At 42.0% G+C, this 144,179-nt stretch overlaps 1 protein-coding gene across 1 annotated transcript; it reads right to left on the bottom strand.

The window, feature by feature from the left end:
- Positions 1-52,153: 52,153 nt before the first annotated feature.
- On the bottom strand, positions 52,154-104,309 carry LOC148027221 (uncharacterized). Its single transcript, XM_087690405.1, has 4 exons — positions 103,525-104,309; positions 68,042-68,102; positions 67,772-67,904; positions 52,154-54,085 (listed from the first exon to the last, which is right to left on the bottom strand). Exons 1-4 carry the CDS (start codon positions 104,307-104,309, stop codon positions 52,371-52,373), a joined length of 2,694 nt encoding a protein of 897 aa, XP_087546531.1. The 3' UTR covers positions 52,154-52,370.
- Positions 104,310-144,179: the final 39,870 nt, after the last annotated feature.

Raw genomic sequence — 144,179 nt, 5'->3', positions numbered from 1 at the left:
TCCCATTCACATTGTACTTTTCGTGAAGGGTGGCTACGGTCCTTATCAATCTGAGAAAAATGTCAAATTTATGACTCTCGATTTTTTAAATATATTTTTAATTGAATGAAAATTATTAGCTATTAATTCTAGTCAGTTTTTACCTTAATTAGTTTTTAGTTAGTAATCTTACTAACTTATTAATTGACTAACTAACTTTCGAACTAACCAACTAACTTCTATTACGTGGAAATATTACATTAAAAGAGAAGCCCTAGATTTGGATAGGACTACTTCCTATGCTAAAAACACTTGCAGTTGTTTCTTTTTTATTTGTGCGCTCATTGATGGTTGCACAGGAAAGATTGATTGTGCTTGGAGTTCGATCTGATTGTAAATATATATTTAGGATAATAAGAGAAAAGATTGCATTATGCCTCCCCCACGGCTAGACGTGGAACCTACTCCAAGGGGGATTGCTTTGTATCACCACGAGGAGCTTTAGACTAGCCCCAACGGTGAGAGGTCACTTAGTGAGGAATCCATTAGGCAGGAGGAGGCGGGACTACCAAGGCGGCTCTAGCCGCAAACCTCTCGATCACTCCTAGGAACTACATGACCCTCACACAAATCATGATAGGATCCTGGAGTCCCTAGTTCTAGTGAAGGGATGGAAATCTTGGAGGGTTTCTTTTCTTCTACACAAACAGAATGGATTTTCTAGTGAACTAAGATTTATCTTCTACGTAGGCAGAAGGAAAGAATCATTGTAAATAACTTTGCAAAATAATAAATAAATATGCTTTGCTAAAAGAGTGTTTTCTCTGCCTTTGTGTTGTGGCATAAAATTATGCGAAGGAACCTATGATAACAGGTTAATTAATGAAGATGCTCTTATATGTTATAACTTAATGTGATAGGTAATTAGAAAACTAAAGAAAACCATTTGTGGAAAGCGGGTGGGCGAGATCCTTGACAGATCTGTCCTACGGATAGGTGGTCCCGGTAATTTAGGAGCTTCTCTCAAGAGATTGAATGAAACGTTAATTATGAAAAATTAGGCAAAGCCAAGCATTGACTTACCTAGGGTCAGATCTTAAAATCTTAATCAGAAATTATCTTAGGGGAAAGGTACGACCGACTGTGCTAGAACTCTATTAGGGTTCCCTGAATCGTAACTAGTTACTCGAAAAAATCGTTGCACTTCATGACCCAAGGGTAAATATGATCGCTCCAGTCGGATGAGAAGCCCTTGTGGAACACCTCCAATGGAACTACCTAATGTATCAAGATTCAGTTGTCCAATTAGGATCCTAAGCTTGCAAGTTGATTCTTGTGGGGATGGCCAATATCTTCCATTACAAGGTGGACTCTGGGAAACCTAGACAGTAGACCCTGTGCATTCTCGCGAGTGCCGATCAAAGCTATCTAGGATAGTCCCCGAATGAACCACTAAAACATGCTGCCAAGGAATTGTTAGGCAGTCACTTGACATAGGATGAATTTCGACCAAAGGTAGAAGAGCTTTTTCTATCCCCCAGAATGTCAACTTCATGTAACATGCAATTGGGCAAATTTCACATGGCGAGAATAGGATATGGTGGACAACTATACTAAAATATTCTAGCAACGTCTAGAATGCTATAAGAAGTCCCCAAAGGTTCATTACAAAGAAAGCATGAATATGGATTATAACCAAACATGTAGACAAAAATCAACATGCTTCAGCCCTCTTCACTCTATGAGACCATCTCCTATACCCACAATGCTAAACAGGAGTTCCAAGCTCATTTCCAATAATCAAAGGAAGCATAACTAGACTATTAAGTAACAACCATAATTTCAAAAGATATTTTAATCCATTCTACACTGGAACATTTCTAGCTTCACATGCACCTAATATAACACCTAAAAATAGATCTAAATCTAAGCCTACTAAAGCTAAAGAAAAATATCAAAGTACCAACACCAATATGCAACACAAGTGATCTTGCATCCCTTGCTACTATTGTGGTAAGCTTGGTCATGTGCAAGCCAATTGTCATGTTAAGCTACTAACCACTTAAGGCTACCACCATTGAACTTTATGACATTGAGGAGATAGCAGTAACTAGGTGGCAGATTCTTTGGAAGAAGAGGTAGCTACTAAACACAAGCCATCATAATGTACTTCTATTTCTCTACATGCCCATGACTTCACATGAAATGCTTTATTGGTGATTTAGATGTAAGTACTTTGCGTGATGATGATAGTTCACTCGATTTCATTTTAGAGAAATGGTTAAAACAATACATTTAGAAATTACTATTTCATTGATAAAAGTAACATCTACATTTTTAAATATTCCTTATAATGGAATATGGCAAATAAAAGGGTTAGAAATCACCATGAGTTTATAACAAGAAAATAAGATTTCTTAGTGGCCCCACTACAATCTTCTACCATTATTTTAGGCATGCCTTTTAGACATCTAACCTTGACAATATTGCTTACTACACACATAAATTACTTTTGAATAGCAAGGACAAACCATAACTTTGAAAAGTGGTGTTGAACTTAAAATGTTCCCTTTAATTAGTCACACTTAGGAGCGAAGCCAAAATAGTATTTTAAAAACAAAATCAAGTATGTGTGATTTATGCATATGAATACAAACCATCTTATGCATAAAAGTGCTTTTTAAATTCATTACAAACATTGTTTTTTGAATTTTATCCTCCACAATTTCCACTATCTCAAGAAAACCTTGACCATAAAATAGAACTATTTCCAGGTGTTTCTTCTCCTCACAAAGCTCCCTATAGGCATGACACTATCTCAAGACAACCTTGACCATAAAATAGAACTATTTCTAGTTGTTTCTTATCCTCACAAAGCTCGCTATAGGTATATTCTATTACACCAAAATAATTCAATGCAAGGTCATTGAACTTCTTGATGAGGATCTAATCCAACCTAGTGTTAACACTCTTCTCACAATGGAGCAAGCATACAAAGGAGCGAAAACATCCTCATATGATATGCAATAATTTTTTTGATTATGTGCCATGTGGTAATTATCTTTTCAAGTATGTTGTCAAATGAAATTGAGGACCAAGGTCACTATCATGAAAGTTCTAACTATTATTATCTTTATAAGTTGAGTGAGCCTCACAATGCATCTAAGGTGTGGGTGGCCAAGAGGCCACAAGTGTGGGTTGGGTGTCCAAAAAGGATAGGAAACCCTAAAACTATTGTATAAAAAGGATAAGAGATAATTGAAAAGGCTATTCACGTGTATACAAACTTGTGGTCTTCATGCTTGTGCTTATTCTTTTCTTATAAAAAGTGAGAAAGTGAAGATGAGGAAGAGAGTGAGTGTGAGAGTGAGGAACAATGTGTGAGAAGCTCTTGCATCCTTCTCTTATTCTCATTCCATTCTCTTGGTTCATTGCAAATGATCGTGAGAGTGTTTGAAGTAGGGAAAGTGAGAAAGCAAGGGATGTGGCTCGTGAAGCTTTCTTTACCTCTCTTCTCCTCCTCAAGCTATCCTTGGTGGTTCATTTAAGCACAACAACAATGAGAGCAAGGAGATGAGCAAGTGAGTGTTATTGGTAAGTCTACTTGCTATATTTGTGTGTACATGTGAGAAGGCTAAGTGAGAAGTTGTCATGTACTTCCTACGTTGCAACCCTTGAAATAATAAGGGTGTGTTTAGACATTGGTCTTTGCAAGTGCAACATTTTGGTTCCATTTGCAAGTCCTAGGACACTTCGGCCACATGGTCACTCACACACTTAGAGTGGTGGAATAGGAGGGCTATACATGTGCTAACTTTGAAATGCTCAAAAATAGTTGGGCATGGTTTTGTTGTTTGATTTCAAATGTTGCATTTTGGTTTTCATTAGATGAAATGCCATCTTTGGTTACGATTTTTTGTGGGGTGATGGATTTATTAAAATAGATAAATTGCACATTATTGTAACAAGAAAAGAAAAGAAAAAGAAATCATGAACATTGTATCAAGTGAATGGAAATGAAAAGGTTTATCTCATGAGAAAAATGTTGTGCATCAAATATATGATGGTTTTCCTCATGGAGGAAAAAGGAGATTGTTGTGAATTTGACAAGGAAAAGAAAATGTAAGTACCCTCACCAATACCAGGAAAAAGAGGTAGTTGAGAGAGAGAGAGAGAGAGAGAGAGAGAGAGAGAGAGAGAGAGAGGGAGAGAGAGTGAGTGAGTGAGTGAGTGAGTGAATGAGTGTGTGTGTGTGTGTGTGTGTGTGTGTGTGTGTGTGTGTGTGTGTGTGTGTGTGTGTGTGTGTGTGTGTGTGTGTGTGTGTGTGTGTGTGTGTGTGTGTGTGTGTGTGTGTGTGTGTGTGTGTGTGTGTGTGTGTGTGTGTGTGTGTGTGTGTGTGTGTGTGTGTGTGTGTGTGTGTGAGCGAGTTGAAGGGTGCATGGCTACAAGGATTAATTCATCATCATTAATTTAATTATTTACACATACAGCTAATGGTGGTTTTTTCTTTATCTTTTTTATCGTTGCTCACACGAAAAATCTTTTTTTTATTTTTTTCTTGCATTATGCAAACTTAAAAATATTTTTCCCTTTTTTTCCTTGCATTATTCAAACTAAAAAGCAAACACTAATTAAAAAACCACCTACAATTGCTTCTAAGGTCTCCTTACCCTTACTCGCCTCACCGGCTTTGTATTAGATATAGGCTGATCCTAGGTAACAACACTTCTATAATGCTAATAAAAAACGCCTACAACAATTTCCAAGGTCTCCTTACCCTTGCTCACCTCACTAGCTATGCATCAAATGTAAGATGATCCTAGCTAAGAACGCTTCTATCATGCCAATATTTTTTACATAGGTTGTTGCACATCTAAGGTTGCTAAGTAGCCACCAAGATACGAAAACCTTGTGGATCATGTGAGTTGAAATGCTAGACCCATGGAATTCAATTATCCACGATTCCCATCATCATATTGCATATTCGGAACAAAACAACGTCTCAGTACAAGACTTTGAAATAGATCCAAGTTTTATACATATCTATTATCTTTGCATGTTGGAGCATCAACAACACAATTTCTTTATTTATTTCACTTCTATGATTCTCAATACATCCCTTTATCTCACTTGATTACGGTTAATTTATTTTAAAGTATACAAAATTAGAAAGGATCTCCATTACCTTGATGAAAAGAGCAATTTCATCAAGTCATTCCAATAGTGATTCAATGCTATTTAGTGTTCAATCTAAATACAATATTTGGTGGTTATGAGCTTTTAAAGTAGATACAAACGAGTTTGATATATTGTATTGGGTTTTCCATCAAACTTCAATACATGATGTGATTAAGAGTCAACAAGTAGAAGAAGAGATAATTATCGAGGTATTTGGGAACTACAAGGTTGAAAAGTATATTGCTAATTACTTGAAGATACTTAAGTATATGTATAATGTGTCTAAAGGGGAAAACTCTAGATATCCCTACCTATATTGCATGTCCCAAGTTGCACAATTGAGCTCAAGCAACTGGAATAGATCCCCTTCCAAGCATATCAATGACCCATACTTTGAGCCAGTTTAATGCCCATATATATATATATATACACTTATGCACGCTACAGAACAATTGAAAGGCTCATTCATCTTTACATAGGGTTTGCTTGGAAGTAAATACCCTTATCAGCTAGACAAGATGCTATAACAATGTCTAGCAATTTTTATTGCAATTGGTTTGTATAGAGGTAATATTTTTATTGAAACAGATCTCAGAAAGTCTAAGGATGGAATTGTGTCTAGCAATTTTTATTGCAATTGGTTTGTATAGAGGTAATATTTTTATTGAAACAAATCTTGGAAAGTCTAAGGATGGAAATTGTGTCCCCAAAAAGCCACCTATTGGTGGGGTGAAGGCTAGAATACTCTAAGGCTTTTATGGAAATCTTGACAAGATTAACTCTAGAAATGGGGGTTCAATAATTAAATATTATCAATGGAGATCCCTACATACTACAGTTAAGGATCGTGTTGATAATTGATAGCTCGCAACAAAAAAGTCAAAGTTTGGAAAACACTATATAAAATATTTTTTATTGTGATAAAATTGATTGGAAAGATGATGATATCAAAGACTTTAAAGACCAATTGAACCTTTTTAAAAAGGCAATGATAGAAGCTTGGGATAATCAACACTTCACTCACTATATGATAAGAAGTTTTTATGTTTCTTTATTGTTCAACTCACATAAGATTTTTAACTAACTCTCTTTATTTTTAAACTATGTAGCATAGTTTATATAACCATGCTCCATATTTCATCAAACAATATGAAATCGTATCTATCTAGTCAACCCAAGGCATGGAAAAATCACATTATGAGGCAAAAATAAAGTACTTATGTAGACAAGACATGGAGAAGAAAGAGTCCAAGTAAACAATTTACAAGAGAACTTTAAATGGTTTTATAGATAAATTGGGCGATAGATTTAAGCTTAAAGGTATAACCACATCATGCAGTACATCATCTTTGGCAAAATCCATACAGATGGTTACCCAAAAAAGGAAAGAGAAATATCTAAACTTTTGTGCAAAACAAAGATTTTCAGAATGGTTACAAACTAAACAAAGAGAAGGCAAAATATGGGTTTCAAGAAACTATTAACTCTTTAAGATCCTTCAGTCTATCTCTGTTTGTAGAGGAATCTTTGGTTTCATCCCGCTCAATAAGGCTTTTACATTTCAAAAACTCTTGCTTTCTATAGCTTGATCAACAAACATTGTAGGATAAGCAAATCAAGGAAAATGTTGTTAAACTCATTGTAAAGAACCTTTGTCTTTTTGCTCTTGAAAAGCTAGCCTTGCCCAAAACTTCCATTACTTTACTATTAACTCTTTGTTTGATAGTCTTCACCATAGATGACCTTGGAAGTAAATATCTATGTAGCTAACCTTTTTTCATATTTGATTGCATTAGCTAAAAATTTGTATATATGCATCTCGACTAGTACCAATGTTGTCCAAAGTCTTCTGCATTAGCTGAAAGTCCAAAGAATGATTCTTAATAAAGCAATCCAAGCATTATCCCTTTACTCTTTTGAATTTTTTCTTGTCAAGCATATCCTTTGGGATTGCTGAGGGCAAGAGATGATAATAAAACTAAGATGTATTTAAAGCATCTCTCTCACTTACGTTTGGCTGAAAAAGAGATCTAAACATGATCAACATCATAAATTGGATATGATTATAAGCAAAGTTATATTCAACATTTCTCAAGTAAAAAAATATACCTTGCCACTTGAATTCTTTTATAGCAACCTCCTCCTCATTTGAAATGCTCAATATTCATGAGAGTTCTTTGTTTATTTTGAAGACCTAAAATAGCTTGTTTTCGATGGTATGATTTGATGTGTTTCTCCAATGAGTGATTCTTCTATTGATAATCATGTAGTTTTTGCAACAACTTATCTCTATGTTTTGTTAACAATTGATTCTCCAATCTAAAAACATCGTTCTTTGCGATAAGATTAAGTGCATAGCTTTAAAATCCATTATAATCATTGTTAATCCTCAGACAAATAAGAAGGAAAATCGGAAAAATCTAAAGCAGAAGATAAGGTCAAGGCAAAAGTGAAACAGGAGACGAAGACACACTAAGAGAAATATGGAAACACAAGAAATGCAAAAATTCTTGAATCAAGAAGAAAGGCACACAAGAAAAAGTGCAAGTCAATGCTTTTGTAAAAGAACACAAGGCGCACCACAATTTATTTCAAGAGTGCTGGGCTCTCACCCGTGTAAATTGTAAAGGTAGATGGACGATAGGAAGGAAGCTAGGAAGATAGGAGGACAATGAAAAAAAGGGCATGCGAGCCATGTAAAAAAGGGGATAAGGGGATGACCACCCAAAGGGATTTAGAGCTTTGTATATAAAGTTGAAAAGTGTTTGAGAAACTCATTCTTGTATATGGCCAAAATTAGCTCTCTTCTTCTTCTTCTTCTTCTTCTTCTTCTTCTTACTTGCTTGAGCTTGTGCTTGAGAGAGGGAGTGTGAGAGTGTGAGGGAGTGAGTGTGTGAGGGTGAGGGACCGTGGTGGAGAAGTTCTCCATCTTCTCCTCTCTTCTTCTCTTCTCTTCTCTTCTCTTCTCTTCTCTTCTCTTCTCTTCTCTTGCTCGCAGTGATGGAGCTTGCAGCATGGAGCTTGAGGATGGAGTTTTCTTGAAGCTTGCACTTGGATCATGGAGCTACCAGAGTGCTCGACAGAGGAGGAAACTCGATTGGGCGTGGAGGTAATCTCACTACACTCGTAAAGATGGATAGCGCGCCTGCTATGTGAGAGGTAGCCATTGGTGCTTGGCTTGGAATGCTTGAAACAATAAGTGGTCCGTGGGTCTTGGCAGTTAATCACCTCTACATTTTTGTTCTGTTGTGCCGAGACAAACAGATTCAAGCCTTGAGCGCTTTCACACTTCGAATCGAGCATTGAAGTAGGGTTTTCCCCGAACCGGTGCTTGAGATAGATAGGTAGGAAGCGAGAGAGTTTGAAGAGGTATTTGATCTACTTAGAAAGTAAATTTTTGGTTCTTGGATTTGGAAAAGCAGGTTGGAGTAGTGTAGGTGTTTTCTTTATGATTTCTCTTACATTTAGGTAGGGTAGGAGCAAAACAATGTGAGCACACAGCAAGGTTTTTGCTGCTGTATAACAGGCTGAAACAGGGAAAACAAGGGCAAAAAAATGAAATCCTGGGTTAAATGCTGGTAAGAGGAGCAAGACTAAGGTGAATGTAGACCTAGGCAGGGCAATAAGAGGCCAGGAGTGGCAAGGGAGACCTCAGTTTGCATTTGAGAGATTAAGGGGAGCTTGAGAGAGAGAGACTGAGAGAGACCTACTAAGTAGAAGAGATTGGGGTACTCGATTTCGGAGCTATTCCTTCCTTGATTGGCATAGATGTGATTTGGAGAGCCTTGCAGGCAGCCGTGGACCAAGCTTGAAGAAGTCGACCAAAATTGTCGTGTGCACCCCGTCGCTTCACAGTCATAGACCACTATGCCATAGTCTGACTCCCAAAATCGAGTAGTCAGACTGTCTGACTATGAGAGTCAGACCATACCTTTTGGCCTGATTGGACCAACTGTCCAATCGAACTCTCATTTTTCCAATTATCGAGCGTGCACAACAATCGGATCGCCCTATAGTCAGACCTACCAACTCCCATTGGACAGGCAACCATCCAATTGAACAACTCAAACCATCTGATCGTGACAATCGACCCTTATAATTGGACCAACAACAGTGTCTGATCGAACATATCCAATCGGGCCCATGTCAATCAGACGGTTGGACCTGGCACAGCAATTGGACCATCTTAGGAATCGGACCACTCGTCAGAGTCGGACCACCTAGAATCGGACAATCAATCCGATCCTGGGAATCAAACCAATAAACTAGAGTAAGAAGATATAGACCCAAGACCAATTCCACAACTCAGAGCATGCTAGGATCGAAACCAAAACACCCCCTAACTAGAGGAAACCATGACTATATGGCCTAGAGGTAAACTCTAGGAGTCCAATCACATAGTCGACTAGATGTGTAGCCCAAAGGTTGGCCTCTAGACGGTAACCCAACCTTGATAGAATGTAGAGGGAGCAGCACAGACCCCGAACAATCCTTAGGAGCAACTAGAGACCACACTTAGAGTCATATTAGGTCATAGACATGAAGGGGGGATGGCTAGAATTGCATAATCATTTTGTAGGTGCACCGCACATAATGATTTCTTCCACATAAGTGCACTGGAAAAGGATAGAAAGCCTGATTTTGCACCATGCACAACAGAGCACCCATCATTGAATGTACGTAAGTTGAGGATTGTTTTTTATAATAAGGAATACATGCAAGCTTAATAACTCGAAGGAACCCACCAGTAGTAGGAGGAGACCCCAAAACATAGTCAGATGCCTAGAGCCCTATTAATAAGACCCGCGAAGATGGTAGGGGGACTAAAAGGACAGCAAGATTGAGGGTAGAGTGCTACCAAAGCTGCTTGGATTGATTGACTACCTCATGGAGTAGAAAATGGGAATGATGTTAGGAGCAAACATAGACCAGGAAGACGATCAACTAGATGTGGGTGAATTCCCAGTCACAGTCCAAGACATGGTCAATGAATATGACCTGCTGACCAGAATAGTAATCCATGGTAGACCAATAGAGGAGGTAGTGGTAAGCCTAGAGAAAGAAATGAAAGCAATTAGGAAAGCGCTACAAGGCATAGCGACCTACAACCGCGAGCAGAGAGCTAGGAAGCTGCAGCATGACGTAGATGTGCACAAAGTTCAATGCATGCTAGCTCTAGCCAGTAAAAGAAAAGTGGGACCAAACGTGGAGAGAGGGAGTGCGCTAGAGGCAGACCTCACGCTGAGCGAGCTTGTGACCAAGCAGCTCATGGACAACACAACTATCGAACAAAGTACAATAGCACTAGCAACCTCTCTACTCTCAAGCCTAGGAATTACTCAAGGGGCGAAGAGCTAATCAAAAATCCCTGCAATGGCTAAGCAACTGGCAAGAACTAGTCTAATAGTGACTCGTATAATTTCATAGAACAATTCAAGCAAGTTTGTGAGGCCAACAGTCTCACGGACCTTGCACAACACTCCCAGGCATTTGGGCTCTACTTAGGCGATAAAGGTAGGATGTGGCACACTAGCTTAGACACAACAAAGCAAGCAAACTTTTCGTGACTAAAAGATCTCTTCATTAAGAGATTCTTGGAAGCTACGTACTCTGAAAACCTCATCGTCCAACTGATGAACATTAGTCAAAAGGACACAGAGGACATAAGAGACTACGTCACTTGACTAGGACCTTTCTAAGTGCACACCATTAGTAGGACGGGCAATGTAGAACTTGAAACCCTCTAGGGTGAGGGCATAGGCTTCTTCAATGGCAGTTGCATGAAGAAGTACTTCCTTCCACACATGCACTGCATGAGCCCCCTATGCTAGGAGCCCTTATCAATGTCCGCGTAGCCACAATTGCCAAATTAGAGGATGAGGATGAGGAGGTAGTAGCACTAGCATACCTGCGCATCATGGCCACTGCTCAGCACATGCATGTTTTTTATGTCTTGATTAACGAGGGAGCTGACTTCAATGTCTTGACCTATGCTCATTGGACCCTCGTTGGTCAACCAGAGTTACAACCCACCAATGCTAAACTCAGCCCATTCAGGGGCAAGTCATATTCACTCCTAGGGAAGTGCAAGATCGCAATCTCTATCGAGTCTAAGATCCTACAAGTCATCTTTTATGTATTTCCAAATATGAAGGATCCAAGTCAAGAAACGCTATTAGGACACGCACTTTCAAGAGGTAAGCACATTGTAACGTGGACTATGATCTACAATGGATTCACCTTTCTATTGGCAACGTTCAAATCGTGACAACTTCCATCAAGGGCAGCTAAGGAGGAGGAGGGTCACGATTTGAACGTTGCCACGACCTCCTATGCCACTAATACAGTGACCTAGGACCAAGCCTAAGCAGGAGGGTCGTGAGTTATCACAACCCACCCAGACTAAAAAACAACCACTAATAACTAAGGCCATTCCGAAGGCCATAGAGCCCACACTTAAATGGGTGCCAAGGCACCAAAAACAACCTACGCACAGCAAGCAAACATATCCCTGTAGGGCCAACAACTATCATCCGAAACCTAAGCAACCAATCCGATGCTATCGGCATAGATGCACAATAAAGTCGTGATGGATTCCCAAGGATCTGTTGCAAGTCCAAGGACACTACCAAGGCAACACCTAGATATGGGTGCCCAAGACAAGAGATCCTAGAAGCATAGCCCAACCACAACCATTGACTGCCACCCATCTCTAGGAAGCCCCACTCCTGCTAAGGCAAGGAACACCCAAGAAGCCCGAGCTACAAAGTCCACAGAACCTATGACGGTTGCGATCAAAAAAACCCAACCAATATATCGATCGAAACAGCAACTTGATATCCCGGAATCATCTAAGTCCAAAGAACTTGGCACCTTAGTGCTCGGCAAGAGGGAAGCAATGCACCGTCCATGCCACTGGAGCCACCCTTAGTACACCAAAGAAGCACTAGACACATGGATCAAACTATGGAGCTACCCTTAGACACACCATTGTCAAGTCCTCTGCCATTAGAACCATCACTGTCTTACCCAATTCCACCCCAACCACCAGCAGATCTTAGGCCTTCCTATGAGCGACGTTCATTTCTATCGATCGCCGAGGACCTTGCTAAGAATACGAGGGATGACTTGGTGACTTGCATCAAGATCTTGGATAACACCTTCACCACATTTGCTAGGAGCTACGAAATACTTGACCTCGGCTTGCTTGATGAACCCCTTGACTCTGAGGTTCATTCCTTACCCTACACTTGGGAAGAATATGAGTTCATGACCGTAACATCCCCCAAGGTCTCAAAGGAGTTGATCAATAATTGTGTAATCTCAAAGGAGCACGCATTCATCAAATGGCTAATAACCTCATACCACAAGCCCCAAAGGCCTATGTCACTCGTTGAGCTACTCGAGGAACTCACTCGCCTGGCTGACTCTAACTCATCATTCTTACAAAAATGGGGTAGCCTATGTCTCTAATGGGAGAAGCGGGGTTGCTAAATAATGACTAATGCTGAGCACAACGACGCACCGTCAAAACATTGAGTATGACCTGACTTACGTAGCACCAACCTCATTTAGGGTCTTGGCCACCACTCGCTCCAAACACCTAGATGACCAGATCTTGGCCCATCCTTACATTGATCGTATCCTTATGGAAGAAGAGCTACATGTGGCTAGCTGCATCAACTCGGGTGACTTTCTAACCGATGTCCGACTTACATTACCCAAGTACGCATAAGCCCTCGTAATCTCGATCGTCATGCCCAATTAGAATACAACCCTAATCTCTATAATTGGTTGATGCCCAAGTAAATAGCACCCTATGGTTCTCAAATGTCATGCCTCTCCCATGTCTAGTCCTAGGAAGGATTCTTCTCATTCCCAAGGGGGGAAGGGGTAAACATGAAGAATGGTGAAATCAAGGAAAAGTGTCATAAGATCTTGGAAATGAATAGAACTGCTCGAAGGGAAATTCTTTTTGTTGCTTTAAGCATGATCGATTTCTATTTATTTTCCAATAAGAAAATGTATTAGGAATGCTAATGGTGAACCATGATGTATGACAGGAACCTAAAATGGCAAGGCAAGATAAAGGCAGCAAGCTTTCGTTCACACACGAAGAGCAAGCTAAGTATGGCTTGACAGTAGAAACGAGGGACTAGCGGCCAGTTCACATTCAAGCACATCGTGAACCTAGAGGACGCCATCATGGAAGAGCCACCCATAAAGCAACTTGTGAGTGCGGCCTACAAAAGTATGTAGAAAAGGTTGGGCAAGTGGTCAACTACGAAAAATTCACAGAGTTTCTAAGGAGCTTCGATGCCAAAAGGAACTGTGGCATGGTGACAATCAAGAAAGGGGAAGAATCCCACCAAGTAGAGGTGGAATTTAGCCTTGAGGTGGTGGAGACGGCCCTTAGGCTTAACTAGCAGGACCGAGTGACGCCCAAAAAGGGATGTGTACAACATGCTAGGGATGAACAAGGCTTCCGTATGCACAGTGGATGGGGTAAGATTAGCAGATATTCAAAATCCTAAGATCAGAAGCTGCAGGCAAAGATAATCCATACTCTCTTCTCCAGCCAAAGGTACAATGCCCTTATGAACAGAATCAGGGTACCGTTGTTGGAGAGCATCCTAGCAGGATCCCCAAATGAAATAGATTGGACTGCCTTCGTGCGCAAAACTATTCAGAGCTCCGCGAAAGCTTTGACCACTTGTAGAATGGTAGCAGGAGGAGAATCCCCGACCTCCACAGAAAGACCAGTTCAAAAGAAGTCCTCCTCCAAAAAAGCATCCACCATTAGGTTCTATGGGATCCTAACGGCCATCATCCAAGAGGCCTTGAAGGACACAGAGGAAGGTGGAGAGGGAGTAGGGGAAACCCTTGAATGACTACCTCACCATGAACATGTGCAATCAAGTGAAAGGACTATAAGTGATAAGGAAAAGCAAGAGACATAGTCCGGCCAAGGAGAGCCGAGGGCACAGATGAAGGGAACCCCAGCAAACCTGAAGAAGGAGGCAAAAGAAATGATGACAAGGGAGGAATGGGCCGAATTGAGGAAGGCCCATAAAGAGTCCAAGAGGACCGAAGATGAGAGAAAGAGAAGAGTCGAGAGAGAGGTAAAAGTGCTAAAAAGAAAGGAAGATGAAGACATGGCAGAGTCCATGCACAGGTCTGTGTAGAGGAGGCACACGACTCCAGAGGAATGGTCACCTTGAGCCCACAGCACGGAGGCGAACAAGCGGTAGCACTAAAGTAGCCCCAGTTGTTGCGGGAAAGGGCAAGGCCTCACTACACCCCCTCCCTTCGACTCTCACGCCTCAAACCACCACCACAACCACGCCGAAGCCAGCATCTGCCATGGACACCACTCAGCTCATGTCCATGATGCAATTCTTGGTCACAAAAGTACGAGAGATGGCTCCAGGGATATGAGCCAAAAGGTTGTCTGCGGTGAACACCGAGTCCAGGCAGGACCCAAAGTGGCAAAAGCTAGAAGGGTCCGCCACAGCACTGCCAACAATGCACTCGGCCGCGGACTATGATGCCTATGTGGCTAAAATCCTAGCCCAACTAGAGAGGGCCAAGGAAGAGAAGAAGGCCGTTGCTGTGGAGCTAGAGGCCGAAAGAGAGGTTGCAACATCCCTATTTTACAGGACATGACACAACAAGCCTCTGAGCATCATAAAGAAATTTGGAGCTTGAAAGAGCAACTCAATGCCCAAGAAAAGAAGGCTCAACAAAATGAAGATCACCTAAGACAAAGACTAGAGGATGAAGCCCAAGACTTGGCGGCAAAGTAGCGGGGCCACAAGTGGCTCATCCAGCAATATGCTGAGCTCCAACAGTGAATGGCATAGGTGGAAGCTATGCATGCAAAACTACAAGGAAGCCCACAAGAAGGAGACCATGCACTAAAAGAACAACGCCAAGAATATGAGGATGCCCTGGTATTCCAGGTGTGGACGACAATGGAAGAGCAAGGAAGGCTGGAGAGAGAAATAGAAACCGTGTCAAAAATGAGGGCCGAGGCCATCGACAAAGCCACAATAAGCCTACAAGACGACTTGAAGAATTCTCGGGAGGAGGTGGAGGCACTAATGGCCATGGCCATGACTGAAAGAAAGCTCCACTGGGTAGAGCTTGAAATTTGTGCACAAACCACTGAAGATCTATAAGAATGGATTGTAGAAGCCTGCCAATAGTGCTCTATGGCTAAGAAAGGTAGGAGGATAGCCGAAGAGCAGCTGAACCGTTGGGATAAAGAGAAGACCCAGATGATGAAAATCTGTAGCAAGCAGCAACGGGTGATAATGATGTTGTCTCTTAGAAAATGGAGAGGGGTAGGAAAAACCTGTAAGAAAATGCACAGCAGTGGGAGAAACCCAACCTTGAAAGAGTGCGAGGACCGACAGAGTGCTTGGTAGTATCAGAATGTGAGAGGGTGCTCGCAGAGTCTAGAGATGAGGCCGTTGAAGCATGCTCCAACACGTAGAGGCAATCCTTTTTTAGCACTATGCTTCATCTCACACAAGTTGAAGGCAAGGACTCGATGGAGAGAATGAGGAGGAAGCTAGAACTAACAACCAGAGCTTTAAGATATGGCCTGCAAGAGCACATACTTCCAACCGGCACAGGCATATCCAAGGAGCAGCAATGTAGCTACTTGTGACAAGCCGGCCTCTCCACCAACGAGCTCAAGGAACTTGGATTTGAGGAACACGGGCAACCCCACCCACCCCCAATCCACCTCTCTATGGAACAAGACACCAAGGAAGGGCCTGACCTCGAGCAAGCATTTGAAGAAGAACCGCAAATCAGGGAGGCCAATCCACCCTTACCTAATCTACCCCCATAAGAGTCGGAGGGCACCCAGGTTCTCGAGCATGTTATTACTACAAGAAGAAGATGATGAGAACTTGTGGAAAAATCCCAGAAAAGGGCATAGGCATGGCCATAGCAACTTCCTGATGAGCCCATGCTGCCACATGAGGATCACCACCTCGTCAATTGTCCACAGGAGCTAACTATCTGGCAACAACAAGAGCTCCAATCCCGACCCTTCGATTTCTCCTTCCTCTACCCATGGGCCTTAAACCGATTCTTACCCGTGGAAGTAGTGGAAGGAATCATTCATCTGGGCAATACTCTAGCGAACCAATGGGTTGAGGAGCGGAGCATCATCATCACACAATGGAGGCGGGAGCCCACGGACTACTAGCAAGACAAGGTATATCAGGTTCCCAAAACCATCCAAGGCTACAAGGTGCAACCAAAGTGGCGGAGGAGGATTTGGGACACCAAATTGGATGCATGGATGGCTTTCTGCGGCACTCTACAGGAAGAACAGAATGATCCGGCCTACATGCCCTACCCTCGTAGACATGAGGTGGATTACGATAGGGGGTGCATGGCAGGTATGACTTTTTGAATATCTACAATGTCAATGCAACAAATCTCGGGGAATGCATGATTTTCAAAGTAGGGGACTACCACCCTTCTATTAACCGCTTCCTCAAGGATTCTCTTCCTGCCTAGACCTAGCCTTCATAACCACTTGTAATTACTTGAGGATCATTAGGTTTTTGCTTAAATAAAAGCTAGTGACTGAGGAAGCCCACCTTTCCCCACTCTTTTTTGACATTAACCTAGGAATAGGTAGTTGTGATATGGCTAGGCTCATGATGAGGGCAACCTTGCTTCCCTCGTTTTTCATGAGGATCCTTGAAAACATAAATGATAGCCACTTTATGAGGTGCAGCCACCCTTTTTTTCAACCACACCTCTCAATGCGAGGGCTAACATCAAGGAATACCTGCAAAGTCATGCCTTCTTGACTAAATCCCTAAGCCCACCTCACAACTCATTCGAGTAAGAACAGGGTACAGTCTGAGAGCACCCTTGCGGCCAAAAAAAAAAAAAGGTTGCCACCGCAAGTTTCACATCCACCGTAGCCACTGCACCTAGGGTCCTCAAGATAGGCGTGTCCAGTGGCCCCAGACGGCCGGCTCCATTCCTAACCCCCTATCCTCATTTTTCTCCCCCACCTCCTACTTAGGGCACATCAAGGGCAGGACACACCCAGGGAGGTAACACTCACATGTGGTTAGACCTACCCTGAGCTCCATCCCACTAGCACGCGCACAATGCACCACACGACAATGGGACACACCCACACATAATGCACCTTTCTTTTCTTTCCAAGTACAACCAAAGGCCCCACTACCAGCTTCAGAGACCCCATCATTCATGCAATGCCCTCCCCATCCTCCGCCATGTGCCATTAGATAAAGCACAATCCACCAAGGGGCGAGAATGCAACATTCATGATCAGAAAGTGAATAAGCTCATTTGGTACATCACATGTGGACTCAACCCACAGAGACTTAAATAACGAATCCATCTAACACCAATTTGAATTTCCAAGATGGACCCACCCCTCAACATCTCTCCAACACCACGGATCATATCCAGCGCCGCCAGGGCCTCTCAGTTCCAAAAATCCCTCAAATACCTGGGTCCCTACCCAACCCAAAGGCCTTTCAACTCCATGAATCCCTCTCACAGATCTAGAAATCCCTCCAACACACCCCCACCACGGTATATCCACAATCTCAAGAAACCCCTAGCATCCCAACACTACCGTCCCCCTCTACAACCAGCAAGTTCCATGGGACTCACACTCATCTAGGAGGGGGGTAATGTTAACCCTTAGACAAACAAGAAGGAAAATCAGGAAGAACTAAAGCAGAAGATAAGGTCAGGGAAAAAGTGAAACAGGAGATGAAGGTGCGCTAGGAGAAATATGGAAACACAAGAAGTGCAAAAAGTCCTGAATCGAGAAGAAAGGCGCATAAGAAAAATTGCAAGTCAATGCTTGTGTAAAAGAACGCAAGGCGCACCACAATTTATTTCAAGAGTGTCGGTTAGATGGATAGTAGAAAGGAAGCTAGGAAGATAGGAGGACATTGGAAAAAAGTGAAAGGTGAGAACAATCGAATCTTGCATGCGAGAGCTATGGCGGGAGAGCAAGAGCAAGAAAGAGACAGACAAGAAATGGAAACTCCAACAACCACAATGTGTGGTCGGGCCTTCCTTTATTCAAACTGTCACTAAAAGAATAAAGAATAAGTGACTGTGGGGACGGGCGCCCACCACCTGCAGTGTGCAATGGCAAGTACTGTCAATGTAACAATACATGGGCGGCTAGGCGGAGGCACCTTTACCCCCAACAACCTCCCACTTAAAGGCGAATCTGCCCTAGTGAGAGAGAAAAAAGAAAAGACAATACAACATGTACACATGTACAACAGGATGAGGAAAAAGACGTCATCTCATCCAATGCCCATCAATCTCCTAAGGAAGGCAAAGCGCTCGGTAGTGAGGCTTTTTGTGAGCAAGTCTACAGGATTCTGCTCAGTCGGAATCTTGACAAGGTCAACAGACTTGTCCTCAACGACCTCGCGAATGAAGTGATACCTCACCTCAATATGTTTTGTCTTCGCATGGAAGACCGGATTCTTGGCCAACTGAATGGCACTCATAGAATCCGAATGCAGTGTAGATATAGCATATGTCATACCAAGGTCTGCAATCAAACAGCCTAACCAGATAGCCTCCTTGCAAGTCTTTGTGGCTACAATATACTCGGCCTCTATAGTAGAAAGATCCGTACACTTTTGTGCCCTGGACATCCAAGAGATAGCCCCTCCAGCATAATTGAACACATAGCCAAAAGATAGCCCCTCCAGCATAAGTGAACACATAGCCAAAAGTGAACACAGAGCCGTACACTTTTGCACCCTGGACATCCAAGAGATAGCCCCTCCAACATAAGTGAACACATAGCCAAAAGTGGACTTCATAGTATCTACATGTCTTGCATAATCAGAGTCAGTGTACCCCACGACTCATGTATCATGGCTACCATAACAAAGATATATATCTGTTGTGCCCTTCAGGTACCTCATGATACCCTTCACGACATCCCAATGTTTCTTGCCAGGTGTAGCCATATAACGTGCCACAACCCTAACTGCAAAAGCAATATCTGGATGGGTGGCTATCATGGCATACATAAGATTGCCCATGGATGATGCATAGGGAATCATGGCCATCTCGGCCCTCTGCTCATTTGTTTGTGGACAATCGGCCTATGAAACCTTCACATGAGAAGGTAATGGGCAAGAAATAGGCTTAACATCCTGCATGCGGAAGTGCTCAAGGACTTTATGTACGTACTCCCTCTATGACAGATAGAGAAGTCCATGAGATCTATCACGTGTGATACGCATACCAAGTATATGAGAGGCATGTCCCATATCTTTCATCTCAAAGCTCTTCTTGAGCTGAGCCTTAAGAGCATTGAGCTCCTCATGAGTTGTCCCTGCTAAAAGCATGTTATCTACATAGAGTACCAAAATTAGTAAAGAACCGTCATGGGCTTTCTTCGTGTACAAGCACGGATCCATAGCACTGCAGTTGTAGCCCTGTGACTACATGAATGCATTAAAATTATGATATCATTCCCTAGATGCCTTCTTTAAGCTGTATAGACTCTTCTTTAGCTTGCACACTAGGTTTTCCCTACCAGGATCTGCAAAGCCCTTAGGCTGCTCCATGTAAATCTCATCATGCAAGTCCCCATGTAGAAAAGCCGTCTTGACATCCATCTGGTACAAGTCTAGGTCAAGCTGTGCAACCAAGGCCAAGACTAAGCATAGGGTAGTCATCTTGACCAAAGGAGAAAAGACTTCATCAAAGTCAACACCATGCTCTTACTTAAAACCCTTAGCAACCAATCGAGCCTTGTATGCCGGCTTGGGGTGTCCAGGGGTACTTTTCAGCTTGTACATCCACTTGCATGGCAAAGTCTTCTTACCTTGAGGCAAGGAAACCGAATCCCAAGTCTGATTCTTATGCAATGAGTCAAGCTCAGACTACATAGCCCTTTCCTAAGAGTGACAATCACCACTGCGCATAGCCTCATCATAAGTAAGAGGCTCTTCTGCATCTGTAACCAGTACATAATCCATAGAGGGCGCAAAACGATCAGGAGGTCATCTATCTCTAGTAGAATGCCTCAATCCAGACTGTGCTGCCTGACCAACATCCTGTCTAACATCAGCATGTCTAACATCTGGGCCATGAGCATCAGGTGATGTTGCATGTTGTCTAGCTAGCCATGGAGTGGACTAAACTGGAGCAGGTGACTCCTCCTGAAAGTAAACTCTGCGTACCTCAACCACTTTTTTAGGTTGCATATGCATTTGGTCCTCATGAAAGATGAAATCATGACTGCAGATCACTTTTCACGCCTGCGGATCCCATAGATGGTAACCCATCTCTCCTGCATCTCCATAGCCAATGAAAATGCATTTTACACTCTTAGGATCCAGCTTATTGCATTTGTCCTTGGGCACATGGCAGAATGCCTCACAACCAAAGACACACAAATAATCATAAGAGGGGGGTTTGCCTGCCCATACCTCCTCTGCAACCTAAAAGTCAATGCCACTACTAGGCGACCTATTAATGAGATGCACTACAATAGTAACTGCCTCAACCCAAAAGTGTTACGGTAAGCCAGCTTGGCTAAGCATGCTACGGACCCTTTCCTGAATGGTCCTATTCACGCATTTAGCCATACCATTCTGGGGTGGGGTGTAAGGGGCGGGTCAATTGATGCTTAATACCCCACTCATCACAAAACTACTCAAAAGCACGTGATACATACTCACCCCCATTATCTAATGTTAGGTATTTGAGCCTTTTCCCAGACTGGTTCTCTGCCAATGCAAGCCAACACTGAAATGTGTCTAAGACATTGGATTTTCTCTTTATGGGGTAAGCCCAAACCTTACGTGAGTAATCATCTATGAAAGTAACAAAGTACTTTGCCCCACCAAGTGACTAACAGGGCATGAGCCCATATACATCTGAGTGTACAAGAGCCAAGGGCTCATCCATGTGTTTCTGACCAAACTTTTTATGTGTATTTCTAGTCTGCCTGCCATACAAACAATGATCACAAGAATCAAAATGCGAAGAGTCAAAAGGCAGAAGATATTGCAAAGCACGGAGCATTTTCATTCCCTTAAGAGACATATGCTCCAAACGAGCATGCCAAATGGATACATGGGGAATAGAACCCACAGACAAAAAATGATCTAATGTAGCTCCAGATACAAGGGATAGAGGCTGCCAAACTTGGCACCTCTTGCAAGTACAAGCCTGCCATGAGTAATCTTCCATGCAGAGTCTCCAAAAGATACAAAATACCCTACATCATCAAGATGTCCAGTTGACATAAGGCTGTGTGTTAACGCAGGTACATGGCGTACATCATGTAAATCAAAAGAGCTACCAAAAGGAAACTGCAGCCTAACATCTTCAATGCCCACAATATCAAGAGACCTGTCATCACCAAGATGCACAGAACCAAACATGGTACGATATGTATGAAACCAACCTCTACAGGGTGTCACATGAAATAATGCACCCGAACATGTATCTTTGAAGTCTGTAACGCATCACATGTAGAAGCTATAAGTATGCAATCATCATTTGAATCAGTGGCCTACATGGCATTAGCCTCTTCTATCTTCACATTGGACTTTGTAGGTACAATACTACACTCAGAAGACTTTTCCTGCACTTTTTCTTTTCCCTTTCCTTGCGCTTATCATCATGCATTTTATGGCACTACAGCCTAATATGTCCTGCTTTCCCACAATAATGACAGGTAAGATCAGACTTCCATCCACGGGACTTACTGCAACCACATGACTTGGACCTGGATTTTTGAGAGTCCCTGCCCTTATGATCATTATCATGCCTGCCATGTCTGCCACCTCTAACGGTCAATACATGTGAAGAGCGGAAAGCATTATTATTTCTCCTGTTGATTTTCTCAGTCAATAAAGCACTCTCAACATCTTTGATTTTTAGTCCATGAAGCTTGTTCGTGCATATGGTAGTACGGAAGACATCCCATGATTCAGGCAAGGTGCCAAGTAGAAATAACGGGTGCAAGTTGTCTTTGAACTCAATACCCTATGACAACAAACTCTTCATGATAGCATGAAATGGACTGAAATGAATTGAAAGGGAGGTCTCCTCCTTCATGCGAAGGTTCATTAACTGCTTCAGCCAATACATCTGTGACGCAGGACTCTGTTGCGCATAGAGATCCTGAATCTTCTCCCATAAATCCCATGCACTCTGATTCTCATCTTCAACAACATTATGATGGACCTCTTCTGAGAGTGACAAAATAATGGTAGACTTGCATAGCTCATCAACTTCCACCCAAACATCATCATCCATATCCTTAGGTTTGACACCTTTGAAATGCAAGGGTTTAATCTGCAACTTCTACACCAAAACCTGCCATATTTGGGACTTCCAATACCCATAGTTGATACCATCCAACTTGGTAATGTTAAAGAGAGCTGTATCTTTCAGATGACCAGCCATACTGTCCCAAATCAATGCAAAAGGCAAAATTGCAGGTTGTTGTAATTAGCAAAAAATGCACTAAAACCACTGCTAAAACTAGCTGAAAGAGTGGATTTTACCAAGAGAAGCACCTATCCACCAAATATAACCAAGATAACATCAAATAGTAAGCATTAACCCTCATAGAAGTGCCCAAAATCTGCATATTTCAGCTTGTTGTAATAAATGATAGATTTCAGTAAATGAGAGCTAATTGTGCTAGAAGCGAATCCCAAGTCAATCATATACTGCCACGACCATAACCAACATCATGCGGGCATAACATAGGCATATGACAGTCGATAATCATGAATCCAACACCCAAACATGTCATGAAATATCTGCCAGTGAGTAGGCACACCCCCCAGTCACAATGGAGCAAAGTGTGCCTGCAACTACCAAGACTTGACACAAGTAGGTGTCAACTCACAAGGAAAGGGATCCAAGTCAAAGAGTCAGCTCATAAGCATCGGAAGGAACCAAGACATATGAACCATGGCATCATCCCAAAGGGTAAGAAATCCCAAATAGTCTCAAAAGCTCAAATAGCATAGATCGCCTGCTCAATGTCTATCAAGAATGCAAAGATACTTCCACTGGCACAAAAGTCGTAAATATCAAGCAACAAAGCTCAAACAAAGCATGTACAAGCACGAATGACAAGTGTCCAAGATCAAGTATCAATGATACATACTGAACAAGTAGACGGTAGAGCATCCATATGTAGCATCCATAGACATCAAGTACATCCCAAAATAAACTCTGGCAAGCCAATAAATAGCCCAAGTAAGCTCTGGGAGTCCAAATTTAAGCCAAGACAAATCTCCAGTAGCAAGCGGCTCCAAACAATGTAACTAACATGCATAGATGACATAACCCGTAATGGCGATCAAGGCAGTCAAGCATAGACCAAAGCATGCCATAAGTGCATCAAAGACGGAGCATACAAATGCTTTCCAAAGTTGAGATCAAGCTTGATCAATGATCCAGAGTGTAAGACAAGCTCAAAGTCAGTCCCCAAATGTCAATACATCACTATGTATGCGCGAAATATAGCCTGAATAGCATAGGCATAACCAAGCATGAGTTAAATAGCTTCAGCCCACTGTATTATACCAGTGATTCACTATGCAACATGAATGTTTCAGCATCAAAATCAACTCCAAAATGGTGGAAAATAAATAGGCATGCATCCCCGAATCAATAGGCATCAACCGGGACCAACCGGGCATCAAATAGCAATGTCGGGCAAGCATAAACATCAAATGTCACTGTAGCACTATTATAACTACATGTGGACTGTTATGAAATCCCAAAATAGTACCAAATCAGTCCTGAATCAATGTCAGTTCTCAAACCTTTAATGCCAAGCATCAAAGCATGTTCATATGCCCGAAATGGAGCCTTTGCAAGTGCCCAATGCCTGGGAAGCTGGAGATGAGGAAGACCGAATTGTAGCTGCTAGAAATAAGCTGAAAATTTAATGCAACCTGATTTGGGGTTATTGCAATGCCATGTGGTCTAAATGGCAAGTGTGGGGGGTAGGGTAGGCACCAATGAAGCCTAAGAAGAGGCCTCAACAACCCACCATGAAGGAGGAGCAAGATATGAGCTCCATGAACCTTGGATATGGCTGCCATGTTGCTTGCACCCTGTGGACTAAATAAAACCCAGTAAAGAATGAAGCAATACCTTTGTGTGAATGACCTGAGGGTGGCTCAATAGGTCGGGAAGGTGCTTGGGAAGCCGAGGAGTGACGAGAGCTCAAGGGAGTCGGCTATGGCTGCCGAGATGAGTGTAGGGATTCGAATGGAAGCTAACGGCACCATGAACCAAGCTCTGATACCAATTGAAAGGTTAGAAGGATCAAAGCTTGCATGCAAGAGCTATGGCAGGAGAGCAAGAGCAAGAAAGAGAGAGACAAGAAATGGGAACTCTAACAACCACAATGTGTGGTGGGGCCTTCCTTTATTCAAACTGTCACTAAAAGAATAAAGAATAAGCGACTGTGAGTGACAGGTGCCCGCCACCTGCAGTGTGCACTGGCATGTATTGTCAGTGTAGTAATACACGAGCGGCTAGGTGGAGGCGCCTTTACCCCCAACAAAAAGGGCCTAGGCTATGGCCGGGCCATGTAAAAAAGGGGATAAGGGGATGATCACCCAAAAGGGATTTAGAGCTTTGTCTATAAAGTTGAAAAGTGAATGAGAAACTCATTCTTGTGTGTGGCCAAAAGTAGCTCTCTTCTTCTTCTTCTTCTTCTTGCTTGCTTGAGCTTGTGCTTGAGAGAGGGAGTATTAGAGTGTGAGGGAGTGAGTGTGTGAGGGTGAGGGACTGTGGTGGAGAAGCTCTCCATCTTCTCCTCTCTTCTTCTCTTCTCTTGTCTTGCTCATGCGGCGATGGAGCTTGGAGTGTGGAGCTTAAGGATGGAGCTTGCTTGAAGCTTGCACTTGGATCGTGGAGCTACCGGAATGCTCGGGAGAGGAGGCAACTCAACCGGGCATGGAGGTAAGCTCACTACACTCATAGAGATGGATAGTGCATCGGCTATGTGAGAGGTAGCCATTGGTGCTTGGCTTGGAACGCTTGAAACAATAAGCGGTCCGTAGGTCTTGGCGGTTGATCGCCTCTACAATTATCACTAATAAATCGCATCATTGAAGAGAGATTATAAAAAGGAGAAGTAGTATTTTTTTATAGGATCTCTTGGGTATAACCTTCCATTGGTTCAAAGATCAAGATTTTTCTTTCCTTAATATCAAAACACATGTTTCATGGACTCTAAAATAATGTTTTATTTTATTCTTTTCCTAATTGGTTTGTACTTACGTTCTGGCTCAACGTGAAGATGATAGAGAGCTCTTGTATCAATGTTACAAGGATCATTAGATTATCGATCCATAACTAAAGATCTGATCTACAACTTTGAGTAGAAATAATGTGTGAATTTTTTTTAAAAAATAAAAGAATAAGTAACTAACAAGGAGAAGAAGGCAAAGAGAAAATTAGGATGGAGGGATGTAACCCAATGTCAAAAAATTTCAGATTGAATAATCGCTTTCACTTCTATCAAGACAAGGTAGGATCTTCATTTAGTCATTCATCATCATCTTTATGGCGGCCTACATTTCTAGGCTTGATGCAAGCCACAAGAATATTATAATATTAGATATGTTTATTCATGAAAATATACACTTTTTAAAAAACTTCAAAATGATTTTTATTTCTTAAAATATTATCTCTCTAGGATCTCTTACAATGCATTTTCGAGACCTAAGATCTCCCCTAATGCGATGGAAAGTGAATATATAATAGGAAAAAAGAATAATTTTATGAATCAAATGGAACCATAGAGAGGGCACATTTGTTGGGAAGACTAAGCTAGAACTCCGATTGAATTGTCCCTTCAAAATCTCTCTCTCTCTCTCTCTCTCTCATCAATTGGAGAAAAAGGAAGGGAATATCAAACTTCAAGCATAAATAGTCCTTATGCAATGTGGGTTTGGAGCTAACAATTGATTGCATGGGGGAGGGGGAGTTGAAGTTAGCTTCTCCTCTCCTTCATGGCGATCATCTCTCTCTTTCCCAACTGAGAGTAGCCAGATCATTCCGTCCTCTCTCCCTGTGTGTGCGTGTGCGTGTGTGTGTGTGTGTGTGTGTGTGTGTGTGTGTGTGTGTGTGTGTGTGTGTGTGTGCGTGTGCGTGTGCGTGTGCGTGTGCGTGTGCGTGTGCGTGTGCGTGTGCGTGTGCGGGTGCGTGTGCGTGGGTGCGTGCGTGCGTGCGTGCGTGCGTGTGTGTGCGTGCGCACACGTGTGCGCATTGTCTCTAGTCCCCAAAAAACTTGTCTTTTCTCCTTCTTTTCGATTGGAAACATGGCAATTATGCTAATAAGGATCACTCCCTCTTCATCAGTTCAATACACTCATCTAATACATGACTGATCGCAACATACTTTCCATGATGACAATGAGTGAGAGTTTATATGTTTTTGGAAAAATGAGTTGATAAAGTTATCATACTTTATAGTTTAGATCTATACTAATTCAATCTTTTTCCTTTATTCTTAGGCCATTGCTTACATATATACTACTTCCATGTTTTGATCATGTATTCATATACCCCATGATTTTTTATAGTTAAGTCAAACATTTATACTTTGGGAACTTTCCCTAGTTGGACATTAATGCACATGTTGTTTAACTTGGCTTGGGGACATAACACTTCCTTTAGCAGTGTTCTCGGGCCCAAAGAGCTACCTCCTAACAAATCCTACTCGACTCCCCCATGGCCCCAACTACATCTAGTGCAATCCCTCCATCATGTGCCCACTCCCTATTCCAAATATGTACAAGATACTACCCAACCATGTGTATCTCCATGAGAAGTCCAAAGAACCAACTTACCTTTGGAATACCGAGTCATTTCAAACAACATGCGCTCCTACTCCAAAGACAAAGGTCTCCTAGGGCCGTTGCTCCTCAAGTATAATGCATTGGCAACCCATACCTCTACCATGGTGATCCTCTAGGGTCTTGAAGTTCTTGAAATCACCTCCAACCATCCAAGAGTTCACCTTTGGCAATCCAACCACAATCTCTAACTAGAAGTTAGTGCATGCATGGGTAGACCTATGTGCGTAAACATTAAGGATCCCAATGCATGAATCCCCCATGTCTAGCCTAACCTACAAGATCCTTCTTGCAAGATTTTTCATGTGGTCATGCACACAAGAAAGTAGGCTTGGGCCGATTGAGGTACATACTCCACCACTCTTACCATGGACACTATTAGAGTTCTCCTAACAAGTATGAGAGCAAGGGCCGACTATAACTCCTTCCAAACAATAAGCTTCTTGGTATCTAGTGCCCAACTAAAGTGGAGATTGTTGTAGGGTACATGTTTATATGCATGAGGAAACATTATGGGTTGCAGAATGTGCTTCTACTTTGCATGGTCAAAGACGAAGGGGATAAGGAGCTATGTGCCATGCAATGGTGCTTGGCCATAGGCTTAGAGGGAAAATTGCGCTCCCCCATGGTGGTTCAAGGGGGGTGATGTTTGCTCCTTGAGTCATTGTGAGTGCCTTCAAGAGACGAGCTCTTAAGCGAGCCTCTGAGGCTTGGTAATATTGGATAGCCTAGACCAATGGTCAATCGATCACATCCATTGGTAACCTCCACTACAATGAGGCACCAAGGATACAAAGGTGTGGAAACTCTACACCATACCACCACTAAATGTGCATCTTGCATCTTGGGCACTACCCTAGAAGTAACTCCAACCCTAGCTCTCCAAGCCACTATGAAGCATGCTCAAACACCTATTCTCATAAAACATCCTTCACCTAAGCCTGACTCCATATGCTAGAGTTGTAATCTTAAGAAAGGAGTAGTTCAACCCATCACATGAGGGGTCGACACATGCACATTGCCACTCCTAGACTTGCAATTTATGAAGATCCCCACCTCCAAAGGTAGTGGGAATTTCCAATAACACATAACTATCATGCACGTCCAAGAACCATAGCGATAAAACTCCTATGGTAGAAATTGAGCGTGTCATGGAAAGGCGTGGCTTGCTATAGGGGCAACATGGCTAGTAGCAAATTGGAAAGGGCTCCTCTCAGCTCGTGTCCAAGGGAGGACATGGGTGTGTGTAGCTCATCACTACCCATGGATGCAAGGTATAAGTGGGGAGCATTAGAGCCTGAGTGGGCACAATGTTTAGAGGTGCAAATGTGGAGGGGTGCAGAGTGGCAATAGGGAGGTGGGGGGCACAATGTACAAAGGTGGAGGTGGGGGTGGGTGTGGGGGTGGGGGTGGAGTGGCCCCATGCAAGTGACTAGGTGTTCTAGAGCGGGTAAAGAATGTGCATTGAGTGAATCGATTGGGGTTGTAAGGGCTTTGTAGCTATACCATGTCATTGCTACCAAATGCACCTATATAAGAAGTAGTAGTGACTCAAAGCCCTGCCTTGTTTCCACTCTACATGTGATTCCCTATACCCAGTGGTGAACCCTCTTATGTGGCATCACGAGGGTTTAGTCCTGGGATGTGTGTCTATGTTGTCCCGCTTTTTGGATTGAATAATACAAGAGTATACCTTGAGCTCATATATCGTGTTACCTTTCTATGTCGTGTTGAGTGCGTAACGAGTGCAAGTTTATCACACTTGGTATCAGAATGACTCTTGCTCAAAGTGAAGGAGTGCTCACGGAAGCGGGAGGAAAGATCCAGTGCCCCGAAGAGATCGAAGTCATAATGACCTACAGCGCGACGCCCCATGTCGCGTCACCTCCCGTCGCATCGCCCCACGTCACGTCGGCCCCCGGTGTGATGCCCCAACCTCAACACCCCACCGTCTGAAGATGTGATGCGGCTTCCCTGCGGCACGACCCACACCACCACAGGCGAAACGTGACTTCCCCATGTCAACACCACCACCAACCACATGGAGGACGAAAGGGAGAACGTCACCCTCCCAACAATGGAGGAGAGGAAGAAGAGTAGAGGGCAAGAATGGAGAGTGGCCCAAGAGGAGAAGGTGGCCGGACTGGAAAGACAATTAGATGGTATGTCAGGCATGCTAGATTCAATATGGAGGAACATGCAGATGAAGGAAGAGGAGGAAGAAAGGAAGGAAAAACTAGAAGTGGAGCAGTGCTATAGAGAATGGGTGATACAACAACAAGAAGAGGAGAAAAGACACAGAATGCAAGAGGAGATGGATAGAATGGGTAGAGAGGAGACATCTAGGAGGGCGCAAGATACAAGGAAAGAGAAGGAGAAAGTAGTAGAATTAGGAAGTAAAAAGAAAGACAAGAAGAATGAGAAGAAGTACCACCGTAAAGAGGAGGAAGATAGTGATAGTTCAGAAGATGATTATGGAAAATTCAAAATGCCCCAACCAGCCAAGTACAAGGGAGAGAGAAATGGATCACAGAGGTGGACAGGTACTTGAAGTATTCACAAATAATTGAAGACAGGAAGGTGGAGGTGGCAGCCATTTACTTGGAGGAGGACGTTGCCAATTGGTACCTACTGGAACAAGAGCAAGGCCACACCATCTTTTCGTGGGAAGAACTCCAGGAAGAATTGAAGGACTACTTCATTCCAAAGATGGAAAAATTCAATGTGAGATAAATGGAGGAACCTCAAACAAACACAGGGGAAGATGAAAGAATATGTTAGCAAATATAGGCAGATCATGCTGCAACTACCAAACATGCATACATACACTAAATTACATGGATTTTTGTTTGGGATGCAAGAATGGGCTAGAAGAGATGTGGAGAGACAGGAGCCAACAAGCTTAGCAGAAGCCATGAGAATGGCCGAAAGACTAGTGGACATGGAAGGTAGAAGAACAGCACAGGGGAACCCAAGCAAGTTCAACAACTTCAACAACACCTTCAATAACAACAATTCATGGAACCAAAGGCCCAATGCCCCTTGAGGGGCATTCACAGATACAAGGAGCCAAAACACCACCACCACCACAACCGTGTCACAAACCGCTTTAATACCAAGAGGAACAGCAGGAAGATGGGGAAACAATCACTATAGGCCAACCCCTAGCACATTGTATCGACCTACAGGATCAAATACATCATGGTGGAGACCCCCAGGCCCGTCCGTCAAAATTAGATGCTTCAGATGCGGGTGCCACACTACCAAAACAAATTCCTAATAGAAGATACAGCTTCATCAAGTGGATCAAGGGTGAATGCAACTAGCGCATATGGAGGAGAAGAACCACAACCACCGCGCATCCAAGAAATCCCAAATGGAAGTGAGGAAAGCATGGACCACCCAAGGGTAGGGACAGTTAGTGCCCGACCCCAATGCATGGCAGCTAGAGTAGCGGCAGTTTACCATCTATACATCAAAGGCCGAGTGGGCGAAGGTAACCAACCTATCATGGTGGACACAAGAGCAACACACAACTTCATGACACCAGGGTGTGCAGCAAAACATGGATTAAAACTATCGAAGGCCCCAAAAGGATTAACAGTAACATTCACACAAGGAGAAGCCAAGGAAGTGAAACAAGTCTTTGCAGTCCAAGTAGAAACCGACAAGTGGAAAGCAAAACCCAAATTTTTAGTAATCCCCATGGATGATTTTGAAGTGATACTGGGCTTGGAATTCTATGACAAGTATGTCATTGCAATGTTTGGTAAAGGTGTAAATGAAATGATGCTAGATATGCAAGGAGAAGGCATCAGAGTACCTTGTGAAAGAATGCAACTGCCTGGCAGGACCCCAATCAAAGTGCAAATGAAGGAGAATAAGCCAGGAGTATCATGCCAAACAGTGAAGCCAACTACAACCCAACCAAAGGGCCAGACCCAAAATGCCCCGGTCCAAGGGACCGTTATCAGGCCACATATCATGACATGCAGCGCCAAGCAGGTTGAAAAATCAATCAAACAAGGAGATATGGTCTATCTGTGTATGATCCAACCAATTGAAGAAGAAGAAAATGGCAAGAAACCCAGACAACAGAGCAGGAACACAGAGGTTGTTAGCCCCAACACAAAGAAAGCAAAAGGAAATGAAAAAGACGTAGGGAAAAGGCGGAAAAAAGATAGCCCGACTGAAGAAAGAAGAGGAGAAAAGGTCAAAAGCGCAAGGGCAACCTTAAAAAGTCCAGGGCAAATGCAAAAGGGGAAAGGTGTATTTTAAAATACAAAGGCACACCCTGAAATCTTATAAAAGAGTGCCAGGCGGTGGAAAATCCGAAAAGCTAAAACAGAAGACAAAGACAAAGGCCAAGGCAAAGAGAAACGGAAGACAAAGGCGCACAAGGAAAAGCGCAAGTCAAAACTATTGTAAAATTGCGCAAGCGCATCATGGTTTAATTCAAGGAGCGCTGGGCTCTCACCCGTGCAATTTGTAAATGTAGACGGGCGCTAGAAAGGAAGCTAGGGAGAGAGAAGGACAATGGGAAAAAGGGCCTAGCCGGCCATGTAAGAAAGGGGAAAAGGGGATGACCGCCCAAAAGGGATTTAGGGTTTTGTATATAAAGTTGAAAAGTGAATGAGAAGCTCATTCTTGTGTGTGGCAAAAAGTGGCTCTCCTCTTCTTCTTCTTCTTCTTCTTCTTGCTTGCTTGAGCTTGTGCTTGGGAGAGGGAGTGTGAGAATGTGAGGGAGTGAGTGTGTGAGGGTGAGGGACCGTGGGGTGGAGAAGCTCTCCATCTTCTCCTCTCTTCTTCTCTTCTCTTGCTCGCAGTAATGGACCTTGGAGCATGGAGCTTGAGGATGGAGCTTGCTTGAAGCTTACACTTGGATCATGGAGCTGCCGGAGTGCGCAGGAGAGGAGGTAACTCGAACGGCATGGAGGTAAGCTCACTACACCCGTAAATATGGATGACGCTTCAGCTATGTGAGAGGTAGCCATTAGTGCTCGGCTTGGAACACTTGAAACAATAAGTAGTCTGTGGGTCTTGGCGGTTGAGCGAGAGCTCCCACATTTTGGTTCCGTTTTGCCAGGACCAACGGATTCAAGCCTTGAGCGCTTGCACGCTTCGAATCGAGCATCAAAATAAGGGTTTCCCCGAACCGGTGCTTGAGATAGGTAGGTAGTGAGGGGGTTGAAGATGGTATTTGATCTCCTTGGGAAGCAAGTTTTTTGCTTTTTGAGAGTTATGTAGTGAGGTAGAGTAGAGTAGGTATTTACTTTGTGAGTTGTGTGCATTAGAGTAGGAGAAAATAAAGAAAAGCAAAGAAAACAAGCATTAGGGTTATTGTTGCAAAATAGGGTAAAAACAGGGCAAGAATCGTCCAAAAGTGGTAAAAAACTTACTTGTGATGCCTAAGGTCGGTAAGTGAGTTATTGGGGGTGCCAATACCATACCCGGAAGAGGTTATAAGGGCCAAAAGTGGCAAGAAAGGCCACATTGTGCATTGCAGGGTTTCAAGAGAGCAGGAGAGAAGAGGAAAGCTTGGCGAGAAAATCTGCTTCAATCTTGGCATAAGGGAGATCTTCGGCTAGCCCAGGTAATTCTACACCTCCCCCTACAGTAGTAGGACCAATCTGGAGTTGCTCGACAAGGGGGAAGGCCCCCAACGCCCTGCACGACAAATTTTGCGAGCTTCGGCGAAAACACGCACGGCATTCGGCGCGTCCACTCACGTCGACTCTAGTCCTAGTCCCAGAATCGGCCCTCGGCCCTTGTCACTCGGCCCACTCGGCCCAAACCCTAGTCGGCCCATCCGAATCAAAACCGTCCGAGTCCACCCATTCAGCCTGTCCGAGTCAAACTTTCGGCCACGTGGCACATTCGGCCTCGGCCCGTCTGAACGACCCGTCCGAGCCTCAAATTCGGCCCTCGGCCACTCTCCACATTCGGCCCTCGGCCCAAGTGCCATTCGGCCTGTCCGAATCACCTTGTCCAAATTTGCCATTTGGCCCATCCAAATCACCTTGTGCGAATTTGCCATTCGGCCGTCCGAATCAAAACAGTCCAAGTCTAACCCTGAAATTCGCCCTCGGCCCCGTCCGAGTGACCTACTCGGACCTTGTAATTTGGACCAATTGGTCTGAGTGCAACTTTTTATCAAATTTTTCAGATATTTGACCTAACCCCTAGCCAACCCTCAACAGCGCGAACTGTCGGAAGCCCTAGGGACACTCAGAACGCTATTATGGCACATGGAATAGGCAAAATCGTAGGGTGCAACCGCTTAGGAGCTAGAGGCAGACAATTACAAGACCAGGGACTTAGGCACAATCCGTCGAGGGGGAAAGCCTGATTAGACCCAAAAACGAACGAGGCAACGAAGTGGAAAAAAAGCGTCGAGCCCCAAAATTGACCCCGCAGACTACATAGAACGAAAGGTGCACTGCAGACCCAGGACTGGGCCGAACCCTCGAGTAAGTGGTTCAAGATTTGGCGAAACGATCCCCCAAGCTATGCATGGTGCCTACTGTAACGACCATGCCGGTCGAGGAGGGGATCGCCTCTAGGACCCCCTCAAAGGGGGCCCTACCCCCTCCTTTTCCACCCCAACTAGGTTGGAGAGAGAACGTGCACTGTGACAGGCCCTCCAACTTAGACCCTCGGGCAGTAATGGCCCTATGCGAGCATGGAGGCTCCCTTGCGGAGGAGCAACCAGAAGCCCGCACTCGAATAGAGGCAAACAAAGACCCTAGAACTTTAACAACGGGCTGATCTAGCCATCAAGGGCAAAAAGGCCGCGCTACAAGGACACACGTGCATTGTGTTCAAACTACGTTTAGTCAAAGTGGAATGCAACATCGTCAAGCTACCAATGCAGAGATGACTAGATATGACAGTTCTGACAATAGATGCTCCTTGAATAGCTCTGCACTAACGAGCCAAGACATCGATGGAGAATCCACATCTGGCCGTGCAGCTGGGGACTCAAGGGCATTTGTCAAAAGGCTTAAATTTACAAGCCAAGACCCGGAAGATGAAGACATAGTACCACTTGCTTATCTTAGGGTCAAACTCACCTCGAAAAGAGAGCATACTATCGATGCTCTGATTTATGAAGGAGCAAATTTTAATGTCTTGACCTATGAGGCGTGGACCCTACTAGGCCAACAAGAGCTGACACTGACTAATGCAACTCTTAGCCCTTATGGGGGACCTCCACAAGCACTCATAGGGAAGTGCAATATCCTTGCAACAATTGAAACTGAAAGCTTGCCTATCCTATTTCATGTTCCTCCAAATGGTGCTGAATATGGTAAGGAACCCCTCTTGGGAAGACCCTTCAAAAGGGCGACCAAATGTGAGGCTGACTATGTAGAACAGAGGATACACCTGACACTACCGGGTGTGAGGATAGTTACAACCTTTAGCAAGGGTGACCTCAACGAACCTCGAGGGAAAGGCAAGGAAGGTGCTGACATAACAGTCAAGCCTATTAAGGAGAGCAAGGGCTTGTTGGAAGAGTCGAACAACAAGAACTAGTGAGTGAGGCCATGCTTGAAACAAAAAGGTTAGGAGACAAGGCCAAAGATAGGGTTTGGACTTACAAATATCGTAGAAGACCACGAAAGAAGCCCAAGCCTTACAGACAAAGGCATCGATGGAGAGCTAGCACAACGCCACGATGGATATCCAAGGTGTTGCTTCATGCTCAAGGGTATTATGCAGGCAATCAATGGATTTGGGTACCAAAACCCCCTGCTAAACCACCTCTGTTAGAAGCCCAAATTATGTCCAAAGCAAAGAGGCGTAGGAGGAAACCTAAACGAAAATCCAAGTCTCAAACCAAAAATATTGGAATGATTGAGCCCCTCACTATTGAAATCAAGAAACCAAACATGGCCTATCAAAAAGTAGATCCCCATCCTAGCGCACTTAGCAAGCAGATATCAGAGGTAACTGTCGAGCGTGCACAAGGTCCACTAGCGCCCAAGGAGCCTTTGACTTCCCAAGAGAATAATGAGCACCACAGGGACAACATTGCTCAAGATGAGGCTGATTGCTCAACAAAGCTAATGACAGAATCGTCTAACAATCACGAGCAAATTCTCCAGGCAGTGCCAAGCCCACGTAGGAGTCCCAAATCTCCTACATCCTCTTTTTCCAAACAGACACAGGAAGCACAACAGCGGTCGTCAATGGCAGCTGCTCACTCTCAATCTCTATCTCCATCAAGGCTTTCAAATATCCAAGAGGGGGGACATGACACTATCCGTGTCTCTCGGCCCAAGGATATGCATGTGCAACCCAATGTGACCAGATCAACTCATCGATCTACACAGATGAATGCTCAAAGGGCAACAAAAGACGCGACCACCTCCGATCGCCTTAAGGACCGGATACCGCAATCCACCAATAGTAGCAAGTCCACCAAACTAGCTGCTAGTACTTCAAATCAGGGATCACAGCCGTCACAACCTTTGGCTGTGACAATGCCCCTTGCGGAACGTGTCCTTAGTAGTTTACCTGTGAAGGAGGTGTCACGGCCTACCTCCTTAACAACTCCAGTACTTCCAAAGTGCCTAAAACCTGGGTTGGAGGGGTTAAGCATAGGGGAACGGGCGGAAGAGCTAGACTCTCCCAAAAGGGAGACAGTTGTACCCATGCAACCTGGCAAGGCTACTCCGCAGGCCATGACTAGGTCCCATGAGGACACACTAGAGAAGGGAAATGCTGAGGCCCAACCAAGCACATCAGCGGTCGACCTAACCCAAGGTCCTGAGCCGTTAGATGCACCTGCACTGACTAAGAAAAAGATGAGAAAACAGCGAAAATAACAACAGTTGCAGGTGGTTGTGGATCCCAAGAACATTGGGACGAAGAGTGCTAGAGAGCTGATGAATAAAGCATTGAGTCCATCCACCAATGAGCCCACTGATGCCTCTTCTAATAGCAGTGAAACCTCAGGCACATATGTGTGCTCCGACAAATCAAAGCAGTCGTTACCATCAATGGCTGCTTGCAACACTCTATCCACTGACAATAGAACTCGCATTGACAAATCAAGAGTGGATACATCACTGTCACGACAGGGTGACGAATTCACACCAGTCACACCCAAGGAAAACCATGACGCAATAACAAAGCCTCAAGAGAAACATGGAAACCCCAAGAGCATGAGCAATCCTAGCGCTGACCAATCTTGCTCATATAAGCCTGAACCCCCAACTATGCTAAAGCCTAGGCAAACTCCTAGAACCTTGCATGAGATAGCAATCGAGAAAGCCCTCGTTGAACATAGAGGTGTCGCAGAATGCTTAACTGAGTTGGATGCTAAGCTCAAGGTGTTCACATGAGTTTATGTCCTTGCGGACATGGGCACAATCCCCAAGGATCAGCTTGGAGATTACTTGCCCTTCCCTTTATCTTGGAAAGAGCAGGAACACCTTGATGAGCACTATAGCAGGCTCCTACACGAATGCTTGCGACTCATCTCGGGCGAGGAAGCTGACGAACTGCGCTTAACCGTCACGTTCAATGAAGTGCTCTGCCAACCGAATCTCGTAGAAGCCACTGTCAGCAGGCTAGAGTCGATTTCAGCAGCGTTGGTGTGAAATCCACGTTGCAAAGGCTGAACTAGGGGCTCAAATCATGACAATATCTGAGGAGCGATTGGCCAAATGGCGATCCTAAAGAGACCCAACCTATGTGGCACCAACTTTCCTTCAAGTGTTGACTGCCATTCGGGGCAAAGACTCGGCCGAACCAGGCCAAGAAAACCCTCTGTTTGATAAAGTTCTCACTGAGGAGGAGTTACATGTCGCCAGTAGACTCGAACAAGGTTCCATGCTACTCGATGGGGCGAAATATTTATCAGTATTAAGTAAGCTACCATGTGTGCTAGATGTGTGTGCCACGCTTCAGTACAATCTTGAGTTCTACCATTGGTTTCTATCCTAGTGAAGCGACAAGGGCTCGGACAAATGTATGTACACATATATATCCAATGATTTTCGTATCACCGTGTATAGACATTATCAACACACACAAGCCATAACAAGTCAAGCACAGACAGACAAGTCAGGGCTACCAAGCTATGCTAGGCCGGTCCACGTTCGCCAGATCATGCCCGCCTCCGAGCAAAGAGTATGTGCTCCGCATTACCATCATGGTAGCTCTGTCCAACATCCCTAAGGAGGTAAGCAGGGCACAGTCTCTCTCTCTCTATACACAACCCCCTCCCCAACCTATCCTTCCAAGGAGGAGCCTTCCAAACGCAGAACCACCAACCGATCCAACTCGGCATGAGTCAAGACCTTCTCGTAGTTAGCGGCCAGAGGGACACCATTACAAGAGTCAAGCATGTTCCACACCTCATCTTTTAATCACATACGTTTGACAACCCACACCAAGTCCCTCCTATGGGAACGCTCTTATCCCGTATCAAAGCCTAACTCTTGGATTGCATTTTGTAGGGTTCCAGAAGAAAAACATGGAGAACCACGATCAGCTGGCTTGCAGAGACACTCTTCGCGGGCAACACAAACATGCGGCACGTGCCCCTCCACTGGTGCGCTACGTGCCCGCCCTCAAAAGGTATGCAAAGAAGCGAGGTCCTAAGCGACACCATCCCGAATGAAGGCCGAAGAATCCCTGGGCCAAGAAAGTCGAGACTCAAAGAAATGCGCAGCATGTGGCAACGCCAGTTGCACAGACCCCCAACGCACGCTCGGGCACTAGGTGCTCACGAAGTGACAAGGCAGCCCGGGATAGGGCAAAATTTAATGAATTGTTTAAATATATTCTGGAAACGGTAGCAGCCTGGGACTACACCATTCATGTCCCAACCGACATGTTCCCTGGCCAGCCTCACAGGAGCCCCACACTAGCACCGTCTCGGTCGCCTAGCCAATCGGACTCACCCCACCTCGTACCTATCGACTAAACCCCTATGATGTACAAGTAGCTCAACAAGTCAGCATGCCATAACTTTTTGTTTTTTTTAATGAGTAAAGGGGCAAGATCCCCACTTGTACACATTCCCGTTACCTCTCGTTAATGTATGCGACCTTAACAAGTAATGAAATAGGCATCCCAATAGACATCATAGAATTTTGAAAAATTATGTCTTAACATGATTGCATTTGTTTGATGTACTTAATGCAAGCGAGCATATACTCTCACGAAGTGACAAGTGGATGCAGGATGACACAGGTCTTCGCGCAAACGCGTCCAACGGCTAGGCCACTGCAAGACCACCAACCGCACACGAATCGCAACACAGCCACGATACGGAATGCAAAAAATCACCCTTGCGAGTACCCACATCGCACGCACCAAAGCATAGTCATGGGCTACACTCTCTTCTTAGGCCAAGCGCTACAATGAGCTCATGACGGGTGTCCCCGCAATCGCACCAATATCGCGACAATGGCTCCCCTAACAACGAGGCTCGGGCACAATCATCATTGTCATATCCATTTCCTGAGCCTTCTAGGCTTGACATTTCCCAGCCAAAAAGGCTCATAGCCTCAGCATATTGCAGTGTTTGTACTTTGGCAAAAAAAAAAACGGAGAAATAAGAAGCATCCACGATCACAGCATTGTACCTAGGGGTCCTTAAGTTAGGTGCGTCCAGTGACCTTGGTCGGCTCGCTCCGTCCCTAGTCCCCTAACCCCCTAGCATCACCCACAATAGTTCAGGGCAAACATCAAGGGCAGGACATACTAAGGGAGCTTGTCTCACCTATGGTTAGACATGTCACCCTGACCGACTTGCACAGTCCCCTCTGGCACTCTGCTTTAATACCATTGCGATCAATGGTGGTAAGCACTGCACGATTGGCCATGAAAAGTACACCGTCCTCCACAAAGAAAGTCCAATAGCTTCAAGCTATCGAAAGTGCGGTGTCCCTGTATTCAATTATGCTACGTCGTGCAGTCACAAGCAAAGGATGTCTCATACACCTTCACGAGAACTTCTCAACAGGGACAACTTTGTTTCATCCACACATTGTTACGAGAACCTAGCCCACGGCCTTCTAACTACGTAATATCTAAGTATGCACGCGCACTCACATAATATCTGCACCAAACTCTATACACAGTTTGGGTCCTCAAGTGCAGGACAATACTCCAGGCTTGCTTAGAGTTTGACATGTCTCCCAAACTAATCCAAATATGTCTCATGCACGCTATGAAAGCTAGCACTACCCCTTAGGGAGAGACCACCTGAGAGGTTTTCCAATTGCAGGTATTAAAGACTCCAACGGAAGCGCCGTCAGCTCTACATCAACACTCAACTCTGAACTCTTGTCCTTTACTTCATCATGCAAACCACCCGCAAATTATCACAAGCAGGATCCACCATGAGCATCCCACGCACACTAAACCCTGTGCCAGCCATGAGTGGCCATTTCCAACAACGAGTAGCCCTATCGCCACCTACCACAATCATATCACCAGCCGATCGGAACAGCACAGTGCCACCCACACCCTTCCTCCACACCAACATAAGAGCTCCTCCAAGGCAACCCACAACAACCCTTCCACCCATGTCTTCAGTGCAAGCTCCGCATGCTACCTTCGACGCAGAGTGCCATGGGACTTGCACTCATCTAGGAGGGGGGTAATGTTAACCCCAACATGAAGAAAGCAAAAGGAAATGAAAAAGACGCAGGGCAAAGGCGGAAAAAAGGTAGCCTGACTGAAGAAAGAAGAGGAGAAAAGGTCAAAAGCACAAGGGTAACCTTAAAAAGTCCAGAGCAAATGCAAAAGGGGAAAGGTGCATTTTAAAATACAAAGGCATGCCCTGAAATCTTATAAAAGAGTGTCAGGCGGTGGAAAATCCAGAAAACTAAAACAGAAGACAAAGACAAAGGCCAAGGCAAAGGCGCACAAGGAAAAGCGCAAGTCAAAACTATTGTAAAATAGCGCAAGCGCATCATGGTTTAATTCAAGGAGCGCCGGGCTCTCACCCATGCAATTTGTAAAATGTAGATGGGCGGTGGAAAGGAAGCTAGGGAGAGAGAAGAACAATGGGAAAAAGGGCCTACGGCCGGCCATGTAAGAAAGGGGAAAAGGGGATGACCGCCCAAAAGGGATTTAGGGTTTTGTATATAAAGTTGAAAAGTAAATGAGAAGCTCATTCTTGTGTGTGGCAAAAAGTGGCTCTCCTCTTCTTCTTCTTCTTCTTCTTCTTACTTGCTTGAGCTTGTGCTTGGGAGAGGGAGTGTGAGAGTGTGAAGGAGTGAGTGTGTGAGAGTGAGGAACCATGGGGTGGAGAAGCTCTCCATCTTCTCCTCTCTTCTTCTCTTCTCTTCTCTTCTCTTCTCTTCTCTTCTCTTCTCTTCTCTTCTCTTCTCTTCTCTTGCTCGCGGTGATGGAGCTTGGAGCGTGGAGCTTGAGGATGGAGCTTGCTTGAAGCTTACACTTGCTACCGGAGTGCGTGGGAGAGGAGGTAACTCAAACGTCATGGAGGTAAGCTCACTACACCAGTAGATATGGATGGCGTGTTGGCTATGTGAGAGATAGCCATTAGTGCTTGGCTAGGAACGCTTGAAACAATAAGTGGTCCGTGGGTCTTGGTGGTTGAGCGAGAGCTCCCACAGAGGTGGTAAAAATACTTGAAGAATTCAAAGATGTAATGCCAGCTAAGCTACCCAAGGGTCTACCAACCAGGCGAGATGTGGATCACAAAATTGAGCTGATCCCAGGGTCTGCCCCACCGGCCCGAGCTCCCTATCGCATGAACCACACCGAGCTCATGGAATTGAAGAAGCAACTACATGAACTAGAAGAACAAGGGTTCATTCGCCCTAGCAAATCCCCCTTTGGTGCCCCAGTGTTATTTGTAAAGAAGAAGGATGGGGGACTTAGACTCTGTGTAGATTATAAGGCCCTTAACAAAATCACCATAAAAAACAAATACCCCATGCCCCTAGTGGAAGACCTCTTAGATAGACTACACGGGGCCAAGTACTTTAGCCGTATTGATCTTAGTTCAAGATACCACCAAATCCGCATAACTGAAGAAGATATTCCAAAAACAACCTTCCGCACCCGATATGGTAGTTTTGAGTGGTTAGTATTAGGATTCGCCTAAGTAATGGACCGAGTACATTTTGTGGCCTCATGGATGGAGTCTTTCGACTAGAGATAGATATCTTTGTCATTATCTACATAGATGACCTCCTAGTCTACAGCAAAACCTTAGAAGAGCACAAGCAACACTTATGCCGAGTTTTTGAGAAACTGCGGCAACATCAGTTATATGCCAAGCTTGAAAAATGTAAGTTCGCAGTGAAAGAGTTGAAGTTCTTAGGCTTTATTGTAGGAGCAGATGGAATCAAAGTGGATCCTAAGAAAGTGGAAGCTGTCCAAAGATTGCCTGTACTGAAAACTATAAGAGAAGTGCGGGAGTTCCTCGGCTTCACAAAAATTTGTCAGAGATTCATCAAAGATTACAGCCTCATCACTGCCCCCCTCTCCCACCTCACCAAAGAAGATCACTCTTTTACATGGGGGAATGCGCAACAGGAAGCCTTTGAGCAGATGAAGAAGTGCATGAGCCAAACTCCCGTCCTAAGGGTGCCGAATTTCGCCAAACCCTTTAAAATCTCTACAGATGCATCCGACTATGGCATAGGAGGTGTACTGGTATAGGAAGGTCACCCCATTGCTTATGAGTCAAAGAAATGTATCGATGCTGAAACAAGATGGAGCACACATGAAAAGGAAATGTTGGCAATCATCCACTGCCTTAGAAAATGGAAGCACTACATTCAAGACAAGCATACAATAGTCTTCACCGACAATATCTCCCTCAAATACTTCCAATCTCAACCCAAATTATCGGCAAAGCAAGCCCGCTGGCCAGACTTCCTAGCAGAATTCGACCTAGAGATTAAGCATAAGCCCGGCTCCACTAACAAGATAGCAGATGCCTTGAGCTGGAAAGCTGACTTGAAAGCTGTCAGTGTGGTCAGCAAGCAACTTCATAGAACTAGTCAAAGAGGCCCTAGAGCAAGACCAAGAAATGCACAAGATAATCAGAGATGTGGAAGCAAAGAAGACCCCACATGGAATGTACACCTTAGAGGAGGGTATCCTATTTTTAGGCAAGAGATTGTATATCCCCAACAATTTGGAGTTGAAGAAACTCATCCTGCATGAGATACATGATGGCAAAATTGGAGGCCACAAAGGGCAAAGCAAAACCTTGGAGGCCCTTAGGAAGCAGTTCTTTTGGCCGAATATGAAGGAAGAAGTAATAGACTACATCAAAACTTGCCCCACTTGCCAATTGGTCAAAGCACCACGATCAAGACCAGCAAGACTACTACAACCATTACTGGTACCCAACCGCCCATGGGACGTCATCAGCATGGACTTCATTGTGGAACTACCTGAGTCCCATGTGTACACAATTATCTTTGTAGTGGTGGACTATTTCTCCAAACAGGCCCACTTCATCCCAGCAAACCACCACTAAATGCCAAGGAGGTAGCACGTCTCTTCTTCGCACATGTATTCAAAATTCATGGCTTACCACTGGCCATTGTATCAGATAGAGATGGAAGATTCATGAGCGACATGTGGAAGGAACTTTTCAAGACCCTAGAAACACAATTGAGATTCTCATCATCCTTCCACCCAGAGACAGATGGACAAACAGAACGGGTCAACCAAGGCATCGAAGACTATCTCCAGAGCTATGCCCAAGTGGACCAGAAAGATTGGGCCTTGTACCTTGATGTCTTGGAATTCCACTATAATACCTCCATCCACTTGGCGGGGTACACTCCCTTTGAGTTAGCCACAGGCAAAGAAGTCATTACCCCACTGGCCTTAGCATCCGGAGTGGCCAAAGTGGAAGATCAAGATGCATAAGAATTCCTGAAGAAATGGAGAGACCAAAATGCAGCAGCTAAGCAAAGCCTCAAGCAGAGCAAGATCACCATGACCGAGCAAGCAAACAAGACGAGAAAGGCTGTACTATTCGCCAAAGGAGACATGGTCCTAGTTAGCTCTAAGAATATGTCACTTCCCAAAAACATGACCCCCAAGTTCAATCATCACTACTATGGACCCTACCGAATCACTCAAGTACTGAACGAAGTCACCTACAAACTGGACCTGCCAGACAGTGTTCGTATTCATAAAGTGTTTCATGCTCGTCCTCTGCGCAGGTTTTATCCCAACAGCCAATGGGGACGGTGCCTACCAATGCTCCATTCCAACGGTCTCTTCGCAGTAGAAGCAATCCTCCGATGCCGGGAACAAAGAGGCTTCCCCGAATACCTCACCAAGTGGCGCATGCGTCCACTCAAGGAGGCCACTTGGATCTCAGAAGCGGAGGCCCGCGAACATGGAAAGGATGCCTTTGCCCTTTGGCTCGAGGAGAAACCCCCTGCCCCTTCAAACGACCCTTGAGCCTCTCTAGAAAACCAAAAAACAATGCGGTTCTCAATCATAGACCCCAACGTGCCTCCACTCCTCAAATGTAATCGAGTCGAGGGTGGACCCACATGGTAACAATCATCAAATAACTCCAAAAAACAAAGCCCCAATTCTCCAATCTAGATGGACAGACACTAACCAGCTTGCTAGAAAAGGCTGTGTTAAGACCCCCAAATCCTAGTGCATCAGACACTGGCCAGCCTGATAGCATAGATTGTGTTAAGACCCTGCAGTCCCCTTAGACCGCAAACACTGACCAGCTTGCTAGGAAAAGCTGTGTTAAGACCCCGGATGAGTCAAATAACAAACGCTACCCTTAGATTTCTGAGGACAGCAATCCAGTAAGCGGGGGTGAGTGTAAGGGCTTTGTAGCTATACCATGCCGTTGCTACCGAATGCACCTATATAGGGAGTAGTAGTGACTCAAAGCCCTGCCTTGTTTCCATTCTATGTGTGATTCCTGATACCCAGTGGTGAACCCTCTTATGTGCGGCGTCATGAGGGTGTAGTCCTGGGATGTGTCTATGTTGTCCCACTTTTTGGATTGAATAATACAAGAGTATACCTTGAGCTCATATATCGTGTTACCTTTCTCTGCCGTGTTGAGTGCGTAACGAGTGTAGGTTTATCACAGGGGTAGGGAGGAGGGTGATGTGACAAGTTAGAGGGAGGGAGTGGGGGTCCTCGACTAAGGCTGCTGGGACTGCGCCCACTAAGGCGATGTATGTTGCTGGTTAGAGGGAGGGAGTGGGGTTCATGCAATGTATGTTGCTGGTTAGAGGGAGGGAGTGGGGTTCCTCAGCTAAGGCTGTTGGGACCGCACCTACTAAGGCAATGTATGTTGTTGGTTCCCTAGCTCCCTCCTATCCCGGCGTTGCTGGACTTTGATGAAACCATCATCATCCATCGCTGCAATCGTCTGCTGCATGCCCTTAGCCCCAAAGCATACACACTTAGATGCCTCATGTCCAAAATCATGGCAATGAAGGTGCTGCTCGAGCTATCTTGTCACTATGATATGCTGCCTGGAGTGTCAATGGTGTGCGGTGGGGGTTGAGATGGCAACTATAGGTGCTGCTAATTCCGTAGTCAAGGGCGAGGGAACATTGGAGGAATGGCGAGGGAAGCAATGGCACAATGGTTTAGAAGAACTATGGCAAAATGGCGAGGGAGCAGTAGTGGAAAGGCTAGGTAGGGTAGGGCATGGCCAATCAGAGTGAGGGCGTGGTGGACCAGGCAAGGTGAGAGGCAAGCTAAGCGGGGGAGCTGCCGGTGCAAATGGCAAGAAAGTAAGGCACGCTCGAGGAGGTGGTGTGGGGGTTCATTGTGCAAGCCAAGCTAGGTGGTAGAATGGACAGGGGGTCGCTGTAATGGCAGAAGGTGGGGTAGCATAGTCATGACAGGAGCTCAACATTCTAGTGGCTCTAAAAACCTTTTTAAAATTTTTAATTATAAATGAAATTTTAAATTCAAAATTTTAATCTGAGAGAGAGAGAGAGAGACTAAGGCGGGAAAGAAAGTGAAAGAAGAAGGGGGGAGAGAGAGGGAGAGGGAACATGGAGAGAGGAAATATCAAATTTAAAGAGAGAGTGTGAAAAATAGAGGAGAGAGAGAGAGATAGAGAGAGAGAGAGAGAGAGGAAAAGAAGAGAGAATATGAATAGAGAGAGGAAAGATAAAATTTGAGAGAGAGAGAGAGAGAGAAGAAAATTTTTAAAAAGAGAATGAAGAGAGAGAGAAGAAGAAGAAAAAAAAGGAAAAAAGAGAAGAGGGAGAGAGAAGGAAAAGAGAGGAGAGAGTGGGGAGAGAAAGGGGGAGAGAAGGGGGAAGAGAGAGAGAGAGAGAAGAAAAGCAAGGAGAGAAGAAAAGTAGGGAGAGAAAAAAAGGAGAGGAGAAAGAACTAGGAGAGGAGAAAAAATAAACTAAAATAGAAAAGGTAGAGAGAGAGTTAGGCATAGGGAATTGGGGGGGAGAAGAGAGAGAGAGAGAGAGAAGGTGAAGAAAAAATTTAGAAACGGAGAGGGAAAAGAGGAGAGAGAAATATGAGAAATGGATTGTTGAGCAAAGTTACCGTGCGATGGCACGGCACTGCCCCGAAGCAGCCTAGCGTTCCATGCATGCGAATCGCTCAGAACGCTAGTTGCCAATTAAAGAAACTAATACGAGTGAAGAGAATGACGTAGCAAAGAGGCTACAAAGTTCTAGATTGACAGCAAGGCTAAGTAGAAAAAACACACTAAACTTTCAAATTTGAAATTCTCCACAATGCAAAAGAAAGTCTAACATCATCAAAACAAAGACTAAATGAGTTTGTCTTACGAGAGTTATGAGGATGTCACCAAAGGGTTTTGAGGATCATTGCATCTACAGGATATAAAACAAATGAACAAGGTACTAGGGAGTTGGTTTAATCAAGTTTAAAGGCTAGAGTTTAAAAACAAGTGTTGACTCCAATTGCATGGGATGTGCTGCATCATGAGGACGTGAATTTTTTTATGCTTTGCTTAGTATTTGATTTAGTTATTAATCAAATGTGTAGATGTGAGGTGTACATGTATTGTGCAATGTTGTTAATTCACAATGACATGCCAAGAACCCTATGATGTCAGTAGGTGTCAAAGGCAAAAGTTGTAATAAGTTATATAAGCTAAGTACTACCTTGTGATAGATTTTGGTCTAGATGATTTTATTAGCCATTAATGTCAATGGTAACACTAGGCACTAAAAATTAACTAATTAATTAGTGCTAGTTTCAGGGCTAATAAACACTCAAGGTTACTTGGATGACAAATTGACCTAGCCAATTTAATTGTTGGCTGATAGAATTATTTTTTTTAGCAAGAAATAACAACTTAATTAATTCAAAAGATTAATATTCAAAAAAGTAATTTAGTTGGGCTAAAAATTAATGAAATTTGCAATTAGAAGGCTACCAAATGGCAAAAATTTCCCATTCAAGAGGGGGCAAAGGGCTATTAGAGAATTATTGAACCTCATTTTTGTATTGTAAAGGTCAAGAGAGGAGGAGAGAGAGTTATTGGTGCAATCTTCCAACCATTGGTGATCAACATAGCCATTGGAGGTTGTCAAAGAGCTGCCCCCAGAAGTTGATCAAGAGGCCATTGAAGATAGGTAATAGCAATTTTGGGGCCCCACAAGTGTAAACAATTGCATGTGGGGCTCTTATTGATAACAGAATGTAGTCTATCATTGATTCACTATAGGACAGCATTAAATTTTAGCCAATTCTAGTGATGAAACTTTGAATTTTTTTTCTTTCTAGCTTCATCTCAATTTTCTCAACCAATTTATAGCTTCCATCAAGAGATCTCAATCAACCTCAGTCCCAGAGGGCACAATTGAAGAATTTCTACATGTAGGGCTCTTATTCATGGTGGGATTAGTCAATCAACCATTCACAATAGGGCAACATTAAATATTCTCTCAACCAATTCATAGCTTCCATCAAGAGATCTTAACCAAGTTCAATCCCAAGAAGGTAAAATTGAAGAACTTCTACTATAAATCCTATTTTATGCAAAATTTAGGGTTTACCAGCCACCCTAGGAAGAGAGCTCGAATTTCAAGACCTAGTACTTAAAATTTAACTATTGAAATTTGGGGATTCCAAAGAACCTCAAGAGGCTAGCTAGTCAACATTAAGTTTGTTTCCCAAGGAGCAAATTGAAGGCCAATTCCCAAGAAACTCAAGGAACAAATTGGTTTGAAAGCTTGTTGGTTGCTATGGATAGTAAGATATATCGAATATTCAATGAGATCGGGCTAGATCTATGTCCTTCAACCTTTGGCAATACAAGTTAAAGAAATATCGAAAGAGGCACCAGTTTTTGGGTCCAACAAGAAGTCCATTATCTAAGAATAAGTGGTAAAGTGTATATATTCAAACTTTATGTATGTTATGCATATTGTAATTGGTACTTAATTAAGCTATTTACCACCTTATCTAAGAATGAAGGTTGGTTTCATGGTTCCATTGCTAAGATACCATCAACTCCCTTGAATTGGTGGGCCCATGGTACCTAATTGGAAGTCAAAAGAATGCTTTAGTCCTAAATCTGTAATCGACTGAGCATTACAATAAGAATATTTTTATATAGTGAGATGGAATCAAGCAATGATTATGTCTATTCGAAAATTCAAAAAATCTTGGGGAAGTACAATGCCTAATCTTGGACAAGGCACTCATCGTGGGTAGCAAGTTGATAATATTGGTGTAGACCAAAATGTGGGTCTTTCGAGGCCTCTTGAAGCTGACGACTAAAAAGGAAGAGGAATTTAATGACAAATTTAAAGATTAGCTGATAATAGTAGTTGAAATGTTTGTGCAATTGGCAAAATATCCTCAATTTGTATGCTTTTTGAACCCCTCGAAAGAGAGCAACAAATGCAAAAAGAGAAACTCGACTTCTAGAGCTTCAAGACAGGGGGATGTATAGAAAAAAGAGCTAAGGTAGTAGGATGATGTTCCAAATTTGGATAATGAGTGAAAGCAAATGGTGTTACTAGGCAATCAATGCGAATGCAAGGCCAACTTAGTAGTGCTAATCCAATGGTTTTTGGATAAAAATGTATGCATGCCAATATAGTTTACTTGGGGTATTTTAGTGGTTCAATTTTCCAAGCAATGGCCAGCAATGCTTCAGCCTTGAAATGCAAGGACTAAATATATTTTCCAAGCAATGGCAAGCAATGCTTCCACCTTGAAATGCAAGTACATTTTTCAAGCAATGGCCAAAGCCTCAGAATGCAATGACTAAATGTATTTGGTGTGAAATGACCTATGCATGGTATGCAATGCCCAATGTATTCGAGTATGGAAAGTGGAATGGAAAACCCAATATATTTGGTGTGCAATGACCTATGCAAGGCCCCATGTATTCGAGTATGGCAAGCGGAATGGAAAACCCAATGTATACAAATATTGACATGATATTGGGATACAAAGTGGTATGTTTGGTAATACATTTGCTAATTCTTATGTGTTTGGAACTCATGGTATCAATGCTAGTCATATAAATGCTCCACATAATACTGATGGTTAAGGAAATATAGCCAATGTACCATTTTTTACAAAAATGTGAAAGACCTAAGAATTTGTGTGATCATCCAAAGGAAAAAATACCTAGAACCTAGTGCAGATTTTGGGGCATGAAGAGTTAAGAGAGACAAGGTTTCCATGTGCTTCTTGGTAAACCTTTAAGATTGTTTCACCTATGGAAAAGTATAAATGGATGGAAGGGGGTGACGTAGCAAATTATCCTCGGTGATGCACTTTACCTTAGAGCCAATTTTGGATCGAGCTCTTTGAAGTTTAGCAAAGCATAGAAGGTCCAAAGTATTGCCTAATGCTTAAAGGGGAGGTTGCACCTCCACTTCCCTAGTGATGGGTGATCCAATTTTATATTGGATCTTAGATGTACTTGTTTTGCATGGAGGATACTATACACTAATAATACTTTTGCTATTGGGATCACTATTTAATGCATTAGTCTTTGTAAGTTGGTATACATACATATATGGTTTGCAACTAAACCTTAAAACTATACATTTGCAAGGTCAATAATATGTATGATATACATTTACAATGCATATATGGGATACATGTATGGCATGCAATGTACATTTATAGGTGATGGAAGATAAATACAATTGCATAAGTTACATTTGCTTTGCAAATAATGTATGCCTTGCCTAAGGATCATATGGCATCATTGCTGTGAAACATTATTTATGTTCATTTTACACATTACAGTTTACTTTGTCTTGGTAGTCGAAGCAGTGTAGAAATTTTGAATATGGATACATCTAAGGTTCTAACAATAGTTATGATTCACATATTTGGATCATAATTGGTTTTTCATGTACGTAGATCGTAACTGGTTTAAGTGGCTAGAATTTCAAACATACAAAGGACTTGAAAATGGTTAAGCAATAGGTATACATGTTGTTTGACTATTATCTTTGCATGTATTTCTAGTACTAGCAATAAATACTTTTGATAAATTACAATATAATCACCCCAATTGAGAGCAATTGCAAGGATTTCAAAAAATAGATCTTTCACAAGGACATGAATTTTTTAATACTTTGATTAGCATTTAATTTATTTATTAATCAAATGTACAAATATGAGACACATGTATATTATGCAAGGCAATTACTTCCCAATGACTAACCATGGATCCTAATATGGCATTGGGTATCGAAGGTAAAAGTTGTTTAGTCATATTAGTCAAGTAATATTTGGTGACATATTTTAACCTAAATCATTTTATTAGGCATTAATATTAGTGATAACATTAAGAACTAAGTACTAATTAATTAATTAATGCCAATTCAAGGACTAATATCAAGAATACTTGGATGACAAATTGGTCTACCTAGTTTAATTATTTACTATGAAATTATTTTCTTAAGAAAAAATAGTATTTAAATTAATTTTTCAAATTAGTATTCAAAAAAATAATTTAATTATACTAAGAATTACTAGAAATTGCAATTAAAATGTGCTATTTGGAAAAACTTTTTCATGCAAGAGAAAAAAGGGAGTTACTAAAGACTAGTGAAACCTCATTCTTACATTGTGGAGATTAGGAGAGAAGAGAGTTGTTGCAACAATTTCCCAACCATTCGTGATCAACCCAACTACTGGAGGCTATCAAAGAGCTGGCCACAACTGATCAAGAGGCCATAAGCGGTAAGTAATAATCCCTATAGGCCGTCTACAAGTAGGTCGCACCAATTTTGGGACCCACAAGGATAGGCAACTACATATAGGGCTCTTAATAATGGTAGGCTCCATCAATCAATCATTCATAATAAGCAATACTAAATTTCAACTATTTTTTATGATAAAACTCTAAAATCTCTCTCTAGCTTTCTCTCTTTTCTCTCAACCAATTCTCAGATTCCCTCCAAAGATCTCAACTAAATTCAATCCTCCCAAGCACGTACATTAAAAATTTTGTGCTACGAGATTCTTATTTATATGACAAAAAATAAGATTTACTAGCCACCTTAGAAAAAGTGCTTAAGATTCAAGGCCTAGGACTTGAAATTTTGTTACAAAAATTTAAAGATTTCAAAAAAATTCAAAAGCATGATTAACTAATATTAAATTTTCAAGCAAAATTTATCTTCCAAGAAGAAAATTGAAAGCCAATCCCCTAGACTCGTCAGTTGCTATGGACAACAAGATATATTAAAGACTAAAGGAGATCAAGTTGGATCCCAGTGTACTTCAACCTTTTAGCAATACAAGTTTAAGAAATACTAAGTGCTAGTTTTTGGGACCAATACCATGTCCATTGTCCAAGATTATGTGGTAAAGAGTGCATTTTCAGATTTATGTATTTATATATGCTGTAGTAAGTGCTTAATCAAATTATTTACCACCCTATCCGAAAAGGAAGATTGGTTTCATGGCGGATGCTCATGCAATTGAACTTAAAAAGATCTAGGCCTAGCCAAGATCTATAAAAGAAAATCTTATGACTATTGATCTCCATAACTATGGTAGAGAAGTGAATTAAAGCTCTGCCCAATCATTATTCTTCCCCCTGGCTCTCTAGTCTCACAGAGATGTTACAAGACAAATATAGTCTCTCCCTCTGGACATAAAATGATATATTGAGTATATATAAGTATACATAAGCTCCTCCCGAGAGTAGTGCAAAAAGATCAACTCACAGAACCATCTTTTTGGCAAAGCTAAACAAAATTGTCCTTAGGCCTTCCAGTAGTGTTGACTAATGCTTCAAGACACCCATTTCTTCTCAGTTTCCTGCCTAATTCCCTTATCTAAAATGGAAAGATGAATCTCAGGCACCTTGAAATTACAGCAGGCAAAGACTTACTACCTGTGCTACAGAGCATTGGTAGCCTGCAGAGAACAGCAAGTGATGGACTCGACAGGCTCATATGGTCAAAACCCACTGGCAGCAAAAAGGCAAGCACACAGGTCATCTCACAATTACAGCAAGTTGTAATGACTGGGAACAAGCAATATCGCATTCATATGCTGTGCCCAAACAAACTTACAGAACATCAAAGTAAAACCCACCTCAAACTAGATTGTAGAATGACTTAATCCTGGCCCTATGGACTCTGTAAACTTGCTCTGCTTGACTTGGCTAATAGCAACTGTCTACACATGCCAGGGCTCAAGAGCACTAGAAAAATATAGCAATGACAGGTCCTATTCACTGCAAGCTCAACAGGTTTGGCAAATACATCATCTTGATGACATCTAAGAATCACATTCATCAAGAAATACTGCCACAAGCTCTACTACTGTGCTAAAAAGTTGCTGCTAGCCTTTCTTTTGAACTGGAACTAAAAAAGGTTTACCCCATGATAACATAACATAGGGCTGTGAATCTTTTTTAAAGAGAGATTCAATGTTTGTCGGTGTTTCAAAAACACAAATGGTCAGACTTTGAGATATTTTAAGCAAGTCATTGCTGCACTATATGTCACGTATGTTACAACCATATCTGTTACAGCAATCAGGCAAATGCTTGTGAATTTTACTGACATGTCATACAGCATCATTAATGAGAAACATTACAGGTTTACCAGCCTATAACCATGTGGCCTGTACATTTTACTGTCTGGCCATGTGTCTTCCACAACAAACCCTCTGCTGACTTCAACCCACTTGCACAAGTTTGTATTTGGATTTTGTTCACCTTTTTCAAATTGAGACTTCATTGATTGCATAATGAGATCAGGATCCCTGGACATTTCAGCAACCATAAACCGTCGCTTTCTGGGGATTTTAGTTCTCTCTGCCTGACATGTCATACAGCATCATTAATGAGAAACATTACAGGTTTACCAGCCTATAACCATGTGGCCTGTACATTTTACTGTCTGGCCATGTGTCTTCCACAACAAACCCTCTGCTGACTTCAACCCACTTGCACAAGTTTGTATTTGGATTTTGTTCACCTTTTTCAAATTGAGACTTCATTGATTGCATAATGAGATCAGGATCCCTGGACATTTCAGCAACCATAAACCGTCGCTTTCTGGGGATTTTAGTTCTCTCTGCTTCATCCTGAACTTTTCCAGCCATGATCAAGAACTCATTCATGTCAAGCAACTGCTTTTGACGCATATCATCCACTTCAATAATAACAGGTGAGAGCCATTCCAACTTTGGAACTATGTACCATTTACTGTAATAATGGATGGGTAAGCCTGCAAACTTGAGAAAATCACCAACTCGAGTCCACCATCCAAGCCAGTGTCCTGGATTGATATTTGATTTTGAACAGAGTGTCTTATCCTTGCATGGCCTTAAGTGACACTTATTGGAAATTAGCTGGAACCATAAATGATATTCATAAAATAAATAACCTTTTAAAACAGCTTTAGGAAAGACCCTCAATATTTTCAGGTCCCCACATGACTTTGATTGCAAGCCCTGGGTTGAGCATGAGCTTTGGGCAGGCTTGCTGAAACTGTTCTTATTTCCAGATTCCAGCTTTTCAGACAGAATTGGTTCCACAAAAATATCGCAATGAGGAGAATACCTCATATGAAAAAGTCTACATAAAAGAAGGGCTGAATGTGGCTTTTCTGACAATGCAATCTGATTGATAAGCCGCATTTTACGATTATATAGGGTTTCTCCAATATGAGGGCCTAGATAGCACCCAAAAAGCATGTCATTGCAGGCACACCCAGAACCTGCTTGAGAAGCTGAGGTTGATAGAGTTTTACAGCCAGGGCATCCAGTGTAAATCCCAGTGAATTCTTCTGATGACTCACTTGAGGTTCTCCATGCTGCAGTAAGTGGAGTTTCAAATCCAAACATTTCCCAAGGCCCAGCATAGAGCAGAAACTTCACTGATACTTCCCAATGGTGTATAGAAGCTTCTCCGTTCTGTTCGCTGCTGCTTAAACTGATATCCATATTTTTGCTGGCCAAACCATACATCTCTCTGCTTAAGTTGCCAACCACTGGTTCAAATAAAAAGTCAAATTCACCAACTGTAACAGTCGGTCCCTTCCCTTCTCTCAGGCGATGCAGCTTCCTGAGTTGCCTCTTCTTTCTTTTGCCCAATTTACCATGTGTTTCTGGCAAGCCTCTGTCATGTGTTACATTGGTGTTGGCATCTGCATCATGCATGCCTTTACCACTCTGCTCCTTATCATGTAATTGTAGCTGTCCAAAGTCCTGAAAGTTATCAGACACCTCTCCACTTGAGTCAACAATATCATTTGCAGTCAGTGAATTAACACTAGTGACTATGTCTTTGCTGGGTATGTTCTGGTGCACACCCAGAAAGACTTTGATAATCACCTCTCCAGGCAATACATCCACAGTAACTTTAGGAGCCTCTGCAAACCCTACGGCAGAAGGGAAAAGAGCTTTTACATCATCCATAACACCTCTGTCAGCTAACTCTGGAAGTTCTGAAAGTGATTCATGAACAACCTGATGTAACACCTGTTGTGAAACTAGCAAGCACTTTACTCGAAAGACTGGAGAGAATTGTAAGATGTACTCCACACAGAAGGCAAAATGCTGACCTGAATGACAACAGCATTCCAAGAGAGGAAGTTATTAGAAAGGCATTCACTTCGCTACACAGCTTCCTGTTAGCCAGTTATAAAGGTATCCATCAATTTCATTAAAAGTGTATGACTTATCACTTCATGTTAGACTGGTTTCTCTGCTAAGACTACTTCTAGGCATGAGATGAACAAAGCAATGCACATTTCTTCACCTCTATCTCATAGAAGCCATATTAGAATAAACAATTGTTTGCTTCATAATTTTGATATGGTATGGTTCAGTATTTTTCTCAATTAAATAATATCACTGTATACATTTTGTTCTGCACATTCAAATCACCAATTTTCCCTAAAAAAGCTACAAGAACTGCTTGTTGTTTTCAAATCATCATTCCTAAGCCACTAGAACATTGTTGAGAACAGTGACTTGAACCTCTAGGGCTAATGCATGTAATGAAAGACAAAGAAATGTTGTTCTGTCACAAAGCAGGATAGGGCCACGAGAAGAATGGTACAAATCTAGAGTAGGAAGCAAGCATGTACCTTCAACTTGTGTGTGGGCTGATATTCCCTGAAAAGGTAGGTAGTGCACCCTCTGGGCTGCAAATGCAGTTGTCTGAATTCTGAGGATGATGTCACATAGCTGGGTCCCCCCTTTTGAGATGAAACACAGAGATGGCGACTTGTTTCTAGGATGAAATGTAAATTTGCAGACCTATCTGGATGGCTGGAAACTGCTACAAGTTGCTGGGTGCTGCTGAGGATGACTCACTGATATTTTTAATCCATTTCCATACAGCAAACAGGGATGCATGTGAAAGTATGATTTAGACCTTGGGACTGAATCAGACAGGCATCCAGCTCAATGCACAGAATGGAATATATGGGAACTTTGGCGCGTAGTTAGGTTTTCCAAGTGGAATGCATGGCAAGTTGCATGCACTGTAGGTATGCAGGGTTTACGAGTAATTGCGGCCTGTGTTGAAAATCATGTTGCAACTGTTGCAAATGATAGGATGCTCCCATGTGGGGCACCACGAAAATTGCAGCATGTAATAAGCTGAGAGAAAAGCTTTTGTTCTCCAGTATAAAGCATGCAAGAATAGCAAATTGTTTTGTTTTTATGCAAGATGGACAAGTGGTGACATAAGAGAGTACAATTTTGCAAGTATCTTTGAATGTTCACTTTAAGGTTAGTAACTTGTGCAATGTACTTTTGAGGATAGATTCCTTATGATGCATGGTCATCTTTGGTGTTATAAAGCAATTTGCATCCTAGAGACGTAGAGCATCAATATACTTTTCCTATAGTAAAATCAGTTAAGACTTTCTTTGACCAAGTTTGAGACCAAAGATGGATGGTTTTGTAAGGGATTTACATTCTGTGTCAAAAGGCATTGGGTGCACCCTTTGCTTGTTAAGGACAAATAGTGATGCACAAGTGTGCTTTAATGACCCATAAGAAAAGGCCTAAATTTTGATCAGTCCCATCTTTATAAAAAGAGAGTGTGATAGGTCATAAATAGAGAGTGTGCTAGGTCATGTGCATTCCTTTCGCCATCCAGTCTAGCATCATCACCAGCTACTGCCATGACCTTCTAAAGGCTTCCCATACTGCATTTGATTCCAGCTACTGTTGCCATCACCTCAGCCCTCTTTGCAACTGCTCCAGCCCTTGTCAGAGTGATTCCAGCTGCTGCCCTAATCAGCACAACCTGGTGGGCTGCTGTATTTTCATCCTGCAGGCCGCCCTGATACTACTACTCAGCTAGGGGTCATCTACACTATTCATCAGATCAGGCCGCTCAGACTGTTGTCCTTCACTGCTACATGTCACCATCAGTTATAGAGGCTGCATTTCACAGTTCCAGCACTCCCCATCATTGACTAGCTGCTAACCTGCTTCCAGTGATTGTTGATAAGGCCGCCATGAATGCCATGTCATCATCCTAAACAATTCAGTACAGCTAATGAGGGCGGATTTGGGAGCATGAAGACCACAAGCCTGTCCAAAAAATCGGTGACCCCACCATTCAAGATAACCCACGAAGAGGCATCTGAGCTAGTAGTGTGTCTCAAATGAGACATGGGTGGACCAAAACCCATAACATGTATAAACTCTGCCACAAAAGACCAATCCAAGTAGTCAAAAGCCTCTTCAAGATCCAATTGAACCAGCACGACCTCCTGCTTGAGTGATTAGCATAGTCAATCAGAACATTGTGCAAAATATTCCTGCCCTTGAAAAATCCATACCGATTAGGGTGCACAATGCCAAGGAGATGCCTATGGAGGCAATTAGACATCACTTTAGAGAAGATTTTATGCATAGATCCCATCAAAGAAATGGGTCACCAATGTTTCGACATCAGGGCGACCGCACTTTTGAAATCCACTTAATAGCTCCTACCTTCCATGACGCAAGCATGATCCCAATCTTCAAAACTTGTTGGTACATGCATGTCAAGGGTTTCACCAAACTAGTAGCATAAGCCTCAAAATTCATTACTCAAGCAATCTCATTCCAAACTTTTGTCCTTCGGAAAATGCAACAAAACATCCATGACCTCTTCCTCATGTATCTCTGTCCAAATTGTCATGAATGTCTACCAACACCTGATTCCCAACCAAGGCATAGAAAGCCGAACGGGCCTGGCTGGTTTGCTTAGTAGAAAGAGACAAAGAATCGAGGTCTAGAAATTAATCTCTGCACATATGCACAATGGATTGCGGATTTGTAACCATATTGAAAGTCTAACCATATTCTTTGGAGCGGGAGAGACATGCAATCTCGAAAAAATTTTATGAGACTAGCATGAGGTATATTGCGAATTCTCAATCAAACTTTGCAATTTGGCTTGCTGATATGATCTCAATTGGAACTACTAAATGAGATTCATCAACTTTATAGATAATGGGAGAAAAAACTAGATCATCCAAGGAATCAAGTAGCAAAAAGCATGCCAAGGCCAACATTGCTTCAACTGCTTGCTAACGCTGCCTACAAAGGGGCATGATAAATACCATAATGCTTGGCAATGCTCTGCACATTGAGAATTTGCTTAAAAGATTCACTGCCCTCAAACGAAGAAACAAGTAAAAACATGTCAACCAACTATCCACCACTAAAAAATGGATGCTTTAGATAAGATGAATTGAGACGCAAGAGGAGCCATTGATAAACACACACATTAAAATCTCCCATCAGCACTCCCAGTTTGCCGAGTGATAGACAAGCTTCCAGATGGTCCCAGAGATCCCATCTAGACAAAGGATCATTCGGTGCATAGAGGCCAACCTACCATAGAACCTCTCCTTCAAAAAAAAATTCAACAACTAAAAAGTGGCCCTAGAACATCATTCTTAACAAGAACCACTAAAATTTATTGTGCAAGACCATGAGCACAACTAAATAGTGTCGCATTGAGCCCCCTACATAGAACAAAACAAACCCATGGCAATCCACAATTTTGTTTGCTTCATTGTGATTTTTATGCTCAAGAGCAATAACACATCCCATTGATTATCATGCAAAACACGCCACACGTCATGCTACTTACTATGTGAACAAAAGCCACACACATTCCAAGTGGCAAACCTCATATATCATGACAAAAAGGGATTCTTGATTGCACTTTTTGGGCTAGAATATCAGGAGAGCCCTCATCAAGAAAATCAGCCAATACTACAAATGATTTTAAATCCCTACACTCCACTTTGACGGTGGAGGGATCATTCTCATGCTTCAAGGCAGCCCTTGGATAACAATCATTCCAAGGGGTGATCAATTTACCTCAAGGATCATAAGCAAGCTGAGCAAGAGGGTCACTCGAACAATCAGTAGAAGCCTTCGTAGCAGAAGATTTCCAAGGGGCCATCGGAACCATGTCATTAGTAGTGGGTACGAAAGACGCCTTGTCTTTGGGCTGCACATAAGTGCATGCCCACATCACATTTTTTACCTCTTCTAGCATGGACATCAACCCTAATCAAGTGAGTCCAATGTCTGCATTGGTTGTTTCCCTTTATCCACATTAATCCGCACAGGGGCCTCATGTGCTTGAGGGCCATCAGCCATAAGAGCATCATTGACTAGCGAAGCCAATCCCCAATCCACAGCAACAATCTTCTCTGGACATTCAACCATAAAGTGCCCCAATTTTCCACAAGAAAAACAATGCCCTTCAAAAGTACTCCATTTTAAACAAAAGTGCAATGAAGGCATTCCATGACAATTTAAGTGCAACCAATTGGGCCTTTTACGTGAGGTGAAAACCTGAGTTGGCAACGATCATGCTGATGTAGCATTCCTAGAGCAATCAAAAGGTGTTAGAGAGTGCAAACTAACATGCAAAGGTTGCACAAATTCAAAACTGTCTGACAATCCTAAGAAAAATACAATCAAAGCTCCTATGTCTCCATCAGAGGAGCTTTGTCTCCATCAGACTCTGACAAAGCTCACAACCAAGAGATAACAGACTGATAGACTAAAATAGGTAGGCTAACACCCCCTCTCAGACATGTATTTTTGAAACCTCACTTAACATGTGAATGAATTTCTAATCATATGGTTAAGTAAAAGTTACACAAGTGAGGTGTATTTGGAGTTAGAGTAAATTTATGAGTCCAAAACCTAAGAAAATCACGGGATATCAAAGGCAAAAGTTGCGATAAGTTATGCCGCACAAGTATCTCGTGCCAGTTTGTCGCCCTAGGTCATTCATTTGGTCATAAGTGTCAGCTGGTGACACTAGAGAAGTGGTGTATAATTGTACCTAACGCCAATCTAATGGTCAAAGATGGTGCAGAGACACTAGGGAATGGAAGTTGCCTAGCCAATTTAATTATTAGCCAATCAAATAATTTTTTTGGGAAAGAAATAATTATTAGATTAATTTTCAATATTTAAAGACTAAAAATCAATATTTAAATATGGATAATGCTAGAAAAACCATTTGAAAAGGTTGTCACTTGTCAAAAATGCCCATGCAAAACTGAAAAACGTCTATAGAGGCTAGAGAGAGGCATCTTCAAGAGAGAGAAAGGAGATCTTGTTGGTCTAGTTTGCAGTCATTGAAGGACCTTCTGAGTTAGCCTAGGGCAGGAGAAGACCAATCAAGAGCAAGTGACAGCATCTACAAGCTGTTGAGACAAGGCAACAACAGTAAATGACTGATTTTCTTCAATTCTTCGAGAAAAAAGTCTGAATTTTCCTATACTACAAACAAGTAAGCATTTTCATTTCTTTCAAGGACATATACCGAAGGGGACGATGCAAAAGAGAAACATATGAAACTACATCCACTATCAAAACATAGCCAACTAACCCAGATACAAACAAATGGTAGAGAGTATTAAACTTGGCACCACGTGCAATGACAAGATTCCCACGCATAATCTTTCATAAGGAATCACCAAAAGAAACTACATAACCTGCATCATCCAAAGTGCCACAGAGATAAGGCTCTTCGTGAGAGCCGGTACATGATGTATATCATGAAGAGTAAACATACAACATGAACCAAACTGCAACTGGACATCACCAATACCAACTATATCTAGTGCCAAGTCATTACCCAAATGAACAGATCCAGTCAAACTGTGATAGGAGTAAAACCACTCTCTATAAGGGGTCACATAAACAAAAGCCCTTGAATCTATCAGCCAACACTGAGTATACCCTAGCAAAGCATCAATCAGCTGTGAAGTATCAAGAGAAGAAGCTGCAAGTATGAAATCATCATCAAAATCGGTCTAGACAACATTAATCTCTTCAATCTTAACACTTGACTTGCTAGGAAAACTGCTACAATTATCATTTTTGCCCTATACTTTACCCTTGTCCTTTTCATTGCGCTTGTCCTCGCGCATTTTGTGTCCCTGTGGCTGAATATGCCATGCTTTCTCACACTAATGGCAAATCAATGAGGACTTACGGCCACAAAACTTATTGCAAGACTGTCTACATGATTGAGAACAAGACTACTGAGAGTCTCTCCCACGGTGGTCATTACCACTCCTACCATTATTGCCTCTAACTGTCAAAGCATAAGAGGTGCAAGAAGCATCAACATTCTTTCTTAGAGAAACGGAATGGGACTATGCCTTATGGCATAGAGGTCGAGCCTGGCATCCCTCTCGTTTTCCATTCTCCTTAAACCAAGTGCAGCGTGAATCCGCTTCGGCCCTGGCGTTTTTGCGTAAAGTAGTTCGCTTGGGGTTCGACGCTAGTTGCCATTTAGGAAATGACCAGTAGGGGAAACCCTGATTCAGGTCGGTCCTAAGTGGGAACGGCCAGAATACTTCCGCTACGTGGCAGACGCGGAAAGTCCTAGATCGCAAACCCCGTGACATTCCATAGGAGTGCCGGGCGGAGCTTTCTAGACCTCCTTTCCGATGGACTGCTGAGACGTGTCATGAAGGGAACAAGTGGGTACGTTACATAAAATTTGGGACTTCTCATGTAATGTGATGTATTTGTCCTTGGAACAGCTGTAATCAATTGTGGAGTGCTGTAGCACAAGGTTTAGTGCTTCTGAAATTTATTTGCAGATCTGAAATTTTTGCTTTTTCGTGGTTATTTATTGTTGGTTGGTACTTGTTTGTACCTTGGTCACTTGTGTGACAGTTTGGGCCTACATTTGCTGAACCTTTGGTCACATTTGGGCTGAAAATCATGGCTGGCAACAATGAAGCAGTCATCTCATGCACATTAAGAAGCTTGAAGGAGCACATAACTTTGCAGTCTGGCAAAAACAGTGCTACAATATCCTATTGCAGAAGAAACCGCCAAGGCTGATTAAGACCAAAGGGGCAAAGCCCACAGATATGGAACAAGAAGACTAGGATGAGTTAAATGAGCTTGCACACTCAACCATCAAGCTATCGATTTCTAATGCCTTATTGTTTAACATTGAAGGTTTGGATTTTGCCTATGCTATTTGGACTCGACTGGAAGAACTATATGCCCAGAAGAGTGCCGCAAGCAAAAGTTTATTGGCTGAAAAAGCTAATGGATTTGCATATGAAAGAGGATACAGCAATGTCTACTCACTTGAGTGAGTTTAACTTCATTTTCAGCCAGCTAGATGCCTTGAAGTTCATGATTGATGAAGAATTTAAGGCTACGTTCTCGCTTTGCACTCTACTAGAGAGTTGGGATACATTCAAGACTGCTATGAGCAATTCTAATGCGATACTTTTGTATGCTGATGTAGAGAGTGCTCTACTCATGGAAGAAATGAATCAGCAGAACAATGCATCCAATAAGTCTTCCAATGCTTTGCATACTAGGGGCAGATCACAGCAAAAAGGCAAATCTAATAGCAAGTAACGCAATCACGTGGTAAGGATGTTGAATGCCATCATTGTGGCAAGAATGATCACTTTAAATGTGACTGCTACAAATGGAAGAAAGAGAAAGGAAAGGGCAAGAAGACACATGATAGCAAGGAAGAGAATAAAGAGAGTCAACCTAAGAAGAGCAGTGTCAAAATTGAAGAGGTGAATGTAGTCACTCATGACAGTGACAATGGGAATGACATACTATTTGTCTCTTCACACTTTAGTACACATGCTTTACTTGAAAATACGGATGATGACATGCATACTTGGATTCTAGATTCACGTGCTTCCTTTCCTGTCACCCCTCATCGTGAGTGGTTTTCTAACTATACAAGGGGCCGACATGGTGTTGTCCATCTTAGGAACAACTATGCATGTGACATTGCAGGTATTGGCAATGTGCAGTTGTAGTTTCAGCATGGTTCTGTCTTCACACTTCAGCATGTACGGCATGTATCTTAGCTCAAGAAGAGCTTGATTAGCACAAGGTAGCTAGATGACGATGGATTTCATATCACCTTTGGTGATGGGAAATGGAAGATATGTAAGGGATCTAGAGTGATTTCCAGAGGTTGTAAAAGTAATACCTTGTATCCTCTCCATATATCTAGTGTGCATGATCATGTTGTTGTCGTAACCGAGCAGCCAAGTGTTTCTTTGTGGCATGGCCGGTTGGGACACATGAGTCAAACTAGAATGAAAGTGCTTTCTCATTTGGGTTACTTGCCTTGTCTTCATTATGCTGATTTTGAGCATTGTGATCTTTGTGTTTATGGTAAATATGCACGGACGTCTCATAAGAAGTCTCTTTCACTGAAATCTTCTCCTCTAGAGTTAGTACATTCCGATGTATGTCAAATGCTAGGGTTATCTTTAGGGGGAAAGAAAGACTTTGTCACCTTTGTCGATGATGCTACACGGAAGGTATGGGTTTACCCTATTCGTAGCAAGAACGAAGTGCTTAACAAGTTTCAAAAATTCTTAGCATTGGTTGAAAATTAGACTGATAAGACACTTAAGTATCTTCGCTCTGATAATGGTAGGGAATGTGTGTCCAAGGCCTTTCAGGCGACAGCAAAGGGATAAAGAGGGAGCTCACTGCCCCTCATAATCCACCCCACAATGGAGTTGTAGAGCGTATGAATCGAACCATACAGGATAAGGTCCATACGATGTTGTCTCATGTTGCATTACCCAATGGCTTTTGGGCAAAGGCTATTATGATAGTTGGGGAGGGGGGAAGTTCCCCAAGAAGCGTGGTCAAGCAAGCCACCTTCAGATGCACACTTGAAAGTGTTTGGCTGCGAAGCATTTGTGCACATACGTAAGGAAGAACGCAACAAACTTGAGCCAAAGTCCTATAAATGTATTTTCCTAGGATATGGTGATGAAGGTGAAATGGGGTATAGATTATGGGATCCCGAGAAAAGAAAAGTAGTACGCAACAATGATGTTATCTTCTGGAAAGATTGCATGCACAAACAGCCCGAAAGAACAGAGAAAGTCCGTAGGGTTGTATTCCGGGAAGAAATACCTTTTGGACAGCAAAATATACCCGCTATACAGCAGCAAATACCTGCTATAAATGAATCTGCAAATGCAGAAAATAATGTTGGAAATGATCAGCCAGCCATTGCCCATAATGATGAGCCACTGGATGTGTAGGAATAGCCACGACAGCAAGCTGATAATGCTAATTTGTAGGCTAAAATGCCAGGACAGCAAGCTGAAAATGAAAATTTGCAGGCTCAACAACCAACAAACAATGATCATTGGGCTAGGAGATTGTCTAGGGCTACTAAACAACCTGATAGATTCATTCCTCGTGCAAACAATGTCGCTGATTATATCATGTTGACAGACTATGGTAGACCGTCTTTCTTCAAGCAAGCAATGGACAGACAGGACAGCAAGAAATGGTATAAAGCCATATTATCAGAGATGAAATCTCTTGAGAAAAATGGCACTTGGGATTCGATGCAGTTGCCTAAAGGGCAAAAAACCCTTCCATGCAAATGGGTTTACAAGATAAAGGTCACTTCTAGTTCTTCGCCAAAGTAAAAGCAAGATTGGTTGCGAAGGGGTATAAGCAGGAACATGGAGTTGACTTTGATGAGATCTTCTCTCTGGTAGTCAAGATGACTACATTGAGAATCATTTTGGACTTAGTTACAGCTGAAGATATGGAGCTCATATAGATGGATGTAAAGATTGCATTCTTATATGGTGATCTGCATGAAGACATATATATGCATAAAGACTACTCACAGTACAGTGACTGGCTATATGCCACCTGAACTTATGCATGGATAACAACCAATTATGCCAATTAAAGAATCTATTCTCACATGGAGTCTTCTACCTTGGGAGGAAGGCATCAATAGAGAAGAGTTGTTGACTTTGCGCATATGGCAGCTAGAAAGAAGGCCTGAAGATGTTCAAGCAGCTATTGAGAAGCTAAAGACAGCAAGACTAAAGAACAAAAGAAGATTTGATAAGTAACATCGACTTCGGCCAAGAGCAATTCAAGAAAATGACTGGGTGCTTGTCTATGACAACACCCTAGACAATCAATACAGTGCTTCTAGGAAGATGGTAAAGCATTGGTTTGGCCCGTATGTGGTAAAGGTCGTTCATGACAATGCCACATATTCATTGGCTGAATTGAATGAAACAAGCATGAAGATACCCATAGCTGGAAAAAAAATCAAGCTCTTCAAACGAAGAGAAAGTTCAACATATGAGTTAGAAGACTTGGATATAATTCAAGAGCATGAAGATATAGAGGAAGAAAAAGAGGCACAAAAAGAAGACATTGACATAGCAGAAGATACTTCTTCTAACACTGCAAATCCGTAAGACTTTGGCACATGCCAGAGGATGTGCAGGTTAGGAGGGGGTGGATGTTGTGCCGCTATGCGCACACCGTGTAAAAAAAATCTAGAGTGTGGCTTTCTTATTGATTTAGAGAGCCAATGCCATTTTAGGCATTAGTGTTAGTGTCCATGGTTCAAAAATATTAGATTTTAGCCAATTTTTTATCTTTTAGATATTATCTTTTGTAAAAATCCATAAAACTGTAGACAACTTCTAGATTAGAATGACATGTAGCTTTCAGTCAATTTGAGAGGATTTTATGTAAAAAGAAAGATTGACGAAATCGCGCAATGCGCGATCGCTGTTTTCAGGCAGTGAACAGCACTCCGAAGGGGGAGATGAAGGAGTGATCTGGTAAAATTCTGGCCAAGCGTGCTGGAATTTTACACGATTGGAGGCATGAGATTGGCGATCTAAGCAACATAGAGGAATGTATTATTTTATATACGTTTTTCTCTATTAGAGTTATATCTTCTCGTAATGCTGAAAGAAATTGGCAGGCTTCATCTCTGTTAGTATTCTTCTTCATTTTCTATTTCTTTTTTGAAGTATTATTCTACGTCTTCAATTTCTTCGAACCCCTTCTCTTCCGTCTACTCCTCTCCCCAAATCTACCTTCACCCTTTTGTCTCTTACCCTCGTGGTGGACTCTTAACACCAAACGCACAGATACTGTGTTAGGGAAAGTTTATATTATCATCAAAGGTGAATTTCGGAAGATATTTGGGCTAATTTGGGGCTGATATCTTCAATCATATTCAGAGAATTAGCTACAGCAATGTTCTTTTAATTCATTTCTTACTCTACAGAAGATATCTTGTAAAAAAATGCAAGTATTATGTGGCCCTATGGCAGGGCAATGTTTGTAGATCATTCATAGATACTTTGAGTTGAATTAAGAGGAGCTTTTTCTCTTATTTCTTGGTTGTGGTAACTTATCCTTATCAGGAACTCAATTTGAAGCTCTCTTGAAGCAAGTCTCTTTGCCCTACAAGCCTTGTAATTGACTCAGAAGCTTTTGTTTCTAACAATCTACATTGAATGTAATCATGCAAAGTTGATTCATGCAATGGCATCATGTATAAATGATGGGATGTAGAGTTGTTTATGAAGAACATGCAGTTGGAAACTCTGTCAACATCTTCAAGAACTTGACTTAAAACCTTCAACCCTTCTCTTATCTCTACCATCTCCAGAGTCTAAGCTCTTGAACCCCCATACATTCTTCTCTCTCAAACCCCTGTAATTGACCGTGAAGTACCTCTTGAACCTTTAAACATTCACTATAATCTACTTATCTCTTGAAGACACATCTCTATCTATCTTGTCCAATTTTCTTGCCAAATCCCTGTGGTGACCTTCAACCCTACACGTTGTGACGACATCCTGACATTGCCTTTGCAGTGGGAGTGGTTAGCAGATATATGGCAAACCCTGGTAAAAAGCATTGGGAAGCAGTGAAAGGTATAATGAGATACCTCAAAGGCACAAAGGATTTGTACATTTACTTTGAAAAGCAAAAGGCATCTATCGTTGGCTTTACGGATGTAAACTATGCTAGTCCTGCGGACTGCAGAAAGTCCACTTCTAGGTATATCTTTACCTTCACAGGAGGAGTAGCCTCTTGAATCTCCAAGCTACACAAGTGTATTGCATTGTCTACTCCAGAGGCAGAGTATGTGGCTGCCACTGAGGCATGCAAGGAGGCTTTATGGCTTTCGCGTCTGATGGGAGAGCTTGGAATTTCAAAGTTACATGTTCTCCATTGTGATAGTCAAAGTGCTATCATGCTAGCACAAAATCTCATATTTCATGGAAAGACGAAGCACAAACAGGTAAAGTATCACTTCATTAGAGATGTATTTGACAGCAAGAGCATTGAGCTTGTCAAAGTGCATACAGATAATAATCCTGCAAATCTTCTCACGAAGTGTCTTCCAGTAGAGCGGTTTGCTCATTGCCGACAAATGATGGGAGTTGGATGGGTATATGTATTTCAACTTTGTGCATACCTAGACTTAGCTAATTCTTTTCTCCTCTTAAGCCACATTGGCATTAGGTGGGAGGTTGTTGGGAATAAGGACCATCGTGCCTTTTATATATGCAGGAGTATGAATACACCCTTAGCAAATTTGTACTTTCATATATATCTATCTAAAACCTAAAGAGGTATACAACAAATTGTACCCAAGAACATCGTGCATCTCTCTCTCTAACTCTCACTCGCTACTCTTGCTCACGTTTTGCTCTCTACCTGACATTTCCATCGCCCGACATTGCATCGCCATTGCACATCGCTCACTTCAGGCTCTTCCTCAGGCCATTCTTTGACAGCACAGCACTCCAAATCCCTGAGCCTTATGCCACATCCAAGATCTAAAAGGGGATTTTAGAGATTTAGTCATCCCTTGGATAGGCACAAGCAAAGTAGAGTCACTCTACAACATATTTACACCTTTCTAGATCAAGTCAAACAGATTTATGCAATCGCCAACTGATCATAGCATTTCTAGGGCAGTCCAAGTAGTATAAGCAGTATGGGTGATCTACATTATTATATTCATTTTTTTCAACCTATTTATCGGCTGCCTGCCTGGAGTATTTACAGCTCCAAACTTGGCAACAAGCTGATCTCCACCTGGCAACTGCAGCTGCCTGCATTTTTGCATTTGGTGTGGCCATCTACATCATCCTCCACTTCCTCTATTGTATCTATCTCCACTCGACGTCACACTCCAACATCTCTAACTGGTGGTTAGAGCACTCAATATCTATCTCCAATGGACATCACACTTTGACACTCTTCAGCTCTGCCCTTGAGCATTCTATACACTACCACATTCATTTACAGCATTTATTCACTTTAAAGTCCTTCTCTCTCTTTCTCTATTTGTGTGTGTTTCTCTATTTGAGTTTTGAGTTTGCGTTTAGGGTTTGAGTTTTGCACATCAGTGTCTGAGCCTTTGTGTTTCAGTCATGGTCGTACTTTCTCTGTTTCCTTGATATAGATATACATGTTTCAATCTTTGTGTTTCAGTCCACCCATTCATGTTATTTTTGGGCTGATCCAATGTATGTCTAGGTACAGATTCTGTCCTTGAAACATGTATACCTTTGGATCATGTCATTTCTGCCAGCCAGTATCTCCATCTCTCTTCAACAACACTGCATTGCCAATCCATTTATGTGTTTTTTTTTTGGCTTTCAGTTCTTGCTACCATGTGCATCCTAACAAATCATTTATGCATGTGTGCACTATGTCCTCACATTGGCAACTTATATCTATACAAAGAGATGCAAATGCCCAAATTTAAACTCAATCATCATAAGCAAAGAAGCTACTTTCTCAACTAAACTTCCACAACAAGCTCACAGTCCACTTAGATCCTGTTATGTACAATGGAGAAATTGTAAAAGCATTGCATGAGCCTGCAAAACATAGTTAAAAAGGGTTTGCTAATTCATACATATGAGCCTCACCTAGTCTTCCATTATTCCTCTTTCCTTGAAACCAGCTGACAACTTGGTCTATCTCCAAAGATAGCAGCCATTTTGCAGATTCCTGCCAATATTTGTTGCTTCCTCCAAGAAAGTCACTAGACACCATGGGAAGCTACACAAACGATGCAGACAAGCTAAAGCAAAAATTTTATTTGATTGATCAGCACAATAAATTTATCAAAGAACACAGGAATGATATTGTTTAGGTATCACTAGACATCAAGCAGGAACTTGCACCAAATTCCTAACCTCATGGGAATCAAGTAGAAGTGAAGGACATGCAACCACAAAACCAATATCCCGTATAAGCCTGCCAAAGCATCAGCGCACAAAATTTCACATTTCTTCTGTCACAGATTTAAAAGTCAAGCACACAGCTGAGCACAAAAAGCTGCCCAAAAGGAAGCTGTCAGAAGCACTGGCCATCATCAATAATAGACATAATAGAGCAAAGAGACTAATCCTCTTTCTGTCACCAAATTAAAGAATAATCAGTTTGCAAGAGGTTTAGACAACAAATCTGACTAGTAGATATATGAAACAAGCACGCCTTATTTCTATGCTAAGTGAATATATTGAGCATCACCAGCCAGGCTGATAATAATGTCAGATTCTAGAGTCCCGTGAGATATTGCCACTAAGCTACGACTCCTAGAGGACTACAAGGATCATAAGGACATAAAAGAGGACTTAATAGAGTGCTGAACTTGAACTGAGAAAATCTAATGCTCTCTATAAGAGAGTCAAGGTAGGTAGGTAAAAGTGCTTCCTTTGTGATGTAGTGGACCAAGGAAAAAAAGAAAAACTATTTCTCACATTGCATTCAGCTGAATAAGCTTCTCTACTTATTCTCCACATAAGAAGCCTCTGTCTATTGCCCATGCTAATGCCTAGAGCTGCATGTTGTGGCTGACAAATATCAATCTCAGTCTCCATCAGATTGTTCCTTCATTCTGTGTCCCTTCTGTCTCTCTCTCATTGCACCTTTGCTTTCCTTTCCACTGTGCACTCTCACATGGTTTCATTTGCCCTGATGGGAGCCGGAGTCTAAGAAGAGTAGTATCTGTCCCAGATTGTACCACCTGGGCATCATCAACACATGCTGCATACCTTGCATTTTCAGCATTTCTGAACAGGGCAGCTTGTTTATGCCCCTGTCCTGGCTGCATTTTATGCTGGGCACTCATCTCCAAGCGGTGTTTCTGATTGGGCAGCCTTCTATTGTGCTGGGCGACCCATTTTCTGGTGCTGTCATCACCTATTTCAGTGAGGGAACATTCCACCAGGACCTGATCAGTTTACAGCCTCTTCAAGGCTGCATCTTCCATGTACAGCCCCTGTTCACCCTGCATTTTGCAGATCAAACTCTCTGCCCAGCAGCGTTTTGGCCTTCTTGCCTTGCATATTCCGATCTTCACTGTTGATATCATCAACTCTGCTGTACAGCAGACAGTGGACCCTGCAAAGACTGAAGACATCATTTTTCAGGTCAGTTTTTCCAGTGTTTTTTGTGTTTTCTTGCAGGTTTCTTGAAGGACATCTATGGTGGACTATGATAATAGGCACGATCATGTGGATCAGTACTACAAGGCCATCGAAGTGAGGACCAAGACCGTGAAGACTGGCGTTCACAAAGCCATAACCCTGAGGATCATCTTTCACAACACTGAGATCAATAGCGATCATGCTGCAAATCATAGGTCTGTGACTGGCCAACCACCATCATATGTTTCTCTCCCTTTTAAGTCTTCAAGGGCTACCAATCTCCCATTGGCTATTATGGCACCCCTTGTGTGAGTTGAATCCAGCCTTCCTTCTTGGAATGAGTGGTGATAACCTGATTTAAGAGTTAATTACAGCAATAAATAAATGCACATAAAATGAAATACACACTTTACCATAACATTCTTGGACAGTAGACACCCTATTGGCCCCAAAATTGGCGCCCCTTGCGGTATTTCTTTAGCTTTCATTCAATTGGAAAGAGTACAACTTGAGATTCTTCAATCTCCTCCTGCTAACCAATTGCTCTTGCTGTCATAAATGTCCAACAAGCCTTTTAGGTCATTTGCCCCTTGTTTCACCTAGGACTTCTTCTCCAATTTGACCCTTGGCTGGCCAAATGCTACCCCAAATCAATTTGGGATGGGCTGGCTCCTAAAATCCCTTGATAATCTTCAATTATCAGCTACTGATTTCAATCCCTTGAGACTTCAACCTCTGGCACACATCCCAAGGTGGCTGCTAAACCCTAACTTCTGCTGTAAATTAGGATTTACTGCAGAAATTACAGATCAGCCCACCAAAAATGGCTGAAATCTCCTCCAAATGGCTGAGAATTGCCGAGAATGGCTGAGCATAGGCTGAAGAAGATAAGAAAATGCTGTAGAGAGAGAAAATTCTGAGATTTGTCGTGAAGAACTGATCAGAATCAGCTGCTGCTGCCCTGCTGTATCAACCCCAAACGGATGCACCAACAACGATAGGAGTATCAGAGACTGTGATCTTCAAGAGAAAGTGCATCAGCAGCAGTTGCTAGCTTCCCAAGGTCAAGAATATGCAATCTCCATCACCAAAATGGTCTCCAATGGCTGGGAAATGGCCCCAAAAGCTGGCAACAACAGTCCAACACCTCTTCCCAACAGCTCCAAAATGAAAAAAACGAGATTTCCCTCTCCCTTCAGCCCTATTTAGCCTTTCCCCCACTTGCATGGGAAAGTTTTGCCAAGTGGCAACTTTCTTAATCCATTTTCAGCAATTTCCAACCATTTAATTAATTTTCAGAATTAATGAATTTTGAAAATTAATTCAGCCCTTAATCCATGCCCAGAAAATTGACCTTGCCCATCCAAAAATTAATTGGCTGGGCCATTTGCAACCCAAAGTGGTCCCATGCATTAATTGACCCTTGTACAAGCATTAATCCATTAATTAATGCCTAGTCCCTAGTATCACCACTAACACTTAATGGCCAATTAATGATCCTAGGGGCAAACTGACACCAAAATTCACCTAGAATCTAACAAGTGTAACTTGTTACAACTTTTGCCTTTGACACCCATCTTTTTCACAAGGTCCTTCGGCCTTCAACTGTGAAAAAGTAGCTTGCACCTCACATGTGCAACACATGTGTATCTTTTAATTGCACATTTGATTAATCCTTTAATCAAATGTCAATTAAACATAAACAAAGCATCAAATTTTCATGCCCTCGTGACACGAGTACCCATTCTACCCTCTCCTCCCACATCAAAAAAGCTAGATGAGACAAACTACCTTCTATGGCCGTGCAAACTTGAGTGCATCCTCAACACTTTTCACCTTCAAGATTTTGTGACATTTGTTTTTTCCCGACCCCGTGGACTCCCATATTGGAGCCACCACAAACTCAAGAACTTTATAGGATTTGCTCAACACTAGAACCTGCTCTTTTCTTTTTTTGAGTTGTGCACATTTTGTGCTTGTGCATGTAAGATGCAACGTACCATTGCAGAGGTCTAGAAGAGATTGACATCTCTTTACCAAGAGACATTCGAGCATTGCGTAACCCTCGAGTTGAAGCTTCAACAACTATCTATCGCCAAGTCCCCTATGATGATGGACCACATCTAAAAGATGGAGGAGATATGAGATGAGCTTCCATCCCTTGGTAAGATCATGTCTTCAAAGCACCTTACTATGACTGTAATATTTCCACTCAAAAAAAATATTATTAAACCTAACTCCCCGCACGCTGCGTAAAACCTATGCAAGGTTATCTCCCGCATCGCAATTACCAGCAGCTTAATCCGTACCCTGCACGCGCAAAAATTAGGCCTCCGCGTTGTGAAATCGAGACCGGGGTTTAAGACCGTGAAAGCCGCGGGGAAACACCCTTTTTGAAGGGGGCAAAATGGATAATGATGCAAATTAAGCAAAAAAATTTAATTCCCCCAGCCGATGCATGGCTGGAGGGAAGGGAGTGGGAGAAGGAGGTGATGAGGTGAAGTTGGTATATGGAGGGAGAGCCATGCACCAGCCACATGGTGGCTTCCCTTTCCCTCCCCCAAGGCTATAAAAACACCCCTTAGTGGGGCACAAGGGAAGAGGATCAAGGAGAAGAGAGGACAGGCTGTCGTGCCATCGTTCAAAGGGAGAGGAGGAGGAGCGCCGTGACGCCGTGCTGCAGCCGCCAGAAGACACCGCCTTGCTGTGCTAGCCCACCAGCCCGCCGCCCATTCCTGCCATTTACATCAAAAATCCCCTTTGTCGTCAACTCCCACAAATCATTGCATCCACGTTCTTCTGGTTAAATCAGAAGCTTCTTTAATAAGCTTCTAAGGGGGCTTCCATAAGCCCCATTCCCACAAGCCTTTCCATAAGTCCATTCCCACAAGCCTCCCCGAGTTTTTAAAGAACCCCATTTTGGTGGAAGATTTTCCTGCGCACGGGGGGGAGAGGGTAGATCTTGAAGGTTGTTTACCAAGCCTGGAGGAAATTCACCGATCGCGTAAGGGTGAAGGCAAACCGGAAGTCCATAATCACGTCCACGATGGCTCCCAAGAAGTTGCACGGCGCACCCGCAGAAGGTTCTTCCCCTAACATTCACGTGGACAGCACCGCGGATCCACAAGTCCAAGTTCCACGAATTTATTTTCCACATAAAGAAATGCTTTAAAGCACTTACGCATGTTTCTAATTCACCTAGCATAGGGATAATGCATTTCTCGCTTATCGTTAGTTCAAGTAATAGTGATAAAAGTACATTCGATAAATTATCTCTTTGAACGATAGATAAGGATTGGTGCATGTCATGAAATTGGATCGTTTGCATTTCCAGAGTTGTCCGTCTTAAGAGATTAGCTACATGTTGCTATTTTGGTACATTTCCAAAGTAATGAGTCTAAACGCCTATTGCTTAGGGCAAAGGGATGAAATTGTTAAGTGCATTTTTGACTGGACATGGAAAGAATAAGCATATGTCGCATTTTAGGCAATATCTTCCTTGTCATGATTCGAATGAGGAGAAGTTGTTAACACCCGTAGGATGTTATCCGAAAAGGAATTGCAGAGCACAAAAATAAATCTATGGATTTGCATGTGGCATATGCTTGTAAAATGGAATAAGTTAACACTAGCCTTAGTTTTGCATGAACTTCATTAACTACGTTGTAGCTAGGAGAAGGTTGCTTGTTGCATATTCGTCATGCGAAAAATTCATTCATCAAGAGTTGCATTTAGGAAAGGTTGCATGGTTTATCAAAGCATGAGATTCTAAAGCGTAGATAAAAGGGTTGTAGGCATGATTCTTTGATGTAAATCCTAGTAGGTCCTAGGTAATTTATTCTTCAAATTATCATGCGTTTTTACTTTACCAAGGAAAGATAGGGTTATTGCAAACCTTGCGGTGCGTGGAAGCAATGATTCACATGTTTACATGTATTGTAACGTCTTGCAAACTAGTTTAGCATCTCTAGGAGAGAATCGTCCTTGACGCAAGACAAGTAGGTCAATCCACCCAAATCACTTGTGATATTATAACTAGCCGACACGATAAACACCTTAAGTACTAGCTAGGGCTTGGCACGTCAGAAATGTAGCCTAGTATCGTACTTGGACGACAAGTCGAAGCCCTCAAACCCAAAGGTCCTACCCACATTCACGGAACGCTTGGGTCAATTGGACGCTCATGCAAACAACGATCTAGGGTTTTTACCCTAAGGATCATTCGACACAATGCTAAAACTCGGATTGATTTTGGAAACCCTAGGACCGAACATCGGCCTAGTACCATTAGGGTTGGGTAAGAAGACACCCCAAACCCTGCATCTTATCTAAACAAAATTCATTGACCAGGAAACGACGTTCAATGGGTGAAATGATCCCATAGATAGATACGACACTTGTGCAACAAGTTGCAACGTCACACGGCTTTGTGGTTTAATCACAAGATGGATTCGCCATTCCTTAGAATGAGGTTGGCAAGTTTTAGCGCAAGTATAACTTGCAAGAGAATGAGTAGTCATCCTGTTACATCAACTTCTTAGGGTAATTTGCCAAGATAAGGGAAGTTATGTATTGCTTGGTAAGTAAATGATCAATCAAGTTAGAGCGACATGGTCGCCAGGACTTACTGTTAATTTATGAAACCTAAGGTGTTGGTTAAGTTGGGTTAACAGGGTATGGCCCTAATCCAAGGACAAAGGGTGAACAAACAGACCCTTGGGAGATCTTGCCAAGTCGTAATTGATCCCGAATCGAATGCTGGATGCATTCGGAGAGAAGAATTCACTCCTTAGCAGTTGGCCAAATAAACGACCACTGGATTGATTGTGCTTGTACCAGTTTAGAAGCATTGTTTGCATTGTTTGCTCAAAGAACTAAAAGATGGAAAGTTAATTAATGCTTCAGGTTGAATGCCTGAAGGGAGAGACAGCATCAGTTACCCCTGACTCTCTGCCTGACCCTAACCAAGGGGGTTGTTAGCCGTGCCGGGAACGTGGACCGAACCCACCGTGAGAGGTCTCTCCGTTGGATACTACTTGAAGCAGGAGGACGCTTGGGTGCCAGGGGGGGCTCTGGCCGTAAATCCCTTGTCTTCCAGGCCCTGCACAAGAGGCCAACGCGACTCGGGATTGGATCTCGAGACCCCCATACTAGTCTACGGGCGGAATCTTGGATTAGTGATCCTGTGGATTGCTGGATAGCCTTCGGGTGGATTATGAATAGCCTTCGGGTGGATTATGGATAGCCTTCGGGCGGATTATGGATTAGCCTATGGGCTAGATTATATGGATGTATTCCAAAGATAAGTAAGATAACCTGTTAAAAAGGAACTTGTTTGGCACTGTTTTTCTATGTCAAGTGCTAAGATTACGTAAAGGAACCAGTGTCTAACTGGCTGATTAAGAAAGCTGTTTTATGCGTGTATAACTAAATGTGGTAGGTAATTAGGCAACTAAAACAACCCTGAGAAAAGGGCGGTGGATATGGCCATGGGTCCGTCCTACAAATGGGTGGTCCCGGTTAGCCGGGAATTTTTCTCAAATGAAATCAACAGTAGAAACTTTGCAAGTTAAGGGAATGTACAGCAGGCAATGCTGACCTAGAGTTCAAGTTACTAGAATTCTGGTTTATGCTATTTTAGGGGAACGGAATGGGACTATGCCTTATGGGCAGATGGATCGAGCTCTGCATCCCTCTCGTTTTCCATTCTCTTGAACCAAGTGCAGCATAAATCCGCTTCGACCATGGCGTTTCTACATAAAGTAGTGCCTGGGGTTCGACGCTAGTCGCTCTCTAGGAATTTGACCACTTGAGGAAACCCCTGATTCAGGTTGGTCCTAAGTGGAAACGGCCGGAATACTTCCGCTACGTGGCAGACTCAGGAAGTCCTAGATCGCAAACCCCGTAACATTCCATGGGAGTGTCGGGTGGAGCTTTCTAGACTCTCTTCCTGATGGGCTGCTAAGACGTGTCCTAAAAGGAAATAGGTGGACACGTTACAACGACACTTCTCTGACATCTTCTATCATCGAAGTATGGCACATTCTACACCAATCTTCTTACCTCTCATACAAAGGGTACTTAACACGTTGGTAGAATAGAAGCTATACAGACTCCATTTCCCTTTCCATATAAAGAGCCCTCTAAGGAAAATTCCTATTGGCACACTCATTCCCATTTGTTCGTCACCCCTCCCACAAGTTCTAACCCATCAAATAGCTGTAAACAGGCTGCCTTGCTCAGGTATAATGCCCGCCCTAATCAAAACACAAGGTGCTTGGACTGAACATAGGTCTACAGCACTCTTATGAAGGTGCTCAACTGGCTGGAACACTTGGACAGATCGCTCCTCTTTGTATACTCCAACTAGTACACGTGGCTCTCATACCATGTGAGTACACAGCAGAAAGGAAAGTGAACACAGAGAGGAGACATGATGAGAATACAGGTGAGAGAAGAAACAATCTAATAATGATGGCTGAAGGGTACAAGGCTGCAACAATCAACCCCAACATGCAGCTCTATGCGTCAATGTGGATGCCCAAAAATAGCAAGTGGGTGAGAGAATGAGGGCTCGCTGATCATGATGGATCAATGATGGATGATGAGAGCGAGAGGGCACACCACCTATAAATAGGCAAATTGGGGCCATAACTAGTAATAAAGTGGCCAAGCCCATAATATGGGCACCTAGGACAATTTACAATGTCCAAAAAGAAATCCACTAATGTGCCCTCCATCTAAAGTGCCTAAAGCACATAAATGGCATAGAAACACAATGTTAAAGCTCCAAATGTCTTCATCTAACTCAGACTCAAGCTCATAGACAGTAGATGACGATAAAAACAAACATATATGCTAACATGGCCATGAAGAAAGACTAAATTTCCCTCTCCTAAACTTTCCACCGGTAGTCCTATGCACAATCCCGTACACAACTCACATGCAGCCCAAGGAGCTACTGTTTTGGAGGAGCTACTACTGTTTTCAGCTCAACGCGCATTCCAAGGCAGCAAACAAGTGGTACAACAATATTTAATTTCTATTATAGTCCCATTGAGCAAAAAAATTTGGAAAAACTCAATAAATTTTGGTAAGAATCGGCATTAAGTTGCTGTACTTTGTACTTTTGAGGGCATGCATTACAAGGCAGGTGTGGTACAGCAATGCATTGCTGTTATTCCTTGGCTGATTGCTAATTTGGGTCAAATTGGGCTTACTTTGGCATTTGTGTGATAGTTTGGTACTTGTTACATAATCCCAAGGGGATTTCGAGTACTTTGAGAAGTACAATCTATACTTCAACAGAGAAATATTTGGCTGCAAATTTTTTTCCATTACTAACAGCATGGCACGCTAGGGAACTAATGATCAAAGCAATATCCTTGGTGTCCTCACTCAAGAGGACAAACTTGATGGATCAAATTACCCGTTGTGGAGTTTTATGATTCGCAACCTTCTTGTAGCGAAGGACTTGTAGGACTACGTTACAGGTAATTTGCAACGACTAAGAGATCTTGCACCTCAAAAACCTCAACATAACGCTAGAGGGTAGGCTACTAGTGTTGCTACCCCTCCTATTGAGGATCAGAGGAGATGGGACTCAAAAGATGCACAGGTACTTTCTTTGATTGCCTTGTCAATGAAAAGATCGATTATTCCACACACCCCATCTTGCAAGACCTCAAAATCAGCATGGGATGTACTTAAGCGTATGTTTGCAGCACACAACAATGCCAGAATATCTTATCCCCATAGACAGTTAGCCAATGTGAACATGAATGAGAGTGATAGCATGACAAATCACCTTACTCACATACAGGATTTGCGCAAGCAGCTGCTCAATGTGGATGAAATCATTCGGGATACTAAATTGGTAAACATCACATTGAACTCTCTTCTAGAGTCGTATCTTGGTTTCCACACCTCTTTGATGTTGTCTTTGAGGGGGGAGCATAAGCCCCTTACATTTGTGGAGTTGGAAGACCTATTGTCGCAAGAGGAACAAACTCGGAAGAATGTTGCATTGCATTCAGGAGATGTGGCTGTGCTTTCTAAGTTCAAAGGCAAAGGAAAAGTCAAGCAAAATGCAAAAAATCAGCAAAATGGGTGATGCTGAACAGCCATCAAATAAGGCTGTCCAAGACATAGAAAAGTCTAAAAAGAAGGGAAAATGTCATTAATCCAAGAAGCCAGGTTACTATATTGATGAATGTCGTAAGAGATTAGCCAAAGAGAAGAAAAAGGACTCCAGTTTGGCTGTCCAAGAGACATCGGCCAACAAATCTACTGATGGTGATGCTTTAGCCAACTTTGTGGAGAAGGGCTATGCATTTCTAACTTACAGTTATGATTCTTCAATGGCTGATTTAGCATTTAATGCTGTTGAAACGCAGCAGACATGGTATTTTGACAGTGGAGTTTAAAAGCACATCACTTCTAGGAAGTGTTTGTTTTCCTCTTTGCATTCAGCCCCTACTAGAAAGCGTGTTACATGTGCGAACAGCAGTAGTTATGATGTTTGTGGCATTCGAATAGTCATTATTACTCCTTCAAGATGGTCTTGACTTCATGCTTCTAGATGTCTTGTTTATGCCTAGCATTACAAAGAACTTGTTGTCTATCTCTGCTTTCAATAAGCATGGCTTTCATGTCATATTTGAGAATCACAAATGCATTGTCAAAGAGATGAATTATGCACTCAGGCTATCTAGGACCCTGTATGAGGGTTTGTTTTTGTTGGATACCTATAATCCCCCTATGATGCGCAATCTCATGATGCTCTCGTAGTCACTACTCTATCACCCGCTATATAGAATGTGGAGCTATGGCATGCCCGCTATGGGCATATGAGTTTTGGGAGTTTGATAACCCTTCAGAGATGTCATATGGTAGATGCATTGCCTCCCATGGAGAATCCACCTCATGCATGCGAGGGATGTATTTTGGGCAAGATGCATAGATTTGCCTTCAAAAAGGATAGTGCAATGCGTGCTGTCCGGAAATTGCAGCTCTTTCACTCTAATGTTTGTGGTCCCACGAGGACACGTGCACTTGGAGGTCATCTTTACTTTGTCACATTTATTGATGACTACTCTCGACATATATGGGTTTATGGGCTGAATACAAAATTTGATGTGTTTATGCATTTTAAACATCTTGTTGCAAAGCTTGAGGCTGAAATTGGCTTAAAAGTGCAAACACTTTGCACAAATAAAAGCTCAGCAAGATGTACATTGGATGCAGGCCATGCAGGATGAGTTAGACTCCATTGCCACTAACTCTACATGGGTTCTTGTGCATTTACCACTTGGCAAGAAGGCCATTGGCACAATATGGGTTTTTAAACACAAGTGCAAGGCTAATGGTATCATTGACACGTACAAAGCACAGTTAGTAACAAAAGGCTATGCACAAAAGAAGGGTATAGATTATGAAGAGACTTTTGCTCCCACGACCCGTATGAGTACGGTGAGGTGTAATTGCTATGGCTGCAAATTATGGTTGGAAGGTACATCAGTTGGACATTAAGACAGTATTCTTGAATGGGGATTGCATGAGGATGTTTATGTGTCGCAACCTCCAAGGTTTGTGGTTAAAGGAAAGAGCACATGGTATGCAAGCTAAACAAAGCTCTTTATGGTCTCAAACAGGCTCCTCATACATGGTACTCTAAAATTGATGCATATTTAGCCAGTAAAGGGTTCAAAAATAGTCCACAATTGCTTCCACTCTATGTATTAAGAATGAAGGGGGGGACTTGCTAATTATCATTCTTTATATAGATGACATGCTACTCGCTAGACCTTCAAAAGCGAAAATTACAGATTTCAAGGCTGAATTAAAACATGCATTTGCTATGTCAAATAAGGACTATCTACACTATAATTTGGGGATTCAGTTCACCCAAAATCAGCATGGTATCATCATGTCATCATCATAGTCACAGTATGTGGATAAGCTGTACATAGGCTTAATATGCAAGATTGCAAACCTATGTGCACTCCTATGGAGCCAAGCTTTAAGCTATCTATGCATGATGGTGAAGAGACATCTGATGTTGCAATTTACAGGTTAAGCGGATCTTCAAATACTTGCAAGGTACTCAATCATATGCATTATTATTTCCTAAGGGGGAGAATTGCAATTACAAGCTTACAGTGATTCAGATTGGATTGGTGATGCAAACACTAGGTAGTCTACTAGTGGACACTATTTTTTTTTGGGCCATTCATGCATTTCATGGCTAAGCAAGAAATAGCCTACAGTGGCTACCTCATCCTATGAGGCTGTGTACAAGGCAGTCTTCACAGCAACAGTGGAATGTGTATGGTTGCACAAATTGTTGGCTGATCTACATTTACCATTGGAGGGTCCTACACCCATTCTTTCTAACAGTAAGAGTGCTATTGCAGTGGCACGAAACATATTGAGGTACATTACCATTATGTCAAAGAGAGATGCTATACAGGAGAGATCAGCTTGATGTGTGTTCCTCCACAAGAAAACATTGCAGACATTTTCACCAAGCCACTACCCCATGAAGAGTTTGAGGCTTTTCGCAAGTCCTTAAACTTGCTACCCTTTGCTCATTGATCATTCCTGTACTTTACCACATTCGCACTACAGGGGGGTGTTAGAATTTGCTAATTCCATGGGCAATGCCCAATGTTTTAGTCTTTAGTTCTTTTAATGTTTTAGTCTTTAGTTCTTTTTCAATTCTTAGTGTAAACACAACAAAAGTTATAAGTTGTGTCACCACTCTTAGAGTTTGAGTTAGAGTCAGTCAACTCTAGTTGAGTTAGAGCTAGATCTATCTTAGACCTATCTTGTACCTTTCATTCTCAATTTTTCAATTCAGCAACTACACTCTACTCTTTTGCTTCAACATACTCTCATTGTCTCTCTTAAATCTTTTCTCTCCATAGTTGGCTGTCATTTGCCAACATACTTCTCATGCATTGATTGTTAGGGGCAAACATGATGGTAAGAACGGTAATGACCACTATGTAGAGACTCACAAAGGTCTCAATCTCGTGGGCAATCTCACATAAGTCCCATGGTCATAAGGCCTCTCTTAGATGTCATTACTGTAGGAAGCAAAGTCATATTAGGCCACAGTGTCACAAGATACATGATAATAAACACAAAGAGAAAGGTAATGACAAAGTGCAAAAAAAGTCTGATAATCATAGCATTGTTCTTGGTAAGTCCAGTGTGAAAATTGAATAGATAAATGCCTTAGAGCTTGAGTCTGATGATGATTACATCTCGATAGCTTCTTCTCTTGATGTTAGTCAATTGGCTGATGCCTCATCCACTTTTTCTCAATGTTGGTTGCTTGATTCAGGGGCTTCTTTTCATGTTACCCCACAAAGGAATTGGTTTCATTCCTATCACAGCATGACATGTTCTGTGAGACTAGAAAATGACTTGGCACTGGATATTATTGGCATTAGTGATATTACACTGTAATTTGCTTCACGCGGCACTTTTGTTTTGCATGATGTACACCATGTTTCAACTTTGACCAAAAGCCCAATCTCTACTGGACAATTGGACGCACACGATATCACGCAGGATATCATGTACCTCTTGGTGATTCTACTTAGAAGGTTACCAATGGAAATCTTGTCTTTGCTCAAAGGCTTGGCAGCCTCTACCCCTTACTTGTATTTGGGTCTTTTGACCATGTTTCGGTTGTGGCTAACATACCACATGTATCTTTACGGCATTGTCGCCTTGGACACATGTCCTTAAAAGAAATGAAAATGCTTTCTTATTTGCAGTATCTTCGGCCCCTTGACTACAAATATTTTAATTCATGTAATCATTGTCTTTATAGCAGGCAAACACGTAATTCTTATAAGAAGTCTAGCATTATGCACATGGGTAAGCCTCTAGCTCTTATTCATTCTAATGTAAGTGGTCCCATGCCCTATCAATCACTAGGTGGCGCAAAGTACTTTGTGACTTCCATTGATGATTACTCGCATAAGGTCTCGGTATATCCCATAAAGCATAAATCAAATGTATTGGCTACCTTTCAACATTGTCTTACTCTTGTTGAGAACCAATCTGGGTATAGACCGAAATGCCTAAGGTCGGATGATAGGGGTAAATATGTCTCTAAAACATTTGAGCAATTTTGTAATGAGCAAAGTATTAAGTGTCAGTTAACCGCCCCTTACATTCCACCCCAAAATGGTATTGCAAAGCACATGAATAGGACAATTCAAGAGAAAGTCCCTAGTATGCTTAGCCGGGCAAGCTTTCCGTAACATTTTTTGGGTGAGGCAATTACTACTACTATACACTTTATAAACGAATCTCCATGCACTGCTATTGTTTATCAGGTTGTAAAGAAAGCATAGTCTGGAAAACCTCTGTCATATGCTCATTTGCATGTCTTTGGATATGAGGTTTTTTGCCATATTCCTAAGAACAAACGCAATAAGCTGGATCCTAAATCAATGAAATACATCTTTCTTGGTTAGGAAATGCAAGTGAAATGGGCTCTCACTTATGGGATCCACAACCTAGGAAAGTCATCCATAGCCATAATGTTTTCCATGAGAATAACATGCATAAGCAGCCTGAGCAAACAGTTAAGGTATGCAGGGTGATATTTCAAAAGAAACCTCCTTTTACCATACAACTAGCTAGACAACCTGTAGCTAATGTTCCAATGGCCCATATCATGATATTGGACAAGATATACACGCCCCAAAGCCTATTTTAAGACGGTCTACTAGAGATAGATGTCAACTTGATCGGTTTAAGCCCTCCATGGACTATATTATGGTGACAAATTCTAAGGAGCCCCTTACTTATGAGGAGGCTATATGCAGAGATGATAATCACTCTTGGAAGAGAGCCATGCAATCAAAGTATAACTCATTGTAGAAAAACCATACATGGGATTTGGCTCCTTTGCCCAGTGCAAAACATGCATTGCCATGTAAGTGGGTATACAAGTTGAAGAGTACCCCTGAACATCCCAAGCCAACATATAAGGCCTAATTGGTTGCTAAGGATTTTAAGCAGAAGCATGGTGTGGACTTTGATTCATCTTTTCTTTTGTAGTCAAGATGACTACACTACGCTTGGTATTGGCCTTGGTTGCTCGGTTCGATTTAAATCTCTATCACAGCTTTCTTACATGGGAACTTACATTATGAGATTTATATGCAACAACCTAAGGGCTTTTGGAAAAAGGGCAGGGAACACCTAGTGTGCAAGTTGAGAAAGAGCCTTTATAGTCTTAAGCAGACACCTAGGGAATGGTATTATAAGTTTGATGCATTTATATGGTCCTAGTCTTACTCTCGCAATGATATGGATCCGTGTCTCTATACGAAGAAGGCTAGTAATGGCAGCCTTATTATTTTGGTGTTTTACGTGGATGATACGTTGATTGCTAGGAGAGCTCAGGATAAGCCAGATACTCTAAAAACTCAACTCAAGAAGAGTTTTGAGATGGACATAGGGCAAGCCTTGTGAAGATGTGCTAGGGTTTGCACTGAGAAAACACAACATATACGACCAAGACTAAAACACAAAGACTCAAACAATGACAAGCAAAACTCAAACTCTAAATGCAAAACACAAAACTCAAAAATCAAACACAGAGACAAACACAAAGAGAAAAACTCTGAAGTGAATGAATGTTGTAAATAAATGTAAGAGTGTACAAAATGCCCAAGGGCAAAGCAATGGAGTGTCGGAGAGTAACGTCCACCAGAGACGGATCCCAAAGTGTTGTAACCATCAATCTATCAAAGTGAAGCAATGCAAAAGCGAATGACCATGACAAAGAGTGAACAAAGAGAGAAGAGAGAGAGAGAAAGAGTGAAACGCAGAAAATCTACAGTGAAGAAGGTTGTATAAGGATGTAGAATTATACATGGGTGCAGAGAGAATATCTACATATGTCTCCGCCTTGAGGACCTCGATGTCCCGAGTGTTGCCTCCGTCACCAGCAGGCTGAAATCTATTAGATATAAGTATAAAAGTCTATTGGAAACTCAGCCTTAAAAAGGCTGAAAAGAATGTCTGAAAAATACCTGAAATAACTAGGTCGACTGCATTTAATGCAGCCGATTGACAGTCTGACTGCAGCCATGTGGCAAAACTACCACATGGCGCTGCTAACGTGGCAGGAGATGACTCTCAACACCCCCTCTCAGAGCTTGGACAAGGCAGCATATGTAGGGATCTAGAATGTCGATGAAGTAAAACCTAGGAAAGTGCCTTCGTAAACAAATCTGCAAGATTGTCTTCAGTCTTACAATACCCCATATCAATGGTCGCATCCAGAAGCTTTTCCCTAATGAAAAAATATTGAATCTCTATGTGCTTCGTCCGGGCATGGAACACGGAATTCCATGCCAAAGCAATGCAACTCTCATTGTCACACCGCAAGATAGTAGGACGAGTGTGGGAGTAACCAAGCTTCTCCAACAACCGCCGAAGCCACAAAGTCTCACATATGGTAGAAGACGAAGCCTGATACTCTGCCTTGGTCGAAGATAGGGCTACCGTGGGCTACTTCTTGCTACTTCAAAAGATAGCACCAATACCCAAAGTAAAACAATAACCTGTAGTAGACCTCTGTTGATCCACATCGCCAACCCAATCTGAATCACTCCAACCTGCACCTATACCTGCTGGATAGAAAAGCCCGAGGTTGGAGGTCCCCCTCAGAAACTGAAGTATCCTCTGAGCAGCCTGCTAATGCACCTATTGAGGTGCACTCATGAAACCAGCCAAGAGACTTGCAACAAAACATAGATCAACCCATGTGTTGAGGAGCCAAATCAATGATCCAATCAGCTCACGGTAGGGAGTAGCATCTGCCAAAAGAGAATCTACGTGTGAAGTGGCCTTTCAGTTTGGATCCATAGGAGTAGGAATGGACTGACAATCCTCCATCTCAAAAGTCACCAAGAGCTCTTGTACATATCTCTGCTGAGAGATGAAAATCCCCCTCTGAGGCTGATAAATCTCATGGCCCAAAAAGAAATGGAGAAGTCCTAAATCCGTCATCTCGAACTTTTGGTGTAGGGCTGCCTTCGTCTCTTCGACCTTCTAGGTATGAGCATCTACAATAATCAAGTCATCAACATATAAAACAAACAACACACGACCTCCCTCAGAAGTGTGCACATAAAGCTGCAGATCGACCCTAGAGTGCCGATATTCCAACTTAGCCTAGAGAAACGAATCAATATTCTCGTTTCCAAGCACGTGGAGCCTGCTTCAAGCCATGCAAGGCCTTCTTTAACCTATAAACCTTCCCATCTCAGTAACCAAAGCTAGGAGGCTGCTCTACATAGATCTCCTCCTTCAAATCACCATTCAAGAAGGCCGACTTCACATCCAACTGAAAAACAGGCCATCTCCTATGACCAGCCAAGGCAAGAACAGCACGAATAGTCACCATGCGAGCTATAGGGGCAAAAATATCATGGAAGTCAATACCTAGGTACTGTGCAAGACCTTTAGCCATAAGGCGAGCCTTGTGCTTGTCCAACAAGCCATCACTATGGTACTTGGTCTTGAAGACCCATTTGATACCAATCACCTTCTTATGACAAGGACGAGGCACAAGGAACCAAGTGCCATTCGGCTCAATAGCCTCCAACTCAACTTCCATCGCCTTCCCCCAATGATCAAACTGTAAAGCCTCCTTCACTAATGTATGCTCTCTATCCTGCAAAACACGGAACATCAAATAGTAGTTAGAGCAAACAAGCTCCGTAGAATGTGTCTGGTGCCTCTATGACCTCCCTCGTCCATCTTGCAGTTCCTACTCCTCACGGAACCCCTCAATCCCTGAATCACGGAGTATGTCACGGGCCCAACGAGGAGAAAGCCGGATCTCTCCTCAACCCTCCCCATCTACTGAAGACTCGGATACATCCACCGGCGGGTTCTCCACTGGGGTAGCCGGTGGAAGAGAAGACTCCGAATCTGAAGAAGAATCTCCATCAAGAGGCTCTGGCTCCAAAAGAACTGTCTCGGGAGCCTAACTCTCCCCTGGATCTCCAAGTGCGGGGTGCTCCTCACTCCCCTTTGTAGCCGGAACTTCCACGAACCGCACATCTCGGCTCGTGTAAACATCCCGTTTTACAAGATCATACAAGCGATAACCTTGGGTCTGGGAGCTATAGCCAAGAAAGGCCTGTCGTCGAGAAGCCGCCTCAAATTTGTCATGCTGCGTCTTCGGGATATGCACATAGATGTCACACCCAAAGATCCTGAAATAAGAGACATCAGGCTTAGTGCCAAAGTAAGCCTCAAAAGGTGTCATCCTGTCAACAGCCGAAGTGGGGGACCGATTTAGGATGTGGACTGCCGTAGCCACTGCCTTGGCCCACAGAAACTGAGGTGTCCGTCGGTGCTCTATCATGGTGCGTGCCTGTTAACAGAGTATTTGTCAGCTCATGTGTGAGTCTGAGCTTGATCTGGGCTGGGCATTTTTATTAGGTATTTTAGGTATTTTTCTGGTGTGGCATTTTATGCCAGTGGAGCATTTTATGCACCAGTCGGCCAGCATTAAATGCTGTCCGACCAGCATTATTGCTCCCCACTTTTTCAGCCTATTTATACTCAGTGGCTCCTCCTCAGTCAGTCACTTCATCTTCACCATCTGCAGACTTTGTGGAGAGAGGAGCCAGTGCCAGTGCCCACACAGCCAGTGACTCACTGTTGTATGCGACTGTCTCGTGTTCAGATATATGGATTCCATTTCCCGTGCATACATCTGAGTTCTCATCTGTATCGTGTTCTTTCTTTTCTTTTTGTCTTGTGTTTCAGCAGTTTATTTCAGCACATGTTTATGCTTTCACCGCTGCTCCACTTCTGACATGGTATCAGTTTTCAGGATTTGTGTTTCTGCTGTGTTTTCTTGCTGATTTCAGGACTGTTTTGTACCCCTGTTGATCAGACAACTGCTGTCGCAGCCAGGCGACCTGTTTTGGGGCTGTTTTCAGCCTGCGTTTTTTTGCAGTTTTGCCATCGCCTGCTGCCTCCGCACCCTCTGCTGCCTGCGTTTTTCATCAACAACTGCTGGCGACAGTTTTCTTCCTGTTTTTCTCCAGTTTACAGCTTGCGTTTTGCTGATTCAGCATCTCTCGTGGCTGGGTGACTATTACTTCAGGCCGTTTTTGCTGTTTTTGGCAGTTTTTGACTGATTTTTTGACTTTCTGCAGCAGATTTTGTCTTCTATTGATCAGATTTTGGGTTATATTGCATGTGAACTCTCATTTTCTACAATCTGTGCTTGTGTTTTGGCTGTGTTTCCTCTCTCAATTCCATCTCTTCTCTACTTCTCTTCTTATCCTCTCCATATGGCTCCTCCGTGCACTTCCACTAATGATAAGTTATATGGACCTAATTATCTCACATGGAGTGCTGTCATGAAAGCTTGGTTTGTGCAGAAGCGGTTATGGTACATGGTCTGTGGAGCTATTCCTCGACCTCTCCGTCCTTTTCCTCTTCCTAAAGACTTTGATGAGGACAACCATGAGACATCCTTGAGATTACAGGGGCGGCTTCCGGTACATTATGGAGGTGAGGCTTATGTAGCTTCAGAGAGGGGTGACGGGAAGAAGAAGTCGAAGGCCCAGTGTTACCACTGTGGCAAGAAGGGACATTTGCGGAAGGACTGCAAGAAGTTAGCGACTTCCAGGAAGAAGGAGCAAAAGACGAAGCGGGATGCTAGCTCTACCGATGAGTCCTCTCCTTCATCAGCCTCCGACTCCGATCCTCCGACCAAGGTGAAGTCCAAGGCGCGGAAGGGATCCTCTTCTTTGGATCGCGGGAAGGGCTTGGTGGCCCCTTCCTCGGCTGCTTTCTAGTGGTGGTGATGAGGTCATCCCTCACAACTCTCTTGTGCCAGAGAGGGAGTGTGAGCGGGTGTTCAGATGGGGCGGCCGCGCCTCATCTATATTTTTATACAGGTGCACAGGTTCCAAAGAGGGACGTTCATGACGCATCGACTTTAGTCTGGCGGAATCAAATCCTGGAGCTGGGATTGACATCCAGGTTCATGATGAGCTGGTTATCTGACAGAGAGCGGGAGGCTTTCGTCTGGAGCTCACATGAGGGGACACTTTGGCAGTCTGGCCAAAGGCAGGGACTCCATGGTCACCTATGTTCAGAGGCATTTTTGACAGGCTGGTATTGTATGCTATTGCGAGACATTGGTGATGGACACAGAGACATGCTATGATCTTCTCTATTTTCAGGTGTTTGGTACGATCGACATCGACATCAGGTTCTCTCCGAGGCACCTTGGTGGTGGCTTGATCACCCACTCCTTGGGTATCCATGGTTCTACTTGGTGGTTCTATGTTGTATAGTTTTTGATCCCTTTTCATTGTACTATTGTATTGTATCAGATCACTCATGATCTGAGAGAGGGTGTTAACAGAGTATTTGTCAGCTCATGTGTGAGTCTGAGCTTGATCTGGGCTGGGCATTTTTATTAGGTATTTTAGGTATTTTTCTGGTGTGGCATTTTATGCCAGTGGAGCATTTTATGCACCAGTTGTCGGCCAGCATTAAATGCTGTCCGACCAGCATTATTGCTCCCCACTTTTTCAGCCTATTTATACTCAATGGCTCCTCCTCAGTCAGTCACTTCATCTTCACCATCTACAGACTCTGTGGAGAGAGGAGCCAGTGCCAGTGCCCACACAGCCAGTGACTTATTGTTGTATGCGACTGTCTCGTGTTCAGATATATGGATTCCATTTCCCGTGCATACATCTGAGTTCTCATCTGTATCGTGTTCTTTCTTTTCTTTTTGTCTTGTGTTTCAGCAGTTTATTTCAGCACATGTTTATGCTTTCACCGCTGCTCCACTTCTGACATGGTATCAGTTTTCAGGATTTGTGTTTCTGCTGTGTTTTCTTGCTGATTTCAGGACTGTTTTGTACCCCTGCTGATCAGACGACTGCTGTCGCAGCCAGGCGACCTGTTTTGGGGCTGTTTTCAGCCTGCGTTTTTTTGCAGTTTTGCCATCGCCTGCTGCCTCCGCACCCTCTGCTGCCTGCGTTTTTCATCAGCAACTGCTGGCGACAGTTTTCTTCCTGTTTTTCTCCAGTTTACAGCCTGCGTTTTGCTGATTCAGCATCTCTCGTGGCTGGGTGACTATTACTTCAGGCCGTTTTTGCTGTTTTTGGCAGTTTTTGACTGATTTTTTGACTTTCTGCAGCAGATTTTGTCTTCTATTGATCAAATTTTGGGTTATATTGCATGTGAACTCTCATTTTCTACAGTCTGTGCTTGTGTTTTGGCTGTGTTTCCTCTCTCAATTCCATCTCTTCTCTACTTCTCTTCTTATCCTCTCCATATGGCTCCTCCGTGCACTTCCACTAATGATAAGTTATATGGACCTAATTATCTCACATGGAGTGCTGTCATGAAAGCTTGGTTTGTGCAGAAGCGGTTATGGTACATAGTCTGTGGAGCTACTCATCGACCTCTCCGTCCTTTTCCTCTTCCTAAAGACTTTGATGAGGACAACCATGAGACATCCTTGAGATTACAGGGGCGGCTTCCGGTACATTATGGAGGTGAGGCTTATGTAGCTTCAGAGAGGGGTGACGGGAAGAAGAAGTCGAAGGCCCAGTGTTACCACTGTGGCAAGAAGGGACATTTGCGGAAGGACTGCAAGAAGTTAGCGACTTCCAGGAAGAAGGAGCAAAAGACGAAGCGGGATGCTGGCTCTACCGATGAGTCCTCTCCTTCATCAGCCTCCGACTCCGATCCTCCGACCAAGGTGAAGTCCAAGGCGCAGAAGGGATCCTCTTCTTTGGATCGCGGGAAGGGCTTGGTGGCCCCTTCCTCGGCTGCTTTCTAGTGGTGGTGATGAGGTCATCCCTCACAACTCTCTTGTGCCAGAGAGGGAGTGTGAGCGGGTGTTCAGATGGGGCGGCCGCGCCTCATCTATATTTTTATACAGGTGCACAGGTTCCAGAGAGGGACGTTCATGACGCATCGACTTTAGTCTGGCGGAATCAAATCCTGGAGCTGGGATTGACATCCAGGTTCATGATGAGCTGGTTATCTGACAGAGAGCGGGAGGCTTTCGTCTGGAGCTCACATGAGGGGACACTTTGGCAGTCTGGCCAAAGGCAGGGACTCCATGGTCACCTATGTTCAGAGGCATTTTTGACAGGCTGGTATTGTATGCTATTGCGAGACATTGGTGATGGACACAGAGACATGCTATGATCTTCTCTATTTTCAGGTGTTTGGTACGATCGACATCGACATCAGGTTCTCTCCGAGGCACCTTGGTGGTGGCTTGATCACCCACTCCTTGGGTATCCATGGTTCTACTTGGTGGTTCTATGTTGTATAGTTTCTGATCCCTTTTCATTGTACTATTGTATTGTATCAGATCACTCATGATCTGAGAGAGGGTGTTAGCAGAGTATTTGTCAGCTCATGTGTGAGTCTGAGCTTGATCTGGGCTGGGCATTTTTATTAGGTATTTTAGGTATTTTTCTGGTGTGGCATTTTATGCCAGTGGAGCATTTTATGCACCAGTCGGCCAGCATTAAATGCTGTCCGACCAGCATTATTGCTCCCCACTTTTTCAGCCTATTTATACTCAGTGGCTCCTCCTCAGTCAGTCACTTCATCTTCACCATCTGCAGACTCTATGGAGAGAGGAGCCAGTGCCAGTGCCCACACAGCCAGTGACTCACTGTTGTATGCGACTGTCTCGTGTTCAGATATATGGATTCCATTTCCCGTGCATACATCTGAGTTCTCATCTGTATCGTGTTCTTTCTTTTCTTTTTGTCTTGTGTTTCAGCAGTTTATTTCAGCACATGTTTATGCTTTCACCGCTGCTTCACTTCTGACAGTGCCATCTCGATCACAGTTCGGTTCTTCCGCTCCAAAATGCCAGTCTCTAGAGGAGTGTTGATATTAGCAAACTCCTAGTGAATGCCTTTATCTGCACAAAAACGAACAAACTCATTAGAAACAAATTCACCACCCTTGTCTGATCGCAAGGTCTTCAATCTCCGACCCGATCAGTTCTCCTCGAAAAGAAGCCAATCTTTGAAGTGGGAGAAAGCCTCTAACTTCAATATCAAGAAGTAGGCCCATATCATCCTGTTGTAGTCATCTACGATCAACATGAAGTACAAGCTCCCCTTCAAGGACTCATTCCTCATCGGGCCACAAAGATCTGTAGATACAAGCTCCATAGGTGAAGTAGACCGCCTTGAAGCTTTGTTGGGAACCACATCCCTATGCTGCTTCCCACGAATGCAGGAGACACATGGCTGCTGGCTCACCACTATGTCTGGCAAACCTCAAACAAGCGATCCTTGCAACACCTTCTGAAGATACTCATAGTTCAGGTGGCCAAACTGAGCATGCCACAGCTCGGTAAGAAGAGAGGTAAGAGCGGAAGAAGACTTCTATTTGTAGATGCCATTCTCCTCATACTCTGAAGAGAGAACCTTCCTCGATCCACGATCAAGAACGCAAACAATATCACTATCAAGCTCCACCAAGAGACCAAGAGAACAAATCTTATGTACCGAAAGCAAATGATACCCTAAACCTGGCACATGCAACACCTCGGAAGTTTGGGTACCACCATGTCCATTTGGAATTAGCTGCATGTCACTCCGTGCAACAATAGACACAAAAGAGTTGTCTCCTATGAGAATCTACCCACGGGAGGGTCGCAAATGGGCAACACCAATTGTCGAAGGAGTCATGTGTCGTGAGGCACCACTATCCACGATCCACTCTCTAGCCTGGGGAGCTATCATTGCAGCATCAAAAGTCTTCAGTGTTGAGTCCTCAATGACCGCTAAGTGAAGAAAAGCAACTGATGAGGGTGCAGCCACCGCTCCAAAATCCTTCATGTCTTTCTTCTTGTATCCTTCTTATCCTTGTCAAGGCAATCCTTCTTCCAATGGCCAGTCTTACCACAAATATGGCATGTCAATTCTTTCTATTTGTCTTTCTTGGATTTGTTGTCCTCCTCCTTCTTTTGGTCCTTCCCCTTCTTCTGAGAGGCTTAACCAAGCAATGCCTCCAATTTGAAAGCATTCTGTCCCTTCAATTGTTCCTCTTGGTCCAAGACCATAGGAACTAATTCTTTCCAACAAAGAGTTGCCATCGAGATTTTGATCTAATGGAAGAGCCGGTAAGAGAGGCACCTTCCGGTCCATGATCACTTGGAACTCCACATCAGCCTGTAGACATCTTCACCTACAATGCCTGCATAAACGCAAAAGAAACCCCCTCTGAATGTGAAAATGCAGCCTGCTAGGGCTCTTGTCTTCGTATCACGAACCTTCTTCAACCGCAAGAGGCGATGAAAAAGTAAAATCTGCACTTGAAGGCCAAAAACACAGCCTTCTTCCTTCTCTAACAGTAGAAAAACAATAGCAGCTTCTGCATATCTTCTCTTTTCTCGCACGCCCACGCTCGCCTCAGCCTTGTTCTAATGTGCAGCCTACTTGCTCGCACTTAAACACTAAAAACGCAGCCTTGTGTCGCACTGAAAACTCCTCTTCATATAGGTCCACCCTAGGTCCTTCAATGCTCTGATACCATGTTAGAGTGAAGCAATGTGGAAGCGAATGATCGTGACAGAGAGTGAACACAGAGAGAAGAGAGAGAGAGAAAAAGAGAGAAAGAGACAGTGAAACACAAAAAATCAGCAGTGAAGAATGCTATATAAGGATACAAAATTATACATGAGTGTAGAGAGAATATCTGTGTATGTCTCCGCCTTGAGGACCTCCGTCTCCGTCAGTCTCGAGTGCTGGCTCCTTCACCAGTAGGCTGAAATCTATCATATACAAGTGTAAAAATCTGCTAGAAACTCAACCTTAAAAAGTCTAAAAAGAATGCCTGAAAAATACCAGAAATAACCAGGTGCATCCGACTGCAATCGGACAGTCTGACTGCACCCACATGGCAAAACTGTCACGTGGCACTGCTGACGTGGCAGGGGATGACTCTCAACACAATCACGTACCAATAGAGAAGGCTGAAAACCGGTTACCCAAGGCAAAGAACTATCAAGCGACAACACTAGAGGTGTATGCTCATGTAGATAGCCTACTGGATAGCAAACATGCAGGTATTGCCACAATCGCCCAGTGGGAGAGATGGCAATAGCCTGTTGCATGGCACCAGATGTTGAAAACGCAGGCTGATCAAGTGCTATGATGATGCCGCAAATGGAGACCTTCAAACAGCAAGGCGATATCTGAAAACACACCACCTGGGGTTGGATATTGATGGGTTGCAGTCGGTGATGGTTGGACAGCAGATGGTAGGTGGCAAATGGCTGAAATCTGCATGTAGAGTGAGAAACATGCACAAAGGATGAGATTGAATGGTGGGCAGCCTCTCTATTTATAAGTATTGAATGGTGCCCCAAAATTAAGGTTTTGGGAGACCAATGAAACTCTCTCAAACCACGCACTAAATTTGTGTTTGTCATTAATTAAGCATGTTTGGGGCTGTTTAAAGATACTAATCAGATAAGAAACATGTTTCAGCTAAACACCCCCTCTCAGGCCCAAAACTGAGACAAAAGAAAAGGCTTGCTATCTTTATCCCAAGGCATCCCATCCCAAAGCAGCCAATGGACCAGACCAAGGGTGCATTAAGGTTGCCCAATGGCCTACCAAGACTATAAAGGCAATGGTTATCTTACCAAGGGAGTCCAAGGTCACCCCAGAGAGAACAGAGCATCAAATAAAGAGTGCTCCTCAGCTGCAGAGTAGCCTACAAAGCCCTACAAAGTGGATGGATCTACATTGAACTTTTTTTTTTCATGGAAAGTTAATGTTATGGGCGGCAACCAATTAAGAAATAGTGACCCAAAAGACGTGAGTAGGGATGGTACACCCAACACATCACAATGTAGTACAAGCTTACCCATCCACTCGACGATATCGATGACAAGGGAAATGTGATAGTATCATGTGAAGAAGGATAGTGGTGGTATCAAAGAATGGAAACAACTTAGAATCTATCCATTGGTGCTTTGCACAATGGGATGCATAGTATGCTACATACAAAAGAATGCTCGTGCAGTAGGTGTCACTTGGACAATGTCCCTCATGGGCGTGGTTGTTAGGTACGAAAGATACGCTATGGTACAGTACGAAAAAATACAATACTGAATGGTATCTTATGATTTTAGAAGGTACATTACAATATTAGTACGAAAAAAAATTAACTTAATTTTTTTAAAAACTATAAACGATAAGACACATGTTTAAAGTGAAAATAGGCTACAGCAATGCCATTACAAAATAAGATCAGTGATCATATATAATACTATATTATGTATACATCAATGATCACACAACTGTCATAGGAGTCAGGACTCAAGAGTTAGGAGTGGAATCTGCCAATTTGGATTCAATCATCAATGATACGCCATACATCATAATCATCATCATCATCAGAGCGCTCATCAAGATAGTCTGAAGATGACTTCTCAACATCGGATAATGAGACACTCTCATACTCATCCTCACTGATGAGATTACCATCATCATCAAATAACGGCTCCCTAGGCAATGGCTGTGTAACTATACGCAAGGGAGGAATCTCATCATCAAGCATGGGATGAGAGCTACTAGCGCCCCGCCTCACATATGTCTGCAAACCACTCAAACCACCCCTCATTGATCTCGAAGGGCGCCAAATTACTATGCCCTTGCTAGCAACTGCTACAACTCGAACTCGAACTCCTTGCCTACAAGCATAGTAACTACGAGTGCTATCAGCTCTCTATAGAGTTCCGCAAAGATCTTCTCCACATCAACCTCCAAGTGTACACTCAGAAGAGTATCGCCCGTCAACTTAAATGTATCAACATTCACCTACACAGTACACATAACTTGACATAAGATTATAAATACTAAATTGTTAACTTGTGTGAAATTGAACAATGAAAACAACAAATTTAAACTTGACTTAACAAAAATGATAAGTGTTTACTTGCTTTAGACTGCCCATGGTCATCATGGCCTTCATCATGTACAAGTTAGTATGGCAATAGACTAGCCACTCTAACTGTCATGAGCTAAGCCAATTGCGAATCTTTGTGTGAATAAGAGAATGGGCACTCCAATTTCTCTTACATGTACTCGAAGAGCAATCCTAAGCAAGGACTCTCATGGCCAAGGGCTTGTTGTGCTAAGAAATGCACTTAGTCACTTAAACAGCCCCAAAACATGCTTATTTTAGGCTTATTTTAGCCAAAACCCTAAAATGGGGAGCGGATTGAGAGATTAAGTGAGAGAGGATCTAGAACCCTAATTTTCTATAAATTGGTAGCCAACCCTCCACTCTTCTCTCAATCTCATTTTTGCAGATCTCAGGTGTTTCAGCTTGCTGCCCACATCCTATTCACGGAGGATATCTCAACCGAAGCTGTCAATTGTTGTCTCCATCAGTTGGCCCCTGATTTCCAACCCTCTTCACGCAGTTTGGAGCTGATTTCAGTCAAGGGACTGCTGTTCCTGTGCAGACCTGCTGCAGTACAGCCTGCCACATCATCACAGTCTTACTGCCTACGTTTTCAGTCTTTCTCTCTCCTGTAGACTGTCTTGCCTGCGTTTTTTATCTTTCTCTCACCTACTGCCTACGTTTTTTGTCTTTCTCTCTCCTGCAGACTGAACTATCTGCATTTTTAGTCTTTCTCTCTCTTCACTGCTATCTGCATCAGATCCAACTTCTCATTGCTGCATTTGCCGGTGTTTGACATCCAGAGGCTGCCTTGCTGCAATTCGAGATATGTTCGAAGTACGATACACTCTCCAGCTCATTACCCCTGCCTTGATCCTTCAGATACAGGAGTTCGAGGTTCAATATTCATTCGCTGCATAGAGTGATTGCTGCATGAGCATCGTATTATTCAGTAGTTAAATCGCTTCATTTATTCACTGTGTTCATTGTCTCTGAGTTACCCTAACCCTAACTCTATTCTTTTATCAATCTGTGCTTTGTCGTATATTTTCTGTTTATGTTTCTGTGTTAGGGTATTTCTTAACATGGTATCAATGCCTAGTACTCTCTAAGAAACCTAGGCCTTTGATCTGAAAGCTCTACACAAGAGGCAAGAACAACAGTAGGTTCAAATGACTTTAAACACAACAACACCGATTCAGTCTCCAAGACCTACTATGCCGAGAACCGAGCAAGAGTAGGCTAATCAGCTTGCTCCACAAAGTTTCGACATGGTGGATGACACTTCTGATTACGTGGAAGAACAGCTAGACAAGCTGACCTCTGAAGAATATAAACTGATCATAGCTTATAGACGAAAGAAGATTGAGGAGCTCGATCAAAGGATTGCCCTTCAAGAAAATCTCCTAAATGAAGGTATGCATGAATTTCTCTTCAGATTTTGTGCGTAAGTCTGATGATGTTGCAGGGCCGTCGAGACCTCCATCAAGGATGGGTCCCCCTATTGGAAAACAAGACCCGGAGTATGTTCCTTTATTTCATCCGCTTCCATCTACTCCAATGCAAGGTACGTTAGATTCATCTTTTGTGCCTTCTTCTTTTACTTCTTCTGCTTTGCAATATTCTGGTAAAGATCACGTGGAAGAAAGAGTACAGTCTATTGACTACGGAAAAGGTCCTCTTGAGGACCAGTTCTTATATATTAACACATGTCGTGGGGATTATAAGAAAAAGCCAACTTTTCAGTCTACTTCACAAAATCAGAATGAATTTGGTATTCCTTTTTCTTCATTGCATGGTGCATCATCATCTTTACATTTTCATTTCCAATCATTAAATGATAAAAATAAACAAAATGCATCTGTACCTCATACACCTCATTTTCAAAACCCACCCATCCCACCACATTTATCTGTTGTTTCTCCACTTCCATTCACACCATTCACTTTTCCATTTCAGACACCTTATGTCGCACTGCATATCACACCGGGGGGTTATGGAAATATAGGCACATCCTTTAGGACCTCATCCTTACCTCTGCTGGGTGGTGTTCCACCTACTTCACACACAATATCGGAATCATTGCAACCTGGGTATTCCACCCAGTCTCTCTCGAGTGTGGATCAGTTGACTCCACAATTTGCCTCCATGGCTTTCCCTAGTGGACCTTCTAGTCATACTGTTATGCCCCAGCCTCACTTTGGATAGGGCTTCCGTATCCCAGTGCCTTCACATATACCGGCACCTTATGGAAACATTCATGTTCCAGTGCCTTCACTTCAATCGGCACTCATTGGACACTCACAACAACCTACTTCTGCCCACCCATCTTTTCCCCCTCTTGCTTCTTCTTATCAGACATATCCACCTCTACCATCTTACCCTTCACAATCTTATCCCCCACATCCATCTTACCCTACCTACTCGACACATCATGGTTCTAGCTCGTCTTCTACCAAGCATGCATTTAATGACAAGACTCGTTTTAACGAGTCAAACTTTACTACTTCGTCGAACTTGATGAGACTCCCAGAACCTATGGGATCTTGTGCAGGGGTTGAAATCCCAACCCAATCCCACACTTGTTCCATACGAGGTTGTCCGCTCATGGAAGGCTAGGAATGTCTCCGCTATTGTCGAGCTGATGCAGGGCTTAATGCCTCTCCCTAGGAAATACTTCAATTTTGTGGGAGGCATAATTTCAAAACCTACCATGCCTATATTCTATGAATTTTAGTGTCAGCTATTGCATTATGCACGGTTTTTCGATCAGTTTCATATGAATTCCTCTTCAAAGGGGGCTCTTATTGCTCATTTTCAGAAAGGGCAACAAGGGAAGGGAAAACAAAACCAAACCTTCATTTAAACTCAAAATAAAAATCAAAATCAAAAAATAAAATCAATCCGGGGAATCACAAGGAACATCCCAATCTCTCGAACCTGGGTGGCAAAATGTACCTAAAAAGAATAGATATTGTCAACATTGTCAAAAGGCTGGCCATTTTGACGACGAGTGTCAATCAAAGATAAGAGGCACAGCACCAAAACCTAAGTCTCAGATCCCCGCCCCTCAGTCAGGCAACCCCCTGCAGGGGAGGGAGGGTGATGGCAAGGGGCGGTTTAAAGGTCAGACTCACACTGCCACCGCACAGCCATCTCAGTCGACAACGTTCTCAACTCCAGAGGACTTGTCTGATTGGTCCACAGAGGCCCACATCGTCTCCATAGAGACATCAGATGCGAGTCTCGTCATATCTGTGAATTGCCTCCCGACGAGGTTACCACAAAGACCCACTCGACATAACCAAGCACTTTAGCTCCTGTTTGGATTGTGGACAATGGAGCTACGCATCACATGACTCCTATCAAGGACATCTTCCGTACCCGAGTCCTTGCAGTCGGGCAGGTCTGCATAGGAAACAACTCCTCGGTCAAGATTCAAGCACAAGGTTGAGTCGCTTTTGCCACTGATAAGGGTTCAGATCTAGCTACGCTGGACAATGTATATTATGTCCCTCGGCTTGGGATGAACTTGTTATTTGTTCAATAGCTTTGCCGGTTGGGGTGAGCGGTTTTCTTTATAGAGACCACAGTCAAGATGCTTGACTGAAACCGGCCTGTTCACTGGGAAGGGCGGTAGTGTACAACCAAAATATATAAATGCTTTCACCCAATTAACAGTCACCCACTTTACCTGAACTTAAAGACAGAATCAAGAAGAAAAACGGGAAGCTAGAATGCTCCTGTTGCCACACAGACACCCTGTTGGCCCCTAAGTTAGGCGCCCCTTGCGGTATTTCTTTATTTTTAAAAAGAGAGAGAGTACAATGGGCTGTCTTTTACCTATTCTGGGTGAAATTTGACAGCATAACAGTACAATTTCTGACCCAAATCAAGTTGACCAAGAGGGAAAACTCTGCCCAAGTCTGAAACTTCTGGTTGGAGTGCAGAATTGACCATTTCAGTCTGCTGTAATTACTGGTTCAGACCTGTTTACAACACATACCGTTCCCTGCATTGTTCTGCCCACTGTAATTACTGGTTCAGACCTGTTCTGAGACCTGTTCTCAGCTCATATTGTTCCCTGCACTGTCCTGCATCATCTGGGCCAAGTGCCCCTTGATTCTGACATCAATTGGGCTCTGAAATAACCTCTGAACAGTCCAGAATCAGAACTGATTTAATGTTGTTTCAGACACTTGCTTGGTGAGGTTACCACCCTCACCTGTTCCTGCTTATGGGCAGCAAACAACTGCTCGTGTTCCTGGAGAAAAGAGGCTCTTGCCTCATGCAAAAACAGCATATTCCACACAGCTGTACCTAAATCAGAAGAAAGGCCCTTAATTCTACAACATAACCATACTGTCAGGGAGAGAGAGAGAGAGTAGGAAGCAAGCTCAGCCTCTTGTGCATCATAGACAAGGTAGACCAGCTCTCAAGAGCTCTCCATCTGCAGCAATCCATCTCCCTTACACAAAAATGAGCCCCCCATGCATTGAAACTCGTTTTTGTGCTGCCCTCTCTCTCTCTTTTGGGAATTTATGCCCAAATTGTGACACATGGCATACATGTAACAATTTTCCTGTTTAAACCTTTCGGTCTAAAATTCTCCATCCTCGGTTCAAAATTTGACCTCGGTACAGACCAGAGGATTAATCCTCGTACAAAAATGAAGATAATGACGCGAACAAATTCTGGGGTCCAAAAATGGTAACTCCCTAAATTTTAGGAGTTGCTTCCATTGCATTCCCACTAGTCTTCTGACCATCTTTGCAGACTATGGCTATATCCAAATCTGTAATGTAGCTTAACTGAAAGTGAATTTCCACTGATGACCCCACATGGACTAATCTCTTGAAGATTTGTCCATCTTCACTTTGGACTAGTCTCTTCCAGGCTAATTCTTCAACACACTTGTCCGTATACACTTTCACAAGTCTCTTCTAGGCTTGTCAATCTACAGTGCCATCAGTCTCTTCCAGACTTATACTGGACCTTAACTGTCCAGTCTTGACTCACTAGGCATTCCTGTCCATTTCACAAACTGGCCATGCAACTCAGGCGTTTAGATTTCAAGAGGGATCCTTCCAAAAAGAAAAACCAAATAAAATATATAATAAAGAAATCAACAAAAAGGTAATAGTTATCACAGTCTTGTGACATTGACTCTCTGACTGGTTTAGTGATTGCTCGCAGTGAGGCACAGCCTAATGGCCTATACCACATGACACTTTCTGACCGAGCCGACGATCGAGGACTCTGTGTTCCATAGCTTCTAGGCCTTAGCCATCTCTCGGGAGCCTACGAACAATGAGTATCTTTAGCATTATCTTGGTTATGACTCACTTTATGAGTTGTCACGCGTGAGCTGGTTGAGGGCCTTCCACACCTGAAGCTCGCTCGAGATGTTTGTAAAGCTTGTCAGCTCGGAAAGCAGCACCGTACCCCATTTCCTCAGTAGTCCTCTCACAGAGCTAAGGCGCCTCTTAGATTGATTCATGTTGATCTTTGTGGCTGACATCCACTGCTGCCTTAAATGGCGCACTGTACTTCTTTTTGATAGTGGATGATCATTCTAGATACTTGTGGGTATACTTCCTCAAGCATAAATCCGATGCTTTCACATACTTTTCTACTTGGGTGCTACTGGTTCATGACTAGACTGGTCGTCATGTCGGTTGCATGAGGAGTGATAGTGGTGGTGAGTTTATCTTCCACGAGGTCTCCGAGTTTCTACAACAGCATGGCATTTCTCGCCAGCTCACCTCTACCAACTCCCCTTCTCACAATGGGGTTGTCGAGCGTAGAAACCGGACAGTCATGGAAATGGCACGCTCTATGCTATTCTCGGTAGAGCTTTCTGAGCGCCTTTAGGTCGAGGCTGTTAGCACTTCGGTAAACATCCTTAACCGGTGGCCGATTGCGGCTCTAATACCATGTGAAGGAAACTGCTAGGGTTTGCACTGAGGACACACAGTGTATGACCATGACAGAAACACAAAGAGACAGACACAGACACAAAGGGCAAAACTCAAACCCTAAACGCAAAACTCAAAAACTCAAACCCTAAACACAAAACTCAAAACTCAAACAAAGAAACTCAAACACAAATAGAAGAAGGGAGAGAGAAAACACAACTCTGAAGTGAACGAATGCTGTAAATGAATGTAAGAGTGTACAATGTGCTCAAGGGCAGAGCAATGTCGGAGTGTGACGTCCACTGAAGATGGATCCCAAGTTTGTGACCACCAGTCGGAGTGTAAGAGTGCTGAATAGTGAATGGCAACAGGCTAGTCACCAAAACGCAGCAGTCTGGAGGCTGGAAACTGGTAAACGTAACAGTGTACCACCGATCGGAGGCTGAAAACTGTGCACAGTTTGCTGTAACCAACAGGCTGAAACAGTGTCTGAGAGTGTTAGGGCTTGCAATGCTGAAAACGCAAGCTAGCTGACCCTAGAAATGATGGACAACAGGCTGAACAGCAATCTGGGACAGTCTGGAGCAATCACCAGTAACTGAGAGCTATCGCCTACAACAATGGACAGGCTAAAGATAATGTGACTGCAGTCGACGATAGCTGGACAGCAGATGGAGGCGGGCTGCAAGCTAGAAACTGGGCACCAACAGCAGCAGAGGGTATGTGGGTTGGTATAACCTACAAACAAGGATGATTGCTGAATGGGGGCAGCCTGTCTATTTATAGATGTGGAAGGGCGCCCCAAAAATTAGGGTTTCCACTAAACTCTCTTGAACCGCTCCCCATTTTAGGGTTTGCATTGAACTCTCTCAAACCACTCCTTGTTTTAGGGTTTTACTTTAAAATAGCATTTTTAGTGTGTTTTGGGACTGTTTAAGAGGCTAATCAGCAAGTAACGCATATTTTAGCTCAACACCAGCAAAACCCTAAAATGGGGAGTGGATCGAGAGAGTTAAGTGGGAGAGGATCTAGAACCCTAATTTTCTATAAATTGGCAACCAGCCCTCCACTCTTCCCTTAATCTCGTTTTTGCAGATTTCAGATGTTTCAGCTTACTGCCCACACCCCGTTCACGGAAGACATCTTAGCCGAAGCTGTCCATTGCTATCTCCATCAGTTGGCACCTGATTTCCAACCCTCTTCACATAGTTTAGAGCTGATTTCAGTCAGGCGATTGCTGTTCCTGTGCATACCTGCTGCCGTACAACCTACCACGTCATCATAATCCTACTGCCTACGTTTTCAGTCTTTCTCTCTCCCGTAGGCTGTCCTGCCTGCGTTTTTAGTCTTTCTCTCACCTACTGCCCACGTTTTTTGTCTTTCTCTCTCCTACAAGCTGTCCTGCCTGCGTTTTTAGTCTTTCTCTCTCCTGCAGGCTGTCTTGCCTACGTTTTTAGTCTTTCTCTCTCCTCACTGCAGTTCTTGAGATACAAGAGTTTGAGATTCAGTATTCATTCACTGCATAGTATATTTGCTGCATGAGCATTGTATTATTTAGTAGTTATATCACTTCATTTATTCATTATATTCATTGTCTCTGAGTTATCCTAACCCTAATTGTATTCTTTTATCAGTCCGTGCTTTGTCGTATAGTTTCTGTTTATGTTTCTGTATTAGGGTATTTCTTAACAGGGCGAAAGAGTCCGCATTGCATATCTAAGATTCTGGCGCCAAAAGAGAGGCTTCACAAGTAACTCTCTTCTCCAACAAGTGGAAGAAGCAAAAGCCATATACTCTCTCTGATCCACATAGCATCCAAGCTCCTCTAGAATTGTGTTGTGGTCATCCACGAGGACCATACGAGTGAGATATATAAGCTAGTCAGAATAGAGCTCTCTATCATCCATGACTGCTAGAGACTTGTAGATTGGATATAATAGTGCTGCAAATCCATGGATGGGCTTATGCATCCATGCTCATCTCTTCTTTGCTATGCCAATGATGCGTACACATTATAACTCCGTGATCACCATGCAAGTCCGTGCCTCCACCAACGTTGCTCTAAAGAAGTGAACAAGAAGGCCCATGGTAAATCCCTCGCAATCACTCATACGTAACACCCTATAAAAGGGAGTCACGGCGATCATGATCCCACGAACTCTTTGCTAGAACTGCTCATCAAGGCACAAGCGTTGCATAACTTTCACCTTCTCTCTCATGCTTATCCCACTCATTCCATAGAGTGGACACCACCGTCTTGCATAGAGCAGACCGCACCTCATAAAGGCGCTCCAATAGCAACCACATATAAGCAAAGCGAGTTGAAGAAGATTGCTTTCTCTTCATCGATCTTCTTCATTCTCATGTCATTGTATGTAACGCCACTCCATCCTTCACATGGGCCCACATTGGCGATGGTTCTCGCCATCTTTCTCCATTGCTCATACTTTAGGACATTAAATGCAAGATTAGACTCAATCACCGTACGTACAATCTCAATGTCCGCTTGTCATTGCCTTTCTCTAAGAAAGATAACCAATCCAAGCATATGACCAGGAGCTTAAGAGAGAGAGAATTACCTCTCCGGTGGCGCATGAGCCTCAATTCTTTACCTTTTGCCAATGCTGGAGCCGGAAGCAAATGTGGAGTTGGCACCACCAACGGTGGAGGCCTCACCCGCATCGATTGACAATACGCCTATATTTAAGGCTTCTCCACGAGTAGACATAGGTGTGGGTACTACTATCAATGCATCACTTCCTCCTCCTCTAGTGAATCCCCTCTCATGTTGGCGAGAAACTCCTTCGCAATGTGTTGAGGGTTCGCCTTACATGCGGCAACTTGGCCCCCCTCTTGGAAAGATGTTGAAGAAGCCGCATCGCACCACTTGTGTAGTGCTTCCCATAATACTTGCATGTCCAATGGTGGGAGGCTAGACTTAACAAAGCATGACTCAAAGGAGTTCCATCTTGGACCTAACTATAAAGAAAAGACAAATGTCTCCTACAAACAATTGATCACACCCAAGGCATATGCTCCATTTGAAAAAAATCTAGCATCCTAAAAATGCATCGGAGAGCAGTTGAACTGGAAAAGTAGGTCAAAACCTCCTCTAAAATTAAAGTTTTGATGGCATGATTTCATGTAGTACGAGGTGGACAAGACCACGTGTATGACCCACCCAAAGGTTCTTTGAAGTTTGGATTGGATCATGGTTCAGCTTAAATGCTACGTATGAATTTCAGATTCGATGGACAGATAACATCCAGAAACACATGAACGATGTTACAAATCAAACGCTATAAAAATCCTGTGATGATTTCCATGTGCAAGAAGAAGTACTTGTGAGGAAGCTGCAGCAGAAACTGCCATGTTGGTCTGAACTCCGGTTCACTGAGAGCAAGACTCTCGACTGTGTATCCCATAGTCTTTGGTGAAATTCCATTAACGGGGAGGCATGCTCTGCAGCCTTTGTAGTTATGCTCTGTACTGTCACATAACTGCTCTGCTACATCCATTGCTGCAACACTCATGGATTGAGCTGCTGCTTCTTCTGCTTCTCCCCCGCCTCCTTCAACGGTATTTCCCTCTTGTCTGATGTTTGTGAAGCTTCGTGTTTTCATTACTAGATTGGCATGGTCTTTCAAAGGGGGATTTCCTAAATTGTTGCAATCCACTCCGGTTCGACTAGATACAGCTCGAGCTTCAGCTAGAAAGGAGGGTTTATGGCAGCAATGGGATGTCGTCCGTGCACCTTGTATGAACTGGCCGGGCTTGAGCACAGGAGCTTGCATTCGTACCCGAGTATCTCTCAAAGATCTTGTTTGGAGATTAATATTGGCTCTGGACTCTGGAGGCTCCCGCGTGACAAATTTTACCCCTCGTTTATTGGAATTAAGTGGGCCTTTATGATCTCGTGCAAGGGGAGGCGGCACGCGATTCGCAAGAGCTTCGCGGCGTGAGATGTTGTCAGTGTTCGTAACGACTCTTCTGTGCCCAGCGATGAGGACAGAAAGGGGAGAAGGGACGGCTTTGATCTTGTGGGTGAGAGAGTGGAGGCATCGTCGCAAAAGTCGAAGTGATCCGCATATGCGTTCTGGTAAGCAATAACATTTAAAGTAGCTCATTTTGAGTAATAGCTACTAGCATTCTTGGCGCGCTTTGCGCGCAAGGAGCGCTATGCCGTGAAGCGAGGTGCGAGGGAATCGCATAGTGGATAATGCTATCACAAAAACATCACATGCTTTACTCTCCTCTACTCACAACCTCACTATTTCTCATCTCATTTACACCTCCCCCCTCTGTATCCACACTCACTCACTCAATCTCTCTCTCTCTCTCTCTCTCTCTCTCTCTCTCTCATGTATAAAAGGTCAAATATGCATTTGCATCAAAGAGTACATATACTCATATATACATGCAATGACCATGCACCAAACTTATAGACTTGTATCTATACTTGCTCTGCACAACAATTAGAAACAACTTGTATCCTTGGATGTTACAATGAGAAATAGCATTCCTACGATGAAACGAACCACAAATAAAAGATATATGAGCCACACCACAAATTTAAGTTTGTCCAAGCATTGCATGCAAACTCTTAGTATTAATAACCCACATAGGTGAAGCAAAGCCCGAAACCAAAGTTTCTTCTAGAGACTTTACCAATAACCTTGCACTACAATTTCAAGTATCAACAAACCACAAAGTATCACTCCTTGATTGTGCCTATGCATCTACATCTAAATGTTACAAAAAAATTTACAGTTCCCATAGGGTCTAACCAAAACGAAGCTTTCTTTTCTTTGAGAAATAATTGGGAAATTTTCCACTCTCCAATATAGCATGGCTAGGCGAAGCAAGTCTGATTGCCACTCTTCGTCTTGTTGATGGTACAGGGGACATAATAGTATTTCCACTCTCCAATATAGCATGGCCAGGCGAAGCAAGTCCGATCGCCACTCTTCGTCTTGTTGATGGTACAGGGGACTTAACATTAAATCAACAATACCTGCTATGTGCAATAGCTAGAAGTAGTTCTACATGATCATTCGATGTTACAATCAGAAATAACATTGCTACGCTGAAATGAACCACAAAGTGTAAGCATATCCAAGCATCAAATACAGATAGGTGAAGCAAAGTCCAAAACCAAATCTTGCTCCAGAGCCGAAAACTTTGTACCATAAATCCAAGTATCAGCAAACCACGAAGTACCACTTCTTGATTACACCTATGATAAATAGATATAGATACATCTACATCCAAACGCTACAAAGATGTTGAAACTTTCTATCAGGCCTAACCAAAATGAAGCTTTCTTTTCTTTGAGGAATCACTGGGAGAAATCCCATTCTCCAACACAGCATGCTCAGGAGAAGCAAGTCCCATTGCCACTCTTCGTCCCAGTGATGGTACAGGGGACATGATAGTCTTTCCTCTCTTTCTTGCACCTAAATTTTTAAAAGCTCACAACATAAACATGAACACATCCAATAATTGACAAAGATCACTTAACAGTGGAATAACAATACCTGGCTTAATACTTGCAAACCACTTGGCAGGCATTGTCACAGCTTGATGTAGCGTCACAAAACAACTGAGGTCCTTAAATTCATATGCCGGCCACCCCCTCGGTATTCTATCAGTGTGAGATCGCCGAAACCTCTTGTCTTGCTCAGCTTCACCCATATGCACTCGAAAGCACTGAGTATACCCACAATACACCACCCCAATAAAGACTGGAAGTAAATGGAGCCATGCACTCTAAAGGTATAAGAATTTCCCACAACAGACAAAAGCTCATCAACATTGGCACCAAGCGACACAAATGCAGGAGCACTATTATGCTCATATATTAATTTTAAATACTCTGCTTTTAGGATGCATACCATGCAACTAATCATGCAATAGTTGTGGTGGATATTGCAACAGTGGTAACATTACTTTTCCATTTCGACGACAATGTTTACCAAACAAAACTGACCCCTGCACTTGAGCCTCACATCTCCACAATTTAGCCAAACATCGCTCACACATCTCAGAAAGACTCCCCATGGAATGCATAATCGGGTCTTGAAATAGTAATATTGTAATTGCAAGATGAATATCCATTGCAGGCAAAGCATGTAAAATGGAGCAAAAACCCCCATTTCGAGCACTAAAGGTTGGAGCATTATTGACACGTGACTCATTAATCACAGCATCTCCTAGGTTTTGGTGATTTTCAGCATCACAATTATAATCATTAGCAAACTGCTACTCAACTAAACTGTGAAGTCCCTCACGAATCAAGCTATCATGATTTAGAGCCCCTCCTTGCAAAACGTTCCGGCACTCAACTATAGTAGAACACATCTCTTTATACCCCCTCCGGTCATGTCTTGCCATTTGAGCCCTAAGCCTAGCAATCTGTCGTTGTCTATATCGTGTAGAGTTAAGTCTATGCCTATGAATACGCAACACATAATCCCTGCTAGTTCTCTGATTATTTAATCCCATATTGTTTGGATTCTCACAAAGCCTGCACATCAAGAGAAAACATGCATTCTTTCAAGCAGAGACTTGATTGGGATTAGTATTTCCAAAAAGACTTAAAAGTAGAATCAATCTAAAATCACATAATCGAAAAATAGTATGACAATTTAAATCAGCACAATCCTCCTACGTGCAAGGAACAATAGCAGTCAAAATTAGAATCATCATATATTTTTATATATTATATACAATTAGATATATCTAACCCAAAGATTTAAAAAAAAACTATATCCAACCGGTGTGTGATCCCCCAACCTATAACTCAAACCCAAACATCACTCTTCAACATGAATGCACAATAAACTATAAAATGTTAGGATTCTTAAATCAATGAACTTTTCTCTGTACATTGCAAGACACAATAAGTATTTCTATGGATCAAACCTCAAGAAAGATGCAATATATATATACTTAAAAATATAAATGTATTTAATATTTACAAACTCTTGAAAAGAGAAAGAATACACAATCTTATTCCAATCCATAGCAAGTACCTAGACATTGAAACGTATTTTATAGAGAATATTACTCTTTGATACGTACTACATTGCAAGACATAATAATTATATCTATAAATAAACTATAGATCAATGTTTACAAACTCTTTAAAAGAGAGAAGAATGCATCACCCCCAATAAATTGAACCAAACACGAGAGAGAGAGAGAGAGAGAGAGAGAGAGAGAGAGAGAGAGAGAGAGAGAGAGAGAGAGAGAGAGAGAGAAAGAGAAAGAGAGAGAGAGGGAGAGGGACAGAGAGAATATTACAATTAGACCATAGAATTAGAAAATATTACTCACATGCATTACACCATAAAATTGAATAAAGTTTAGGATTCCACATTGTTTGATATGATATCAAGTGTCAAGAAAGAGACATCACACCATACTGTAGATACCCAATACAGTTTACTCAATTTAGTCTCGTTACAAAAAAAGATAGCACACATAATCACAAAAAAAGCAGTGGCCCAAGAATTTCAATATCTTCATAAGCGAGACAACAATAGATCATAACCTTCATTCAAATGTTGAAGAGAGAGACAGAGAGAGATCAAACCTCAAGAAAGAGGTATCACATCGTTACATCATAATAATATAAGCTTCACAAAAAGGAAGCACACATCATCACAAAAAAAAACACTGGTCCAAGCACTTTCAAGTAAGATATAAGCGAGACGATAATAGAGCATAAGCCTCAGCCAAGCAAATCCTCCTCAATTGGGACCGTTCATCTGACAACTCAATTGTTATAGCAAGGCATTGAACCTATTAACGTTCATTTGGAACTGCAAAAACGGTAGACGACAACCCCTCCGGCAAATCACAGGCTCATGGTCATCTCCAAGCCCCCAAAACGATGCCCACATATTATTCAACAATAAATTCATCAACCTACTTGTATCAGAGACAATTGCTGAAAGTTCCCTCACTTCACCACCCAAACCACTCGAGACTTGTTGAAGAACACTCTAGGTTTGCTTTGTCTCGCACACAACACCATACAAACCCTTGGCTTGTTCATGCAAATTTGCAGAGTAAATAGCAAGTGCATGATCGACACGTGTGGATAAACTCGTCTGCAATTCCATCAACTCATTCATCTTGGTCTCGAGGCGTTTAAACTCCAAAGAACTTGAAGCAGCCTTTGTGTTTCTTCGGATCATTGATGTCCTTGTGGATTTACTAACATACCCTCCCTGTTGCCTTGCCACTTCTTTCATCTTTCGCACATTAACTTTATTCACTCCATTGAACTCTACATTTTGGCTGCAACAAATTAGAATAACTATCTCCCATACCCATGTGAATGGCTCCAAGCAGGCAAGCGTCGAAGAGATGATGTTGTGGCTATTTTCTTTGATTCAACCAAATCAATTGCATTCAATGGAGTCGAATGCACTATGTCTGGAACATCATCCATAACTTTGCTTTGTTCCATGATGACTACACGAAACTTTCAATAGAGTATAAGAGTCCCAATAGAGAAATCTCAATCTCAAAGCCATTAAAGACAAACACATTTCCAACCGGAAACCACAAATCGAAAGTGTATTGGACTCAAAGACAAAAGAATAGTCATGCACAAACACGTGTAAATAATCATGCATGAGCACATGACACTCACCAAATATATAGCCATGCCTTACCTCCTCTCCTCTCTCTCTCTCTCTCTCTCTCTCTCTCTCTCTCTCTCTCTCTCTCTCTCTCTCTCTCTCTCTCTCTCTCTCTCTCTCTCTCTCTCTCTCTCTCTCTCGCTTTGTGCAAGCCCTACTAATGGATGTTCATTCGTGTAGATCCATACATAAGTCTTGCCAAAGGCTCGAATGTGTCAAAGATGAATGAATACCAAGGTGAAAATATAAAATATATAAACTATTAAAATGAGATTAAAAAATCTTAATAATTTGAAAGAGATAGACAATGCTTTTTAAAATGGAGATTTTCATCAATCGAATAAAACACAACTCATTTAAAAAGTCTTGCAAAGATTATATATATCAAGCATGTGGCGATTTTCAATCTGAAAGAGATAGACAATGTTTTTCAAAATGGAGATTTTCAAGGACGCGCTTATGTAGCGACGACTCATCCAAGTTAACATTGCCAAAAACCTATCTAGATAAACTTTGAAAGAAGCAAATCGCACATTAAGGGCAATGCTCTCGAGTGAAAGGGAATGACCCCACACGGTGATTCATCTGGGTTAACATTGTCGAAAACCTATTAAGGGAAACTTTCAAAGAAGTAAGTTGCGCATCAAGGAAAACATTTTTATTCTTGTGAGCAATTAACTCACATACGCCATCCTCTATACGACCAGCACTGTCAATAAGATCTTTCATCTTCTCATCATGATTATCCAAGGATCCAATACGTGGCCAATACTTTCGGACATGTTCATATATCTCCCCTATGTAACCCTTGATTTCTTCCAACTCATCCTGTATCCTCACCCCATCACAAAGGTTTCCTTCGTATTTCTCCTCCAAAATTCTCTCAATCCTTTGTAGACAGCTATCAAGGCTCTCACCAAGAGAAACTGAAGCCCTTTGACGTCGAAAGAGTGCCTTTACTTGCTTCTCAAGCCTATCCAAGCGATGAATGACTCTCAAAAAACTAACAAAACTTTCATATCCTCCAACATGCCTGAGTGCACGACGAACTGCCTTCTTCCTTATAACCTCTTTTCCTTTGCACACATTCATTTGCACACTGGGAGCGCACTGCACAACATTTGCTACAGACACATTTTTTTCCTCCATGCTGCGCAAAACACATGCGTCAACATCAAGGTGCATATCAACTATTCTTATCTTATTTTACAAATTAGAAACTGTGAAAAATCCTAGATGACATTGGATTAACTTCCAATGCATTAAATTTGAACATACGTGCATTAAACCATATGATTGACTACAATAGAATTTGCTATAGTAAGTAGCATCTAGAGTGAGGTTTCAATTTGTTTATCCCACACATAAGACTCAAGTGGGTCTTCAAGATGCATTTGGATTATTTAAAGCAAATTCTCATGGCTTCTAGTTGAGAGATTAGGCTTTTTGTCACAATGGATGTATCCAGCCAAGGATCAAAGCCAATGCCACAATGACTAGTGAGTTGGTATTTTAGGTGGTGCACTTAACATTGCATGGTGCACACCACACAAAATCCTTTCTTAGAAAATCATGCCCCAGGACAATGCAACATTCCCCACCCCTACCAATAAAACTATAATTCACACACTAAACAATCTCCTAAGTTTAAAAACGTCAATAACGGATTTCTAATGCCATGAAGGGTTACTACATCCATACCAACCCCACAAATCGCAATGAGTTCTGAAGGATAGTTATACTTATATCTATATCTGTACCTATATCTATCTAATCTAATCTTCTATATCTTCTATATCTATATTTAATGTCAATAACGGATACAGAGGGGGGAGGTGTAAATGGGATGAGAGATAGAGGGGTTGTGAGTAGAGGAGAGTAAAGCAAGTGATGTTTTTGTGATAGCATTATCCACTATGCGATAGAGAAGTGAAGCGCGCCAGGAACGCTAGTAATAATAATAATAACAAACAACCAACTATACTAATTAAAATAATAAAACAATAAGACTAAGTAACGATTAACTATTAATTTCCATTTTATACAACTATAACTACAACTAAATCATTACTCACCACAACTATAACTAATTATTTTATATTATTATTATTAGTTTTTATATATATTTATACTAATAAATAAAATAATAATAAACTAAACCAATAATTAAAATAACAATAACAATACCACAATAAATTAACAATAAAAATAAATGAAATATAATATAATATAATAACTAACAATAACAAAGTTAAAATAACAACCATTAACAAAACTATATGGCTATATAATAATAATAATAATAATAATAATAACAACACAATTTGTTGGTAATAACAACAATAATAATAACAAATAATAAACAATACAACAATAATATAATAATAATAACTAAAACAATATCTAACTCTAAATAAAATAATACCACAACAATAAAATAAACTATAAACTAACAATAAACCAATAAATAATACAACATCAATCATCATTATCATCATCATCATCAACATTATCAATATCAATAATAACAATGATGATGATGATTATGATGATGATAAATAGATATAGATAATAAAAAATAAAATAAAAAAACAATAATAATAAACTTAAACTATTAAACTATAACTACTAACTATTAATTATCATTATATTATAATTATTAATTAATCATTATCATTATTATAAATATAGAAGATATCTATCTAAACAACAATAAACTAATAAACAATACATTTAACTATTTAACATCCATTCACATTCACATTCACATTAACATTAACTATTTAACATTCACATTAACATTAACAATTTAACATTCACATTAATCAACATCCCATTCACATTCACATCCACATTAACACTAACTATTTAACATTCACATTCACATCCATTCAAATATTCAAATTCAAATTCAAATAATAATAATAAACTAAACTAATCAAAATAATAATACAATAATAAACTAACAATAACAATGATAAAATAACAACCACTAGCAAAACTATATAGCACAATATAATAATAATAAAATAACACAATTTGTTAGTAATAAACAATATAACAACAGTAATAATATAATAAACAATACAACAACAACAATAATATAAAACAATAATATCTAAATCTAAATCTAAATCTAAATAACTATTAGCTATATTAACTATTTATAACTATTAACTAATAACTATTAACTTTTAACATAACAGTAAAATATAATAATAATAATAATAACTAAAACAATATCTAACTCTAAATAAAACAATACCAAAAACAAAAATAATAAACTAATAACATCATAATCATAACGTAACATAATTACAAATAAATTATAACCATTAACTAATAACTATTAATATAACAATAAAATATAATAATAATATAATAAAAATAATAACTAAAACAATATCTAACTCTAAATAAAATAATATCACAATAATAAAATAATCTTTAAACTAACAACAAACTAAAAAACTAATAATATCTAAATAATAATAAATAATAACATCATAATCATATCATCATAATCATAACATAACATAATTACTAATAAATTATAATTATAACTAATAACTAATAACTATTAGCTATAACATTAACTACTAACTATTAACTATTAACATAACTAAAATAATAATAATAATAATAAAATAATAATAATATCTAACTCTAAATAAAATAATACCACAACAATAAAATAAACTATAAACTAACATTCACATTCACTATTTAACATTCACATCAACATTCACAATTTCATTTCACATTCACATTCACATTAATCAAATATTTAACATTTAACATTCACATTAACATTAATTATTATTATTAACATTAACATTCATATTAATTAACATTCACTTAACAATAATAACAATAACTTAATAATTTATTTAACATCAATAATAATAATAATAATAATAACAACTTAATAATTTATTTAACATTAACAATCAACAATAATAATAACCTGACAATAATAACAATAACTTAACTAATTAACAACAACAACAACAACAACAACAATAATAATAATTATTATTATTATTATTATATAACTATAAACTATAAACCAACAATAAACTAAAAAACTAATAATATCTAAATAAAATAGCATCATCATATCATCATATCATAATCATAATCATATAATAATAATAAAATCATATCATAATATCATAATCATATAATATATATCTAACTCTAAATAAAATAATACCAAAAATAACAATAATAAACTAACTAATAATCATAATCATATAATCTAATATATCTAACTCTAAATAAAATAATACCAAAAACAACAATAATAAACTAACTAATTAGATATTATTTTTAGATATAAACTAAAAATATCTAATCTAAACAATAATAAACAAAAAACTAATAACATCATAATAATATCAATAACTATAACTATAATAACACTAATAATAACTATAACTATTAATAACACTAATATTAACTTTAATAACACTAATAACATTAACATTAACATTATTATTAACACTAATTTTAACGTTATTAACTTAATTGACTTAACATTAATTGATTAACTTAACATTAACTTAACACTAATATTAATGTTTTAATTGATGATTTCGTGCAGGGGGCGGATTTCGGTAGGCGCGGGGGGGGGGGGTGGGCGGAGCGGATGGGGGCGAAGGCGAGAGGGCAGGCGGATGGGGCGGAGGAGAGAGGGCGGGAGGGCAGGCGGATGGGGGGAGGAGAGAGAGAGAGAGAGAGAGAGAGAGAGAGAGAGAGAGAGAGAGAGAGAGAGAGAGAGAGGGCGAGAGGGCAAGCGGATGGGGGTGGAGGCGGGAGGGCAGGCGGATGGGGGCGAAGGGAAGAGGAGAGGGGGAGCGACTATCGGAGGGTGGGGGGGTAGCAACTTGGCAAGGGGGGGCTCACAGAGGCAGTGAGAGGAGAAGAGAGAGAAGGAGAGAGAACCTTCTCCTGAAGCTGAATCGCTCGCTCCTGAAGCTCTTCCACCAATCGCCTCAATCGTTCGCTCCTCAATCACAACCAAAAGTGCAAAGTGTGTAGAGGCTTTAGTAAAAGCAACACCTGCAAAGTGTGGGCACACCATAAACATGGCAAAACACTAGAGGCTGTCGCAGAAAAGGCTAAGTGTGGGTACCACAAACATGATGTACCGCGAAGCAATCTAGCATTCCAAGCGTGCAAGAAATGCTAGTATCTCTCTCTCTCTCTCTCTCTCTCTCTCTCTCTCTCTCTCTCTCTCTCTCTCTCTCTCTCTCTCTCTCTCTCTCTCTCTCAGTGGTTTGCAGGGGGGGGGGGCTTGGGACAACAACTAGAATTGAGGATTGACCTCTACCTACATGATGCACCTCACACATGAGGTACCATTCTCTCAAAAAGGTAATTCAAAACGTCATATAACTACATTTGTAAAAAGGTAATCATAGTATGTGTTTTTTTAATGTGGCAACCCCTACGTAGTCCTACCATGCCCTCCCCTAACCGGGGGAATTTCTGTGTTCATGGTTGAAGGTAACAGGGGTTGCAGTGACCATTCCGCATGGCAGTCCCTCATTTGACAGATTGCATCGCTAAATTTCAAAAATACATCTTTCTTACTTATTATCCTGGCTGGAGGTTCGGTTATTTCCCAAACCTCCATTTTTCTCCCGAGCCTCCAATTTGAATTGCATGAAAGAAAAGATTTGAATTGCATGCATGCATGGGGGGTCGAGGTGGCTTTAATGCCCCCCACGGTGTGTGTGTGTATAGAGAGAGAGCTATCACCCCCAACTCTGGCCTTCCTTGCCTACTACCCAAGTGCCCACTGCTCGAACTCTGGCGTCTTGCTATTGTAATAGCGAATGGAGAGAAATACACAAAGAGAGAGAGAGAGAGAGAGAGAGAGAGAGAGAGAGAGAGAGAGAGAGAGAGAGAGAGAGAGAGAGAGAGAGAGAGAGAGAGAGAGAGAGAGAGAGAGAGAGCTTGCCTGAGCGGCACCATGTGTCCAACCCCTCGCCTCGCTCATCAGCTGGCATGTTGGCTATGTCTATTGTTGCCCAAGCTCCCGCTATTTCTATAGCCTGCTACATGCATCTCTCACATACCTACCCACATCAAAGCCGCCTTATGTCCATGCCTGCAATAGGCCCTCAATCTTCCGCATGCACCACACCTCTGCCCACTTCGCTGGCAGCAGCTGCCCAAGCCACAAGCCAGAGAGAGAGAGAGAGAGAGAGAGAGAGAGAGAGAGAGAGAGAGAGAGAGAGAGAGAGAGAGAGAGAGAGAGAGAGAGAGAGAGAGAGAGAGAGAGAGAGAGAGAGAGAGAGAGAGGGGGGGGAGGTGACTCACTGAAAAAGCAATATTTTGAGATTCAAACTTGGTTTGGAAGATAGCTATAGGCAGGCTCAGGAGGTTCTCTAGAGGTTTGGGACCTCCTTAAGCCACAATCAAAATAATATATAGAATGTGTGTGGGTGTGTGCGCACATGCACATATGCCCTTAAGCATAGCAAAGGGAGTTTTCAAGAAAAGGAGCATGATGTCTTAAGTTATGTACATGTTTGAAGAAATTCGAATTTTTTTAATAATTGAGAATATACTAGGGCTAACATAATATTATTTGCGAATTGTTGAATGTTTTTCCAAATTATAAGTTATTTCATCGGCATAGCATATAGTATGTGTAATCTTATTCTTGAGTCATTCATATGCTTGACATATCGAACACTATTGTGACCATTGGAGAATGCAATAAGCATAACATAAAGCAAAGTGAAGATGTATTAGTGAATAAGGTCTCATCTTTTTTAAAATGATACTTATGTAACACACAAGACATCCATGGAAATTATTGTATCCTATAGTTTTTGCACTTTTGTTGAGAATTGGCATTTGTTCCGACGATGTAGGCCTCTAAATGTTTTCCACAATCACCTCATCTTCATGTCGAAGTTGTCCTCAAAATGTAATAGGTGTCCATATCTTTATTCATCTTCTTGATTGGTGTTTGTTTGTATTGTTGTATTCTTCTTCTCAAGTCAATAGTGTGCCATGTATATGTTTTGCCATTTTTCTTATAAGTTATGTTGTATACATAATGCCTCCCCTTGGGTCCTTGTTTGTTGTTTTGGTACTAGATTCTGAGCTCTATTCATTGATGTGGCTGACTATTGGGCTACCTTTGCAGATGCTACTGTTTGATGTGGTTAGGGAACTTGTTTAGGAGCCAAAACCCTAAGGAACTACCTCTATTTTCACTTTTGTATGTAGCTTTTCAATTGTTGAAGCTCTTTTAATTTTTTATTACAAGAAACCATGTTATTGTTTTCAAAAGTAAGTGTGTTTGTGGACCTACCTTCTCTTGCAAAAGGTCTCCTGAACGAATTGTTTTACTACCCGTGGATTCCATTGTAGAGTGCCCTATTAAATAAGAAGGTTATTTTCTTGATATTGATGATAGATATATCATATGTATACGAGTGGTCATTGGTTTTCATAAATCTACTTTTTGCAATGTTCACCTTATCTTTTTTCTACTACCACCAAGCATATGAGAGAGACATTATACCTATAGTGCATAAGCTCAATCTCACATGTAGAGATTCTCTTGGTTTTCCATATCAAGTAGTGCCTATATAGCAATGGTTTGTAGCATGTTTGCTTCTGAGTCCTCATACTCTATGTCAAGCTTGTCCAATATTTCTTTAAAGAGCCTTGATATCTTGATTGCAATCTTGTTAAGAATATATATATATTTCTAGGATGAACAAAAGTTTTATAGCATCATGGAGGAATCTTACAATTTGCCAACATGTATTGCTCTCCTTAAGGGTTATTCATTAACATGTCCTTATTCAAGTCATGAATTTATAGCACTCATTAATATCATTGAAGCCCTAGATATATGCTCGTGGTTTTTGTTTGATGTTGTTAGCATTCTTATTTATGGTTAGCATCCCACATATAAGTGCACATTAAAGAAGGAACTCTATGGGCCGAAATAAGCACCTAGAGCATGGTCTAACAAGATTGTAGCCAACCATGGTAGTAAGGCAAATGGTAAGAAGATAAAAAACACCCAAACTCATTATCATGCAAGGTGTTAGTAAAAGAAGAATATTTATGAAGAGATGGTCAAGCAAGGGAAGAGAAAGTATCAAATGATAGGCTGATGCAAACCTAAGGAGAGAAGCCACCCAAAATTATTCCTTCTTGTGCAAGATCAAATCAAAGGACACATTTCACTTCATGAAGGTGAGGTAATCTTGCACTTGGATAACACACCACCCCCTTTAATAATCTCCATAGTGTCAAACTCCCCATTGGTTTGCTTATAGGCTTCACTCAAGCATGCCACAAGGTTATGATTAGAGTATTCTTGTTATCTTCTAGTCATCATCTTAAATACAAAATAAACATTCAAAGAATAGTGCAGTTCAATTCCTAAATCCAAATGCATATCCCTCTCATGCAAGCGACAGATCCCATTAGTCTATACTTGGCTTTCCATGAAATCATCATTGTCATCATCAAGAGACACAATACCAAATCCACTTTTCTCCTAAGCCTTAACTCTTGGTTTTAAGAAATTGACACATCAACAAAACGAAACAATTAAGAAAAATGCATGCTTTTGACAATACATTTACCATTTGCAATTGTTTCCTTACCTATCTCTCTCTTCGAGGCCCTTGAACTCAACTTGTATGACAACAATCATCAATCAATTTTTGGATGATGACTACAATGAACTTGCATGAGTATCATATCTATACAAACTAACAATGAAGGCACTAAGGCATCACTAGAGTACCCTACCTCTCCAGCCCAAGGCCGGAGTCAGAGGGAACCACACATGGATCAGGGAGAAGGATCCCCAAATCCTGATGACCTAAGCAAGGGTTGGGGAGGAAAAGATCCTAATCCTAATGATCCACTCTCTAAAGACCCCTCCACTTCCTTTTCTGACATCTTGAAGTTAGCCAGTATTGACCAACTCTAGGCCCACCTCACCAAGTCTGAAGTCCTCTCCCACAAGCGATGGCATTGCATCCATGCCCTCTTTAGTACCTAGTCCAAGCATAAATTTGAACTTAAAGGAGTCCAAGCCTACCTTGTCTGGATTACCTTCAAGCATAACCATTTGCAGTAACAAATCCACTTCGAGACCATTTGCCTAGAGAAGCTGGCATGTAACGTGCCGCACGATCTTCCTTGGTGGTACATTCTTAGTAGCCCATCAAGAGATGTCCTAGGAAGCACCATCCGGGATTTTAATAAAACACTTGGAGTTTGCTAACTAGGCTTGCTTCTAATGGTCTATCAAGTGCGATTTTTATTCCTCCTTAGGAAAACTCTCGATTTACCAAGACCACCCAACCATAGGTCTAGATCCTAGATACGTCGGGGGTCCATCCTCTCGCTTCCCTCGAGAGAGTAGTTTTAGTTATCCAATTACCTACCACTTTAGGTTCAACATATAAAAACAACTTCTTTGAATTATCTCATGATACAAAATTTGTTACACGCCTTTAATTCATGATACAAAAACAAAGTAAAGTAATTCCTTCTTAATAGTTCATTTAAAAAAAAAAGACATTTATAATGTTTTCTATTCAAAGTATTATTCTCTCTAAGTTCCGTTTCCAACTAGTATTGGAACTTCTAGGACACAGTCTGGAAATCGAAGGGTAGTTGATAGTTCGTAAGAGCCTAAGGAGTTTATGACCATAGCCCCCTGGTACCCTCATCTCCTCCTGCCGACTAGAATTCCCTATGACAAGACCCTTTAATGTCATGATTGGTCTAATCTCTCTAATGTGAAACAAAAGAGAAAACCCCCTTGGAGTAGGTTTCATTCATGCTTGCCTTGGGGAGGTCTAGCACCATTAAGAACACTGCCTCAATTGGCATTATGTGATCACCAGAATACTGCCTTAGTCGGCGATCTGTACTCAATCATCCATCTTTTAGCCTGATGATTTTAGAAAAGATCAATACATAGCTTGCAATCACAAACATCTTTATTTTGAATGTATTATACTTAAACTTCTAACAGGTTTGTTTCCAAGACAAATATTTTCTTTCCAAAATTTAATAACATCGGGACAAATTAGCATAAGTGGAAAAATTAGCGTAAGTGGCAATACTTAACAGCATCGAGACAAATTAGCATAAGTAGCAAAATAACTTCAAGACAAATTAGCATAAGTGGCAAAATAACTTCAAGACAAATTAGCATAACTGGCAAAATAACTTCGAGACAAATAAGCATAAGTGGCAAAATAACTTCAAGACAAATCATCATAAGTGGCAAAATAACTTTGAGACAAATCATCATAAGTGGCAATAACTTCCAATAATCTTCTTGGACTTCCTCTTCCTTCGGGATAAGTTTGGACTGAATTTAGGCAAGAATTTCATACTTGAGGATAACTCCCTTGGAGTTTTGTAGGTCTTTGCCCTCAATAAAAGAAAATCTTAGTTAGTTTAATTACGAACAATATCATTTGAAAATTGCATCTCAAGGTCTCTTATACATTGAGGATTAGCGTTCGTGATTACCCATCAAAGATTTTGTTTGATCAACACAAAAATCAGAAATATTAATCTTTTAGAGACACAATACCTTCCTCATACTTGCTTGGGTTCATCTTGTACAGACCGAAGTTACCCCTTGGAACTCGTAGTTAAGAATTCCTCAAAGAAATAATATACAGGAATCGAATAAAATCTCATTTTACGCATGCAACTTTTGTTGCCTATTCATGGGATAAAGACCTGCTAGCTGTTTTTATTTAAGAAAAATAGTACATGAGGATCCATGACGACGGGTGCTTGGTTGATGGTATTCACGGCTTCATTTGTAATCCTCGTACTTGCCATTTCGTTTGTAGTAATTGTGTTCGTAGTGTTATTGGCAGCTCCTACCTCCACAACCTTCGTAGCTTTCTTCTTCGGGACCATGGTATTTATTTGCGAAATTGCAAAAGGGGATTTTTGGCAAAGGAGCTTGGGGGTAATTAGATGATGGAATTTTGTTTTGATGGGAAAAAAGAAAGTGATCACCAAGGATTTTGAGAAATTGATAAGAGTCTTAATTCCATAGGGAAATGGGATAGAAGGGATGAAGTAATCAAATTTGAGAGCTTGCAAAGCAACTTCCTTGTCTTCTTGATGAGAAATTCCCATGCTCGCACTTCTCTTGTCCCACTCCCTCTTGCTCTATATTCTTGAGAAGGGGCTCTTCGCTCTTGCTTGAACTGTGCTCAACGGCTCCTTGTGCCTCTTATTTATAGCTAAATTGGAGAAGAAGGGTTGTGGCTAAGAAGAAGAGCTCTTTATGGAGGGAATCTTGGAAAAATTAGCAATCTAAAGTTTCCAAGATGCAATCTGATGTTGGCGATTTGATCTTTGAGGTCCAGAGAGGCTGCCAAAGATACCATGACTGATTCGCTTGGCTTTCAGATGATCTTGCTTCATCCCAAGCCTCTCGTCGAACTAAAAAGAGGGGGAGATCAGTGGAGTTAATTGTTGTAATGCAAAAAGAGAATCTAGGCTTTTCCTTCAAGAATCAGGAGCTCCAAAATTGGAATCGTGATGCGCCATTTTTTAATTTAAAAAAAGGGGGGAGCAGTGGTGGCCAGATTGACATTGTCTTCTTCTTTTCTTTCATTCACTTAAGCTTTTTTTAAGCTTCAAAAGCTTAAAGTATTTGTGACTTGTTTGACTTGCCAAATTTAAAATGTGTCGATTCAATATTTGACTTATGGCTCTTAACTCTCGTTCACTCGATCACTTCGTGAGACGGATGGTTATAATCTTTGTTAATCCAAAAAAAATGTTAGGTTATGATCCTCCGATCTTTTTGCTCGAGATCTTCTCTATTTAATGATTTTAGAGTTCTTCAAGTTCATTCTCCAAGAAGTCGGGAAGATTTTAAATCAAAGTCAGGATATCACATTCTCTCCCCCTTAGAGGAATCGAGATGTCCCCATCTCAAATGAAACTCGGGATATTGGTTACATAGTGACTCATGGTCAATCCAAGTGCAATCCTCTTTAGGGTAGTCTTTCCACTGAAGGATATATTCTCTTGCATTTCAAGTATCTTTTTGGGTTGAAGTTCGAGGACCCCTTGACTAGGCATTACAATTTGTTGGTCATTTAGTACATGGTCTAGATTAGGGATATATGCTTTCAATAGACTGACATCAAGTTGCTAGGGAGTTGCAGCTTGTAGGCATTTGGTCCTAGACACTTTAGCACCTTATATGGCCCACAATACCTAGGACTTAGCTTTTTGAATTTTCCCAAAGATAAGGAACTTTTATTTGGGCGAACTTGTAAGAAAACCATGTCACCTTCTTTGAAGATAGCGTTCTTGCCTTCATTGATCGGCATATGCCTTTTGTTGATCCTTGGTGGCTTGAATATCTTGCCTTATTGCTTTCACTTGTTGATCCATTTCTTCCAACATTTGTCTAGATGCTTCTACCTGTAGGGTAGGATCGGAAAAATTTAATGGGGTAAGACAATCTTGCCTATATGGAGCTTGGAAAGGAGTCATTTGAATACTTTGATGGTATGATGCATTGTAGACAAATTCAACTAAGGGTAGGTATTAGATTCATCGTTTGGGTTCCCTATTACAATAAGCTCTCAGTATGTCTTCAATAACCTAGTTGACCCGCTCTATTTGAGCATCGGTTTGGGGGTGGTAAGAAATACTAAAGCAGAGTTGGGTTCCTAAAGCTTCGAACAAACTCTTCCAAAAGTTTGAGGTGAAGAGAGAATCGGGGTTGTTGATGATTCTTTGGGGTAATCCATGTAGCCTGAAAATTTTCTTAATGAAAAGCATGTTGATATTAGAAGCCTTATAATTGGTTTTTACAGGAATAAGGTGTGTAACTTTTGTTAGCATATCAATGACTACCATTATGGAGTTATCTCCTCCCTGTACCAGGGGTAATCCAACTATGAAATCCATGTTGATATACTCCCATTTTATTTGAGGGATGTCAAGTGGTTGGAGCTTCCCCTAGCAACTTGACATGCTTGGCCTTAATTCGTTGGCAGTTTAGGCATTCAGTGAAATACTTGAGTACATCACCCTTGAGTCTTTCCTAGTAGAAGCTTCTTTTGATTGTATTAAGAGTCTTAGCATAACTAGGATGACTCGAAAATGGGGAATCATGAGATTCCCGGAGTATTTTCCTTTTGAGTTCATGACTTGCAGCGATACATAGTCTTGTCTTCTAATAGGTAAGCTCCTCGTTTATGGAAAAATCTTGATACTTAGTCTTGAGTTTTGGATTTGAATCCTTGATAGAAATTTCTCCTAACAAGTTTTGATAGCTTGGATCCTTTGCTGCCTCTTATTCAACCATTTCTATGAGAGGGTTACTAGGCAATGAAATCATTGTGGTGAGAGTTCTAGCCTTGGAGGGTTCTTCTAGGATTAGAGCATTAAGGAATGATTTATGGCTTAGGGAATCTACAATTACATTCTTCTTGCGTGGTCTATACTTGATTTCAAAGTCAAATTCTTGCAAGATCTCAATCCGTTGGTGTTGTCTCATATTGAGATTTGGTTGAGTAAAAATCCACTTTAGGCTTTTATGATCAGTGTGACTAGAGAAAACCTATTACCAAGCAGGTAATGTCTCCATAGTTTAAAGGCACAAATTACAAAAAGTAATTCTAGATCATGTGTGGCATAGTTTCTTTCGTGGATCTTTTATTTTCTTGAAGCATAGGCTACTGGATGTCCTTCTTACATAAGCACACAACCCAAAGCAAGAGAGCTTGCATTGGTTATGAATTTTGAATTCTTTATTAAAGTCTAGTAGCCTTAAGATAGGGGCGGTTACCAAACTCTACTTAAGCTTTTCAAAGCTTGATTATTCATCGGTCGTCCATGTAATGGAGACTTGCTTTTTGAGAAGGTTGGTGAGAGGTATGGCAATTGAGGTATAGTCTTTAATGAAGGCCCTATAGCAACCTGTTAGCCCTAGAAATCTTCGCACTTCCTTGACCACTATCGGGGTGGCCAGTCTTCCACATCTTGGACCTTGGCAGGATCCACTGAAATGCCATCTGCTTATACTATCAACCCTAGATATTCAATCTGCTTCTTGAAGAAAGCACATTTCTTCTTTTTAGCATATAGTTTCTGGACCCTCATTGTTTCAAGAACTATTCGTTAGCTGTGGTTCATGGTCTTCTTCATTCTTGGAATATGTTAAGATATCATCAAAGAAGATGAGGACAACATCATCAAGGTAGGGTCGAAAAATGTCTTGCATCAACGTGTTGAAGGTGGCAAGAGCATTTGTTAACCCAAATGACATCACAATAAACTCATAATGAACGTATCTTGTGTTAAAAGCAATTTTAGGGATATCTTCCTTCCTAATTCTTATTTGATAATATCCTGTGATCTTTGAAAATACCTTTGCTCCTTGGAGTCAGTCAAGAAACTCATCTATTCTGGGAATTGGATATTTGTTTTTCATTGTCACCCAATTTAATCCATGGTAAAATTGATACAAAGATGGAGTGTTCTATCTTTCTTTTTCTAGAATAAAATTGAGGCTCCCCATGGTGAATTACTTGGTTGGATGTATCCCTAGTCTAATAGTTGCTTGAGTTATTCTTTCAGCTAAATGGCTTCAGGAATTGACATTCGGTTAGGTCGTTTGGCAATGGGGGCAATTTGGAATAAGTTGAATTTCATGATCTACTTCCCTTGCTGGTGGGAGCTTTATCGGGTCTTCTAGAAAAACATATGCATATTCTTTTAGCCAAGATGGTTGATCCCTGGCTTCACTATCTTGCTCAACTTTGTTGAGTTTAATTAGATAGATGGGCAATCCTTTCTTTAGTCCCTTTACTATTCGGGATGTTTTAGCTAGCTGAACCTTAGGGTTTCCTGCTTCTCCTTGAGTGGTTACTTGTTCTTCCTTTGAGTTCTAGAATGTGATTTGACCCTTTTCGCAATGGATATGGGCATTATTTGGAATTAGCCAATCCATTCCTAGCAAACACTTACAAGCCCTTAGGTTCATAATTCGGAAGTTCATTTTGGAAGAATTGCCACCCAAGCTAAATTCTTCCTTGCTAGTCTATTGTGTCGATAGAACTTCTTTATCGTTTACTAATTCCACAAGCATTCTAGATGCAAGAATAGTGTTTATGTCTAGCCTTTATGCACATTTTGGTGATACGAAAGAGCGGGTACTTCCATAGCTGATTAAATTCGAAAGGGTTTACCTTGATAATTTGCTAGTGTTTGAATAACTAAGAATTGGCGATTTGGACCCTTCTTATCGAGAGTGGTGTGTACTCTAGCTCTATACATATCAAATTCCATCATGGGATCTTTATCATTATTGATCTCCTTTAGGTTTATTCCAGTGACCTTTACCCTAGCATCTTGGCTTTGCTCATGAAACTGACCTTGGCCAAGCTTTGCACTACCTCTTGAAATGTCCAGGTTCCTTGCAATAGAAACACCTTGGAGTCTCATTGCTCCTTTTTGTGGGTATAAAGCTTCCCACGGCATTTGATTTGGCCTTCTTTGTTTTGTTTGGTTGGTATTGTCCTTGGGCTCTTTTTGCATAACCTTGGAAGTTGCCCTTACCTTGACTATTTCTATTCCAATTTTTTGCATTTCTTGGCCTTTGTTTGATCTCTCGAACTATTGGAGTTGCTCGAATCAATGCATCATGTAAATCTGATGGTCTCATTGATTCAAGATACGTATTCAGGGGTGAATTTAGACCATTGAAAAATTTGAATACTTACTATAAAACATCCATCGTCGGTGCATATTTCAAAAGTGTTACGAATTCGGAATAGTAGGCTTCTAGGCTTAGGCTTAATTGCTTTAGATTGAAGAACTCGTTCATCTTCTTGGCTTGATATGTGGACGGAAGATATCTCCCATGTATCGCGTCCTTAAATTTATCCCAAGTGATAGTGCCTTCGAGCGTTCCTTGGTCCTTGCAACATTGTTTCCACCAAAGACGGGCATCTCTTGTGAGTTTTAGTTTGGCAATCATGGCTTGATTTGACGGTGCAGTCCTTGTTTGCAGTAGTGAAATAGTCCTCCATAGATTCTATCCATGTTTCTACTTTAGTTGGAATGTCCCTTCATTTACCATCAAACTCCTGTGGCTTGTATTGCTTGAGAAGAAAATTCTTCTCTTGGGCTTCCATAGTATTGATATTTAGGATGATGTTCTGAGAATTATGTACTTTTATGATCAATTTTCTTTCCAACCATATTAAAAAAAAAGGATGTATACTTGCTTACTCTACCTCATTAATTTAGGAGGAAAATTATGTATTACTCGTCCTTTCAACAATGATTAGGGTTTGTACTTTCAAAATAGAGTTTTAATTTTTAATTAAGAAAAAAAAGTCTATCTACTATTTTTGATTTATTAAGGAGACAAACAGATGGACAAAAATAATTCTTTATATCAATAGGAAAGGAATACATTATTCAAGTAGTTCGAGAGCTCATATTATTCTTGGAAAAGATTTTCCTACCACAATCTAGCCATGGCATTGCGATACATCCATCACATAGTAATTAGGATTTTGAGAATAAATATCCAGAAATCTATATTTCAGAGGAAGATCAGGTAATCCATTTTTCTTGTAGTTACAGCAACTGGAGTGTCCTACAACCATGATTCGATCAGTTGGTATAACCCTTGTAACCTCCTCATAGATGTATCGGCTTAGTTTAACATATCGCCCTCTAACGAACATGTTTGAGTTTACTTTGGCCTCATAGAAGAGATAAATCTTGGCAACCTTAAGGGCTTCCATCCACCTTAACCTCGTTAAATTATTATGGAGGTAAGCAAGACAGTTTGCATCAATGTAACAATACCCTCCGCTTAACATCCATTGTCTCTCGTAACACAGGGGTGAAGGATTGTATATATGATCTAATATCCACATCATTTGGTTTCTCTAGCTGAAGCTAGAGGAGTACATTGCTAATATAAATATAACTTGGAAAATCAAGAATCGTTTCCAAGGTTTGTCTTTCAGCTAGAATTCAATAACATATATCAACGAGAGAAGATTTTACTATTTAAGAAAAATATATTTGATACTGTAAATATAACTAGTTTTATTTACTTGCATCGTGTCCTATATCAATGTGGGCTCTGATACCAATTATAATGTGCCGCCCAAGCTTCCCTTAAATTGGAGAAGAATGGTTGTGGCTAAGAAGAAGAGCTCTTTATGGAGGGGATCTTGGCAAAATCAACAATCTGAAGCTTCCAAGATGCAATCTGATGTTGGCAATTTGAACTTGGAGGTTTAGAGAGGTTGCTAGAGATGCCATGACTGATTCGCCTGGCTCTCGGATGATCTTGCTTCTTCATCCCAAGCCTCTCATCGAACTAAAAAGAGGGGGAGATTGCTGGAGTTAATTATTGTAATGCAGAAAGAGAATCTAGGGTTTTCCTTCAAGAATCGAGAGCTCCAAAATTGGGATCATGATGTGCCATTTTTTAAATTAAAAAAAAGAGGGGTTGGCCAGATTGATATCATCTTCTTCTTTTCTTTCATTCACTTAAGCTTTTTTAAAGCTTTTAAAGCTTAAAGCATTTGTGACTTGTTTGACTTGCCAAGTTTAAATGTGTTGGGTCAATATTCGACTTATGGTTTCTAACTCTTGTGCGCGATCACTTCCATGATGGATGGTTACAGTCTTTGTTAATCTGGGAAAATATCAGGTTACAATTCTCGGGTCTTTTTGCTTGAGATATTCTCTATTTAATGATTTTGGAGTTCTTCAAGTCCATCTTGCAAGAAGTCGAGAAAAATCAAAGTTGGGATATCACATGGCAATCGAGCTCATCTATCACAATGTCTCGCAACCTCCCCTTTAGACTCGCATGGATCTTTGACTGCAACAACACCACCTCCAATATAACCCACTCCCTCCACACTTCAACACTAAATCCCCATCCTGATAGCACTAAATGTAGTAGTAGTTAGTAGCCTTTAAAGTTAGGAGTTGCCAATGGCGCATTAATGACCAACAGGTGCATCAATAGCAGTGAAGACCATTTGGCAAGCACAACACATGGGTGATGAGAATATCACAATAGACAATGGGCTATATAAGGAAGGGAGTGAGGACATCAAGGGTGGCATAGTCCAGGAGTTCAAGGTTCAAGTATCTAGTTTATTGCTTGGATTAAGTGTGTAGAAACCTTTCTGTGCATCTAACCTTTGATTTTGGTAAACCTTGCTAGCGTTTGTGGCCAAAAATAGTTGGCGCGAAGAGATTTTCTTCCCCACTGTTTATGTGTTGGCGGAATCAGATGCGATACATAGGTGTCCCATTCCTAGAATCGGACACTCAGATGACCTGCATTTGTTTGATTCTAAGAATAAGAAGGCCGACACTTAGACTAAATCGACCAGTTCGATCAAACCCAATGAATCGGACTCAGACACTTGGATACCCCAATAATCGGACCACTACCACACATCTGATCCTGAGGATCGAACACTCGGACCCGACCTTGTCCAATTTTGAATATGTCAGAAAAATTTCAGGTTACGATCCTTGGGTCTTTTTGCTCAATATCTTCTCTATTTAATAATTTTAGAGTTCTTCAAGTCCATTATGCGAGAAGTGGAGAAAAATCAGAGTTGGGATATCACATAGCAATCGATCTCATCTACCACAATGTCTTGCAACCTCCCCTCTAGACTCGCATGGATCTTTGATTGCAACAACACCACCTCCAGTATAACCCACTCCCTCCACTTCGACACCAAATCCCCATCCCGATAGCATTAAATGTATCAGCAATTAGCAGCCTTTAAAGTTTGGAGCTGCCAATGGTGCATTAATGACCAACAGGTGCATCAATAGTAGTGAAGACCATTTGGAAGCGCAGCACATGGGTGGAGAGAATATCACAGGCAAACAATGGGCTATATAAGGAAGGGAGCAAGGAGATCAAGGGTGGCATAGTCCAGGAGTTCAAGGATCAAGTATCTAGTTTATTGCTTGCATTAGGTGTATAGAAACCTTTTCGTGCATCTAACCTTTGATTCTGGTGAACCTTGCTAGCATGTGTGGCCAAAAATCATTGGCGTGAAGAGATTTTCTTCCCTACTGTTTACATGTCGGCGAATCGGATGCGATCCATAGGTGTCAAATTTCAAGAATCAGACACTCGGATGCCCTACATTCGTTCGATTTCGAGAATTAGACGACTGATACTCAGGGGACCAACTCGACCAGTTTGATCGAACCTAGCAAATCAGACTTGGACATTTGGACACCCCAATAATTAGACCACTACCACACATCCGATCGTGAGGATCGAACACTTGGACCTGACCTTGTCCAAATTTTTGAAAATTAGACTCTCGGACCATGTTGTTTGATTTTGGAAATTGGACACACTTGAATCGGACCAACCTGACCTCCTATCTGATCATATACATCCTATTCGATTCCTAGAATCGGATGTTCCCATAATTGGATAGAGCAAATTGGATAGCTAAAATCAGATACTTGTCAAATCGGACATCCGATTCTTGAAATCAGACAGTGTAGAATCAGACTCTATAGAATCGGACTAGATTTTGACATATCAAAATTGACAAATTTAATGGATCCAGAACAACAAAGAGCACAACCTGCAACAAGAGAATCCATTGCAAGCCTTACTAGAAAATCTAACCCTAGAAACTGCAACCAAATAGCATGTCATAGTGCTAACACTCACATTGGCATATTCGACACACTTAGAGTCGTAGGCTACCCAACAGATCCCATTTGATCTTGAGCAAGCTAAATGATGTAGCATAGATCCTAGTGACTAGAGGAAGTGGCCAAGAAATAAGCCTAGAGCCCCATTAGGCCGAGTATGTAGATGAGAGTGCGATAGCTACAAGTATCACTTTGTATTTACACTCACATTGTTTTCCAACACTTGAAGTGCACTTGAGAAAAGCTGAAAGCTTGATTTCGCACCGTGCACGGAAGAGAGCGCAGACACACCAAGTGAGTGTAAGTTGAGGACTTCTTGTAAATAATAAGTAATTCACTCAGACCTAACAATCTGAATGAATCCACTAGTAGGAGAAGACCCTAAAATGTAGTCGGGTGATTGAGAACCCCAAGCATAGGACCAAGCAAGGACCGACACCATTGGAGGAGTGGATCTACCCGACTTGATCAATATCATCAACAACCTAGTGGAGCACGAGACCATGAACATGGTAGAGTCAAGCACTAACAATGGATGTAATGAAGAACTTGACCTGGGCCGTTTTTCGACGGATATCTAACGGCTAGTCGCCAATTACGATCTACAGACCTGGACATATCACCACGGTAGGATGTTAGAGGATATTATAGCGGACCTCGAGGAGGAGAGCAGAGGAAGCTTTGTGGGGCATAGTGGCCTACAATTAGGAACAACAAGCCAGAAGCTTGCGACAGAATATAGAAATGCGCAAGATTCAATGAGTGCTAGCCCTAGCAAGCAAAAATACGACATGACCTAATGTAGAAAGGGAAAGAGTGTTGGAAGGTGATCTCATATTGAGCGAGCTTCTTATGAAGCGACTACTAGACAACTCGTCAATAGAATAGAGAGCTGCTACAATGGCAACCTCGTTACTTACAGGATTAGGGGTTAATTAGGGCTTTAAGAGCCAATCAAGAATCCATGTCGTGGCTAAGCAACTAGACAAGTACCAGCCAAAGGATTACCCCTATAGCTTTGTAGAGTAGTTCGAGCAAGTCAAAGACCCATATAGCCAAAGGATGAACATCAAGTAGAAAGACAAGGAGGATATCAAAGACTACATCACCTATGTGTGGAGTCTCTTCAAGATGATCCTAATTGGTGAGCGACCTACCAAAAGAGCGATCTCCATAGTCTTCATCAATGGGATATGAAGTGAGGAAGTCTACAAGGCCTTGGTAGGCAATTCAAGCTTCCAGTGAGACGTGCTAGTAGCTAGAGTCTTTGACGAGGCAATTAGAGTTGATGACCAGCTCAAAAAGAGAAGCTCCAAGAGCTCGACCTGAGAGGAGACTAACACTAGAATCTCTAAGAGAGTTTCAATGTCAGGCAAAAAATCAGGCCCAAGTACTTAGGATAAAGGAAAGGGTACGAATGCAAGTTAAGAGCTAGCGGAGATGAAGATGAAGCTATCCAAATTACAAGAAATGATGAGATGATCAACACGCCCTTACGTCCAATGCGTGTATTGTGGTAGGAACCACTTGCCAGTCGAGTGTTAGGACCCAAGGTCCTGACCTTGTGCCAACTGTAGTAGGTTTGGTCATGATGTCATGCATTGCAGACTATGAGGAGACTCTCATACTCACATCCATACAGACAACCTTACCTAGCAAATAGGCCACAAAACTTTTTCAAAAGGGGAGTCCCATTGGCTCTCTTGGCACTTAATGATGCCAAACCAGCCATTTCTAAGATGGAGATAAATCCCATAGGCATACCTAGACCACCTGGACCCTACATAACCCATCCACCAAAGAGCGACACTCCAATCCACTATGTGGGGGAGTCGAACAACGAAGAGCCTTACATGCACCTCTATGTATCGTATGATGAAGAGGACAATGCAATCCTTATGGATTATGGACCTGTATCGGTGATGGCATTAGGTAGAGGTAGAGGCAGAGGCTTTGGAGGGCTGGCTCTAGAACCTCTTGTGGACACCCATGGCATCTCCTCACGCTGCCTCGAATAGGAGTAGGGAAAAGGCCGATCTTAGATGCCCAGAGTGTGGAATCACTCACCTGTTTGCCGAATGTCCTAGATGAAGACCACCCTCTAATGTGGAAAACAAGCCATTAGTACCATTGGGGCTATTTGGAGTTGAGATATTTAATGGAGAGAACACACCCATCTCGTTGCATGTCATGACCCGTGCGCAGACAAAGAAGGTTGGCATATCAGTACCTAAACCTAACAACTTAGATGCAACCTCAATTGGAAAGAAAATTCATAGGTGAAGGAGAAAGAAAGTTGATGCAAAAGGTCACATTGAAAACCAAGAGTGCCACAACAGTGCTTGCCAGAAAAAAGGTGATAGATGCAAAAGTAGAAATGTTAGCTCCAAAGACAACTGAGAAGGGGAGTGCTAAGGTCGAGGAGTACCCCAACCTAAAGTGCCAACTTGAGGCCATCGAAAAGATCACGGAGTGGGTGAAAGAAGACCAGGAGCACCTAAAGGATGCTGAGCCCATATTGGAAGATGAGATTGATGATCTCTCAAGCATAAGTACACTAGCCTTGCCTCCATGACCAAAGTGGAGAGACATGGTTGTGCCATAAACAATGTGGTCATGGAGGCAAGGGGCTTACACGCAACGGGCCAACAAACTAGTCATAGTCATTGTCCAAGAAACACAGAGTTAGGAGAGAGGCAAGTAGTCAAAGACCTCCTCACCATGCTTGTGACCACCTCAATGACTCTAAGCCCAGGAGAATTTCTTAGGCAACATCCTACACTATGGCAAGAATCGAAGCAGTGGGTTGAAGTACTAATGGAGCAAGGTGTAACTAATCTACATAATCATGATGCGGTAACTTAGATACCCAGCCTGACACTGCACTCAGTGCCAAAGTCCTTACACGTTAATGCTTTTTGGGAAGGCACTGAAATGCATGCAGTCTAACCGGTCTTAGCTCTAGGAGACACCACAAGAAAGGGAATTGTAGATACGGGAGCAGGAGTTAGTGTGCTAAGCCATGCAATACTCCAGGACTGTGGTAACCCGCCTATTGAGAATATTAGGTTCAATAACCAATGAAACGAAAGTGCAACCATTTGGAGTATTAAAGAACTGGCCATTGAAGATTGTAGGGATCTAATTCTCTGTTGACTTTATAGTCATGAAGAGAGTGGACTATGGCATCCTGTTAGACTGGCCCTAGATGTGCAATGCACGGGTATTAGAAGACTGGGGTAATGGTCCTATCTTCTTAGGCAATCAAATTGAGGCAGTAAGAGTAGAGATGGACACATGATGGAAGACCACACTAGTCAACTTGGACGCCAACTCCACCATGCTGATAGGTGATGCACAAATTAGAAAACCTTATGGGCCACTAACCAAATATATCCCTTGTCTCGAGGATGAGTGAGATTGGATGCACACACTCGCCATGATAGATTTTCCATTTTGAGATAGTGAGGAGTACGAGCAAGATGCTAATACAATTGATGAGCCTAGAGACACATCCTCAGTGTCAGTTTGCATTATGGTCAAAAGCTTGCATAGACAACACAACCGTGTCAAGGTACGAGTGGCCACCAGCACAGAAATTGAAGAGGAAGATGAGGAAGTGGTGGCACCTACCTACCTATGCTTATCAGTGGTTGACCAAAAGACTAACGTCTTTGATGTGCTCATTGATGAGGGAGCTGACTATAACATCCTTACGCATGATCATTGGACTCTCATTGGTCAATACCAACTGCAGCCTACTGACACCAAGCTCAATCCAATTTGAGGATGGTCCTACTCACTGCTAGAAAAATGCAAAATAATGGTCTCTATCGAGACTAAAAGCCTACATGTGATCTTCTATGTGATGCCTAACACTAAGACTGCTGGTAAGGAATCACTGCTAGGACGCATGTTCAAGAAACAAGCACACTACAAGCTCAACTATGACTCATAGCACATTCACCTTGCCATTGGCAATGTTAGGATAGTAACAACTTTCAGCAAGGGCAGCTCAACTCCATCATCACCTACCAAGCCCCCGATAGAGCAACCCACTACCAAGCCTAAGAAGGGAGATCACGACTCGTCACAACCCGCCAAACCTTAATCCTAGCAAAATGCAAAATTAGAGCCAAAGGCCCATGAACCACGGCTCAAGAGGATGCCTAAGCACAAAGGCCCACCTCCTAGAGGTAGGCACACGCGACCTCGCAATGCAAAATAATCACACCTGAGAGCTAGGAGGCCATAGAATAGGTGATACAAGAGAAGACGAACGATCAAGCCATCATGGGTCTCCAAAACCTTATTACAAGTGCAACGCTACTACGAGTGTAACACCTAGATTTGGGTACCTAAAGCCAAGATGGGAAAGGACACTACTCCAACAACGCCCCCAAACTTAACCACACAAAGCCACGTGACAGACAATGCACCAATGCCACAAATGACAAACTGTAAAACCACAGAGCTTCAAATGCAAAAGCTAGTAGAGACTAAACAAGTCTATCGACCAAAGTTGCACATGCTACTAACACATTGCCTCAGCCTAGTCCTACTAGTACCCTTATGATCTCACTAGCATCTAGTAGTGTAGCATCCTCGACTTAACCAAGCCCAACCACACTCTCAAGAGCAACCAAAGACGCAAACATTAGCTTCCAAATTATCTAGTTTAGTCAAACCCTAGTCGTTAGCAGGTCTTAAACCATCCTATGAACATCGATCAATCCTCATGTTGGCTAAAGACCTAGCGAAAAATATAGGAGACGACTTGACTACATGCATTAAGCACTTGGATGCCACGTTCATCCTACTCGCGAAGAGCTATGAGCACTTGGACCTAGGTCTGCTTGATCCATCCTTAGCGTCGGAGGTCCACTCCATGGCATGCACCTGGGAGGAATACGAATTCGTGATGCTAAAAACCCCCACGGTTGTGGAAGAATTGATCACCAATTCCAAGATATCTCGAGAAGACCAGGCCTTTAAACAATGGCTAATCACCTCCTACAGCAAGAGCAGAGGTAGTGCCACAAGCCAAAAATTGGACGAACTTTGCTAGCTAGCTAATAATGACTCATTCTTCTTACGCAAGTGGTATGCTCTCAGACTCTAGTGGGAACAAGAAGGCTGCCAAATCATGACCAATGCTAAGCAATGACATGCCATTAAGACCTCCAAGTATGATCCTGCTTATGTAGCTCCAACTTCCTATAGGGCGTTGACCACCATCCATAATCGACCCTTGGAAAAGCACATCATGACCCACCCGTACTTAGATCGAGTTCTGACTGAGGAAGAGTTACATATTGCCAGCATGATCGACTTCGGTGACTTTCTCATGGATGTTCTCACCTACATCTCTCGAGTGGGCAATATGTCCCTTAGATATGGACCGCTATGCCAATCTAGAATATAATCCAAACTTCTATGATTGATTCATGTGGAAATAAAACGCCGCAAGCCAATGCTGAATGCCCTTGACCTCTCAAACCTTAATGCTAGGAAGGATTCTTAGGCAAGGTAAAATCAAACATGTAAACATGTAAGGTGAATGAAATGCATAGATAAATCATCCATCAATGTCCAAGGGTGGAAGGGAGCAGATAAAGATCAACTCGTGACTGAGGAACAAGTCATAAAGTTTTTAGAATGAATGGACTGCTTGAAGAAAAAATGCTCTTTTTGCATTTAAGCATGTTATTCTTCCCAAGAAAGCATAATCAATTTCTGCTTACCTTTCAGCAAGAAATGACCTTACGGGCACTAATGGTGAACTATGGCATTATGATAAGTACCCAATATGGCAAGTCAAGATAAAAGCAATAAACTTCCATTGTCAGAAGAGGAGCATGCAAATTACGGCCTCTCATTGGAGATGAGGGCTTATACTCAATTCAAATTAAGGTATATCATGAATCTAGAAGACATCTTGTGGAGGAACCAGCCATCCAACAACTGATGAAGCAGTGCAGGTTGCAGAAGTACACGGAGAAGATGGGCCAAGCCATTGACTATGAGAAGTGTGCCGAGTTTCTTCGGACCTTCAACAAAAATCGAGGCACTGCCATGGTGCACCTAGAAAATGAAGTCCGCCAAGTACAAATCGAGCTGAGCCCTGAGCTGATACATAATGCACTGGGCCTACCAAACAAAGTGGAAAAAGTTGGAGATCACCCGCAGGGCCCTGCGACATGGGCTACATGTCCAAACACAAATTTTCGAGCCCACAAAAGCAGAGCCACCAGAGCATAGGGGAGAAGAGAGATGAAGGCCGACTGAAGATGCAGGGCCATATTTTGAAAGGGGACAGCAAGCTGTGGCTCCTTAGTGGGAGGTTTTACAACCATGATGCTGCCCGCACCCCTCTTTTTGGCCTCAAACGCCATCAAAGATATCTGTGCAATGACTAGATCAATGTGTGGCAAAAAAACAAAGAGGTAGTTAGCTCCACATGTCATAGTCACTGCACCCAAGGGTTCTCAAGTTAGGCACGTTCGATGACTTTGGTCGTCGGCTGGCTCCATCCCTAACCCCCTAGCCCATTTTGATGTCCCACTTCACGCTTAGGGCACCTCAAGGGCATGAATTCCAGGCCTGCCTCCCTAAGCCATGCACCCCAGCTCCAACGATACACGAACTGGGTCCTCAAGTGTGGGACAACACCTAGGCTTGCGACCCAACTCCCAGTTACACTTGCACGAGTACTATGCACCGCACGGTAAGGCAGACACCCCCTAGGTAGTGCACCTACTTTCCTTCTTAGGTACAAACCAATGCTGCAACCCACCAACTTTGGAGGCCCCATCATCCATGAAATACCACCACTTCAATTGGTTGATCGATTTCTTCCAAAGATCGATCCCCCTGCAACAACCACATCGTCATCAACTTACACTACCGTTATTGCTCAGACGGAAGTCTAGTATTTGGCCAATTGGTCCTGAGGGTAAGAACCCTAGATCGTTCTTGCATAGGCGTTTAGCTAACCCTAACATTCTGTGAATGTGGGTAGGACCTTTGAGGTCGGAAATATTAAGTCGGTTTCCCGAGTGCAATACTAGGCAGAATTTTATCACGGCTTAGCTCTACTTAGCACATTGAGGTGATCATCATTTGAATTACACCATTACAAGCGATTTACCTAATTGATCTAATTGTCTTGCGACAAGAGGTGATATTTCCTTAGAGATGCTAATATTTTTCCTAAAAGATGTAAATAATTGCAAGACATAACATTCCATGCAGATATGCAATTCATAGACTTTTTCCTTCTATGCAACATGTAGCCAAAATGAAGTAGACGAAGGACCAAGCCCAAAACCATATTCAATTTCAAGGGCCGATCCACTCGACATCATCCCCGCAAGGGCTTGTATACAAACTCAAAAAAGCCATCTGGCTACACCCATCCCATCTTCCAATCACTTCCCATCAGTGCCATGGGATTGGCACTAGGCTAGGAGGGGGGTAATGTTGACCTCAGGATAAGAAAGAGTGAAAAAAGTAGAAAAAGTGAAAAAGTGTAAGTCAGGGACCTAAAAGAGGTGGCCCAGAAGGGAATCAGACAAAATGAAAGAATTAGGAAGGGAAATGGTTGAAAGTGCAAGGGCAACCGAAAGCGCAAGGACGGACTCAAAATCTAAGGCAAACTAAAAAGCACACTTTTAAATGCGAGGCTCCCTTAAAACTTCTTGTAAAAGAGTGCCAGGCTCCCTCCTGGGCAAATTGTAAAGGTAGATGGGCGATAGGAAGAAAGGTAGAAAGATAGGAAGGGGATAAGGGGATGACCACCCAAAAGGGATTTATGGTTTTGTATATGAAGTTGAAAAGTGAATGAGGAGCTCATTCTTTGGTGTGTGGCAAAGTGGACTCATCTTCTTCTCTCCTTCTTGGTTTGCTTGTGTGTGCTTGAGAGAGGAAGTGTGAGTGTGAGAGAGTGAGTGTGTGAGGGTAATGTTGAGAGTATAGGTATATGAACTCTCCTTATGCAAGAGTGGATAAGGGCAAGCAGGTGTGAATGGTCCTGAGGGGAAGGGAAAATCCTAACCCTAGCCAATTGGGGCTATATAAATAGCCCATGGGTCTACATCAATTGATTGAGTGAGGTGACCCTAGTTGTACTCATAAGCAACTTTATAAGCAAGACATGTTTCTGTACTTTGTGCCTCCTCTCCCTCTTGTGCACACACTTCAATGTTGGCTTGCACTCTGATTTCTTCACATGGTATTAGAGCTACCTCTGATCCTTAGCTTCCCTTACACTCATTGCTCCACTAAGTGCACTTGCGTTGTTCATGTCATCTTATTCTCTTCTTCCACCATAGCTACTTGTCAGATCCCTGACCTTGGAGGGCTCGGGGAGGACAAACTAGGCTGTGTCTCTTCCTGCTTTCTTCTAGAGAAGTATCTAGCACCTCAGGCCATAGCTATACATGGCATCAGACCCCAATATTGGTGTGCACTCAGCTCGACATTGTTCATTTTACAGATTAGGCATAGTTTGTGGTAGCGAGAGGATTCATAGAATAGTATGCACTGTAGGGGGCACAATCTCGACGGCCATCATAGGGGGTTTGTAGCCCCTATAGCAAACCATCTCCCCCTAAGAGGGTTTGGCTTAACTCTCTTCCTAATGCTGCCTACTTGGACAAAACCCTAAGTGTGGGTCATAGTCTGCCATAGCCAAAAGCCTACAAGCTTGGGAATTTGACTTATTTTTCAATCTGGGCATTATCAATAGTGATTCTAATCACTGAAAAACCTTTGTCAGGATCAGTTACTACCCTCCTGTGGAGCTCAAATACAGAGGTTTTTCTCATCTCATGGTGGGCACTACTGTATTATGGTTGCATAGCCAAGCAGCACTTATACAGTTTTGATATTTCAAATGACATTCTGGCATTCTATTTGGCAATTGGGAAAATCAGAGTTCATACTAAACTTTCATCTTCACATCACAAGCATTTCGCTTTCTACATTGCTGCTTATCTCACTACACTCAGATATGAACTACACAATGACTAAGAATAGAGAAAATAAGACAACATAGGTTGATAAATTGCGTTTGCCTCTCCCATTCAGAAAATCCACCATAGTTACATAATGATCCGCATGAATATACACGCGAACATAACTGAATCCCAGACGTGCTATGAAAAGCTACGACCTTCCATTTTCAAGATTCCAAAAATCATCAAAATTGACAAATGTCCAAAATAGATAAAAGAACACACATATTACTAAAATGACTTCTCTTAAGGTCTAGCCCAAACGCTTGGCACAGCTTGGTGGCTTGAGCCAACAGCTGACCTCGGACCCACAATCCCTTGATTCGTGCCGCCCCTTTCTTTATTTGCAACCTCCGATGACTCCTTTGCTGCATCTTCAATTCCACCTTCCACTGCTTGGCATCCGATTAAATCTACCTATGCTTCCTTGTCTTCAATCTGCACTACTAGGTTCTCAGCATCTTCCTTGCCCTACACTTTACCATCCACAATCTGTTTATCAAAAGCCTCCAAAGCCATTTGTATCTTAGCTTCCTGCCTTGCTATGTCTAGCTGCATTTCCAAGTTTGCAATCTTTGCCTTCATCTCTACATTCTGAGCGTGAAGTGAATGTTCTCTTGCAACCTCAAACCAGGCTTTGAACTTGTCATTAGATGTTGCCAGATGCTCTTGAAACAATCCAGCTGCTTGGCCCTAGAGCTCATTGATGTATTCAAACACCTCTGACCTCAATGAATCTACATTTGCGTCAGCCAACAATACCCCGGGTTTCCCTTGCCCATCCAATGTAGCTTTCTCCAACTCCACCACGGGCGTTAACCGATTCATCAGGAAATTGTTATCTAAAATGAGTTGAACAATCTTATCCCCAGTTCCTAAAATTTCTTCTCTGTTACCATCTTCAAACCATCTGCCCAGCTTCGAAAATCATGCGATGCTTTAAGCAATTCCGCACAGCGACTTTGACTCTCTGCTTCCGCACAAACTAAAGCCTCCTGAAAATCTTTTCCATCATCCATCAACTCCTCCACTTTATCCTGCAACCTCTTAATCTCTCTTTCCATCATGTCGACCTTCTGTTCTCCAAATTCAGAATCATAGCATCTTGACTGCAAATAAACCGATTCAAATTTGACAAACTTTGAACTGTATCTTAAACAGAAAATATTCCAATTGCCCTCGAACTATATTCCTATGAGAATGGATTTGTCTTAATTGCTTGTGTGATTGGAGTCTGCTCCCTAGAGCTCTCTCCCAACTTCCATGGAAACAAAGTGATGGTTTTGTTTTGAGATTCCGATCTTGGCACTACCTGCTGTTGAGGAAACAATGGTATCTTTGCCACTTCTTTCTAATTAAGAGGCGTTCTCTCCTGATTCTTTAAGCCATGCCTCACTCCACTTTTTGACTTATCATAGGACATCGGCTCCAATATCAACTTCCTCTTCTTGAACTCACTTGCATTCCCCTAACTAGATCTTCCCCCAATATACTGGCTAGTGATACTAATGGTACTAATGGGACCTGCAACACATGAAAGAATAAGGCTGCCAAGTAAGGCGATACCTTTGCAATAGAAGGGGATCTCCTCTTGTCCTTTAGCTCTGTCAACTGCATCTTGCCAAAAATGAAGGTCACCCAATCTATCTTCGATCCTCTCTCTGCATGATACACAGGTGCAAAAGCCTCTTTGGACATGTAGGCCATCTTTGCTAGTAGACAAACTTTGTCTATATACCAAAACAGGTGAACGCTACGGGGTTTATCACAATTTTGCACCATGTAATAAGACCTTGTGCCTTCCAACACTTTGAACTTAGCCTTCATGACAACATCAATGATCTTCTTCACCTTCTGCCCTGGGCAATAAGGCACTCTAAACACCTCTGCTACCAACTACATTGTTACCTCCTTGTCATCTACGATGAACCCTGCATTATTTCTAAGGTAGCTGAACTGCTTCTCTACATACTCATTCTTCTCCCAAAGCTCCCATGGCAAACATGTGTAATCATACAACCCGATTTGTCGTAGCCAAACCTCCGTCTCTCTATCCAGCACATCAAACTTTTCATCCACTTCAATTTCTTCTACTTCATTGCCACCAGAGTCTGCTTCCTCGCTTTCTTCGACACTGTGCAGGCTCTCTCGCCTAGGGCACAAGAGCTCCTCCATCGTCGTCTTCATGGACCTTGTGTGCATCATAGACTCAGTAGTGAGCTATTGCATGCTAGCATGTTGCTCTTACTTCATGCTACTCGAGAACATGGTGATTTGAAGGCTAAAAGGCTCGCACACAACTGATTCGATGGCCTACACAAAGGGTACCGTATGCCTTCATGCAAATTTAGCATAAGACATCACCTCTTTAGGTGGGTTGTACAAATGATGACAAGCCTTGAAAAGCATATTGAATTTAAGTCCATTCGCACATGTGGCCCGCATATTTAAACTTTCTATAATTGTACTCCGCACTCCAGTTTGGCGACATCTCCTCTAACAAAATTACTCAAGAACTCCACAATATGAACGCCAATAGCACTCTTCAACAATCCGCGATCTGCATTCCGCAGCAACTCTGCAAAAGCATGTGCCATCACTTTTGTCTTGACAAACAATCACATCCCTTGAATTGTTTACTAAGACCTCTGACACAACATCTACCCATTTGATTGCTATTTCTTTAGCTTTGTTCACCATCTAATGAGGAATTTCAGGAACCTTTCCATAAAACTTTTTCAATCGGAATCCATCTACCGCCTTCAAAACCGGAGTCCTAAACACATCTTGCAGCCTGAAAGTGCCTTGCCCCAATTCTTCCACAATTTGATAAGGCCCAAAATACCTCAACTTCAATTTACCAGGATGTGGTCCTAACTTTGAGTTATAGCGCATCACTCAATCCCCTTTTTGAAATATCTTAAATTTCACCTGCCTTAAAATCCATGCTTGCCTTCTATTCTGATTTATTTCCACTGCATTAGCACTCTAAATCCGAGCTTCCTCCAACTTTAGCAACTCCCTTTGTTTATGCAAAACTGAATCCTCTGGGCTCATCCTATGCTGTACTACTAGCCTCAAGCTGGGAACTACGTACTCCATTCGAATAACAACTTCAATCTCATAAACTAGCTTGAAAGGTGTCATCCTTGTTGCAACTTTGTATGCTGTGCGGAATGACCACAATGCTGAATCCAACTTGTCATCCCAATCAGGTCTGCTCTCTGCCACTATCTTTTTTAGAATCCTCAACAGCACTTTATTGGTACTTTCTACTTGCCCATTCGCTTGTGGATGATATGGGGTTGACTTCATGTGCATGATCATATGCTTACTTGTCAACTCTTCAATAACTGAATTCAGAAAATGCACACCCTAATCAGACACCGGCTCAATTGGACATCCAAATCTGGTCATAATGTGCTTGTACAAGAATCTGGCCACACTTGCTGCTTTGTTATCTCTCAAAGGTATTGCTTCTACCCACTTTGTGGCGTAGTCCATTGCAACCAGAATATATCTTGCTCCTATCCTCCTAGCTTTTGGCTTTATGGGACCTACAAAGTATAATCCCCACTTTTGGAATGGCTCAAGTGGCAACACAAGATGATCTTGCATCCTATCCATTGAAGTTGGTTGCCCAATCTTCTAATATTACAAACATTCCCTAGCAAACTGATATGCATCCTTAAGCAACAATGGCCACCACAAAACCTGCTTGCATAATCTTTCTTCCTATAATTTCACCTGAAAATGATCCTCTAGTTGTTCCATGATGTGCTTCCTGTAAAACCGCCTTTTGCTCCTCATACAAAACACATCTCCTAATTATCTGATATGCTCCTTTCCTATACAATGTCCAACAATTATTAAGAATGGCCTACTCTGCAAGGCGAACTTCTTCTTTTGGTCTGTTGACATATCAGAAGGCAACACTCCATTTGTCAAAAACTGCACCATTTGGTCATACCAATTGTCAAAAGCTTGCCCTTGTATTCGAAAAAATTCCACATCCATAAGCTGATCTAACACTCTAGGTGCCTCCTGCACATGCTCCAATTTGCTAAGATAATCTGCCACCACTGCATGTTTGTTGCATGGTGTATGCAGCACTGTATAATCAAATTCTTGTAACAAAAGCATCCATCTGGCAAGTCTACCTTCCAACTTTGGTTTCTTCACCAAGAAAATGAGCACTTGATGATCCACATGAAAGATCACTTTATTCCCTAGCAAATAATGCCTGAACTTTTCCAATGCAAAAATCATTCCCAAAGCTTCTCTCTCAGTGACTGTATTATTCTTTTCAGCTGGTTTCAACATTCGACTAGTATAATACACTAGTGTGAACCATGCTTGGATCTTTTCCTGCATCAAAACTGGTTCGACCGCCATATCCGAGGCATCCACAAACACATGAAATGGTAGTTGCCAATGTGGTGGTTGAATGATAGGGGAAACCACAATCATCTTTTTCATAATCTGAAATGCCTTCTCCTGAGCATCTCCCCACACAAACTAAACATCTTTCTTTGTTAGATGCATCAAAGGTGAACTGACATCTGCCAAATACCACAAATACTAGTTATGTCACTTTATTTTCCCCATGAATCTTGGCACCACCTTCAAGTTGTCAAGTGCTAATGCCTTCTGGATTGCACTTATATTGTCAGAGTCAATTGACATCCCTTCCTGGGAGATGATATGATCCAACAATTTCCCTCTTTGTACTGCAATTGCACACTTGTAAGGATTTAAAGACATCCGAAACAGTTGGCATCTCTCCAAGCATTTCCTAAGATACTCCAAATGCTTTGCCTTTGCTCTAAATACAGAAAAGTCATCCATAAAAATCCGCATGAATTCCATTAGGTACAGCTCAAAAGTTTTGAAAGATGCTTTAGAAAATGATGGTGGTCCATTGTTCAATCCAAAGCTCATCACTGTGTATGCAAATGCTCCCCATTCAGTTATAAATGTCATCTTGGCGACATCCTCTTTTGCCATCTGGATCTGATTGTATCATGAAAATCCATCAAGAAAGCTGTACATCTCATGCCCGACGACATCATCCAAAATTGAATCCATGAATGGCAATGGAAATGGATTTGTGATTGTTGGTGCATTCAGCTTCCTATAATCCAGACACACTCGAATTTTGCGTGAATTCTTTGGAACAACCACTATCGGTGTGACAGCGATTCTGCCTGATCTATTGGGAGAATGAAACCCACTTGCAAAAGCTTATCTAACTCCTCCTTCACCTGCATTGCATAATTTGGATTCATCTTATAACATTGTTGAATCACCGGCACTGCATCCTCCTTCAAATTGATCTGATGCTTATACACTCCCAAATCCATGCCTTTCAAGTCAGAATAATCCCAAGAAAATCCATCCATGAACTCCTACAACAACTTCTTAAGATCCTCCTTAAATCCGTCATCCAAATTAACATTGACTTTGACAACTTTTGGGCTGACTTGAGATCCCAAATTCAAATCTTGCAAATCATCCTCTTTGACTCGTGAAACCTTTTCCATTAGCCTGTCATACAAGAATTCAACTTTGGTTATTGCCTCCTTTGGTGCAATCTCTCCTTCTGCATATTCCAAATCCTCCTTCAACGTTAACTGATGAAGAACTATTGACTCTTGAGTCAGATTCTGCTCTGCATCCACATCCTTTGATTTACCAGATGACTCCTTAACAGAATTCCCAAATTCCTCATGACAAACATATTTTTGCACAATCCTTTCCACATCAACTTCAAACACTGGTACCACACTGGGATTGGCATCCAGAAAACATGCTTCCTCCTCATCTGCAACATCCTCAGCTAAATTAATAGTCTAAGCCATCATTGGCTTTATTGATGTTGGCGATCTCTTCATAGATGTCATTGGAATCCTTACTGAATTCTTTATTGATGTTGGCAATCTCTTCATAGAAGTCATTGGAATCCTTATTGAATTCTTTCATTTCTTTAAAACCACTTCATTTTGTTCCAAATCCTGCTTAAGCTTTGCTGATTTGAACCAAGGTCTTCCCAATAGCATTGAATAAGAATTACCTACATCTTGCATTTTCAAAACAATGAAATTTTCTTAAATAACAACCCATGCACTTTGAGGGTTTGCCCTCTCAGCATCCCTATTGGTTGCACTCTTCATTGGTCCGCCATCCTTACTTGAAATGGTACCGGTTCAAGCTTCGCATTTGTCATCCTAGAAAATTCAGCCTCTACCAAAATATTTACCCCAGATCTGCCATCTAACAAAACATCTAAAAATGTGCGACCATCAAACTCAAGCTTAACAATTGGAATGGTAAAATCAATATCATCAAGACTGATCTGATAGCTTCCAACATTCTCCTTCAATGCACTCTGAATCTTTGGAACACTTGACATCCTTGTAACTAAGTAAAACCTATCCCTGAAAATCGGGACTAATGAGAGCAACTAATCTAATGTAAAATTCATAAGAGTATTCAGTAATTCTTCAAATAATGCTCCTGATGTCAATTCAGAATTCTCCACTTCCTTCAATTGCTTTTTCTTCTGCTTGGATATCAT

Source organism: Lygodium microphyllum, chromosome 13 (assembly GCF_053477565.2).
Source record: "Lygodium microphyllum isolate KBCC chromosome 13, Lygodium_microphyllum_v1.1.10, whole genome shotgun sequence".
NCBI classification, from domain to species: Eukaryota; Viridiplantae; Streptophyta; class Polypodiopsida; order Schizaeales; family Lygodiaceae; genus Lygodium; species Lygodium microphyllum.
Note: the sequence above shows the minus strand (reverse complement) of the source record. Positions and strands in the feature narration are given on the sequence as shown.

Coding starts and splice junctions, on each gene's coding strand:
- LOC148027221 (XM_087690405.1), bottom strand. CDS start 104,309: ATGAGCTACTTTAAATGTTATTGCTTACCAGAACGCATATGCGGATCA. Junction 68,103..103,524: donor CTGCTGCAGCTTCCTCACAA/GTACTTCTTCTT, acceptor ATGCTTTGGCAG/GCTTATACGGGATATTGGTT. Junction 54,086..67,771: donor GAGGAATAATGGAAGACTAG/GTGAGGCTCATA, acceptor GTTGTCATTCAG/GTCAGCATTTTGCCTTCTGT.